General features: G+C 40.7%; 2 protein-coding genes across 9 annotated transcripts; one reads left to right on the top strand and one right to left on the bottom strand.

Moving 5' to 3' along the window:
- Positions 1-17,339: 17,339 nt before the first annotated feature.
- EXD2 (exonuclease 3'-5' domain containing 2) lies at positions 17,340-39,183 on the bottom strand. Of its 8 annotated transcripts, XM_085062153.1 has the most exons (12): positions 36,253-39,183; positions 34,508-34,649; positions 30,599-32,430; positions 29,197-29,231; positions 28,826-28,967; positions 27,675-27,931; positions 26,530-26,656; positions 25,453-25,781; positions 23,188-23,294; positions 22,678-22,813; positions 21,593-21,949; positions 17,340-20,848 (listed from the first exon to the last, which is right to left on the bottom strand). In XM_085062153.1, exons 3-12 carry the CDS (start codon positions 30,716-30,718, stop codon positions 20,632-20,634), a joined length of 1,827 nt encoding a protein of 608 aa, XP_084918279.1. In that variant the 5' UTR covers positions 30,719-32,430; positions 34,508-34,649; positions 36,253-39,183; the 3' UTR covers positions 17,340-20,631. The 8 variants fall into 8 exon arrangements, with proteins under 8 accessions (XP_084918279.1, XP_084918278.1, XP_084918280.1 ...); XM_085062152.1 differs by having other exon boundaries at positions 34,508-39,183; XM_085062154.1 differs by having other exon boundaries at positions 30,599-30,981; positions 34,508-39,183.
- A 68-nt stretch (positions 39,184-39,251) lies between these two features.
- Positions 39,252-109,544, top strand: DCAF5 (DDB1 and CUL4 associated factor 5). The gene is made up of 9 exons (XM_085062148.1): positions 39,252-39,506; positions 49,130-49,273; positions 53,481-53,517; positions 55,804-55,943; positions 60,226-60,355; positions 75,843-76,056; positions 89,776-89,842; positions 100,867-100,994; positions 107,484-109,544. The coding sequence occupies exons 1-9, from the start codon at positions 39,293-39,295 to the stop codon at positions 109,290-109,292; spliced, it is 2,883 nt and encodes a 960-aa protein (XP_084918274.1). The 5' UTR covers positions 39,252-39,292; the 3' UTR covers positions 109,293-109,544.
- Positions 109,545-110,184: the final 640 nt, after the last annotated feature.

Raw genomic sequence — 110,184 nt, 5'->3', positions numbered from 1 at the left:
TGGGACGCGGGTAGCAGAGCAGCCTGCCCTCCTGCACCGCTGGCCCGGTGACTCGTGTCTGTGCTGCCATAGTCGTGCCCGTCAAGTAGGCAGCCAGCGAATACACCGTGTCAGCCCGTGGCACACGGGATCTAGGCACCACGCCATGGAGATGAGCCCATGTCCCACCGACGCTGGGTGGTTCACGGGAGCAAGGCTCTCGGGCTCAACATGGAGCTGCCCAAGCACTCGCTCCCACCGCTGCCACACGCGAGCACGCAGCAGTCACCCCTCGGCACAAGGCTGGGCCCCTGGGCCAGCACCACAGCCTCGAGGCCTTCCAAACCCTGCGGGAGGACAAGCAAGGCAATGGAGAGGCAGCGATGATACAAGTCCACATCAAAGGGCACTGCTAAAGCTGTAGCGGTAAAAAGGTCGCTGAATCCAGCCCTGCGGGCAGCTTAAACAACAGAGCATGCCGCTTGTGAAACCAAGTGACATTTAGGCACAGTACAGCTGCTGTGCAAGTACGGCTGAAAGGTTTGCAGGAGCAGGAGGAGGTACCGGGAAAACTTACCAGGGAAAACAAATATTAGGAAACAAACATTAGGAAACAAAGGTGCTTCCAAGGCACCTGATAAGGCGGTTAGATAGAAAACGTGGGTGCTTCCAAGGCACCTGATGAGGATATTAGGGTATTTGTATTACAGTATGGAAAATGTCATCAGGGCTTCTAAATAACTTTTTGCCCTACTTGCCTCCTGACCAAATTCCCCTAAGTGTAATTGCAACCTGCCCTGCTAAATTGCCCTTTCAGATTTACCTGCACACTGCCTGTTTCCTGAAGTCCAGCACAGTACAAAATTCACCCGTCAGACTTGCTCTGTGGGCACTCAGAGCAAAATGTTTTTTCTAGGACCACCACCTCCCAGGGCCGCAGTATGGCTCTACACCAACCTCCCTTTAAAGCACCCTGCATGCCTTATGTAGAAAAATGTTAGAAGGCATCTCACATCCTCCTAGGTACTTTTCCCAATGACTTGTCAACCACACACAGCTTCCCAGGCTGACTAGTCATAGTCAGTGGCAAGGGGAAGTTTGAGACATTTAAGGCAAAACCAAAGTCCTCCAAGGGATCAATAAAAACATGATTTGTCTAAGCTGCCCAGTCCACATCTGTCCCAGCAGCATGAGTAACCTGTGGAAGCTGGGCTCCCACTATTTTCAGTCTCTTTCACAGTCTTAGCAAAAAAAGAGCATCTGCTCTTTATTTGTGTGGGTTTGGATCCAGCAGCTACCTGGGCTGCAGAGGGACACAAAGACAGGCAGAGGAGCTGTACCAAGGATTCAGAAAAATGATGGACAGGGAGTAAAACGTGTTCATGTCCACGTGACAGCAGAGCCAGCCAGACTGTCTTCTCTTTCACCACTGTGCAGATCATACCAGACTATGCTTGATTCCTTCTTAGTATTTTCTCACCTTTTGGTGGGATTCACTACAGAAAAGTAAGTCACAAACAGCAGTGGAGACTTATGCGTCAAACAGGAGAAAATCCTCTGCCCCAACAAGTGAACTGAACAAGCTGCCTTCTTCTGTCTTTCCAATCCCCTTTCCACTGCAGCCATTCATTTTCTTCGTGCATTGCCCCTCCGATCCACTAGCACACCCTATAAGCTGCCATGCAATCACCATTGCTTCCCACACTGCAATTCCACGACTTAATTTTCCTGATGGAGATCTCCACCCCGCAAGCCTCTCAGCCAAGCCTCTGACAAGCTCCTTTTCAGGGTAAGCCCAGCACTTCCTCTTTTCTGTTCAGAAGAAATGCAGCTCCTGGACTCTTCTGATTCAGATTCTTCAGGAACATAATTTTGAGCACTGGTGCTTTTCCGGAGCAGATGGCGCGTTTCTGAGGAAGGATGCCTTGCACTTTATTCCCTGTGCAGGAGATGGGCCAGAGGAGCCTTATATTCTCACAGCATTACCTGTGAAACTTGAGTTTTGCAAATATGGTCTAATATTTGCCACCCACTAATGAATCCCAGCACTTTGTCCATACTACAGTACTGTTTCACACTAACAGGACTGACCCCCCTCCCTGCCATTAGCAGCCTTCAACCCCTGTGCTAAGCAGGTGCAGAGCACTGCCAGGTGATCAAGAGTGCAGAGTAATACGGTCTTGCAGTGTTTCAGAGCTGCAGTCACTGTCCAGGGGAATGTGTCAGCAGAGAATTCAGGCTGTGCTGGCACTCAACCTCAGTGCACACATGCAGGGAGGCACTGTGAGCAGCACAGTTCAGCAGGCAACTGCCTGCATCCAGCTGACCCTCACACTGGAAGCACCTTACATACAAGCCTTGAAAGCAGACTGCGTGCCCGGGGGTGCTTTCTGTCATTGATGAGCTCAGGCTCTTGGAGAGGAGACTTCCAAGCTCTCAGTAGTGCTTTCTCACTCCTGCAAGCCATGCTGCCGAGCCCGCATAGCAATTCTTCCCCCATCATATCCTGTTACTCCCAGAGCACTGTCAGCAGTTCAAAAAACAGCACAAAAATCCCCAAAGCCACTGAGTTTACTTGTACTACCTGAGTAGCATGGCCTGCTGACAACTTACATGAGTGACAGGAACCCTCCTGTGAAGAATCACTGCTTTCCTTCTTTAATTCATTAATTACAAAAAAAGCTTCAACCCAGATAATTTAACCATTTCATTTGAAGACCCCCAAATCCCTCTCAAGGGATGGTCTGCAGGGAAGAGTCAGAAACAAGCAGAGTGCTCTGCAGGCAAGCTTCAGCAGAGCCCCAAACAGAAGCCAGGTCAGGAGGTCTTTCCCTACAGGAGCATTTGCTTTTACTTCCCACTCCCTCCAGGAATCAGCACTAGAAAGCAGGGTCTGTTCCTGCAGAAACATGTTCAGAGTGCTGGGTAGGTAAGCTCTGCTCTAGACCACAATCACAGTGAAGAGCACAGCAAAAGCAAAAGCACCTCAGAGGTGGTGGCAGAGCAGCTCACCATGCCAGCAGATCCAGTTCAGCACAGACAAACCAGATTTGCAGAGGCCCTTTATTTATGCTGCCTAAGCTTTGGGACATATTTGAGCTGAAGAATGTTAGGAGGTGCTGGTTGGGGCACTAGAGCTAGCTGACTTGCAGGAGACAGGACCTTCAGCACAGCACAGCTCCAGCAGAAAAGGCATCTACTTACACAGCACCAGGCTTCCACATGCTTTGAAATATCTGCAGCAATGTTTCATCTCCAGAGCCCAAATACCTCACTGTAGGATGACTAGCACACAGGTCCAAGCTATTGGTACTGCAGGTTCCATGTCCTACAGCCAGAATTTGCAATGACTTCATCTCTGACCACTGAGCTTTGCTCTAGAATCTCATCTTTCTTTTAAAAGACAAGATTTCCCTTGTCTTCTAACCTTATGTTCTATAGGTTCTCAACTCTCACACAACCCTCACACACTTCTAACCTTATGTTCTATAGGGATCTCTGACAATATAAATTTTTCCGTTCAGGTATAGGTACACTATAGCTGCAATGCTGCATGCAGATATTAGAACAAGCCCATCAGGGAAAAAAATACCAGAAGCAGTCTGGCATGGACATCTCTACACCAGACAGCCAGCAATGTGCACACACAATGAATATTAACAGTGATAATAAATAGTTCTGTGCTGATCTTTGCAAAAGCATCAACTAATTCAATAAATGCCCTAAGAGAAGTGACCTGAGAAACATAATATAATAAACTAAACAAATTAAGATTATAAAAACCCCACAGCATAATTTTGGGATCTTATCAGTGCCCTTGTTCCTTTTCAGAGATGTTAAGTCTTATTTTGTAACAAACTTTGTACAGTGGAATAAGAGACCTCTTGACAGCCCAGGTGGCTGTTTTTTCAGCACAAGCATAAACTAAGTACTTGGTGAATAATAAGAATACAGAACAGAAGAAGGAATATAAACAGCTATAAGGAAAATTTTATGTGGGGTTTGAGAACCTTATTTTATTTATAAACACCAAGGCCCTAACCAGCATCACCTTCAATGAAAAGAGATCTCCTAAGGCCATGAATATTAAAAGGTACTCTTGAGAAGCCAGTTTTGTCTTTGGCTGATAGCTTAGGTCACATCATCTAGGAGAACAGACCTGGTGTCCCAAATTGCCCAGATAAAATTGCAGGGGAAAAGACAAGTGTCATCCAGATTTGTCTTCAGAAAAATGAAGTGCAGCTGCTTTATAGTTATGGTGAGACACAGTGCATGTTTTTGCAGTAATCTGACTTAAAACGTAGCTGAACTTTCAACTGTGAAACATCTGGAGAACACTAAAAGATTTTCCTTAGCACTGCTCAGATCTGAGAAATCAGGTCTGCTATATTCCATGGCTGCCTCCAGCCATGGAAGTGCCATCTGAAACATGAACATAAGGTCTGTTTGGACTCTGGAAACTGTTTGAGTAAATTCATCCAGAGTGTAGCTAAGAATATTTGAAGAACATTAGCATTAGAGTTCAGGGGCTGAAGCAGGTCATGCTCCAGAGAAAAACAAGAGTAGCATGTTATGATGATGAGATGGGATGAGAAGACTTGCTCAGAGAGAGGCAACTCTGCTTGCCCACAACCAGCCAGGAGCTGAGCTCCACCTTACATCTACAGAAGAGCAGTCCCCGTTCAGGGACTTTTCAGGGATTTTCCCACAAAAGATCACTCTTCAGAGAGCTCCTCCTGCATGGGCAGAGCAGGGTGCCAAGGAGATGAGACATCTTAGGATGTTTTCTCTGAACTTGTTGCCACCAAGTGACTCCTTCCTCTGGCCCATGTCTAGGCTAGACACTCACCCTCCCTGGTGAAGCTCCTGATCTTTTCCCAAGCAGGGGCAGTAGTCTGCTTCCAGGTCAGGAAGAGATTGGTAGGAGTAGATTAAAGCAATTTATCCATTGGAGAAGACTCACAACTCATCCCTGATTTCAATTCAGGAAAAAGAGGGAAGAGGGAAATTGTTTGTTTCAACGGGCAGAAAGACCTGAAGTCCTTTGAGGTGAAGATGCACCTCTGACAGTCTGACCATGACATCTTAACATGCTTTTCATCCAGATCCAAATCTTATCCCTATAAACCTCTGAGACATGTTCACCCATACTGTAATGCTGAGATGACAAAGTGTGTGCCATCGTCCTCCACCACATGGCTGTTGAAAAGAAAATGAAAAATGTTATCTGCATTACCCATCTACATTGGCCAAATTTCTACACTGCCTGAAGTACTCTCCTTGCCTGAAAAAGCTTTCTCATACTGGTCAGAGGGCATGAGTATTTGTGTGGGTTTCTGTGGGCTTCTGAAAATCCATATTGCTGTGCCTTAGATCATATATCACCCTTCGCATCCCTGGCCTCAGACACCACTGGGAAACCACAAGGTGCACCAAAAGTCCAACAGCTTGTCTTGATCATGCCCTGCCTAGAGCTAGACACTGTTCAAGTACTCTCCAGCTCTCCACTGCCACAGGCACCATAAAAAGGCCAGTCAGATATATTACTCCCCTAGGAGTGGCTTAATTTATCCTGATGCCCAGACAGAATAGGTACAGATGGTGGGTGCCAATTAGTTCTGCATTTAACAGAAGATAAGGTGTCTGGGGTGTCATATATGCTGACGAGGACAGAAGTGTCTTCTGGGCCATTGTTTCTGGCCAGCATGCAAACAAGTAAGGTGGTGGAGGGCAGGCACTCAGAGCCAAATTAAGGCAAATAGCACAGAATTAACTGGGAAGCAGGATTTCAGTTGCTTTAAATTGTACAATTAAACATTGTCTGAAGTGCTGCTAAGGTCACTGTAATCTTAACGTTACTTTCATTAGCATGTTTCTTAAAGAAAATGAGAGCATAGAGAAGAATTCACAATAAGCTGTAATTAACAGTTCCCCATTGCACTTGTGCTTTTCAAGTATGAAGAGAAAAACATCTGCTTGAAGGCTAACAGTGGCAAGATGAATCTGCTTTGACAGTGTGTAAGAGCGAGGAAAGCCTTCAGAGTGGCTGGCTGGGATTCAGGACACCCCCTCTCCCTGCTGGGAGATGATGCCATTAATCCCCTCTAAGACAGGTAACCCACCTGCCACAAGACAAGGGGGGGCCTGAGTGAGGAGTTGAGTTATGGCAGAATCAGGCAGGAGTGATCAACAGCCCAGAAAAATGCTCTCAAGTTCACATAATCTTTTAAAAGCGTAGAAACAGAATAAATATTTAAGTAGTAATAATTACATATTAATACAACTTATTAACTAGAAGATCCACACATAATCAACCTGATTCACTTTATGAGCTGATATAATTTTTGCTTTCCCTCCTACCTACTTTTCTTATCTCCTTTTCTCACCCCAAAAGTGAAGTAATTTGCTTCACTTCCTTGCTGCATCTTTTCTAGGACACAGATTTATTTCCCACCTTCACGGTAAAGCACGTAGCACTTTTTCTGGTCCTCCGAATTAATTAACAATAAAATCTTTTTATTGCGATCTGATGACAATTTGCTCTCCTTTACTGGCATCCCATCACAGCTCTGTGACCTGAACTGCAATTTAATCCTAATAGAAATTCAAAGCTTTAACAGCTCAGTGTAGCTACCAGGCTAGTGCTCATAACAGTCTTCTTGGCTGCAAAGGGGAAGCAGTTTGAAATGCTCATCTGGCAAAATGATGTAACTCTGTCTTCCACTACAGACAGAGGAATTTCATGTGAAAACACAACAATCTGGCAAATAACCTGTGAAAAACATCCAACCCAGTTTCTCACACATCCCATAAAAGGGAGATTGCACCCTGCACAGCAGACTGGGTTTGAAAAGAGTGCAATGAAAAATGTTTAACTTCCCTAAAAATCACAGCAATATATTTATTTTTAAAGCTCTATCACTGAAAATAGCTTGGGTAATTAACGGAAAACTTTCCAAAACATTCCAGCCCTGGCACTAAGCATGAGAAACTCCAGGCTGAAGGGAGGCCAGGAATAGGAGCCACGGATCAGTCAATTTGAGAGGCACTGCAGTGCTGTTGCAGTGAGCCCGACATCATAATCTGCCTGCTGGGATCAAGGTCCATCTCTAGGTGGCAATTGGAATGTATAAAAAAGCCAGGGAAAGGGCTGACGTTCAGAGGACATCAGGTATCCCTGTAATGTCAGGAACACAGTCCAGGCAGATCAATGTAATTTTAAATATTTATAAGTTTCTACCATTTCCAGCTGTGTTATGTTGGAACATCTTTATTTCCATGGAGGTGGGTGAAGCAGACATCAAGGATGGCAAGAATATTTATTGAAATGACAGCCTCGGTGGAATTGGAACCAGTAAGAACTGCTGACCTGCAGCAGGCCAGCAAGTGGCTGTGTCAGTCTGGAAGACATCAGGGGCTTCATGGGGCAACACACAGACAGCTCCCTCAGTATGACACCACTTTGGGTTGAAGAATAAGGTACACAGTCTGACCCTGGCAGCATCCCTCTCTATAAACAGCAATCCAGGTATTGCTAAACTTCCACAAACTTGCTGCTAAATTATTTTGAAGCTCTTGCAGAAATGGAGCTGCTGTCCTTTCCATGACTTTAGAAAGTACTTCTTTAAGTGTTTGCATTTTAGGACAAATATTTTTATCCCCCCCCTAAAGGTAAATGCTTTAGATGTGCTGAACAAAATGGCCTCCACCACTTTCGCACAGAAGGGGGGATGGGAATTATGAAGTGAAAAATTTCACTGTTTAAACAATTACCCCTAATTTCTCCCATAATTGTCTTCAGTACCTGAATGCATGGTTTAGCAATGAAGAACTGTCACTCTGGAGCACAGCAGCCAGAAAAAGGAGTGAGAAATGGGAGAAAATACTTAAGCCACTGTGAATGGAAGTGGTACTCTTTCATTTGAACACTTGCATGTCTGTAGAGATGCTCAGCACATCACTGCAGCATTTTCAGATGCAGAGATACATCATGACATGCATATACATGCATAACATGCATATGTGTTTCACACCCTTAAATTAGTTTCAAGTCAAACTCAAATTTTCAGCAGACACCACTTTATCTGGTGCTGGCTGAAGACAAGGAAAATATCTCCCACAGGAGCTAAGAACCATTACAAACCTAACCATTTCTGTTTGAAGGTCACAGCAAGATCTGAGAAATGTGCCACATCTAGCAAATCCTTCACACATAATTCCTTTACAAATGTGCCCACTGCAGCATACCTTTCCCCACAGACAGAGGATGAAAAAGGGTCTGTGCAGCTCTAACTGCAATTATATCTGTATTGCTTAATGGCATACTGAAGAACACTTACAGGTTATTTTACTGCAGTAAAATCTATACAGACAAAAATAACCATATCAATAGGTTCACGTTTTAAAGCCCCATGTATAGCACATGCAATGTCAGCCTGCCAACAGTTATGCTACCATGCTTAAGTGTCATACTGGTCTTTCCTGCTTCACTGCCTGGCTTTTTTTCTGCTCTAAGCAGCCCATTCAGCCAGGCAGGCTTTGTCCCTTTTTCAGCACAGAGCAAGCTCGGACTCCACCATCACAGCTCTTATGTGCTGTGTTCCTGCCTCAGCTGGGCGGCATCAGCCCCTGTACCTGTGTCTCCAGAGATAGCAGTCAGCTCTTCCCTACTTGGTATCCCCAGGGGCAGCTGAGGGCAGCACACACAGAGGGAAGGAGGCACCAGGTTCTTTTTATCATCATGTGCAAGGGGAGCTCGTTTGGCCCCCAAACTCCAAAGGATGAGTTTGCTTTGACAACCCTCAGGAACTTCTGCAACCTCCCTAAACAGAGAGAAACAAATGGTCCCCTTCTTTCCATCTCCCTCCTCCTGCCTCATCCTCCTTCATGTTCTTTATAGCAGCTGGATCAAAAAAAAAAAAAAAAAGTTTAGAATAAGCTATGCGAGAGTGTGATCAACAGTGAAGGAAGAGACGTTTTCCGCTTGCTAGGAGAAAACTAGCCTTAGATTGAAAATTTGAGTATCACGGGTTGAAGGCCCTCAGTGATGCAACAAAGTGGGAAATGGAAGGTCTGAACCAGTAAAGCTGAGAATGTCAAATGGGAATCACAATGAAAAATAGCTGTTGGATCTGTAAATTAAAGTCCAGCCTCACAGTCTCAGAGGAAGGTGCAGCAAGAGACTGCTCACCAGAGGAGTGATTATAGAGAAAGCTAGGAATTCCTCAGTCAGGCGTCCCATGCATTGCAAGGAAAATCCAGAAGGCTGGTCCTCTCCCAGGCACACTCAGTTCTGCATTGGCTGCTTCAGAAGTCTGCTGTAAAGAGGAATGAGTCCAACTACAAAAGCAGATGAACATTAGTTATATGGTAAGGAAGAAGAGGGAGAACAGAAAGTGGAATGCTCTTACTGCAGATAAAACAGAACAAAGTGCCTTGAAATTCACAAAAACTTGGTGAATCTGGGGTCCCACAGGAAAAGAAAAATAATGGACCATCTGTTATTTGGGGTGCAACTAGCACCATATCCATCTAAATCTGAAGTTGTTTTAAATCATCTGCAACAGGAATGATTTGTGATGACATCAGACCATTACGTCATTGTCCAGTCATCATGAGCTGAGGCTCACCCAAATTGCTGTCCACAGTTAGACCACCAGCCACTACAGTATAAATAACAAAACCTGTAATTCATTTTTGGCTCAGATGCAGTTCTTTCTCTAATAAAACATTGAAATCAGTGACCTAGCACTGTCTCCCATGGACTGAACTGAGCCAGGCTGTGGCTAGCACAGGTCTTTCTCATGAGAACATTCTGTTGTGTTTTATAAACAAAGATAAAGTTTGGATGTTTTTTAAACAGTGTCTCGAGATTTGGACAGTTCAGGCCTGGCCAATCAGGCCTAGGGGGAGGTTTCTGGCTGACCAATCTGGATGACCTCTGAAAAGTCTATATATATGTTGGATTAAAATAATAAAGGGTTTTTTCTATGCTATGCTGAGAATCCGGGTTTTCCTTCTCTGCTAGTGGCTCAACAGTGACACCAGACTGTGCACATTCATTTTTTTTGCCCCCAGACCAAGCAGAAGTCAATAAATGAGCTATAGCCAATGCAATGAGATTTAGGAGGGTTTGATGGTAGTTTTCATTTTATACCTCTGCTGAATTTGTAATTTCTTGACCTCAGCCTACGCATCATGCTTTGGATGTGGATTTATTGAAGTTAAGATTTCACAGCTTTGAGCAAGATTCAGAATACAGTTTATGGATGCCAGAGAGGTCAGAAATGAAGAATTAGGACATGAGAGACACACCTTAAGAAAGGAACTTTCCTCCCATCCCTGAAGACTAATCAGCTGTGGCTCTGAAAATCCTGCTCAGCAGCTTGGTCTCCTCCAAATGCCCCCATCTCACTCTATTTCTCTTCCTCAACCCCCAGCTATTTGCTGCATTTGGGAATAATTTTTTCCAGCCCTGTTACACCATTTCCAGCTGCACTGCACTTGAGGGGCAATGCCCTACCACCACCCCACCTGCTGAAGTATGAGCTCACCTACTGAGGCAGCACCCCCATTCCAAGGACTTGAGGTTTTAGAAATAACAAGAACAGACTTCCCCATGGGAATGGTCTGAAGGAGCAGCGATACATTTCCTACATTCACTGTGTGTGTTTTGGGTCTCCTTGATATGAAATTAACAGGGGGCAGGAGCAGCAGGTGAAATAGTGAGGTCTGCAATGACTGAAATCAGGAGATCCATTCCCTGGTACTGCCTCTTACTCCCCTGCTCCTGCTGACCGCCAGTGATGTGACAACCTTCCACCTGAGTTCAGAGACACTCCAGTGCCCAATTCCCTAGCAGGCTCCTTTGTACCAGGTTGCTGCGTCTCAGCACGAATCCAGGCTGCCAGCAGTGCATAAATGCACATAGCCTGGAGCCTGAGGTGGAGACACACAGATTTAATGCCTTTTATTCTTTTTTGTCAGAAAAATGTAATTTACTTAATACTACTATTCCCTGTTAAAAGAAAGAGGAGCTTGTTAATACAAAAGTAATACTGCTTTAGTGCACTGATAGCATTAAACCAGTGCAGCTTCCTCAGGATGGACACAGCTGCCGGATTCAAGGTGTTTATAGTACTACACTGCCAGGGGAATGAGCTAAAAACACATAAAAGTCCTTTGCACATCAGCATCAGCTCACATTTCAGTAAGATAAACAAAAAGACCATCCAAAAGTCCTCCTCCAATCAAAATAATAATTAACGCTATGCAAGTGAGGTCTAAATTTCTGCCTGCCATGACAGAGATGCATCCATAGGGTCCTCTCCAGATGGTTTGTACGGGCTTAGAAAACAGGTCCCTTGATGCATCTCAGTGGGCATTAACAGGCCATAACTAGTGAAGACCACTGACATTTAAGTACTTCACTGCTGAAGACACAGCCATGGTGTCTCCTTGCCACTATCATCCATCTCCCCAGCTGGCTTGTCATCCAGCTACCTTGCAAGTGTCTTGATCACACAGTACAGTTGTTGATAGGCAGGCGGTTTCAGCAGGGGCAATGAGGACCACAAAAGCAGCTCTAATGCCTTCTTTATCTCCTCCATGTCAAATCTGCAGAGCAGTGAGGTGAGCACGCATGCATAGAAATGAGTTTCTACTCCTATGCCACACATTGAAATTGGGAATTCTGGTTATGTGTTTCTGACAATGTTCCCCAACATCTTTTCATGTCACTATCACCACAATCCACTGACAAATACAGGAAGGAGGGTGGAGAAGCTACTTTTTTCCTTATCAAATTAGCACACCTAGAGCATTGAATCTTAGGGGTTAAAACACGCAAAATAGCTTGTTAACACCAAATCTGTCTGAACACCAGCATTTCATTCCCCAGACTCTTTAACTACGTTTATCATTACTCTCTGCATCCCCCATCCCTAAAAGAAACAAAGAGTCAGCTATAGAACAGAGTACTTCAAAGTTCACTCCGAGTGAAGACTTTGAAGTTTTTCCTTGTAAAATGCTTTAACTTACCAACAGTTCCTCTATGCAGGAACATTTCTGAAGCAAACTGAAGCAGTATTGTATCAATCAGGGTCTTTCTCCCCCATCTTCAAACCCTAAATGCAGTTTGGGAATTTGTGTCAGCAGAAATGTGTGCAGTCACTTTAGCTGACATTTTTCAGACAGGCAATTCATTGAGAGTCTACTCACTGCTGGGTATTTAGAGAGGGGAAGGTGAAATTAAATCCTGCTGACCATACAGCTCAGCCCCAGCAAAGCAGGCACTGCCACATGTCTTGGTGATAGGAGGCTTGCTAAAAAAAAAATCTGGCTAGCTCTCCTCAAACTACCACAGGAAATATCAGTCAGTTTTCACCCTGAAAACATGAAGTGTGAAAAACAAACTATCTGGGGAGAACCAAGCTCACAGTACTGACTACTAAGGTCAGAGAAACTGTCTTGAACTAAATAGACTTTGGCTTCAGTCCAGCACAGCAATTTCTACATCTCCATCCTTGTCCTCATGGATCATATGGGGTATCTTCTTTCCGTGTGCCTAGCACACAGCACCCCATGGCTTTTGGAATTCCCTTCAAGTTGATTGTATATTTCAGGCTTTCCCCTTCATCCTTGTTCAGGACACAAGTGAGAAAATCATGCTGGTTTTACTGGCATGTATTTCCCATCTTGATTCCAGCACAATTTGTTTCTTTGTACAGCACTTCCATTTAACTTCACAGGGTGGTGGTGAAATCTCCCCTGCAAACTCTCAGGAATTTTACAGAAAAATCAGGCTGAAGTTACTGACTCCATTGTCTCCCCTAAGTGAAGCTCTGAGATTTAAAAAAAATGAGCACTTACTTAGGAAAAGAAAGTTTGTTTAGATCTGGAGGTCTGTTTTTGTAATTTTTCTCAAGGAAGCAGGTTTTTTTTGGAAAGCTACTGAGTTGCATTAAAAAAAATCCTCATTTGGCTTCTGTGTCCTTTTTTGAAGCATTTGACTGGAAGTGCCAAGTGTGATGTTAACACATAGTGTGAGGAGCGAAGGGGAGGGAACACGTGCTAAGGTCACCTCCTCAGCAGTAGCAATGGCAAGCTTCACAGCAGTGATATAAAACCTCCCTCTGATACAGGATACCACTCACAGCTACTTTTTAAGAGCTATAAAAATCCAGAGCAGGCACATATTAATTAAAGTAGTTCAGAGAAAAATTCTGCATGTCTGTCTTGGCAGCAGGTGACTGAAGAGCACATAGCACGTACGGGAGCAGAATGTCCATGGACAGAGTTAGCTAAAACATTTTAGTTTTTATCACCTCCGGGTTTGACAGTGGGCAGCACAGATGGTTTGCAGCTGGGGAGCCAGTCAGCATGCTGCTAAGAATGCAATGTGACCTGTGTCATGAAGCAATGCATGCTATGAGGAAGCTTTTCTTCACAACTAGCACGAATCTCCTTTGTTGACATTTAAGTCCATAACGTCCTGTCTTAGCTAGACTAGAAAGTAGACCACAAAAATCCCCCTCCTCTTCAGCACAGTATGTTTCTTATTTACCTCTTTGTCCCTCCAGTCTTTGTTTCCCCTAAACAAGACAAACTCAGTTCTTCTAGACTTTGCTCGTAAGACACATTTCCACACGGATGTCCCCTGCAGAGCACTGGACTCACCTTACAGAGTGGCATATTCACAGCAAAAGAGGCAGTGATGAGGAGAAGGACCCATTCAGGCTTCCCTCTGCTCCTTTCCCTTCAAGGTTAGGGCAAGGCAGGCTGAGAGACAATCAAGGTTAGTACCCACTAGCTCTGGCAATTTCTCTTCCTTGTCCCCTACTGCAGCCCACCATGAGAAATAAGTTTTTGTTGTGAAATCACTGACTAGACACAGCTGGCAGTGAAACAAATCCAGCAAAAGGTTAGTGGTGGAAGGAAGTCTTTCTGGTTTTAACTGGTGATTATTCCAATTGAGTGAAATACAGATAACCCACCTTTTTTAGATTTTACATTTATCTACCTGTATTTACCTCACCTACTGGCTTCTTTGTCCCAAATTGCAGCAGGCCTTACACACTCCAATATTTCATTATACACTGGAAACCTTGAAAGCAGCAGAACCTGAGCTAATGAGGCCAGAGCCCAGCAACATTAAGAGTCCCAATGCCCATTTGCAAGGCAGAGAAAAAAGTGGTATTTGGGTATTCTTGAGGATCTAACATTCACCATCACCTATGGTGCACAGAAGATGCACTTGAAGCCAGTTTTCTCCCCTTTGAGTAAACACTTTGTCAAGAGATGGGCAGTCTAGTCTCATATTTTTCAAGGCTCTGTAAGGATTTCTTAAGTTCCAATTTTACTGCTTGAACCAACTCTACTTCTAGTGTGGGGAAAATATCTGTAAAATGGAGCTGGTCTTTAAGACATCAGCACAGTGCTTTGAGACATCAGCTGAACAACATCTAGTCTTGCTACTCATAAATCACAGGAGAAGCAGAGGGGGACAGAACATAGTGTAAAGCTTTTAAAACATATGGAAAACATTATCTGAATAGCAAAAATATTACATAAAGCTATACACACATACTTACAGCTCAGATTTGAACTCTCCATAGCCCTGGCTAGACAAGTAGGGATAATGATTTTTTTATTCATAGTGCATTGAAAGGGAGTCCCACTCATATTTTCACACGCCCCAGCAGTCAGTCTCTCTGCTTTTATTTACGGCTAAAAGTCCTGGACAGAGTCATGGCACAGAGGAAAAAGGAAAAGCAACTGGCAGATCTCAGCTAATGCAAAGTACTGTCTGACATTTTTCAAAGAACAATCAATTGGAAAGGACTTGCTGTTAATCAATGTGAAACAGATACATTTCAGATCCTCACAGAGCATGATACTATGTGAAGCAGCTTCTTAGACCAGCAGGTTTTTGTGAAGGGGGTTTGGACAGGCAGTTTTTCTCTTAGGCATGCATTTCTGACAGCTGCCTAGTACCTTTTTCCCAGACTTGTCACATTCATGTCAAGATATATAAATGCCTTCTCCTTTTTCCTTCTTAACCACTGCACAATCTTTCAATTTTTTAAGCAAAAAAAGATAGAAGCCATATTTTCTATCATCTATAGCTGAAGTTTTTCCCGTTCAAGGAAATGGCTTCTTGTTATCTGAAGATGACATCTCTATTTTACAGTAAAAGCCTCCATCCACTTGTTTTTCTGTTCTCTTTACTCCCCCCTGTCTCAAAGCTGAACTTATCCAATAGCTTGCAAAGAAAAGTAATAGAAGGATGGTTTTGCTGTTTCCTGGCGACCAATACCACTGAGACCCCAGGTAGCATCACACTGGCTAATTCAAGATGGAGACAAGTTCTGTTTCAGTTAAGTGGCAAGAGAGGATGCAGCACTAACCTCGGCATAGAAAATCCTTGCCAGAGCTACCTGCTCTTCATGGTAGAATTCACAGCGACAGACTAATCTGTTTTCAATATGAGAAATTATGCTCCATGCATGTTTATTTAGCTTTTGGTTTTTCTTTTTTACTTCTGCTAAGCTTAACCATGTTGGCTCACTTGCATTACCCTCTTTACCTTTAAAAGCATTTACAAAACCCCCTTGATTCAGGGCTAATACAAGAGGCTCACCTCAATAACTCCCTGAGAAAGCTGGGTATATCTTCTTTGCAATTGTCTCAAACTGCCTCTGCCTTTCTCCAGAACAACATACCCCTCAGGGTGAGGAAAATATACCTTATACCAATAACATGGTACTAAGGAAAAGAGAAAGAAACTACTTAAAAATGGCCCCTACTCCCAATAAACATCAAAATGGATGGCATTTTGTCAGCCTGTGGGAATGAAGAAGCTCTTATAGCTCTGGACTATTGTGGAGGCCCAAAAGAAGGAGATCAAGAAGCAGTGATGAGAATTGACTTGCTGGTTCAGACCAGAGGTGCCTCTAAATCCATACAGAACGCTGCAGACTGGTAGGGGCTCCTGGTGACTCCTTGTTACAGAAGCTCCCTTTGCATGTGCAAAAGACCCAGTTCCTCAAAGATATCTAGGCACAGGGCCAAGGCAATGAGGCACTTCTCAAGGCAACCACATTGCCTTCACGGAAAAACTCCCACGAAAACCATGTTACAGATAGCACAGAGTTCAGATACTCCTTAAGGAGCCAGAGCAATAGAAATGCAACAGGAAGAGAGCTTCCCATCCGTGCCATTACCGAATACCAAATAGAGAAATATGCAAGCCCTCAGGGATATGTTGTCTTCAGTCCTGTCAGTCACAGATGTGACAGCAGGGACCTTTAGAGACTGTCAAAGGAGAAAAACCAAGGCACTCCAAATGCCAAGTCTGTCAGCAGCATAATTAACATGTCATGTATGGTCTGCTCCAAAGTGCAGCACTTACTGCACCTCCAACAGAATATGCTGCTCAGCTGGTTAATCCTGCACCTTGCAATAATGTCTAAGTTACTGAAAAATCAAGAAAAAACCACAAACTGTAGTGCTTGGAAAGACAGTTTGTAGCCCATGGAGGAAGGCAAGCTAGCCTACCACAGGGGCCATTGCTACTCCCACTCCAGAGGCATGTCTCTGGGAATTTGTACCCAGTCATATACTTACAGAAGAACAGCCATTTCACATCAGCAAAACACATGAAACAAAAAGGATGGAGGCAAGTTCTGCAGAGAATTCATAAGCCAAGACAGGTTTGGGGGTCGCAGAAGCTAGGGTGTGCTCTCCACTAACCTGCAAGGACCAGTTTGAGGCAAGTGGCACCAAGCACCAGGTAAAGGGGAAAATTTCTCCCCCCATCTTTGGCAGCATACTTTGGACAAACTTACAAATGCAAAGTGACAAGCATCAGAAAGAAAAGTCCCATGTTGTGAGAGCCAGCCCATACAGAAAGCACTGCCAATTCTCTTCTTCCACAGACAAAATAGATGTGCATGGTTAAGTGCAGGGCTGTCCCAGTTAAGGTAAAATACTTGGGGCAACCTAGATGAATGCTCAGGTTGAGAAAAATCTAAGGTTTCATTTGAACAAATGTAGATCTCTAGTCATGAGTGACCCAAATGACCAGGCCAAGGACAGCACCTGAATCCACTATTCAAACATACCTGAGCAAGCCCAGTATCACATTGCTTAGAAGTACAGTATTGCTGCCAGCATGGGCTCTTCCATGCCGATCTCTGGCACACAAATCAGGGAAGGCACTGGAAAGGCAAACTTAGAGGGTGAGGTCCAGGTGTTACTGTAAGGAATGATGGACTTGTGAGGACTGGGTAAGACACAAGGAAAAAAAGAGTAAAAGCAAGCATGCAAGAAAGGAACAAAAGAGCTTCAAAAGTGGTAGGTCTGGTAAAAGGGTAAATTTTTATAGAATGTAACAATTAGCAATGGAAACATACAAGGAAGTTTTATCTACAGAGTAGTATAAAATTCAAAATCATAATAAAATAAAACCAATCTATTTCTGCATAATAAATATATTGCCTCCCCTCTTCTTTCAGATTGAATTAAAATTATGCAAGTTAAGGATGTCTTACAAACAACAAAGAAACTCAGTCTAGAAAATATTTGTGAAGGAAGTTTTCCTTGCTAGTTTCTATTTCTGAACAAGTGATTTGGAAAAAAACCCTCTTCAATGATACTTTCACTGACTCCTTAAAAATAGAGGACCTGCAGTCCAATTCTTGTCCTAACATTACTTTCTTGTCTCACAAATAGAAAAGACCTAACCCTGCGGTCAGCCAATCGGTTCCATTAAACAGACCAGTTTTATCAGGAGTTCCTACATGAGAACAAAGGGGAAAAAAACAAAGCAGAAAAGAAGAGATGAAATGGACACCTCGTACTCCTGATGACTGAAAAGAAGTTTCTGAGCCATGCAGGGAGCTCTCAACACCCCAATCACATGGAGACAGGATATAGCACTATCTGAACACATGCTCAAAATGCTTTGGAGAGAAATAGTTTTATCCAAACTGCTGCTGTAGGCAGGAAGGTCTTGCTGGGATTATAATCAGCTGTGTGAATGAGCACAAAGACAAACCATGTTTGGCTAGATGAATTTTTGTTAAGACTTGCTAGCGGTACAGGAAAAAAAAAAGCCCTTATAATGAAACTGATCTCATTTTCAGCTCTGTGATAAGTAGTATTTATCATTTATCTTTGATTCCTCATGCTGCCATTGCAGCTCCTCTGGGATGGCATTAATGTACCATTTCTCTCCATAGCTCCTACTTATCTCAAACAGTCTCTGCTACAAACAGGATTTTCACCCCTGGTCTGTGAAATTTCTTGAATTATCTGATAAGGGACAGTTTCAGCCACAATCACAGCAGGTCCAGGATTCTGCCCAAATGTTACAATAAAATGTGGGTCAACTGCGCTATACACAGTAGTGTGAAGTACGATAAGGGTTTTACTGAAAAATCTTCACAGAGACATATAAAAGTGCGTCTTCATAGCTTCATCGTTCAGTAGAAGCATATTGATCTCGTGCAATCAAAATCATCAAAAGTGATTTTACAGAAAGGAGTATGTATTTTTTTAAAGTTATGTTTTAACTAAGGTCTAGCACCAGACAAAAAAACATGAATATTTAAGAGATAGACAGCAGCACATCTTAAAAAACAACAATAATAATTAGCACACACTAGCTTATCTTTTCAAGGCATTTTACAAAAACATGAATTAATTAAGCCTCACAACACCCTTGTGAGATAGTTAAGTATTATTAGTCCCATTTTAGAGACAGAGAAACAGGCATGAAGAGAGTATAACCTGCTCACCACCACACATGTCAAATCCTGGTATACAACATCAGATTTTCCATTTTTTGCTACATGTGGTCTGATCTCTTAAAAGCTGCTGGTCTTTGTTTCCTCTCATCCTTTTTAAGACACCTGTCCTTATTTTCATCTAATATGAAAAGATACTCACCAAGAGCTATTCATAGAATCATAGAATGGTTTGGGTTGGAAGGTACCTCAAAGAACATCCAGTTTCAACACCCCTGCCATGGACTGGGACACCTTCCACTAGACCACATTGCTCAGAGCTCCATCCAACATGGCTTTGAACATTGCCAGGGATGAGACATCCACAGCTTCCCTGGTAAGCTATTCCAGTGCCTCACCACCCTCACAGCAAAGAATTTCTTCCCAGTATGTAATATAAACCTAGCCTCTTTCAGTTTAAAGCCACTACCCCTTGTTTATCACTACATGCTCTTGTAAAATGTCATAGGAGAGGTGCTCCAGCCCTCTGATGATCATTGTAGCCTTCCTCTGGACTTGCTTTATTATGCTGGTGGCCCCAGAGCTGGACACAGTACTCCAGGTGGTCTCATGAGAGCAGAATAGAAGGGGAGAATCACTTCCCTTGACCTGCTGGTCATGCTGCTTTTGATGCAGACCACAATGCAGTTTGCTTTCTGGAAAAGTTATCAGTGGATTTCAGGAACCTCCTGAACTCCTTGTGCCCTGCTGTGTTGCCTCTGCAACAGATATGGGGTGGTTGAAGTCCCCCATGAAGACCAGGTCTTGTGAACACGAGGCTGCTCTTATCTACAGAGGGCTTCATCCACTCAGTCTTCCTGGTTGGACAACCTGTAGCAGATCCCCACTGTCACCTGTCCCTGCCCTCCTTTTAATCTTGATCCATAAGTTCTTGTTTGTCTCCTCATCCATCCCTAGGCTGAGCTCTGTGCACTCCAGCCAGTCATTGACATCGAAGGTGAGACCTCCTCCTTGCCTCCAGTGCCTGTTCTTCCTAAAGAGCCTGCATCCTTCCATTCCAACACTCCAGTCATAGGTGCTATGCCACCCCATCTCTGTAACAGCCCTGCACGTATGAGCAGGGCTACTATGACAAACAAGCAGAATTAGAAAAAACTAGTTTATTTTTAGTAATAAACTAGTAAGGAAAAATTAGTTTATTTGTATGAACTCTGTGTTACTGGAAGCTGTTTAACAAAAGACTTGACATGGGTATTTCTACACTGCCAGAGTGTCACTTCTCATCAGGCACGTGCCACCAGGAAATTTGCTGAGGCCTATCTGCAATAATGGTACAGCTCAGAATCTGCAAAAAAAAGTAATGTTTCTTTGCTTCTTCCAAACAAGGAATCGCTCTCTGGCAGGGGGTCTTCTCTAGGAAGAACTCATATGGGTACAACTGCACTGAAAACAAAGACAGACTTTTATCAAGAAGACTCTCAAGGTGAAGCCAAGGGCACAAATGTATGTCAGAAAACCTGGAAATGTTCATCTGTTGTGCTTTTGTTGCCTACCTCTTGACTCACTCTATTATGAGAGATGGTCTGGAGGCACCAGACATCCTGGGGGCTAGAAAATTATTCTTCCTTGTCACTTGGAGAAGACAAGTTCCCTTATCATATCACTCTTGCACTGAACTAGTGAGTGACAGACTAGGATTAAACTTCCAAACCATGTGAAAATTCAAGTCAATGAATTTAATCCTATAAACTGTCAAATTTAACTCTGTCAAATCTGGCAGATCTGCTGCTGCCTTTTTGGAAACCCAGGCCACAGGTGTTAGTGGAGACAGACGTAAAAATAGTCCTTCCATCTTCAGTTACATATGTCCATTAGACGCTATCCAGAGTCCAGGAATTTAGTTTCATGACAGCTTGATCTGAAGATCCTCCCCATACTTTTGGATCAGCTTCGTGTGATTATGGTCCACTGACCATTGCTCTGGGAGGTGTTTGGGCTTCATGCTGTCCAAGAAATGCTGCCGCCAGCGTCTTTCCAGCTGCATAAGGGAGCGCAGACCTCCTTTAGCACAACACTGCACCACCTTCAGTCCATGTGGCACGTAGCTCTCATTGCAGATCCTGCCAGGACACAAGCACAATTTATTTTCGCACAAGCCCACTATCAGGCTCCAGATCTGTCTCCAATGAACAGCAAGACACTGAAGACACTTTCAGCTGCAGAGTTTAATTACAGACAAACTGTAAGCTAACCAAGAGGGAGAGTTTTATGCTTTGCTTCAATGCCAGTCTACTTTCTGGAACACAGACTGTAAAGCTGGTTTCTCTGAAATGAGAAAGTGTTCTTCTTTTACAGCAACACTAAACAAAGCTCTTAAGGTCCATTACAAGCTCCTCAGGAGACTACAAATTTCTCAAGGCAAGAACTATATGACCCTCCAGAGCACTGAGCCTGTCACTGAATTCCCTGCCTGGATAGATTCTGAGTTATAACATTGGCACTTTACAAACAACAGCAAGCATAACGAGAAAATACTCATTTGATGCAGAGACTAGATACTTGTTAAGAAAAGATATTTGGGGAGGCTTTGAGAAAGTGAAGAAAGGAGACTTCTGATATGACTGTCCTCCAGACTCTTTTCCTGATCTATTCTTCAAAAGAAGCATAAAATGTTGGAGGGGAAGATGGAGAGCAAGAACAGAAGACTGGTGAGGAGGAAGAGAAAGAGGGAAGGAAACAAGAGCTGCAGTTCACAGACCAGTGGTGCATTGAGGGGAGACAGGTATAAACAAAAATAAAACCAGTAAGAAATGCAATATAAATTACTAAAAATCTTATATCCAGCCTACATGGGCTTGCTATACCTGGTTTCCAGACCAGCTGCTGCCTGAAGCATCTCTGCAGTGACTGTCTCTGTGTTATAGAAGTCCTTGATGCTTTGCAGCAGCTCTGCCCTTCGGGGGTCAGGCAGGCTGTCTGCATTCAGCAGGGCTCGCGCCCCCGAGCGCACTTGCCTGCGCAGAGGGTCCTCCAGGAGACGAACACCTTCCTCGGAGCCAATGGGGGCCCCAAACTCCTCAGCCAGCTGCTGTTTGAGGTGGTTGTCATAGTAATTGGAAATGGCATGGCAGGATGTGCAGAGCAGGAGCACATCATGCGAGTTGTGGTCCTTCATCTGGATGGGGAAGTGTCTTCGGTATTCATGAGGAACAACATTCTTCCTAGAGAAGACAAAAAAGACTGCTCATTGCATTTGTCTGGAGCTGCTGCTCCCCAGTTCTTCCCCTTCCTGGCCCAGAAAGGGTCAACCAAAAGTCCAGGAGAATGAAGATTACCAGGATCAGGACTCTTAGTAAAGCAAATGATTATTTTTATTTGCAGTTCTCTCTACAGATTTTCTACGTTTTTCTCTTTTCTCCCCTTCCAAAAATTCACCCCTTTCAGTTAAAGATTCATACTGTAAAAAAAAAAATTAAAAATCAAGTAATACAGTATGAGAAGTATACTTCCCAACTAATCAGTAGCAGACAAAAAGACAAAGACAAAAATTTTGTTCTTTTTGACCTCATGAGCTTTAGGCTCTCCTAAACCTTTCAAAAATGTAAGGATTAAGTAGTGGAAGAACACCACAGCTATTTTCGGAAGGGGATGCCAGTGTGTGTCACCACACTGCTGCCCCATCAAACTGCAGCACATACATGTTCCATATGCTTTGCTCTCTCCTAGGACCAATATCTCCTGCCCCTCTGTAAGAGGAAAGGCTGGTCTCTTCAGTGTCTCTCTTACACAGCCACACACAACTGCAGAGCATTCGAACAGTGATCCCATCCAGGATGTGAACAAGCACAATGTTCCAGGTCACTAACCAAGCTTCTGGATGTCAAACTAGAGGCAGACCTCACTCCTGTTTTAAAAGATGCATTTTTCTCCTATCCACTAAACAACTCACCGGATATAGGATTCTCGCTTGCCACAGACAACACACAGGTTTTCTTTGACTGTCAGATAATAATCAACTTGAGATTCGGGACGTCCTGAAGGCTCAAACCGCAGCTTCACAACAAATGGGTCTGTGCTAACTAGCTCTAAAAAGATAAAGGCAAAGAGAAAATATTCAAGACAAAGTTGTATTTGAAAGCTAAAATAATGATGCTACAACACAAGAATCATCCTAGTGAACCCAAACAGTATTTCCAATAAGAAAGGATACTAAAAAAATTCACGCTCCATTATCTAAGAAACAAGGAGAAGAGAAAGGAGAGAGAGAGGATAAGAGAGGAGAGAGAGAAGAAAGGGAAGAGGGGAGGGAAGAGGGGAGGGAAGAAAGAGAGAAAGAGGAAAGAGAGAGAAAGAGGAGAGAAAGAGGAAAGAGAGAGAAAGAGGAGAGAAAGAGGAAAGAGAGGGGAGAGAAGAGAGAAAGCTGTATTTCAAATGCCAACAGGAAAACTGGTAAGCCTACCTCCAATGCCCTTGTCCAGATACCACTGAGCCTTCTTGCGATCACAAGTGCACAGGGGCTGTCCATCTGGTGCATGCAGGAAGCAGTTGTCATACAGTGGAGATTTTCTGTGAAACAAGGGCAGTATTACAGCAACTATAGTAGCATGCAAAAAAGCCCAGAGCTCTCTATAGCCCTGTGTGCCACACTGAAGTTCATGCAGCCTCCTCCAAATCACAGGAGTATCTCTAAACACACACTTGAGGCTGCTACAGAGGCAGTACATTTGAAAACTTATCCAGGGTTCATCAACTGACTCTAAGGTATCTTCACTCTCCTGCTGCCAACAGAATTGTAACTCTGAATCCCAGTTTTCAAGAGATGCCATCAATAATGACACCCTTTTTTTAAAAAAGTGCATTAGAAAACAAAAGAGAATTGAGGTCACAAAGGATGAGGAGCTAAGAGTAAGCTCAAAGAGAGCATCAACTTACAGGCAAGCCAGTTCAAGGATCATCTACTTAACCCTGGATTTTGATGTTTTGTTATAAAAACTTCTCTCAAACTTAGAGGAATCTCTGGTGGTTTGCGGCAGTGTGTGAATGGGCTCTGTTTTGCAGAAAACGTTTCCTTACTCTGCCAACCTCCTTCAGAAAAAAACTGAAGAGTGGAGCAGGCTGGCCTCAGAGAGGACTTGGGAGGAACTGGCCAGACAAGTCACAATACACTGTAGAAAAGTTTCCTTTCTTCTCTACTGCAAGAATGTACAAATTAGTACTCGGCTCTACCAGCTAAAAAGATTAATTCACAGGCTATGTGATCTGACAAAATTATTTCTTCTGAGGTCCATGAGGGGAAAAAACCCAACAAAAGGTACAGAAGGTCTCCTTCCACTGAGCATCAATAGTTTAACTCAGTCACCATGACAATTTCAGTACTTCCCAACTATAAATGAGTAAACATTAAAAATAAACAGACTTAAACAGAAAGGAAGAGTGAAAAAGGACTTTGGAAACCACATCTAGTGTTATTACAGACCAGAGCCACATTGCTGTAAATACTGTAAATAATGGTGGGTCTATAGATCTCTCATGAAGTCAAGCACAGTTAAAAACCAAGAATAAATAAACAAGTATAGGGAGATCTCAATTTATCTTGAAATGTAATTTTGTTTAAATTTTAATCCTCCCATGAGATGCAGTCCTCCTGTTTTGTATTACATAGCCTTCAAATGAAAAAAAAACTGAGGGACTTACTCGGTAAAACACAATACTGTTATTGACTGCTAATGAAATCAATACTATTAACTACATTAAAATTTCTCCATTGTCAATCCAGTAAACTCAAAAAGAAGACAAAATCAAAAATGTCTGATTCTCTTTCCCAATGATTATTACATATAGTTTCAGTTATGTCCAGCGATAAATTTTATAAGATTGTATCCCAACAAAACCAAACATAGCAGTACCCCACACCCTCCACTGCATTGAGCTTAAAGCAACTTCTCCACTTGTTTTTAATTTAAAAACACCTGAAATCTCACTAGAAAATCCCATAAGAATTTAGGATCTCCTCCAAAGAACTGCCTGCAAGGATGCTGATCCTGAATCCAGCAACAATTTGCCTCTGCAAGGCCAAAGCACCACTGTTCTCTCCTCTCTCCCCCTAGCCACACAGAAGAGCAGTGCTTTGCTTCTGTCACAGACTGTTCCTTCCTGTGCCCTCTGGCACCTCACACAGCATATCTTACCCCATTAACCATCTGTGGTCACAGTGACATGGGACAGAAAAGGACATACAACAGTCCATTTAAGGACCAGCTCTGTGCAGTTGCCACCTTTTCCCTGGAGGAGACAGGGCACAGCTGTTTGAGCAGCAGAATCACACAATCACAGAATATGCTGAGTTGGAAGGGATCCACCAGAGTCATTGAGTCCAACTCCTGGCGCTGCTCAGGACACCCTGAGAATGACACTTGGACAGCCAACTGCCTCCTGCTGGGATTCTGCTCTCTGGCTAATGCGTCCACAGGAGAAGGAAGGGCTAAAGATTAAGACAACACCTCAAATTGCTCACGATCTAAGTACACCTCTAAGTGCTGCCCCTACTTTCAATACCACTTAGAAGAAAATTAAAACAAAACCAGTATCTGACTCCCATGACTGTTAGGTTCTGTGTTCCCTTTCCTAGTTCATATGATCCACTTTGTTTAATGACTAGAGCATGAGGCAACACTCAAAGTTTTCCATATGCAATGCAAAGAGTAAGATGTGGTCATATACTCACCGTGCAGAATATCCCACACCCAGAGGCTTTCGCTTCTGCCTCCGTGGATCTCTCGTTTGCTGATTGCCTGAGGGCTGCCCATTCACCCAAGGTTTCCGATTCTTTGTTTTCTGAGGAGAACGTCCCTCTCCAGTCTTCTCCTCTCCTGCACTGTTGCCACTCTTTCTTCCTCTAAATGGGATATCCACCAAGCCCTGGCATTTACCCCGTGCTTTTTCCCAAATAGTGACAGAGTTTTCACCTTCAGATGCAGCAGGGAGGCTGGTAAATCCCAGCAAATGGAAGAACAGAGCCACTGAGACCTGGGCATCCCTAGCAGCATAGAGAACCTGCAGAAAAGCACAGACATTGAGATACTGACAAACAGCAAATACTCTCAAATATTATCAGTCTTGAGCACTTGGTACAGTAAAGTCAGAAGATGGATTCATTTTCTTTTGATGCTCCCATGAAGTTTTGCCAGTTGAGAGGCACTTTCATAATACCACCACACCCCACTATCCTGGGGTACTGCCCCAGGAACTGCAAGTGACTGAAAAAATTCAGGTTAGACATCCTCCTACCCCACCAATCCCTCCCTCATAAAAAGTTCCCTTTTGGCATACTGGCTACGAGCATTCAGCATGGTTCTTTGTCCTGTTACTCCCTCTACCGGTCATTGCTATTGCAGACATCAGCAACTTGACTAAAGAAACTGGGCAGTCAGGGAAAACACAACGCTCTAAAGAAAGTGAACAAGATTTCTAGTGTCTCTCTAATATTGCACTGAGTGATACAGACTAAGGAAAATAATAAAAATGTGAGGTTTTGGAAACACTTCTTCAAGGGATCTTACCTTATATATGTTTCAGGACTAAAAGAAAACAAGGGTCAAGAATCCAGGGAGAAGAGCAGAAAATTATCTTCATGGAAAAGGAGAGAAATGCAGGAAGTGAGTCTGAAATTAACTTTAGGCCACATGACACATAAGGTTTTGACACAGAATTTGAATAGGCTCAGATCTCCCTGTTGTAAAGCCTCTTTTTCTACTAAGGTTACTTTCCCTCCCAAAACAGTAAGTTGAAGTGGAAGACACACCTGATCTTGTGTCAGCTCTTCTGCCTCCCAGTTACTGCAACGCACATGAGGAGACTTGTCAAGTGGGAAGTTCAGGACTTTTTCAGCTAAAGACTTAAGGCTAAGGCAGTTGTGAAGTAGATCCTTCCTTCAGTTCGACAAAGAAAGTGGAACAAACATATTAAAAATGAAACATGCAAATTCAGATGGCCTCATACAGCCTGAACCTGCCAGAACACAATGCACATGATGCATGCCTCAAACAGCACACAGCTGCCGGTCAGCTTTACAGGCCCTTTCCCTCCCCTCTGCTAAAATGTCCTTTCTAGATTTAGTAGTTATCTCATACCTGCAATATGCAAAGGAGGCAAGGCTGGGAGTTAGTAACATTTAAGGCTGAAGTATTTGGCTCTGAACTAAAGAGGTCCATCATAAAGTGATGGAGTGCCTGTCCCAGGAATTCATGGGAAGCCCAAGAACCAGGAATGACTTGGAGGAACCCTGGCCACTAGAGACAAGCAGTCCACCCTCAGTGCTAAAAAGGCACCAACAGGTCAGCAAACCCATGGCCCAGATCACTAACACCACACCCAGGCATACATATAACTGTACGTGAAGAATATTTGCAAGTAAAACATCTTGTTTTAGGAAGAGTGAAAGATAAGAAAATGGCATGACAACTGTAAACTTTCCATAGAAGCATTGTTATTAAAAGAGAAAACTGGAAGCAATTTATTTTGTAATTTTTCAAGAAATCTTGAAATCTAACAGTTCCTCTTATGTGCCCCAGGCACATTTAACCCATACTTCTAGGCAGTGTATTCTAACATCTGCTGACACAGTGATCACTCACTGCCATCACTGTGCCTGGACTTAAAAATTGAAGCAGAATACACATGAAAGTCCACAAAGATATTAGTCTGCAAGAGAAGACTAACAGACACAATTAGGAAATGAAATCCTCATGAAGATTTTATTTCCATTAGGGCCACAGAGTAGAAGCATGACATGTTCTTGGACTGCAGTTATCAATGCCCATTCTCTAAAGCCACCCTGAGAACTCCAGACACCAGCCTGGTATCATTCTGCTTACATAAATCACCTAAGAAATATTTCCAACTCAAATGATGCCTCAAACAGAGCTACCTCTGTCTTCAGGCACTTACCGCTGCCTCATGGCTAAATACCGGAGATCCATGCTCCCTTTGACTGGAAGACTATAGTCCTGAAGTAATTTGCAAGCATCTTCCCAGCATCCTACCCCAACTTTCAACACAGCACTATCTGCCATGATGTCCAACAGGGTCTTTGGAAGAGTCTGGCCACTGGCAACAAGCCTGGGCAATCGAACAAGAATGCAGAGACCACTGGAAGAAGCCATCTGTAGCAGGGATACAGGATTTGCTTTTCCCTCCACAGATACCTGTAATGAAGTAAAACATGAGAGTCCAAGTCACGCTATTATTAGGAATTAGCAAATTGCAAAGAAGACCACAGAAGGCAGACAGTACTTATCAGTTTATACAGTCAAATATTGCTATATGTCTCTAAAAATTCACTGCAAGTTATGTGGTCTTTTTCGCAGTATTACTACCCCCAAACTACTTCTTGCCACTTTCCCACAAGAGAATCTTTTCCCCTTTCACCCTTACCCTTCACAGCTGACCTGGTAGAAGAAATCAGACACATTTTTTAATCCACATCAGCACAGTATCACCCACTATATAAATGTTTATGAAAAATACACTGTTTAGCTGTGGCTTATACTAACGACTGTGGGGTGAATAAATTTCCAGTCAAAACAATGGGAAAGCCAGGCTTTATAAATTACTTTAAACCTGTTTTGAGATATCACACATGCAAATGTACAAGCAGAAGAGGAAGTTTGTTTCCTAGTGGTACCAATGAGTTTTATCTATGTATCAGCATTATCCTTTTTGTACATAACATTCTTAAGACTGTTTTTTAAATATGTAGCTGGATTTAAAACAATGTAAACCCAAACTACTTCTAGTAAATCACCTTTAAAGAGATACTACACAAAACACACAAAGCTATATTTAGCCATACAACTGCTACTATACATAGTAAAGTCGATATATCACAGGAATTCAGTAAACAAATATATCTACTTAGCACGCTTAAACATAAGAGCAATCAAAATTAGCAGCTACTCCACTGCTGTCATGACAGACAATCACAGTTTCAATAGTCGGTCCTGTGGTATCTGTTTAAGCAAAGGAATTCCTCCACCCTCAATGACTTCCCCATGCAATTTGCAATCTAAAGGAAGGAGAGGCGCTTCTTGATCACTCACCCACTCACAATCAACTCCAAGCACCGGCCAGCTCTCCAGCTCCTTCTTCAGCAGTGGTTCAACATGATCCCACTCCTCCTGCTCTGAAACTATCACTATGTCTGCACCAAGAGTCCTCTCTACCCAGGAAAAGGTGGGAGATCTGAAGAAGGAAAGCACCTTCTTATCCTCTACCTTGATGAGTTTCTCATCTCCCGACTTTACTGCTGCTTCCTCTTGCTGACTGTTACAGCACGTTTTTCTTTTCCGACGCTGGGTTGCTTTCCACAAAACCAGGCCCCCCAATGCAACACCCAGCAGGGTCGCCAAAGTAATTGTCACGGCTGTTTGCTTGGCCATTTTTTATTGCCCTCTCTCCCCCCTCACCTCACCCTCTCAAAACAGCATTGTAGGATTTCATCACGGCCTGCAGAGAAAAATGAGAGGCAGAAATTAAAGACAACTTAATGTAATGTGCTTAGAGATACTAAATACATACAATGGTATCATAACAAGGTTCTAGCCACAACTTGAAATCCTGATAGAAAAAAAGTCCCACTTTGATAGACTGGGGGCCTAGGGACAAACTGCTGCAGTGACAGATTGGGCAGGAAGAGCAGACTGAATGCTGCTGTTGATCGCACCACTAAAAGCATTAAAGGGAATCCATTAATTCATACTGATGCAACTGGGTGGTTCCACAAACTCTGCTATTCCAAAAATAAACTACTCATGTTTATTGTCAACATCTTTTAGCTCAGTTTGGAACTAGATGAGCCTAAACAAGGGCAAAATGAAACTACTGCAGAATAAGCATATCTGTTCACGCATTAGTAAATAATAGGCATTTGTCCATTACATTCACATCCATACTGGGGTCAAATGGCTCTTCAGGCATTGAAAAGCCCTAAAGCAGCAGCGTCTGTTTTTACCATAGCTGTTCATCCCTCTATCATACAAAAGCTCAGTACTTTACCTTCAGTAAACTGAACTCAATCCTACCCCTGCATCCCTACCTCCCCAACCCACCACGCTGTTTCTAAAGGGCTGCCCTCGCACACTCTTCTCCACAAGCAGAAGTTCTGGTGTTGATGCTACACCAGCCCTGCACAGCCGCTCCCAGCACCCCGAGCACGGCCGGGCACCTGCCTGAGCGCCCGCGAAGCAACAGGTCATTGAGTGCCACCCGTAAGCCGAGCGCGAACGCCCAATGCAACGAGGCCGCCCGCCGCGATGGCCTCTCGCTCGGTCCTACAGCCACCACCCCTCTGGGAACCGGGGGGTGCCTGTGATCCCACACAGCCCCTCGTGCGAATCCTCCGCCGGGGCAGGAGAAGCCCCGATGAGACACCCGGACCCCGGCTCGGCCCCGGCTCGGCCCCGGCGACAGCGGTGCACCAAGGCCCGGGTCGAGCGCTTCTCCGGGCCGCCGCCAGGCCCAGCGGGATGGGGGCGGGGGGGGGGAGGGGGGGGAGGGCGTTCGCCGCTCCCCTCGGCAGCAGGGCGAAGACGCTGCCCACTTCAAGCTCGGTCGGGGTTGTTTATCCCAGGAAGAGGGCCGGTGGCCGGGAGCGAGCATACGGGAGGCCGCAGACGCACCGGACAGCGCACCGGCGCACCTGAAGCCGCGGCCGCCGCCTCTCCGGGATGCGCGCAGCAGCCTCACCCCCGCGCCCGGCCCCGTCGCCCGTCTGCGGCCCTGCCGGGCGCCCACCGAGCCGCCCGCTGCCTGCGTCCCGCGGAACGGCTGCGTCCGGCTGCAGGAACCCCCCGCGGGGCTGTCACCACACACACCGGAGCATTAGAGTGGCGGACGCTTCCTCTGTGTCCGGCAGTGCGAGTGGGCTCTGGGCGCCGCCATGTTGTACGGCAGCTGGCGGCGGGGCTGCTGTGTCTCTGGGCAGGCGTCAGCATGCTTTCAGCCGGGGCATCAAATACTGGCAAAAATACTGAAAAGCCAGCTCTTCTTAAAGGAGATTTTTGGAATGAAAAGTACGGTTTATTGTCTGCGACTAGGGCGGGCTTGAGGAGCGAGCCGCAGCGGGGCCGTGGAAGCCACCCACACGCGAGGCGCCGAGGAGCCCCTGGGGCAGGAGGGACCAGAGAGGATGGGAAGTGAAGAACAAAGGCAACCAGGAAAATAAATAGCAAATCGCAGCCACCTCCAAAGTGGCAACCTGTAAGAAAACAAAGAGGGGGGAAATCTAATGGAGAGTACTAAGAAATTAACAGAGGAATAGCCATTACAAGTAATTGTTTCCTTCTGTGGGGAGAAACACGAAGCTTACAAGTATGACACCACAAAACCTGGACAATGAGTGTATAAGCAGCTGCTGTGTTCAGAGTTATGATCATCAAGGCTTGAGGCCATCAATGTCAAAAAGCAAACAAGTTTCCAGACCAAATTCCATTGCAAATGAAAGGATCTGAGCACCCAATTTCTTCAAATTCCTTTGCAATTCCCAATATCTCCCAGTTTTTGTGCTGTTAGAATTCCAGCTAGCTACATTGGTTTGAAGTAGAGACCGAACCCACAGGAATTGATGCATTAAAGCAATTTAACAATTTGACAGCATCAAATTTTGTTTTACTCTAACTATGCCACTTGTAATCATCAGGGTAGGAGGATTTTCTTAGCAGGGACTTGGCATTTAGCAGACACATTGTCCAAAGAGTGCAACAAAGCAGCTAATGGCTGGTATCAGGGAAAATCTCTATAGAAGCAGTATTTTTTTCTGTCTGGAGGTGAATGCTCATCTTTATTTTCCCCCTTCTTTTTTCCTTCTTAGGAATGAGGTTCAGACCTATTGATTGCACACAAGGAACACAGGTGATTTCCAGAGCACTTTTCTGAGCAAATAAGGCCTCCTCCTTATCAGAAATAAGATGATGAGGCCATTAAAGGTTAAGCTTAGCGTGTTCTAAGGACCTGATCGATGCCAGCATGGTGTGACTGTATCAGGTCTCACTGGTGGTGGGGTAGCATCAGAGAATTTTTGTTTTCCCTTGACTTGGATCTGTATTTTGAATGTACAAGTGCTTTATACCTCAGTTACAGCTTCTGTTTAATCAGTGTTTCTGCAAAGCCTCTCAATCTTGCTCTACAATGAAGAGATCTTTATCCATTTTTATATTAATTCGCTGGAGGTTACAAAGCATTGAAATCTCACTGCACTAACTCACGTATCTTGTCTCTGGTTCATTCTCCTCTGTAGGGAAGGTCTGCATCTCCCTTTTGGTCGCAGCCTGGCCACAGCCTCTCCATCCATCCCCTATGCTCTGATGCATCAGACACTGTTGACCAGCTGAATTGCAGGTCACCAAGCAAGACCCAGCACTACTCTGATGTTTCTCACATGGCTTGTGATCAGAAGAAAAGTGCATCAGGTGCATGCCCAGGAAAGAAAGCTGGAGGAGTCTGGCAGTACCTGAGTTCCCACAGTCAGGTGGGCATGTTCTGCCTGTTTCTTCCCTTCACACACCCCCCAAGGTATAGTGCTTTGTTCTTTATGTTCATTGTAACCTAGCATAAACCTGGATTGCCACTGGGATGGGTAGTTCCATATTTCCTGTTGTACCTGGGATCACTTCTCAATCCCTCCTCCCTTGTTCCAGCACCCACATTTCTGTAATTACAGGGTCAGAGAATCATGGAACTGATTAATCTGTAAACTTGTTCAAGGGAAAAAGGTAACACCTGGGGATATGGCAGATGTATTTCAAGACCCAAGTGACTGGAAAGAGAATCAAGATTATATAGCTACCCTATTGTGGGGTAGGCAAGGCATTCTTGAGAGACCTCTGTCAGAGCACAAGATAAGCACAGAACACTGAACAAATCTGCAAAGGTCCTTTGTAGGTGGACCCTTTGTAACAAACTGGCATCCACTCAGAAATCCGAAATAGCAGGTTTTCCTTTTACAAATTGTTTATTTTAGTTTCTAAAGTAATAAAAGTGTAAATTTACAATAGAGCAAAAATGCAATTAAATACCCCAATATTTATTACACAGTGAAAGTCTCACAGAGAAGATGCTAGGTTTTCTCCAAGTAACAGGATTGTATCCCTGGTTGCATTTAAAGCCTTTATTTTTCATGGCATCACTGACATTACCAAGTCCTGTAAGCCACAAGTCTCTTTACGAGCTTGCCTTATACCTACATAGCCATTTATTCAAGTATAAAGATTAAATTAAAAATAAATGAAAGCAACTGATGTGTGATTGCACTCTGGCAAAAACACAAACAAAAACAAAAAACAAAAAAAACCAAGTTCCTAAAGCCTGATTGGGATATTGCTGAAGATGAGAAGATAACCAAGTGAGTAAACACCAACTGCTGGCTTAGCCTTACTTATAAGAAATCTGTTACAGGATGTAACTGGAAGCATTTACATGATAAACAGCAACATTTACTTTTCTGTGTTTGTAGCCTGATCTGAGGTCTCTGCAGAGGTCTCTGTCAAAAGACTAATTTTTAGCCTGATTTCCTAAGGAAAGAAGGCTTATGCAATTACTCTTCGTTAGTATTTCTGCCTCTGGGTCCCATTACTTCCCTCACTTTTCTTGCCAAAAACAGCATGTTTAAACCATTGCTAAATTCCATCTAAATTTGTACAAAGGTAACTTAAGTGAAATGCAAAGCCCAATGGATGAAACAGGTCCTAATAAAGCTGTCACTGATAAAATGGTAAGCATGTGCAGACACCGCTTAATATACATATGAGAATCCACACAGCGGTACCACATCAGGACAAATCCGTAGGAAACCAGGCTTCACTTGTTCTGCTGATCACAGAAAAAAGAATTATTTTTATAATGACATTAGCTCATCCTTTAGGAGGGAGAAGACTAGGGTAAATGACTCAGTGTTCAAAGGAAAATCAATGATCGTGGAATATCAAAGGAGAGAGGCTCCAGTGAAGACTTAAATTGCTGGTAGCAGACAATGAGCAGAGAGCTGCATGTAGTCCCCACTAGCTCATTAATAACACTGTCTTTGGGGCCCCATCCCAAGCTGCAGAAGAAAGCCAAACTCTCATTTCAACTCCTAATGTGATTTATCTTCCTTTTGTCGATGCTAGTAACCCCATGACTACATATGCAAACAAGCCATTTTGAGCAGGGTTTCTTTTAATAGGGTTGATACCAGGAAGGCAGTAGGGTTTCTTTCCTCAAGAAGTCAGAATGAGATCAGTTTCAATCAACTGTGAAGCCACATCCTAAAGGTGGAGTTTCACAAGGTGGATAGAAGGTTTAACTTCTGTTGAAAAAGGCAATTGTGCTTCCCCATTCTACCTGTTGGCATTGTTCCCCAGCCTAAATTCTGCAAACACTGGTGCCTTCTTGATTCAAGGAATTAAGTGAGCAGAAAGCTAGCACAGCAAAAAACTGGGTTTTCTTCTGGTTTAACTCCTTGTACTAACTCATCATACAACCAGATCTCAGTGAAACTATATCCTAAGCCAAAAAATGAGTCAGTGGCAGCTCACTGCAGGGATCTGACAGAGTTTGTAGGTTTTGCAAAGAATCTGAAAAAAACTCTCTCAGAGGTGCAAGATGCCAGATAATCCCATGAGGATGAGTTGTATTAACATTGATCATCATCAACGCATTTCTTCCTTAATTGCCAACTCTTTTCATTGCTTATGTAGAAACAGAGATGAATTTCATTATTTCATTTCTTGAAGAGCTGCTTAACTTACCCCAGTGTTCAGTCCAGAAGGCACACTGAGTCAGCCTCACAGTTTATGGCTGCTAAGAATATGACATCCCCCATCTCCAAAATTCATCTCCCAGCTGGGCACTCCAGACTAGCTTGTGCTGATTTTGGCAGTCATTGGGACACTTCCATGAGCCAAATAAACAAATGGCAGACAAACAGGTCCAATAAGTAGCAGCATCAGCACAAAGACAGAACACAGAGCCACAAAAAGAAAAAGCCACATTTCAGTGGCCACAAGTCATCAGATTGGCTTAGCTGCATGTTAAACCTACATCTTTAGCTGAACAGCAAGACCCAAGGGGAGACATTTGAGAAATCAATCCTTGTTTTTCCTACCTTTCTGGTCCATGAAAGTAAGCAAAAGGAGAAAAGCCCAGAAGCTACCAAATTTTCACTAGAGAAAATAAATTACACAAGCAATATTATTTTTTAAAAATTATATGGCTAAAATACAATATAGCCTTCTTGGTTTACCCTTCCTTCCTTTCTATTTCCCCTCAAAAAAAGAAAATATTGGTATAAATAAGCAAATTAATAAAAGCCTTGACTCAGCTCCACTTTCCTAATTATGTATTGACTCTCTCTTACTCCATTGACATCCAACTATCAGTGTCCAAACTTCTCAGTTTCTACTCTGGATTAACCAAAGCTAATCAAAGGTTCAACAGAACTAAAAAAAAAAAGTATTTAAAGCTCATCCTTTCTGACCTGACACAACCAACCATGCTTCACTTAAATACTTTTTACCTATTTAAACCTTCCTTCCTAGTGTTTGACAGACTCTCAGAGAGCTGTGTCCTTGGTCTTCTGTTATCCTCCTACATTATCTCTGAATTATCTTATCTGAAATACAAATTAATTAATATCTCTCTGCAGATGATATATGGATCTGCTCCTTTCCCCAGAGCTCTCTCTCTCTATCCAAACTCAAAACACAGTCATCTTCTCTCTTCTGTGAATGACTAGCAGGACATTAGAGCTCGACAGAGCTAGAAGTCTTCCCTGAAAGCCCTCTTATTATCTTCTTTGTGAATATCTGTGGATAGCATCACCAGTTTACTTGCCACTCAAACTTGTTTGTCAGCTGTCAGGTCTGACTGAAATTTCTTTGCAGATCATAGCGCCCTGGGTACACACTTCTGTGTGGCAGCTCCAAGACAGAGTCCTTTGATACAAGCTTGCAGCTGAGATCCTTGTTCTCTTGCTGGTATACAAAGAGTGCCCTAGTACCTCTCCCTCCAGCTTTAACCAGCCCAGCTCCTAACACAACAGCCATTGACCACTGTTAATGCCAGTCTGACAAGGGAGTAAAGCTGACTGGAGGCTTCCTATTAAGGATCAAATACAGCAGAGCCATCAAATGGAAACAACTAAGGCAATTTAACTGATTCTCCCAATTTAAATTTGTTTGGAAGAAGTGTTGAAGGGATAACTTTGTACCAGCAGACAGTAAACCCAGATCAGTTATTGCCAGTCCTTCCAGAGGCAAAACAAAAACTCTGTAGCGTGGACAGAAGTTAATGTGAGAGCAATGTGACACCATGGCCATACCTGACCAGATCAATTTAGTAGTGCTGAGAGACTGGGCTGTGCACAGCCTTGGAATTAGCAACTCTGAAACTGCAACCCAAGATTGTTTACATAGATCATTAACCAAATCACTTCCCTATTTGAAGGATTCTCCTTGTTCCCTCTTCTGTATTGCATCAAACATTATTTACTTACCTTCATTTCTAAGGGCATCTACAGCAAGCCACCACCCTGTTCGTTATCTTCTGTTTCCTTTCCTTGTTGACTGCTCCACTCTATTGCCTACTTGTTGAAATTCCAGTCAAAACTTTTTCTGTGCTTTACTCCATGCTAATTTGAGACATGGAGTCTATAAACATTGCACAGAATTAAGCAGCTCCAGCACTGTGTACAGACAGACTCTGGCTTTTTCTGCCCTCTGAGTCTGGCCAGGCTCAATCCAGTTTGGTCTGTGACAATGAGTCTCGGTATAGCATTCCATGTGCTAACGTCCCACAGAACAGCAATCTGATGAAGTCTGATCTGTTTGACTAACTATTGTCCGTACCTCTGTTCCATTCCAAGCTGCAGAATATTCCCATTAAAGTAGACAAAGATGCTTCACTGATGCAACTTCAGTATGACTCAGGACAACAGTGTATGTGCTTTGGAGAGATAACAGCACTCTGGCATTATTAACACAGCAACCCATTAATTTCAAAAGAAGATATTGCCAGTATAAGCTATGATAACTTCCTTAGGTGTTATATTCAAAATTAATTCAAAGGAAGGAATCAGAGAGTGAAAAGAATGCTTACCAGCATGGTTTTTTAACCTATATGGTCATGTAATTGAGCAGAACAGATTGTCAGTCTGCTATTATTTTTCTTTTAAATTCTGACTGTATATCTTCTTTCTGACTGCTTACAAATGTGATTAAAAAACCCAAAAACCAAAAAATAAACAAGTAAAAACCTTCCATTAAATCTTTCCTGAAAATCCTGGCACTGGGGGCTTAGGAAATACTTTTATTTCTATGCAAGACCTTGTAAGTGCACAGCTTTTCTAGAGACTGGATCCAAAATGTGGAGAAAAAGTGCTGGAGATTTTAGTATATTGCATATTTATTTCAGTACAGAAACCAAAGGTACTCAAAGATATTCAACCTGAACAATACTTTAGGAAAGGGGGGGAAATGAACCACATGTTGGGAATTCAGAAGTGAGCAACAGTTTCTGATATAATTATATAGGAGCAGAATTTCATGGCATGCAAGCAACAGAGCTACAAAATACAATTCTGTCGCAGTGTCTGAAGCTTACCTGTGTCTGAAGCTAAGGTAATAAACACAAACCATGATGGACAGGGTCTTTGCCTCTCTATATTGAGGGTCGCTATTACGTTACATTGTAATAGTTGGCCATCAACAACTGTAACTAATAAAGACCCTTTTGTATAGTTCAGATGTATAAAATATTAACTGCTCTGTTTTCACTTCAGCGTTGCTAATTATTAATGTTAACACTGTTAATGTTAGTAACTTCTTACATTTTTTTATTCACAATTAGAAGGGAATTTTTTTTATTTACTTTTGTTATGTGTTAAAATTAAGGCTATGGTGTTGCCAAATAAAAACCATGGTTTATGCAGGATTTGATACTTTTTGTATAATCCTAACCAAGAAAAAACCCTAAGCAGTTAACTGACTTTATATAATGAAATCATTTCAATTTCTATGGAAAAGCTGTCACTGGAATATGGCAGCAGTCTAACAGTACTCAGTCATGTTGCCACATCACAGTTTATGTCATGGAGGGTTTTTCTCTTTGCTTGTTTTAAAGTTTGAAGATTCCTAATTCTCGGCAGATGCAGTGCTACACAAAGATGGCCACAAAGGTCAGGGTAATTCCTTTCACCTTCTGAAATCTGTATCTTCCCTAGGTACTGGTGCGTGAGAAATGCAGACCTGAAAATTTCAAGCTCCTCACTTTGTGCGCAGGCAGCATGCAGTCACATGCTGCAAGGTGGGACTGGGGGTCTGTGCAGTGCCTCACAGACATCACTGAATGACACTCATGTTGTCTGACATGGCATCAGATGTTACCTGAAAGGTACGGGGTTCTGTGAAAAGATATTTTTATCCCAGAAAGACAAAAGTTGGTGTGTCCCTAAACAGTGAAGGACAACACAGATCAGTTCCACCTGGTTAGCCAGCTGTCTTTTGGGGTTTAGTTGATACTGGAGGGTAAGAGAAGAAAATTTGTGTGTACTTCCAGCAGTCTTCCAGGGCTGCAAAAAGATCTACTGACTCACTTGGGATGGAGCAACCTTCCTGTTTTCAGTGTTACTTGGGAAGGAGCAGGGAGAGCAAACAGTGAAACCTCTGACAGCCCCATGAAAACTATCATAGAGAAAACCACTACCACCACAACAAAAATCCCCAACCAAACAAAATTCTAAAACCGTAATGCTTTGAATTCCCGCAAAAATTATTCAGCATTTACGGTGGTCAAGCCCCACTGCAAACCACCCCCACACCTGAGGTATTTTTCCCCTCATCTTCCCTCCGGTGCGTTGCACGCAGGACCTGAAGGCGGGCCGGCCGTGGTTCCGGAGCGCTCCCTTCCCATTGCCCGCTGCGCGGGAGCACCTGCCCGCCCGCCGTCACCTCCCTGCCGGCCGCAGGGCCGCAGGCGGCATAGCTCACTCAGCCGGGCCGGCTGAGCGGCGGCCGGACGCGTCCTCCCGCGGCTCCTCCGAGTGACGGGTGTACCCGTCCCCGGCAGGTCCTCCGAGCGGCGAACGCGTCCTTCCCCCCAAAGGTCCCCCGGAGCAGCTAGTGTGTCCGTCCCCCCCGCAAGTCCCCGGAGCGACGAATGTGTCCTCGCCCCAGGAGGTCCTTGGAGTGGCGAACGTGCCCGTCCTCGGAGTGGCGAACGTTACCGTCCCCGCGCAGGTCCCCGCAGGGGCGAGTGTGTCTGTCCCCCCGCGCCGCTCCAGCAGCGAGTTAACCGGCGGCGGCGCCACGCTAGAGCCGGGCCGGGAGGCGCGGGCTGCAGCTGAGGATCAGCTGCTGAGGGAAGTGGGGAGGAGCCAGCGGGATCAGGAAGCGGCGGAGTGTCTAACACCTCTCTGCCATGGCTGGCTAAAGAAAAATCATCATAACCATAACAAGGGGGGAAGCGGGGGAGGGGAGGCGGCGGCGGGGGAAGGGGCGGCGGGGGAAGGAGCGACGGGGAGCGGCGCAGGCGGCAGCATGAGGAGGAGAGGCAGCCGGGGGGGCAGCATGCGGTCGGTGGTGGGGTTCCTGTCCCAGCGGGGCTTGGAGGGGGACCCCCTGCTCACCCAAGACTTCCAGCGAAGACGCCTGCGGGGCTGCAGGAACCTCTACAAGAAGGACCTCCTGGGGCACTTCGGCTGTGTCAATGCCATTGAATTCTCCAACAATGGAGGCCAGTGGCTGGTCTCAGGTAAAGCGAACGCTCTCGTCCCTCGACCCCTCCCGCCACCCCCTCCCCAGGAAGCATCTTCCTGCCCGGCCGCCTCCCCCGCGGCCCGGGGGAGGGGAGCCGCGGCAGCGCTGCTCAGAGCCGTTTCCCAAACCCACCGGTGCCCGGGAATGATGTTTTCTCAAGTAGGGATCTAAAATGGTTGACAGGTTTTAAATTCTACTATTATCGGGGGGGAGCCCTGGACAAAGTTTTTACGAGAGTGTTTCCCGGGCGCTGGGGGTGGAAGCTGGGGGTGCCCTTTTATTTGATGGCTCGCGTGTCTTTCCTCGTAGAAGGGGATTTTCTTGTTTCGGGGGGACGACGACGGAGAAGAAGCCGCCCCGCGGCGCGCATTGTGGGCACCGGGTGACATTTGTCAGCGCCGTGCCCCGGGCCGGGGGTCAGCGATAGCTGCCGGGGGCGGGCGGTGACCCCGAGTTTGACCGGGGGGGCTGTAGTGCCGTTCGGCATCGGGCGGGAACCGAATCGGTGTAATCGAGGGACTGGTCACTTTGGGGCCACCTCCACCCCATCTGCTTTTGGGGGAGGGGAGTGGGTTTTGTTTTGTTCCTCCTCCCTCGCCTCGCAGGTCGCGTTTGTGGAAGGAGGGAGTTATATTTGTGGTGATGGTTTTTGGCTTCTGGTCCCCTCTGTTGCTTGCCCGGGGCTGAGGGAGCCATAGGAGTGGGGGATGCTGTCTGGTAGGAGGCAGGCGAGGGCTTGACATCAGCTGCGACACCGAGGACAGGGAAAGGCTCTTCACCCCCAGCCAGGGAGGGGCTGCGGGGCTCGGCGGCCGGCTGCCTGCTTCCCCCCACCCTAGCAGCGCTTGGCGCAGGTGCCTCTTCCTGCTTCCCCGCCTCCGGTCTCGGAGGGGTGGCAGGGGAAGGAGGCAACTTGAGGCCGGGGCCTGGCCGGGCGCTGCAGGCCGCGGTCTCCTCGGGCGGCTCTTAGCGACAGGCCGGGGAATCGCGGGCTGATCCCGCCCGAGGCGCCCCGGGGGCTCGGGCGCTGAGGGGCCGTGGCGCTCTTCTCCCGCCGAGCCCAGGAACTCCGGGCCCCGCTGCAAGGGGGCAGAGCCTTCGGGCGGCGGGGAGGGGGCTGCCGGCCCGGGAGGGACCGCTCGCATCGCGCCGCCCCGGGCAGGGCCGGGCCGCCGAGCGTGGTGTCCATTGCAGGCCGCGGTCGGGGGGCGTCGTGTCCCGGCCGCCCCTCACCCCCGGGGAAAGCGGGTTGTAGGGAGCGGCCCCCCTTCCATTGCTCTCCCGGTACTGGGGCTCCGACAGCTCCCTTTCCAGGGGCCGGGCAGCAGCGGGAAAAGCTTGTTCCTCGTCGTGTGGGGCAGATGCCGTCGGGGGAATAGCAGAGGTCCTTGGCACAAGGCCTTGGCAGCTTTGTGGAGAGTGGTCTCCACTTGCCAGGAGGGTGATGGCCTGGTTACCAACTAAGGGCCTCGGTTTTTCCTGTCCACCTTGTAAATAGCGACAGGGGCTACTGAGGAATGTGATGGGGGCATGGCTGAGCGGACAGTTTACTGTCTTGCCGTGGTGTCTGAGTAGAGGTGAACTGTATCACACAATGGTATCAGTAATAACTTCAAAGAGGTTTCAATAAAACGTTTTTATGACTGGTTACTTTTAAGCAAGGGCAGAGTAGAAACCCCGTGTAAATGTAGAGCGTAAGCCGATACACTGAAACCTTCCTAAATTTAACAGTCTTACCTGAAGAAGCTTACAGGCATACACCCAGTGATTTCTGAAGTGTCCACGAAGGATGTTAGTGTTGCCGTTAGGGATTCTTTTATCTTTATGCACATGCATCTTCAGAGATATGCATACATTTATCTTGTGAATATATGTGTACATATGTATGTATATACATATATAAATGTGTATTGGAAGGGATTGCTGATTCACCTATTCTAAAGTTCCCATTTGTGTCATTGTCATATTGGTTTGTACTGGTCCTTCTCCAATAGAAAATAGAGTCATGTATTTCTACTTAAAAAGTGCTACAAAGAGCTCAAGTGCATTTATTGTTTCTTTTTTATTTTCCATAATAATTGATGGAAATACCATCAGTGTTTTCTGTTCTTCTTGCTCAAGAAGGCCTCAGGAGATACTCAGGTCTTGCCATACCATCGATGCACTTACCTATGTTGACATCCTTTTCTTAGGTAGAAACATAAACAGTTGAGGGCTAGAATGGGCTTTTAGGAATGAATTTTGTCCAAACTGCCTGAATCAAGGTAGGTGCAGTGAGAGAACGAAGACAGATTTCCCATCTAGTGGATATCTAAAAAATGTGTATATAAAAGGAGGGCTTTCAAGCTATGTCCAGTTTTCAATTTCCTAACTTCTCATAAAGCTTCAGAATGTTCAAAGAGGGTTTTTCTCTATATGGTACTGGAGTTCTACCCTAAAAAAAAAAAAAAAAAAAGGCTTAAATTATATGTGCTAGCAGTGCACAAATTTGGGATAACTAAGAACAGGTTACCTTAAGTCTGACCGTCTACTGATGCCCTGGGAAAATGAAGAGCTCTAATTATGGTAATTTTCTTTTTTAAAAGTTTCATGTCATCCATGACCATAATATCTAGAGTGCTTTATGTGCCACAGCAACAGCAGGCAGGTGCTTTGTATTTCAGTCAAGAGCAAGAAATTAAAAGTCCAAAGATTTACGGATACTCTGTTAAATTTCATGCCATTATAAGACTAAGCTTTATTAAAATTACACTCAAAGCTCTCCTTTTTAAGGTCATTCTTGATCTTGAAGCTCTGAGAAATAACAACAGCAGGAAAAAAAACCAATGAGGAAAGTTAAAGGAAGGGTGTAAGCTGCCTCTACTCAGAAGTTTTGTAGAAGAATTGCTTCAAGAGACTTCCAAATGCAGATAAAGCCTTAGAATCTGTGGCATGAGGGTCTCTCTTCCCTCAAAATAGTCAGCGTACAGAAGTAAGGATGCGATGTTGGATGCTTCCAACTGCACCTACAGCAGCTAAGAGAGTTAACAGGTATATTGGAGTGCTTGAAAAGGGACAGTACAAGTAGTCTTTTCAGTTGTTCCATCTTAAGTAATATGTATATTCTTAACCTAGAGAAGTCTGCTTTGGCTGACTGACTTGTTAACAACTTAGACCTTTTTAGAGCTGTTTTAAGTACAGCTGATACAGTACATTCATACTGGCTATACAGATGCCATTGAAATACTAGCCTGCATCCAAGTTGGTGCTGTTCTCATCACTTGGCTGGAATGCTTTCTTTGGGTGTATGTGCCACTTTTTTTTTTTTTTTTTTTTGCCCCCCCCGTGTATCTCACAGAAGCAAGTCTGTAAGGCTAATGATTACTGTTTCAGTAAACAATTCAAACTGCTTAAACAGGGTTTATACTGCAGTTGCAGATAATTTTCCTGTTAGGATTTTGGAAAGAACTTTGGTGTAGACAAGCCTCAGCAGGCCCACTGAAAGCATGTTTGAAACATTTTAGTGTCTTAACTTCTTCAAAACTTGTAAAGTATACATTTAGTAGTCTTTATTTTTGTTCTTAACCATGTTTTCAAGTGAAAAAGTTGAGGTCCATGAATTGAATTGGGAGCCAGCATGTAGGCTTTTTCTGTACCTGTCTGAAACTCAACAGTGTCCCTTTATAGAGGGGAAGGAGAGAGATTAATGTTTTGTGACAGGAGTGCTAGAAGAAGGGACTGACATAAGGACAAGAAATTTTAAAAATTGAAATAATCGGAAGAGGAAGTGGGCACTCAGGAGAAGATGCAGTATGACAAGTAGAAAAAGCTACCTGTAGAATGACACAAGGGAAGAGGAAAGCTTAACATATAAGAAATGAGCAAGTGGGTTGAAATTGGTTAAAACTTGCTGCTGGATAGACTTGAAAGATTTTAGTGGGCAAAATGTGTCTTTGCAACACTTTGTGTACTAGGTAGTGTCTTTTTCTTTTAACAGTTTGAGAAACACATGACTGTCCATGCGTGGAAATTGAAATCACCATGCATTGGTATGCAACTAACTTCTTCCCTCACATTTGCCAAGCATCTCCTGCAATTTGACTTCTTAAAAATCAGCTTTGCTTGGTCTGTGTAATAGATTGTCTTTCTCCTATCCTTAGGTTTGGTGCATATATTTTCCTGTTTGTTTATCTGACTGACATTTTTCATGACTCTTATCTTTTAAAAACATGAGTATCTTTATCAGAACCTCCCACTTTTTTTTGCATACTTTAGAATGCATTTTCAAGATAACTTCTGGGAAATACTGTAATCAGAGACTTACTTAATCCATGCCAGTGTTCTTTTTCTTTTGGCTTTTTTTTTCCCCTCCTACCACATAATGCAAAAATTAATGTCTGCTCTATGATCCTAAATTTGTGAGGATGCAAGAAAGTAGTGGAAATACATCTGTCATTTAGTTGTTATGTAAATCTGAAGGAACATGAGCCTAAAATAGGGGAATGAGGTGATAGCAAAAGTTGTGGAGTATACTTCTGAATAAGGGGATTGTGTATCAAGTATGTTTTAAGGAAGGATACTTTGATCTCAGTTGCTTCGTTTCAAGCAGAATTCTGTGTGAGGAGGGATGTTAGGTCCAGTTACTACATCATGTTTCAGTTAATGTCTGAGAAATTATAATATTTCTCAGGAAAGATAGCAGGATAAGGCAGCAATAATTTCAGGGAATAGGGTTGAAGTTCAAGTTAATCAAGGTACATTACATGGAAAAAAATGTCATGTGTTTTGGTAGAGACAAGTGCAACCTGCAGCATGTGAATAAAAATGGTCAACTTTACAAACACACCATGGAGACAAGACCACAGTCATGCAGAAAAGGATCCAAATGCATAAATATCACAACTTAAATTTCATCAGACATGACAAAGGATGTAAAGTAAACCTGTGGTGCTGTTGGGGCCTCAAATGGAGCACTGTGCTCAATTTTGGGCATTGTACTTTGACAAAGATGTGCCCAAACTGAGAAAATTCAAAAGAGGATATGAAGAACGGTCAGAGGCCTAGAAGAAGGAAATAATGAAAGAAAGGGGTCCATTTAGTCTAGAAGAAAGAACAGCTGAGTTGAAATGCAAGTCTTGAGCTGCATAAAGATGTTTTTAATTGTTATTACATGAAGTGGTAAACTCTTTTTATGTCTGCTGAGACTAGGACGAAGAAATGGCCTTAAATTATAGAAAGATTTTAAGATGCTGTTTGATCTTGCACTTTCTCTTCATCCTGTAGCTCATGCACTTATTTCTCCTTTTCACTGTTTGCAATGTGGCAGTTTGGTAATTTAAAGTCAGAAATTGGTATGATGGAAGTATCTGATCGGGGGATGGAATAGGTAGGGAGAGGTTGTTTGTCTGTCAGTTCGTTTTCTGTCAGGTCAACTTCTTTAACTTACTCACCCCCTGGCTGAATGGCCACTGAATCCAATGGAAAGGAAAATAAGAGGAGCACATGGCAAGGGGAGTGGGATTATATTTAATGTTGAACTGCACCCTCAGGCTTGATATTAGGGTAATCTGCCTAATGGCAAGGATAATGAAAAACTGAAATAGGCTGCCTAAGGAGGGTATGAAATCTACCTCAGCAGTGGTTTTCCTAAGAGCAAACTAGAGACTTATCTTCTGGGAATAATTCTGACAGACTCTGGCCTTCTGCCTTTGGCCAGGACCAACTAAGTCATCAATTTCTTGAAATACCATCCAATCCTGCTTTCTGTGATTTGTGCAACTTCTGGACTAGATATAAGCAATAAGACTAATCTTTTATGTTATGATTTAGGAATACTGCCCACTTGCCGTGTGGGCTCTTTAGTGAATGAACCTGGTATATGGGAGATAAAGGGGAGTAGTGGTCTTGAGCTTTGTCCACAATCAGCAAGGCTAATGCACTTTAAAACTGCAGTTCTTCAGTCCTGAATGATATGATTTTGAAGTGCTTCTGTTAGTACACAGGAGCTCAAGTGTGTTTCATGAGCTATGAAGATAGTGTTTGGATTAAATTTACTTTTGGCAAGGGTTTGTTCTGGCCCTCTTCAAACTATTTTAGGCTTAAAAAGAATAGACTTCTCTTCCTGTCTCTCTTTGGATTTGAATGTAGAAGCAGGTTTGACCCTGCTCCTGTAATGAGCACTGAAGTACTTAACTAATTAGATCTTTTAAAATGTGGTTCCTTTCTGAAAAGTAACTGCAGAATGGTGCTGTATAGTTCCTAGCTGGGTCACACAAACTTTTACTTTTCAAATTGTCAGCCGTACAGTCCTAAGCCAAATCTGGAAAATAAGATGAAAGCTATTTCCTCATTGTAGATATCAAACTTACTGTTTCTGACACCATGGACTGAAAAATTACAAATTCTCTAGGGGTCTTCAATTTCCAGAAAATCCATATGTAGAGCATTGTTGACTAAGGTATTTTCATATTAAGCCATATATCCAGGTTTTCCAGATACGTAGTAAACCTATTGCTGTTCGTATATGTTCCATATTAGGTTAAGAATGTGCCCTTGCCATACACAGTTCTTTTTTTGGGGAGGTCTGTAGAGTTACCACAAGTCTGTGCAGTGGGCCCAGTGGTTTCGGAAGTGTTGAGTGGCTTCTGCTTCAGTTGTAGAACTGATGTACATGCACAATAAATTCACCATAAATTTAAAGCATTTTAATTAATCTGCATTTGCTGACCTACTATACAGAACAAATGCTATAGGCCTGAAGTTTTCTATAATTCTCAGATTTGTAACTTATGTTGCATAATGTGAATGCAGTTTGTGTCTGATGAATCATAATTCCTTTCTACAAAGCATAAAAATGATATATTCACATTTTCTTTGCTTTTTCCCTGTATACCTGTCCATACTTGTGCACCTCCCTTCTTTCTTCCCTCGTATTTTAAGAGTCAGGTTTGGGTAATGGAGACTGCATTTGCTGGTTTGCACCTTTTCTGGCTTTAGTGACTTTAGACTTGCCTTTTCTTGGGTATTATTTGCCTGTGACTTAACACTCCTTGTTCTCTTGTATGAGGATGTAGGCACTGCTGAAGTCTCCTGTTTGCCACAAATCCTCTGTGGTCCAACAAATTAGGTAACTTTTTCTTTCAGGTGGAGCTGGCCTTAAGTCAGAAGTATTTCTAGAACAGCTGAATTGGAATTAGAAGGGAACGCACTTCCAACACAGTGTTATTATTTTGTTAAACTTTGAAGTCTCAGTGGGGTATGAGAGGAATAAAACTGAGGAATGAGCAGGTATAGAAGTTCTCAAAGACAAGGATGTACAAGAGAATACATAGATGGAGAAGGGACAGCATTGCATGAGTATGGAAAGCATTTAAAACCTCTTAAGCTGTGGAAGGTGCCACCACCAAAGTTTCATGGAGATCTAGGTGCCTGGGAAGAGGGAGACATTTACATTCAACAGAAAAAGTCGTTTCCAAGGTGGAGGCACAGGAAACAGGCACTAAGGTATAGGAACTTAGAGAAGGTAGTGGCAACTTTTCACACTATCAAACACTTTTCTGCACAGGTTGAAATATATCCTATTCTTACCATACTGTATATGTGCTGGGAACCACAGTAATGTTTGTTTTCTATGGTTATGTTAATGATTTTTGTTGGATCTGGACAGTGGTTGGTGGAAATGATTATGAATTTTCTGTTAAAGTGAGACACCTAGACAGCTGTGCTCTTAGGTAGGAGGCTATGTAGACTTACTGCAGTGGTTTTGCAAATTGGTTTGCTATGGTAACAAATAACAACAATATGTTTCTATGTTTTGCCCTGAAATGATTTTTACAGAAGGCAAAAAATGAAGTCTGATAGAAGCAATGTTGGCATTCACCTGTGTTAAATGTTGATTAAATTGTTTTCAGGTAGTGATAACATTATGACGTGGCTGTTGGCAGCTTTGGGAAGTAGCCATGTTCAGTGTCAAAATAGTTCTTAATTTTAACTTGAATAATGGGGTCATATGTTTCAACATGCGTATTTCTCTGTCTCCTTATTACAAGCTCATCTGCAATCACTAGAGTGCAAATACAACTTTCTCTCCTATTTCTAGACAGAAAAGAATATAAGCTTCCACCAGTTCAGTTGACCATAAATTACTGTGAGATTTTGGACCCATCAGATTTGACTTGTTCTCAGTAGTTATCAAATGCATCACAAATTTTTGTATCATGTACTCTTGTTTGATGTGTGAAGTGCAAAATCAGGAGGAGGAATACACAATTTCATGGAGCATGGGTAATCACAACATGCTGCTGTACTGTCTATCAAAGTGTCATAAAATCTGTTAGAAGACTCAAAGGCTGAGAGACTGTTTACTTGTAGGATGTTTGACATAACTCAGTTCCATGGAAAAAGTTAATAGTATCATATGATGTGAAAAGTTTTAAGAAATCTGATTAACAGTAGTAATGAAATATATTTATGCATTTACCTTTTCTGTAAGTAAACAGCAGGTCAAATAATTTTGATTTCTTTTTTTCTCTTTTTGATGCCTTTGTCTTCTGGATAGCAGCTCAAAAGGCTCTGAGTTTAGGCTTTTGATTTTGCAAAGAACCAGTAAAATGTTTTAACTGTAATCAGCATGTTTCTAGTGTCACTTTTGACTTGTGATGCCATTCTCTTCGTTTGTTATTAAAGACAGATACAAAAAATATTTTGAGTCTGATTTGAAGAAACCTTATTCAGATTTTAAAGGCATTCAAAATTGCCATTGAGAATCCTGACCAACGCAACAGTAGCTTGATCTTTTTTTCTTTTCCTAATAAATAATAGCTTAATGCAATTGAAGCATGAACAGTCTAATATTTATTTTATGTATAACTGTTTGCCAGACAGAGAAGGAGGCACTTAAATATATTTGTGTATAGAGCTCTAAACTCAGAACTGCATGTAGGCAGGCAATTAGGAGTACAGCGAGATGTAAAGCAAGAGAGTTGAACTTCCTTTCTCCAGGAAGTTTGTCAGGACTTTGCCAGGACTTCACCACAGAAATGTCTGTCTTAACTTTACAGATCTAGAAGCCTGACATAACTGTGCATGCTGAAGACTGCTGAATGCTTCAGTAAAATCCTTTTATGGCCACATGTCAGTCCTGAGCCAACCTATGCTATGAAAGCTTTGCAAAGACTGCTGGAGGAGATACAGTTGTCAGTGAAAGGGGAAAAAAGTTTGTGTTTTATGAATAACATAAGGAATGCTGGCAACAAGGAGTTGGTGTAGAAGCATTTTGCCAATGTGCGTATGTGGATTTGGCATGTAGCTCATCTACAGCTTGCCACAGAGTTTTACATAGCAGTAAATTTCTGACTCTCCAGGTTGCTATAGGTTGTCACTATGTGTTGGCAGAATGGCAGCTGTTTAATTCAAACTTTCCCTGCCGTTTGCTCTGTTTTCATTAATTTTAATTGAATACCTGACTGCATGACATCTTAATGTAAATGTGTGTCTACATATTCCAAAAGGCATACATTTTTTATGCTAATTAAGGTTTTAGCAAAGCTTTTTATGAATAGCTGCAGAGTTAAATAATTTGACTGTAATCAATTTACACATGGCTCAGGCAATAATGCACATTTCCTTTACTTCTTCTAGGAGGGGATGACCGCCGGGTCTTACTTTGGCATATGGAAGAAGCCATCCACTCAAGAGTCAAACCAGTTCAGCTGAAAGGGGAGCATCACTCGAACATCTTCTGCCTGGCTTTCAACAGTGGCAATACAAAAGTGTTCTCTGGAGGTAAGGAAGGAAGAACACCCTGATTTCACATGAATATGTATTGTGAATGCCTTGGAGTAGAAGACATGTGTGAGATCCTACCCCACATGAGATCTGGATGGTGTTCTTAATCAGCAATTGAAATGTTTTTGGGAACAGGGAATCCTTTAGCTAGCACAACATTTTCAATTTTATCATGCCTTTTTCCAAGCCCTGGTGTAAGCACATTGTGTCTTGAGCTGTTGTGAGAATCCTGGGTCCAGTCTGCCCCTACTTGTGCTAAACACTGTGGAAAAGATTGTTTTTGTTATTCCCTCTTAGTTGTACTGAGATCAGACCCTGCATCCTCTCTGGCACTCAAACCTGACGCTTGAAAATCTTTGCTGCTACTATCTGATTTCAGTGCACCCTTAGATGGCTCATGAAGGACTATTGCCATCTATTGGTGGATCATGTTTTCTTATACTCCGTTTCAGTTCTTACTGGGTAAGCCTCTGCCTTTCAGAACTGTTGGCACATTGGGCTCTGATAGCCCTTGACGCTCTCATCTCTTTTTAATATAAATCTACTTTTTAATAGAAAGTTTAATTTGGTCTGAAAACTAAGGTAGGTGGACATATAGTGGCTCTGGGATAATAATTTCTGTAATTTAGGTCCATTTCACCACTTGATTTTTAAAGTGTTGAGATAGGGAGGAAAATTGAATTGAGAAGAAAAAGGCACAAGTGTCAATGCAGTCAAGTTGACATTTTCTGCTGTACTTCATTTCCTCTATCTGACATGGTCATAGAATGGATGAGAATTTGCATCTTTCATTAGTATGTCCATTATCTTACAGCTAGACTTCCTTTAGGGGGTACTATGGTCTAAGACTACTTGGTAAAAGCCCTTCATTACCTTTTTGAACCAAGATTTGTCAACTGCAGATCAATGCTAGAGATTGATTCTGAGTGCATGTGAATGGTGGAAGCTCCCTGTCCTTCAGCATTGTGTTAAAATTATAATATACCTTAAAAAAAGAGACATGACAAAGCTTGAGATGGCATTAGATTTCAAGGATGAAAATATTCAGATACACTTCTCAGGTGGAATAAACCCCAAGACTGTCAAATAGTGATGCCTATCTTCTTATTCTGTGGACTGCTGTTTGTTTTATGAGAAAGACAGCAGTACACACTGTCTTCAAATGAATATATCTGCACAAGTGATTCCAATGGAATTTTGGGCCAGAGTCTGTTTTACTTTACTTTGAATTCAGACAAATGGAACCTTACATGAATATTCAAGGAATAAAGTGTGCCAAATCTTGCTGGACCAGCTGGAATGGTATTTTCTCATGTCCAACTCAGGCCTCTGTCCGTTGGGATTTGCTCTCAGAGGCTGCTGTTTTCACAGGAAAGGCAGAAGATTGGCTTGATTGTACCTCACTACTGCAGTTCACACCTGCAGTTAACGATTTATGTAATTGATTATGGTGGATTTTTGCTAAGATGCCAGGTTAGATGAGCTGTGACAGCTGATGCACAGAGAAACTGGCCGTTCTCATCTCTTTCTCCTCCTCCAGTTTGCATAAAAACACTCTGCCTCTGCCAGAAATTATTTCCATTGGAGGAGTCAGGAACTCTTTCAGCTGCTCCATCAAGATTCAGTGAGCTCATCTGCAAGGGCTGTGAGTCTGACTCTTGGATCCCTTGTAACGAGTCATTTTTCCGCATGGCCTAGATGTACCATCTGTTTTATCTCTGTTGGTAAAATGGGGCTAGCTATATTTATTCACTCAATGATGTTCTGGGAGATTCTTAAACAGTCTGAAAGAATTGTGGGTCCTAAGATCTACTCGTTGCCACACAGACACCCACACCTGAATTTGGAGTTGTATTTAAATCATAGAAGTTGGAATACTTAAAACCCCCCAAACTAAAAATTGGAATATGGAAACTAGCACAAGTCACACAGAATTCAATTTATTCTGTAAATAAATGACTGTCAACAACTAATGACTTAGGATCTGATGACCTTTCCCTAAAGCAACTCTTGATAACACAGGAGAAGGGATTTTCCACTTCAGTACAAATTGGATTGCATCCAAGGAATTTCAGAGTTCTTTGCTTTGAAGGAGCAAGCACCCCATGTAGCTGTTACAAAAATTGAAGGCAGGAACTGAGTGGACGGTGTTTTGCATGTAATCCTGAAGGAAAAAACTGTCACAAAGAAGTTCCCGTCTCTGAAGAATATTGTTGCCCTTCTCTGTCCACAAACACTGAGAGTAGAGCAGCATTTGAAATGCAAGATCCCTTCCTAGCAAACTGCATGGACTTTTTAAAATTTGCGCTTAATGTTAGGTATATGAAAGCTGAACTAAAGCTACGGGAAATTGAATTTGTTTTTTTTAGGGCTTATATGACAGATAGGGGGTTTGGGCCACCTTAACTGTGCTCCTCTATATGTGCTCTGTGGTATTTCACCCTTACAAGTATAACTGAAGGGAATGGCAGATTCCTCCTGTCTTTCTGATTGTTGTAACTGCAGTTATCAAAACAAGAGAGATTATAAATGACACAGTTGTGTATACAATTATGACCTAGTTAGTCTCAATGAAGACTGAACTGTCCAGTGTTAAAGAAAAAACATTTTAAGTGGGAACCCCACTGGGCTAAACAGCAGTGATGTTTTCTGGAGGGATGAATCCTTACCAGAAGCAATCAGTATGTGGTTAGATTTTTGTCACCACTGTCTCCTCCCACTCGCAGATCAGAGGAAAACAGTGATTATTCAACTCTCCTTTCATTCTTTCTTTCCCATTTTGGAGCTTGTGATGGAAGGGAATTTGATCCCATGATGACTGGATGCCTGAAACCAGGCAACTGGAATGATTCTTGTGTTCATACTGGATGGAGACTAAAGAGCCAAGAGTGTCTGCTGGAGGAAATTTTGTCATTGGAGAAACTAGGCAGCATTTTTCACTGGTGAAATACATAGGCCTAGTAGGTATAAACAGTGTGTAATAATATATAATGGGCAGTTCCAAATACAATTAATGACCAAAGGACACTTACACTTAAATGAGTTGTTTATTGTACCATGGAAAAGATGAGCTATTGCAGTAATCTAAGGCTGGCACAATTTTACTAGGAGCCTGAGCAAAGAGCAAGTGGTTGTAGACAATCTGATACCTCACTAGTCAAAGAGAAACTTTCTCATATTTTTCTGTTAAAACACATTACAACTGAAATATGTGTGGGATAAATGAAAACTGAGTCAACTGAACATTGAAGAATCATAGCATGAAATCATGCTTGTTCTGAACCTCTGTCTTCAGTATGCATTAGGAATACTTCACAACTCTACATCAGAACTACAAAGATATACAGAGCATAAAAATATGACTTTGCGGCTTTCTGGTTTTTAGTTTTTTCTGAATTAAAGTGTGTGTGTCTCTAAATATTTCTAAAGAGGAGGTGGCAAATTTAGGTAATTAAATATTCAGCACAGAAACTAAAAAAAAACCCAAAACCTGTTGCTATAGATTGAAAAACACTGCGTGAGCTGTTGGAATTACTTTGTGGCTGTGACCCTCTTAGCCTGCACACATGTGCTTAGTTTCCATTGTATTCAATGGATGTGATCAAGGAAAAGTGACATGATTGTCTGGTTACTTGCTTTGGTTTTTGTTAATGCAGAAGAAATTACATTGGCTGTCACACTCATGCCTTCTCAATGCTTGCAAACCCCTGAATGCTGACAGTATTAGCTGGCAGCATTTGATCTGGGAGCCAAGTGCATTTCATTTATGACATCTCTTTTCACCTTCCATAATCTTTTTATGGAGCATCCTTTAAGCAGGAATAAAGATGTGTTTTCATGAGAGGTAAAAGCGTTCTGCTGCTTCATGTAATAGTCTTCCCTTTATTGCAAATGTCCCAAAACTCAAGCTCAAATTGGACAAAGAATGTTTGGTAGCATATTTAAATAGAATTATTTGTTGAGCAGAAGCAGATGAAACAGGTTGATGCATTTGGTCATGACAGGCAATATCACACAGAGACTTTCATAAAACTGAGCAGGGGGTAATCCCATAGCAATTTAGCTGGTCTTCTCTGTTTCAATATTGGTTTTGAAATTGTAAATTAAAAAAAAAAAAAAGGTGGTTTTTGTTGTTTTTTTTTTTCCACTATAATGCTTTTTAACCACTGGGACATGATGCTAATTGCTTATATTTCTCTTTTAGGCAATGATGAGCAAGTTATACTCCATGATGTCGAAAGGTAAATATAGTTTGCTGTTTCCACTGCGTCAGGAACTCCTTTTATGTCAACTCACTGGAGGCATTTTCTGTTTTAAATTAATGGTTTAGGAGAAGAACAGTGTTTTAATACTGAAATTTGCTTTTTATTTATCTAAATTCATAACTGGAATGAAATATTCCCCATTACCCCATTTTCTTTTTCAGCACCTGGGTTCTGTATTATTTTGACCTCAGGAAAGGGAATGGTTATTAAATATATATGCTCTCCTGCAGACAGCATAGTAGATTCTGAGTCCATTATTCTGGCACATATACAACTGTTGGCACACACAGACTTCTTGTTTTCCAACAGACTCACCTGACTTGTGTTTAAGATGGCTAGTGCCTGGCCTACCTAACTTCCTTTTAAAACTAGATGCAGCTGCCTGATTCCTCACACTAACATGAAGCATATTGGTTTTGATACTTGACACTACCAAAACTGCAAAACAATTGGGAATTAGGCTTTGTTGTCCTGCATCAAGATTAGGCTGTTAGTCAAATTAATGCAGTAGTGGTAGTATGTTGAATTGGACTTTTCAAGACATCATGTCTATTGAGTTTACTGCTTTTGAACTAAAAAAACTTTAAAATTTTGGTCTGTACTTATAACTTCTACAGATTTAAGCATTAACCATTCATTTAACATGAACTCAAGAAAATCAAGTATAAAGTAAAAACAGGAAGAAATATATGTAAGAACAGAGAAATACAAAACCTTACTTTTTTTGAGTTTCCTTAATAATTTTATCTGGACATATTTCTTGATGTGTTTGTCCAAAGCCTTTTGCATTGAATTGTTCAGTGTATATCAGTCTTCCATCATATCTGCATGCATTATATCTGCTCCTTGCATAAATCTCACATGCAAGCTGGGCAAAAGAGACTTTGTCTTCTGTTCTGATGCTTTCTCAGGAATATCATGTTGTTTAGTGTTTGGGGGTTTTTTTGTTTTGGGAGATTTTTTTGTTTGGTGTTTTGTTTTTCTTGTTTTATTTAGGTGTGGAAACGTCAATTTTAGGTGCTGGTTTTATTGTGTTCTGACTTTTTAAGCTTCTACAAGATCTTTGTCATTCTAACTTTTCTATATAACACAGTTTTTCTTGCTGTGTCTTGTCTAGATGTTTTAACAACTCTTTTTGGTATGTACATATTTTTAATGTGCTTTTGTTAGCAGATTTTTATATTTTTAGGTATTCTAAGTCTATTTGTAATCCATACAGAATTCCTTCCTCCAAGGCTATTTTGTGTGATCTTCTAAAAGAAACTGTAGTAGTCTGACACACTGAATTCTGATTGATTTCTATGGGAAGTTAATATCTTTTTAATAACATGAGGTCTGTCAACTGCTTTTTTATAACTTGCAATGGCTTTTTCTGTTGCTGCTTGTTTTCCTTTTTTTATTAATGGTCCCTGAGACATAGTTAGTAGATCTGCCACTAAGAACATCAGCTGCCAAGTGAGCAAAATGCTGATTTTATGTAGGATCTCTTTGGTGGAGCTTCCACAAGATATAGGGATTGTATACAAAGTTTATTCCATAAAGAAATAAAAGGGCTTTTTAAAAGAAATAAAACAGTCTGAGAGTCTTCTGATTTAGTATTTCAGCTTTTGGCCTCTCTATTCCACTATTTCCTGCCTTTTTAAATGATCTAAAACATTGGGAAAAGAATAGACAATGTGCTTTTTCTTTTTTTATAGCTGTGAAATGGCTGAAATCCAGGTACTTTGGGGGGAATTATTTTTATTTTGTTGGTTTTTTACCGCTCTTTCTACATGGAAAAATATAGGTCTGGTCTATCCTGAAAAACAAAGAAAACTTACTGAAAAAGCCATCTGGAAAATTGCTCTTATGGGAGCTTCAATTGAACAAAACAGAAACCTGTATTAAAGAATGAACTTCTGTCTTGTTTTCCTTTTTACATCATACAGTAAAAATTTACTCCAGAGGTCCCAAGGCTTCTTTCCCTTTCCCATTACCACCTCCCAAACTTAATGTAATACAACACGTGTTCCAGAGCATCTTGCAGTATCTGAAGTTTTTAATGTTTGGGTTTTAGTTTGAGAAATTTTTTTCCTCATAACATGAGGTCACTGTACATGGACATTTTGTTTGGGTTTTACCCTATTTAAACACAAGGCTCTTCTTTAGAAGTTACAGGAGCTTTGTCAGTAAGTATTACTAGGTAGATAAAGCTGTAAAGAGTATGGTTTTCAAAACAATAGCAAATGAAGGAAGAATGATAATGTTGTATCTCTCTTCCAGCACTGAAACCTTGGATGTGTTTGCCCATGAAGATGCAGTGTATGGCCTTTCAGTGAGCCCAGTAAATGACAACATCTTTGCTAGTTCATCAGATGATGGCCGGGTTCTTATCTGGGACATCCGAGAGTCTTCCCATGGAGGTAAGATCTCTAGAGGGAAAAGAGAATTGATTTAGGAAGAATTCATGCACAGCAAGGAAAAGCTTTGTTTGTCTGGGACAGTTGAGAGAGTGAGTCTTGGAGTAGGGTGAAAGTGAGGCATAATTCTTTTGGCCAGTGATTGGCAAGCCCTGGTCTTTACAGCTCAGTGTTACTGTAAGTGACTTTATAGTACCAGCATATAGTGCAGACTAGCATAGATCTTGGTATGAATAGGTTTTAATTGGGTAATTAAACATTCCCTCCCCCTTGAGTAAAGGGGCAGTGGAGGGAATGTTTCTTCAATGACAGCATCTTGCCAAACTTGCAATAAACTGGGAATATGTTTATAGTTTTTTTCTATGGCCTGGGGTGAAAAAAAAGTTGATGTTTAGAAAGCTGTTATTTTGATTTGAATAGTTTCCAAAGCTATTTATATATTTCCTGACCCTGGGACAGTTATGCATCATGTTTTCTGGTTGTATAGAAACTCAGAGCCCTTATGTGATAAAAGGGAAGTTTAATTATTACTTCAATCTTTGTTTTCTGAAACAAAACTGAATTCTGTTGGTTTAGGTAACAAACCTGCAGCTTATCAAAACACTGTAAACTGTGTTTTTGCAGCTGCAGTTCTGAAGCTTAAGAATCTCAGTTTAAAACTGTAGTGACATAAATTTGAGAGAAATACCTCAGTAATTGAATTCAGTGTATAAATACTCAAGTAATACTTAAGTAAATGAACCTTCAAGTTTACCTCATACTAAAGAACACTGAGCAATCCGCAGGATACAGAATATGGTTCCCTTCATCCATAGCTAAAATAAACGTTCATTTTGTTTTGTAAGCTGTTTAAATGCAATTACCAGTAGTTTCTACTCGTCTTACAGGAGCATTGTTCATGGCACTGAAATCCATCTCAATATACTTTGTACACATTTGTTGTTGGGTCAAAGCTGATGTTTTAGCTGAAGTATCTTTTTCCATGCCTAGTAAATTTGATCACTTTTCTAGACTGCAATTCTGTCCCTCTTTGACTTGGAAATGAAAGCTGAAATAAAACATACTTTATAGTCTCACAGGAGTCTTTTAAGCTGTCTAGTATCCTGAGGGCTTTATTGAATATGAGTAGCCAGAGTCAGATCTTTGACAAGCCTCACCAGAATACTCATAATAGATTGCTTATAGATACCCTCCCTAGCCCAGGCATATTACCTTTGTATAAGTATAAATAAAAATTAAACATACTAGCACAGCATCCAATTTCATGCAGTTCTCTGACACAATTGTATAACCTCTTATCTCTTTCCCATGTAGCAATTTCATTAAACATTATGAAAAACAATGCACACACTTCATATATGTGTATTACAGACTTTAATAAAAGTATCTACATAGTCCCTTCTGTGTCTTTGAGGAACTCATTAGTAACATTCCTCTTGCTCATAAATCCCTTACAGTACAGTGAGCTATCGTCTTCCCGTTAGCCAATTTCTTACCCTATGCAACTCTCTTTGCCAATCCCAACTGCCTGCAGCTAAACTTGGTATTATCCCAAATGTGAATTTAGTCCTCATTACATCTACCACTTTTCTCCTGTATAAAAGATCAGTTGCTCTATTAGAGATTAAATCACTCTGATGTGAATATTTTACTTTTGGAAAATCCAAGGGTCACTTCATCCATTTTTTTATGGTTTTGTAATATCCAAATGATATGACTAGACACTGAATATGTTTTCCAAATTGAAAATGGTGAAATGTTCCTTTATTGCCTTCTGAACTCTCCACCATGAAGATCTCTCTCTGTTAGGGGAATTACCTGTTGCTAACAGTGGATGTCAACAGTTGGGAGGACTAGATGTTTAAATGCACCTGTATGAAGCTTCTCAGTATCATAAGTTAATGTCCAGTCTGATCTGAGTTTCTGAAATTATATGAAATTAAGTTAGTTCTTCTTTGTTGGAGTTAAACCTTGGTTTTGCTTTTACTGTTGTTGAGACTTTGAATGAGATTGCTGAACCAGTGAAATTGCAGATGTGTGAAGATGTGTTGTCTGTAGCAATTTTGGGCTTTTTGGAGTTGTGTTTCAGGTTCTCTGAATTAAAAAAAAAAAAAGCTTTTGCATGCTTATGTAAGAGTCTTGAGTCAGCATTTATATGTGAGCCCTGACAATGTTTACTGCAAGGTAATGCTTGTCACTGGGGTAATGCCCTTGTCTGCAATGGTATTTGCATGGGAATAGACACTATGCATGCTAGTGTGAGCATAGTTAGTCACCCAGAGTGGCCAGCTTGTTAAAGTCTTGCAAACAACCTCCTCGTTTAAAATGGTGCATTAAAAGAAGCCCAGGAAACTTCTTTTCCTGCCTTTCACTGTTGAGTGATTTATGCAGTAATTTTTATAAACCTACTTGTAATTTTTATTAAAGATGGTGTTGAGCTACTCCCTTGAGAAACATGTTCATACTCCAGTGTATAAGAGCTACAATTGTGAATGAGCATAAAGAGCAATAGAAAAGTAATTCCCCTACTTTTCATTAAAATTACTTAGTGCCTCATTAGTTTAACTCTTGTTATCTGTCTTTGACAGGCTGAAAGACAACTTTTGATATCTTAGGAGAAAACTTTTGTGCCATTTTTTTAATAAAAAAGGTGTGAAGGAAAGCACCAGTAATTAGTGACAATTATTTGACTAAGGAAATATATACAAATGGAATGTTTATTTTAAAGCCCAGCTCTTTATTTGGCAATCTGATGTTTGTCTCTCCACTCAGCTAATGCAGGTCTTTGCTTCTCAGTGGGGGCTGCCATTTTAATAACATAGCCTTTTATGTCCCAGCAGGATTCTGATTTGATGATGCAAATATAGAAGGTCAGTTTTGGTGTTAAACCTTATTTGGAGCTTCAGGCAGACCAACAGCAATTTCTAAAGCCTTTGGGCAGACTGGCAGAACAAAAGTTGTCTTTTCTTCTTTTTACCTCTGACTCTTATGACAGTGAATAGCGCCATGGAACTTCATCTGTGTTCAGAGACCTTTGTTTTCATCAGTACTAAATAAATGCTAAAAAGGGAAGTCTCTGTCTAAAAGAACTTGTAATAGAGCCTTAGAGGAGGACACAGATGGGGCAAGACAAGTAAATGTTAATTCTGTCTCAGTTGCTTAATGGGTAGTCATTTCATAAGGTATTGGGAATTTGAGAGGGTTGTCTGTTTTACCATGTTTAACTATTGCCATATTTGGTAATGAAGGATATGAGGAAAGAAAATTACATACCTTTGGAGGTGCTTGTGGGGCTACAGGGGCTGCACATGGTGGCCCAGATAAGGGCAGTAATTGTCTCCCTAGCACATGGGCAACACAGGAGTTGCACCAAAGCAAACAGCGCGTAGGAAAGTGTGGAATAATCCCTGGCGCAAAATAGGCATTGATTCTGGTTTCTTAGTTGATTGAAAGAGTGGCAGCATGTCACGAAACATACACTCAGGGAAGAGAATTAGACTGTGCCTAAAGCTGTAAAGCTCACAGAAACAGAGACAAGGTAACAGTCAAGGCTTTTTCCCCTTGCTTCATGGAGACAGTATTTTGATGATACGAACAAGGCAGAGTAGCAGTCCAAACACAGTCTTATGAAAGGGAAAGAGTCTGAATGAGCATGTTTTCTACTTTGTGTGTGAACAGCAAGAGCTAACTGTTACCATTTTTTTTATGCAAGGGGAATACCCTTCTTGTCTGCTTGTACAGCACTTAAGAAGTGGTAGGCTTCTTTTCCCCAGCAGCTTGCTCTGAGTTGAGTTTCATACAAACTTATTTCACTTCTTGTAATATTGTTCTCCCTTACAAGCAATTGCTGCTACATTTATGGTTTGGGTAATCATCAATAGCAGTGGAAGCTCTCAGGCATACATTACTAGGAAGCTTTCAGAAGCCCCTTCATGTATAGTCCTTATCAGATGAACATTTGGTCATGAACCGTAAGAAGATTCAAATATGTGATCTTTGAGTAGCTAGTTATAAACTCTGATAACCTTCCATAAACCAAATGGTGTCTTGAAATTCAGTATGTGTCCTTTTCCATATTTAGACAGAATTAATCTACATGTGGGTGGATTTTAAAACTTCAGGTTTTATATTGCTTTGGATGTGTCAGCTTGAGAAGTGGTATGAACATGTCTTCTTATCTTCAGATCTTGTTATGCTGTTTCCATATTCAGCTGCCAAACTCCTGGCATTGAACAGTTGCATGCATTGTTTGTTCTTATGTCTGAAATTTAAACTTTTTCAACAGAGCCCTTCTGCTTGGCACACTACCCATCAGCCTTTCACAGTGTGATGTTTAATCCAGTAGAACCCAGATTACTGGCTACTGCCAACTCTAAGGAAGGTGTGGGACTCTGGGATATTCGCAAACCTCAGAGGTATGATCTGGCTGTCCTTGTTCTATGCTGTGCTATTTCTTTCCATTGGGAGGTGTTTGCATGCTGCTTTGATTTTGTTTTTTTAATTTAAGTCAGAATATATGATAGTAAGAAAAGATGTAAAGATGTAACAAAGTTAACAGTTATGTTGGTAATCAGTTATTTTTCATAATTAATATTCTTCGTCATACTTATGATCTAATTTGATTTGAAATGGGGCTAGATCTTCAGTGTTAAGGTAAGTGATTCTTTTGAAGCCTGCCTGGCCTCACCACTGCAAATTAACTTGGATTGCTGTGTCAAGTTCTCGTCATTATATTTATCACTGTCTTGCTAATACTGGAAGAAGCTGTGGTGGGCACTTCGTAGTTTACAGTTTGTTTTTGCTGCCCAGCTCAGTTTTTAGTGGCTGACTGGAGACTATGGTCAAGACAGCGTTTTACTCAGTGCTTACAGTTTTACGTGACTTTCTGAGTGATACGGACATCTATGTAATCATTTGTCTGTATAGCATGCTTCAAGATTTGCATAGAGTTAAAAACAAATGAAGAGAATTAGGTTGCAGCTTGAAATATGGTTAGACTGGGTTCCAGAGTAGATGTATGCAATGTCCAATACCAAACTTGGGCATGCGTGAGAGATTAAGCTTTTTCAGTCTTTCAGATTTTGAATGTTCATTTGCTCATCATAATAATCTATGGAGGGTTGAGTCTGGCTGAATGCCAGCTGTAAAATGAATGCAGGTGTTAAGTCTGCTTTCAGCTACCATTTTTCTGGGATAGCCGTTAGCTTTCCTCCTTTACTTGATCAGATATGTGCCCAAAACATGGTGAGAAGGGTATGCTTGGCTTAGGAGAAGGAAATGGCATTAAAGCACTCTGCTATCACTGCAAGTTTTTTCCCCCATGAAACTCTCAGGAAAAGAGGACTCTTCAGAATGATCTTTGTCCTACTAGTGGGCTGCCAAAGCCAGAGTTTCTCATATTTAAATATATTAGGCTGTATTTTTAGTCTTTTTAAAGTAACAGAGAATTTGCCAACATTTCTACTTGTCTCTCTAGATCTAATATGCTAATCTAGAAAGCTGGAACTTGTTTTTTAATATATTTGTGGCCAATTTACTTTGTCTTACAAGGAAAAGATTTTGTTAATTTTAAGATCAGTTGAGATAAAATCCTCACTCCAGTGAGGAAGTGGAAGCTAGAATTTACACTACATCCATGTGTTTTAGTTTGTTACAGTCTCTTCTGGGGAAAATACACTTACTTTCAAGGGGAAAAATAGTTTTTGTTAAAGATAAAGTAATCTACATGATGCTGTAAGTTCTTGTGATAGGCTGCCTAAAACTGAAGTTGGTATGTGAGGGAGTTTATAAATATTTTCCAGATTCTTATTAATAATAAATGTCGCTGTAGTTGCGATCTTTTAGGTAAGATGTGTGCCAAAAGCATTTTGGTTGGTGAATTTTATAGGCAGAGTGAGTTAAACAGCCCTGAAATTCTCCATAATCTAGGGATAAACAGGAAGCTGCCTGTGTAAGCATGCCATTTGCACAGCAAAGAAGGGCTACTGCATCAGATGCTTTCCTCTTTGTCAAAAAAGTCTGCTAATGGTGGAAATCCTTGCTTCCCTACAGGTTTGTAGCTCTCTTTTATACTGTCATTGGTATCCAAGAAAATGTAATACTGAAGTGTTGGAAGGATGAGGGAATAGAGGTTTTTGAGGGACATGATTTAGAAGTATTTGTTTGATTGTTGAATCCTTATTGGGATTGTTGAATAGCACAATATATAAATAACTACAGTAATAAATGGCTAGATCTGTCTATTCCTTCCCTAGTCTACACTTTTATTTACATTACATGTGCATAACATTGACCTGTGAGGGATTTTTATGCCTTAAACTGTCAAGGGAAATTCTTTCTTTCCTTCAGTATTGATGTAGTCCATCATAACACTGTGGCCATTGTGGAAGTTTTTCAGTCCTATCATTCCACCTGTTGTGCTAATAGAAAGTACTAGATAAGGTAAACTTTGTCTCTTTTGTCATAATGTGTGGTAGTGGGGTTTTGATTACAGGTTGAGTGGGTAGAAAGAAGGGGAAGAACTGTAGATGCTTTTAAATGTTTGCTGTGGATTGCCAAAATTTTAACTTCCAGTGGATTAAGCTGGACTGCAGCACTCTTGCAATATGAGACAGCTGGTATGGTTATATGTAGCTAATAATTTGCTGCTGGTATAATACTTCCTGTCAAACTCATTTTCCCAATTACTGTCAGTTCTCAGATGGAGGCAGAGTTAGGCTGATGCAGGCACTACTTGGTTTGCTTCATAACTGGATGCTTCTCTGGGCAATCCTGCTGCTGCTCATCTGCAAAGTCCAGCAAATGAAAAGCTTGGAATTCTGAAGACTAGCTGTTTGTGGCCAGTAGCAGTACTGTAGTTATCAATACCTTCACATAACATGTATTGCAGCCAACAGCACTGGTTTTATCAAACAGCACAGGTTTGATAAAACCCACAGGATTTGGCTGGCCTTCACTCATTTGAAGGGGATCAGGCTTGATGCTGAATTTCTGTTTTTCATCAGCAGAGACTCCTCAGGTGAAGTATAGTTTTTCTTTGACTCTGTCCAGCTTGATAATGGACTGTCAGAAAAAGGAGGATTTCCTGTTAACTTCCAAACTTGTATGTCAGTCAGTGAAATATGGTTGATTGTGTAGTTTTTAATAGCTCTACATTTCAAAATATTGAATAGAGAAGTGATGTCCTTGTAGGTTAGAGAATTCAGATCTAGATTCCACTGCTTGTCAGGAACAAATGAACTGCATCTACTTATTTATCTAGAAAAATCTGAGGATTATTACACCAGAGTATTTTCTCCAAAATAAGTGGCTCTTCTCCAATTGGGTTCTGGGAGAATTTGTCTCAGCTTCCTGTTGCATGCCTCCAGCCAGGAAGGTCGGTTTTGTCTACTTCTTTAGTCACGCAACATTAAACATCTCTAAAACTTTTAAATTGAATACTTTTAGGGCTAGGAAAAAAGTCCTGATTATGAGTAGATTTTATTCATATGCTGTGGAATTGGTTAACTTTCTAATGGGAAGCTGGGAGTGCTTTATGCTTGGCTAATACAATGAAGGAGGTAATTGAAAAGCCAGCATTTCTTGGCATGCATGGAGAAATTTAGAGACAGTTGCACAGCTCTGAATTGTGGAAAGTTTAGCTCACTTCAAATAGTCATAATTCGATTAGTCTTGCTGACTGAGTCAGGATACAGAGGCGGATTCATTATGCTTTCTCCCAAAGTTCATTCCCAGCTTGATCTCTCTTCTGTCTCAGACTTAGTGCAGCAATTGAGATTCTCTCCTTCTACCTCAGTATACTAATAAGATCTGAATGTGGTGGGTTGGGTCCTCAAAAATAGCATATGAAGTTCTATTAATATAGAACTAGTATAATTCCAGCATGATTACAAGTGATTCTGGAAATATTATTTTTCTATTTTTAGAATGTGTAAGTATTTCTTTTCTTTCAGGTGGACATTAAACTGAAACCATCTGTAATGTTTCTGTTTTAAAATAAGTTCATTGAAAGGCTTTAAGTGTGTTTTTGATTGAGGAGGCTGCTGTAAGGCGTTCACACCACTAGATGGGGTCTGGAAGCTGTGCCTTTTTTAAAGAAAATTAAAAAAGCAGATCTGTGCTTCTTAAACTATTTACAATAAAATATGTATTACATATATATATTGTTAGAGAATTGCTGGAGGAAACTCAGCAAGTTACAGTACATATATATTAAAAGCAAAGACTATGTAACTTCAGCTATTTTTAGGTACTCATGTTCTCCCTTCTCTTTTTCCATGCAGTTCCACAACCATCTCCTTCTTTTTACTGAAATCAGGAGACTGCTTTTTCCCCCAAGGAAATATTATCATTATTCCCTTAATGCTTTCTTTTCCTATGTTCCTCCTCACCTACCATTTACATCAACTTATCTGAAAGTTTTTGAGATCAAAATTATATTGGTTTGTCCTATTAATGACCATTGCACATTTTTAAACCGGTCTTCATGCTGCAAAAAGGCTGTTCATAGAAGTGTGTTCTGCTTGTGATGGGAGCATTGAACCAGTACTTTGTGCACACTGGGATCCATTGGTGTGTCCAGTTCAAGGGTCAAAATGCTAAGTCTTGTGTCATAAATACATATCTTGGGGTATTTTTTGTGAGCCTGGGAGGGCTTATCTGAATACTACCAGGCCCTCATTCCTATGTCTGTTGCATAGTTATGTGTTTGACCTGTTTTCTGAGCCGACTCATCATGTTTAAAAGTAGGAAAACTAAGCTAGAAAGGCTTTGTAGCTTTCTTATGCCCTAGCAAGTTGAACTTGATTTGAGGAGGATCTAGTGGCAAGTGTAAAGGATTGAGATGAGAGAGTAAGGCCTGTAAGGCTGAGAAGAGGATGTAAGAAGCAAACAAAATCTTTCTCATTTGAGGAGCAGTGAACTATTAGGTGTGTTCAGCTGTTTGTGGTGTTCTGCTCATTCTGTTTTACTTGCTTTGGTTTCTTTTGCCAATCAAGGCGGCTTTCTTAATGGACTCTAAACTAACATTAAAATTGCCTCCTGCAGTGAGAATGTAGAGGAAGCAAACTCCTAAGTTGTGGACAATGAATACATGTTGTTAGATGTCAGTGAATCATCTAGTGATTAGCTCATTAAATAGTAAGCAAAATATAGAGATGGAAATTTCTTCCCTGTAGCAAACTAATTAGATTCAGAGGGCTCTTGAGAGAGGACTCTTAGCATGTTTATGAATGTTCAGGTATGTTGATCTTGCCGGTGTGTGGAGAACTTCGAAGGTGTGGCTGCACTGTGCTGCTGGTCTTGAATTGACTGTGTTTTCTAAAGTCTTTGTTTTGAATAGAGTTTTTCTGCCAAGTGCTAATTATTAGGTGTTCAGCTTAGTCACCGTGCTGCAAGTAAACACTATCCAGCCCTTAAAACAATCTATTAAATCTGTAACTTCTAGTCCGCACATATTGGAAATCACAGGTACTTTTGAAAATTCAGTTCTTGGCTCCTGATTGCTTTGACTTGTAGTTTCACTTATTTCATTTAGTTCCCAGCCTTTCAAAGACCTGATGAGTATTACTTCTTTTGTTTTTGTATCAGTGCTCTGATAGCAAGAGGAAAACACTGTTTGACATAGAAATCTTGCAGGTGGTGTATGTTAAATTGCCATGTAGTTGGAAAAGCTAGGTTTCAGGTTTGTGAGGCCTCTCTCAGTGTCAAAATAGAAGTGGTAGCTGCCAGAACTACAGGAAATTTGAGAGCAGTTCTTCACAGTTTAGTTAGATGCATGCCAAACAGGCCAGCTTTGCAAGAGAGGACTGAGTATTACCTTTGAATAAAGACATGGTTAATTCTGTTCGAGTTTGTTTTTGATGAATGGATGTACAAGGGAAAGGGAGGAAAGAGAGACGATGAGTATTTGCAACTCTGTCTGTGCCACAGGTGATATTTGTAACCTGTCCCATATAAAAGACTTTGGAAAACCTGCGTGGTGATGTTGAAGGTATTCTAAAGTCATAAACATAGCATGGTAACTGAGTCCATGTCCATAGACTGAGGTCTCCAATGGTTGCCAATTTTAGTTTCTAAGGTCATACTTTCAGGTATTTGATCCTTAAAGAACATACCGGTAGAATATAGATGGCAATTACTTTTTGAGAAATGCTCATGCACGACCTGAGTTTTTATCCTTTCTAGCTTTCCTTCATGAGCTTACTCTACAAAGTAGCTGTTGCCTGCTTTTACCTGTGTGTTGCCAAGATGTCTGGTATTTTGGATGAATTACTGAGCTTCTGGAAGTGCAAGTGAGTGATCCAGTATTGTTGGTGATTGTGTTGAGATACCAGTTGAGGGCCAGCCACAGGGCTTACTTCTGATAGTGAGCTTACCGAGGTTGAGGTCTCTTTCCTTAAAAGCTAGTACTGGTGGATTGGGAATTTTCTTAATGCAGAATCTGTAGATATAACATGATGGCAGGAATAGTATGAGGATATTTAAGGTTTTACTTCAACTGTTTTCCATTTTGACTTTTCATGTGAAAGAAAGAAGCTTCTGATTCTCATCACTTCCAGTGTGAATGTTTTGGGATTCCCAAAGCTCTTGCAGGCAGAAGAGTTCACTACATCATTAAATTGGCAAATACCTGTTTAAATTATTTCAGTGCAATAGAAGTGTGCTGCGTGTTTCTGTTCTGAGACCTTTGTCGGTCCTGCTCTGAGCAGAGCCCTATATTAAAGATTGCAGCAGAAATGTGTGTATCTTGGCAACCACTTGTTTATTGTCAGGCTTACAATTTATTTTTCTTCCCAGTGGAATAATTTGTTGTGAATTTTGACTAACTGGATGCTGCTTAAAATAATGCATTTAGCTAGGTTACAGTATAACAAATTTTAAGTGCTATTTTGGAACTCACCAATATGGGTCAACCACACCACCTCAAATAGTTCAAATAACTATTTGTCTTCTCTTGCATGTCAGGAAATGGAACTCATCCCACACATGTACCATCCTCATCTGTTATGCTTCTGTGCTACTGAGGCAGCTCAACTGATCAGTTTCTCAACCTAGAATGTGAAGATCTCCTAACGAGATCCAGCTTGCCCTATTTGCCCCAAATTACACAGAACCTAAATGTAGATACTTTCCCTCCTATTTGTCTTCCATTATTTCTCAGAGGTTCCCTTTAATGTGATAGAAAGTGAACTGATTATTGCTTAAGTTCATGCATTTTTCTGGAAATTGTTGAGTTATATTGAGGGAACATTTGAACAGTAAGGGCATCCGTGGGAGTAGTACTTTTGGGATGGCTTTTGGCTTTAATTTCCTCATTGTAAACATAAATAAATCTCAAAAATATTTGCCACAAATTTAGCCAAAATCAATTACCTATTTAGGGTTAGAAATATCTAAGGTAGACTCCTCTGCCTTTCCTTCTTTCTTCTCACTGAAGGAAAAAAGGGGTACTTGCAAATGAGCCTTTTTTTGACCTTGGACAAAGAGAGATCGTGACAATCATTAAGGCTGTAGTCATGTTGATGACTTTCCTGCATATGGAGAGTTATTTTGTGGTTGCCATGTTCAGTCAATGCTTTCTTCTCTTTTTCTAAAAACAGTAGTACAGCCTAAAATTGCAAAATATGTAAATCAGTGAATTTATTGTTAAAGATTTTTTTATTCTGAAGCAAGTAATCCTTTCTATTGCTGGTGTGAGCACCAACTAACAGTCTGGAAATACTTAAGTGTGCAAGTCTGCCAAATACTGCCTGATATTTAAGTGTGTGAAACAGGTGCTGTAGTCTCTTTTTCCCACCCTTACGCCTTGTCCTTATTGCAGAATTTACTGGGGCGGTACTGTAGGAAGGCCCCTCTCTCTTAGCTTCTGTTTTAGATGTACATACTCCATATTTCATTTGCAGTCCTGCTTTATGCATGACCTTGTCAGCCCTCTTGGGATAGAGGGTTTAGCTTAGCTTTCTCCGTGTTTAGGCTGATATACTTCCTGTAGTGGAGTGTATTTAGAAAGATTTTTAACTTTCCCCTAGCATCCCTGGATTTGTTGATCAGACACACAACTGAATTTTGGAGAGCTGAGGTTCAAATTATATAACAAAAAATGTTGTTAGTAGCTCAGCTTTTAGTTTTTTGCTGTTCTCAGATAGGACTGTGGTCACTTTTCTGTTCAGCCTCTCCTGTCTTGATTGCCCTCCCTCACATGCATGGGGATTTTGTGATTTGGAGATGAAACTTTTTCACACCTATCAGCATCCTCACATTAGCACTTGTTTGGTTCTCACCAGGCACTTTAAGCTCAATACTGTCCCTTTGCTCTGTGGAATGCAGCTTGCTCCTAAAAGCAGAGGTGCTGTTCAGGTTTTAAATTTTCAACACTGTGTGTAACTGTAAACAAGAAGTCAGGAAACCTGGTTTTGTTTCACAGTGTTGGTAAGGTCTGTTGGTTGACCTTTCTTGCCCTGGTTTTTCCTGTACCAAGAAAAGGGAAAACTGCCTACTTCAAAAGCCTCATGATGCTTAATGTTTTTGTTAGCTTTGAAATACTTTAGCACCCAGGTCTCTGTAAAGGAAGAGTTTAAAGTGCAAAGTATTGTCCTTGCTATGCAAATTTTAAAAGTATAATCTGTTGTTCAAAAGAAGTTCAGATTTAATGAGATTTTTTAGCCTGCTTTCCTAAGGGAATAGGTCTGTAATCATCTAAGTCTTGCCCTAATCACTTCTATACCTCCACTTAATGTGGAGGGAATTAAAAGAGAAACTTTTTTTGTTTAAAAAAAAAATTAAAAAGAAGAAAAAAAGAGGAAAACAATAAAAAAATATTAGTGACTAAAATCAAAGTAGAGATCCTCTTAGTGCATTTACTAGGAGAACATCTGAACTGTTAATTTAATCCTGTTGAAAGACAAAGGAATTAGTCTTTGAAACATCACTCCAGGGGAAACTGTGGTGGAACAAACCTGATGAGTCCAAAGTTGTGTGCAATTGCATTCACTTAGCTTTATATGAAAATTTATATTTATCTTTTAGCTATTAGAGGCAAAAACTTTACTTGAGACTGGACTCTCCCACTGTAGGTGCATTTTGGATCTTGCCAATTTTCCTGGAAAAAGAAAGGCCTACTTTCTTGTTGCTGCTATTTTCTTTAATTTCTGCTTGTGTAGCTTTTGCAGATTAAAAATTCATGCAGCTTCACTAGAGAAAGAAAGGAATATATATATTATTGTATAAAGAAGTCTGTGGCTGATGTTAGTCAGCTTTCCTAATGCGAGACTACAATTGCAGCACAGTGTAGGAAAAAATGTGTCGAAGGACTGCAGTATTGACATGTGACTGATTTTGCATAGACACTAAGTGTGAAAATGGATTCATTCTTCAGGAGGAACTGCTGACTTTTACATTAATTATTTTTCTGAGGTAATATTGTCTGATATCCATGTTCTTTGTATTATAACACCACATTGTGTTATTCACCACATTGGTGAATGCTTCACTTTGGGAGCAGGTCCTGTTCCTTCATTTGGCCTAAAGGTCATCTTCCCATGCCATGTCTGGCTGTATTTGCATCTTCTCTGTCTGGTTATCTGATGGAACCTGCTCCTTTGTGTTTTGCTGGATTTAGCTGAGCAGTGTTCTCTGTCACAGTCTGTACTCCATCCTACAAGATACTATTTCTGAACAGGCTGAATAATGGACTCTAATCAGAGAATTTAGGAATTAGAAAAGGATTGAAATGATCAGGTGTTTCAGCTGGTTTGCTTGTGGGTGTTGGACAGTTGCTTTTTACATTGTATTCTGTAGTTTCTTTTTTTTTTAATCTGGCTAAATTTTGTTGGTTTGCTGGGGTTTTTTGTTGTTTGGGGTTTTTTTTCCTGAAAAACGAATTGCCTGCCTTCTAGATTTCATTTATTGCTTACATTACAGTAACACCTACATGATCCAAGCAGAGAGTGAGACTAGGACACTCTTGTGCCTGCTGTCTCGTACATCTGTAGTGAGGGCAAGCCTAGGGCAGGAGAATGTTTGGGAACAGGTCTGTGATAAGACCAAAACAAACTTTGGCTAGAGCTGGAGGGGGATGTGAAACATTCAAACAAACGGGTATTTTTTTAGCTTGTTGTCATTTGCTGCTGTTCAATCTTTGTAATGGCAGAGGTAAGCCTTAAATCCTGAAAGGATAAAAGCAATACAGGTGAGGGGGAGAGCTTAGTATACTTTACGCCTCTGCTCTTGCCATCTTCTTCAAAATACTGAAATTATTGAATTATTTTCCTGTGAATAAAGGCAGAATACAGGAGAACATGATGCTTTCTGGAGAACTGCCTGAGATCACTGATGGCACATTTTCATTCAGTGATTCAGTTAGGTCATAAGGGCCAAACCAGGTGAGCCTTTGCTGTTACATTTTCAGGTTGCTCTGGGTACATAAAGGGTGATGTTTGATGTTTTTAGGGCTCTAGTTTCTAAAGTCAGTTATCAGATGAGAATCTCACTTACTAAAAAAAATTTAAAATATTATATAAACCTCATGGTTTGAAGGGAACGGCAAGAGTTCACCTTAGAGTTTGCCATGCATGAAAGTTCATTGATGATGGGGAGATTCCTTTCTGTACTAGTTTACATGTTACTAACTCTAACAGTAAACAGCAAAGAAATGTCACATTCTTGAACACGCAGAATCTTCACCCTGAATTCTGTGCTTTTCTTATCTTGGTACATGGAATTCATTTTAGTTGTTCTTTCTTTTTGAAGGAAAGCAAAGATGTTTAATTTTACTAACAATATGCAGCCTTTATTTTATCTGGTTATTGTTTAATGTCCAAATAAATACCCCTTGTTTCCTGGTAAGGATTCTTGGAGACAGTTCTTTTAAAGGTAGTGAGATAATCAGAAGCAGTGATGATAGAATTTAGAAAAATGAGCTTGTTACTAAAAAATAATAAAATCTTGAGTATGGCTTGTATACCTTTTAAGACACTGATGGACTTCCTTCACATTTGTTAACACTTATAATACTTACAGTGAAATGCCATCCACTTTGACACAATTCATCTGCTTTTCAAAGAAACTATCTTGAAATTTCTGAGACTCATAATCTATTTTAAAAAGATCTGCATGATTATTGCTATTGTGCTGACTTTTCTGTTATTGGCTAAGTTGGCTCTAAGTGTTTTCTTCAGACAATATATGAATTGTGTCTTTTAAAACACACAGTAATTTTCTTTTAAATAAACCCCCAAACTTTTCTGCAGATTTCCAGACCAAAATTCTATTTGCTAAGTTTCATTCCAGTCCTTTTTGCACAGTTAAAAATTTTTCAATTTTGTGGTTACAGAATTGCTGACAAACAGAGTTGTATGCAATGGTGTGTATTAGTTACGAGCATTCAGTTCATTCTTTCCTTTTAAGGTCATTCTTTCATTCAGTTAGTCTCACTCACTGCTGTTTATGATACCAACACTTTTTCCTTGCTTAATTCCTTTCTTTTCCCTCTTAAATGATGCCCGTTTCCCAAGGACAGTGTCTGTACTGCAATGCAATGATACTACCTCGTCCCTTACCCCACTAACTTCCAGTAGAAATGGATTAATTTACATTAGTGGTGCTACTGGTGGATTGAAAGCCTTCCATTGTTTGGCTGAGCTGGTATTTAGTTAGCCCTTGCCGGCTGCCTGTGTGCAGCATATCCAGCTACGGAAATGACCATATTGCAGATAATAGTCCATTCTCTCCCTCCTCAGCCTCCCTCCAGCTCCAGCATGTGTGTTTGGATTGCGATGTTCCATCTGTGGACTAAATATTTCTCTTAATCATACAATATGACTTTTTAAAAAACTCAGAAAGTGCATGTGTCTCTCTATATTGCTTCCAGAGCTGGTAGGCAACATCAGCATTCCACAGCTGTCTGGGTGAGCCAAATTTGGAAGCAGAGTAAATCCAAGCAGTCTGGCTCTGGATTCATAAAAATAATGCCTCTGGCAGAAAGGACATTCATCTTGTTCAGAAGTGTCCTTTCAGGATTGCCTTCAGATTTCTCACTAGCTGTCATGGTTTGTGTCTTCAAGATGAGAGTATTGCTTCTGGTGTGATGCATCAGTAAACTTTTTAGTAACTGAAACAAGGTGTTGCCTCTGAAATTCCTTTGTTAGTGCATGCAGTAAGGGGCAGGCAGAAGTGGCAGTTCTAACATGAACAACCTATCCAAACATGTCTACACTGCTCCACATAATCCTGTGTGAAAAAATCCAAAAGTAGCAGTGACTAAAGGTACACAGCAACACCCTGGTGCAACTGGGAAAGCAGAGATAGTAATTTGAACATGCTTAAACATAGCACTTCTCTTCTTCTCCCCTCCCCACCCCCCAAAAAAAGAAAGTGCAAAAGCTCTGATTCTGATTAGTTTGAAGATCTTTAGAACTTTTTGATTCAGACAGCCTCTTTAGTACTAATGAGTATTAGTAGTGGTTTGATACTGTAAAAAATAACTTCTGCTGGCTTCTTTCTTGGAGAGGGCTGACTGGTTTTCTTCCTGCAATTTTAATGGATATGGATACTCTAGAAGGCATCTCAGGCAATTGTTATTTTTCTCCTAAAACCAGTGTAGTTATTCTATAATCAACAGAATTTTATGATGGAAGATACCAAAGTCTTAGGGTTCCTCAGTTCCCAATACTGTAACCATGTGCACTGCCTGCAGGATGAGGCAGAGGAAGAGAGATTTAGCAAATCCTTTATATGTCCTCTATTTGTGAACTAGGTGAGCAAGTTTTTTGCCACCAAGATAGAGCCATGAGCTGTACTCCCTCCATACATATCTCCCCCGCTTATTTGTGAACATGTATGTTTTGTCCTAGGAGGAGAGAGAGGGAGCAAATATTTTTCCTCTGTTTGGATCAGGAAAAGGATGTTTGGTGGGGTCTTGTGGCAGTTTGTTCCCCTTATCCCCACCTGACTACCTGCTGCCTCTTTTGTTAAAGGAGTTAAAGGAGTTTGTTAAAGGAAAACACTGTGCAGTTAATTTAACAAATCCTTTCCAAGAGGCAGAGAGGAAGCAATCAGGGCACAGCAGGGTGGGGAAAACAGAAAACCGCTGTCTTGTGATTAGTACAGCAAAATGCTGCACTTGGAGCTATAGTGTCTGACTTTTGGGGCCACAATTGAGGCAGGTGGGGAAAGTTATCACTCTTACATTATAAATTAATGGCAAACAGCTATTTTAGTATTTATTTCTGTAACAGGCAAACTAGCTCACTGCATTTTTTTGTTAGTGTGGGGTTTGGTTTTTTTGTTTGTTTTTCTTTTTTTTTGTTTGAGCCAAATGTTAAAAAATCTGCAGCAGGAACTGTATTTCCATTACATGTGTGGCTGAATTGTGTGGAGTGAGGGTCTGAGGTAGGCAAAGCTATGGATATTTTGAGGAGCATTAACTATGTAGCTCCTTAATTGTAGACTTTTCATGTGTGTATCTGATAATCTTTTCTGAACTTCTAATCTCTCTTAACTCCTTTAATTGCTGAAGTGAAATATTCTTTTAGAGCTTTGTTACATTGAAGTTACTGCAACACAATACAGAATTCAATTCCAAGAGGTGTTTGCTTTGGTGCCTTTGACTGCCATAGTAGCTTAATGAAACATCTATAAGCAGAATGGAAGCTACTTTAACACTGCAGTCCTATTGCTATAAAATACTATCTCAAATGATTTCAGGCAGGGCATTATAATAGTAACCATGGAAACTTTACTTGAAGACTTGAAAGGATGGGGCATCTGGTAGGCTCATTCACTTGTAGGGAGGAGAGGATTCTGTGTTGTGGTTTGGATCAAGGAGGAGAACTGGTAACGAGGAGAGCATTAAGTCTGGTTGGTATGTATTTGTTATTAACTTCTTATTTCTGTTGATCAATTAATGTATTTTTATTAAAATAGATTTGTCTTAGCCAAAATATCTGGGATTGTTTCTTCTGCCTGTTTTTTTCTGTTGAGGTCTTGTTTGGGTTAGGGTTTTGGGAGATTTATGAAGTTTTAGTTTATTTGTTTGTCTTTTTTTAAGGAAGTGGAAAATTCCGTGGAAAAATATTTGGCTTACTCAGACCTATCAGAAGAGGGGGAGGCAAAAACATTGTGTGTGTTTTGGTTTTCTTGTTTTGTTTCAATTTTTAATGCCTGACTGAATATTTTGAGCTCTCTGAGTACTTTATTGGTCTTGAACAACAACAGTTTACAGAAACTAGGGCTAATGATCCTAAATCCTTGTCTCTAAGTTAACAGTTTCTAGTATTAAATTCTCTCATGTTTTAACTTAATACCTTGAACACTATTAAGAAAAGGTCAGCAACTTTGCCATGAAGGAGAACATGAGACACCAGGACTGTTCATGCTAATAGAAGTATTCTGAAGTTTTGGTGCCCCTCTTGAAGAATGTAGTAGTTAGTTGGCTTTGAAAATATGACTACTGGTGCCTTTGTGGATCCTGGCTTTGACTGTTCAGTTCACCAAGTGCATGTATGTGAGAACAGTGTATTTCTAGGGCATCCATTATGTAGAGTCTTTTGTATTGGTTTTGTTTAACTCTGGCTTAAGAACAATGCTTTTTTTTTTTAAACTTTATGGTATCTCAGGCAATGATGCATGCTTCGACCTGCATGGAATGTGGCTTCCCATCCATGTGGAGTGACTCATTTTTCACAATTGTTGGGGCAAAGGACTACATCAGAAAGTATTATGCGTTAAAATCTATGAATAAACTTCCTTCTAGAATTTGCAAATTCTGAGTTGGCATGCCTTTTTCTGGTCTGGAAGGGGCATAAAAGTCACAGTTCTCAACAAGTTTTGATGGTTATTGCTCAAAACAATTGTTAACAAAAGGTTGAGCTCTAGTACTGCTTAGGGAGGTTTCAGTGATCACTGAACAAAAAAAAAGGGATAAAATGTCTTCCATCTTTGTCTTGCTTTCCATACACATAATAATTTTAATTACATGGACTGAATGAAGTCTTTGAAAAGAAAATCTCTACAAGTTGCATTTAAGTTGTGCTTTGATTAACTTTAGGTTCCTTTATGGAACAAATTCAATTTCTGTTACTTTTTTAAAGAGAGAGCCTGGAAAGTTGTGAACCTCTGGTTTTGTCTTGTGTATGTCAATAAGAATGGATACAAATATTCCAGCTCTGAACATACAGCTTTATATGGGACAAGGAAACCAGCTAATTCTCCCACATTAGAGTTTTAGGTAATAATGTCATGTGATTGCATAATTGTCTTGCCTGCTTGGCAGTGTTTTTAGATGAAGCTAGTTTGAGATTAGCTAAGTGACTTATTTTAGCATTTCTTGCAACAACTTGTTAGTAAGATGTCCTTTTATTTAAGACATCTGGAACTGATTGTAGAGTTTAAACATCCTCTGATGCCCTGTAGAGATATAAATAGAAGCAGAAGTGAGAGAATGGTCAGCCTATCTGCATTTGGAGAAAATGCCAGCTGGTGCCAGAGCAGGGGTAAAAAACTGCCTGGATTCAAGAACCAGCTAACAAAAAGGGCTGAGTGCTGGTAGAGTCAGTCTCAAAGGCAGACATCCCAGAAGTAAAAGGACAGCCCTTTTAAGGCTAAGTGCTCTGTCCAACTTTGCTCCTATGCAGGAAATGTATTTTTTATTATCAAAGCTAATCACAGTCTTTAACTTTTCTCTTTTGAAGACTTTACAGTCATAGCATTTTGATAGCTTGTCATTCAGGTGTCGTATTAAATTTTTTCATGAATTGGTGCTTTGAAGCAGAAACTAAATAAGGTTATAGTTTACTGGGTTTGTTCGTTTGAAATGCCTCAGTAACATTAAAGAGACTTCTGACTTCAGGTAGTTCAGTTCATATGCACAGCCCATCTCACTTGCTCCCTCTTGTCTTTTCCCAGTTCCCTGCTCCGCTATGGTGGAAACCTCTCCCTTCAGAGTGCCATGAGCGTCCGGTTCAACAGTAATGGCACCCAACTGCTGGCGCTGCGGCGGCGCCTTCCCCCGGTGCTCTATGACATCCACTGCCGCCTGCCTGTCTTCCAGTTTGACAACCAAGGCTACTTCAACTCCTGTACTATGAAGAGCTGCTGTTTTGCAGGTGATCGTGATCAGGTAATAAGCAAGCAATGCTGCCCTGAGTCTCCAGAGTTTCCGTGACTTTGAGAGCACCTCTGTAAGAATGGCTTTTTTTCTGATTCAGGAGATAAAACAGGAAGCAGAACACGTATAGGCTTATTCAGAACTGTTTTGCAATGTGGGCTGTGAAAGAAGGAAAACGTATACCAAAACACATGATAAGTTTTTTGGTGTTTGATGTGATATAATACTTACTGAGAAGATTATATTCAGAAGAAAATATTTGCAGAGACTTTTTAGGTCAAATTAATACAATGTTGTCAACTCATCTACATATGATAAGGAAGCATCTTCCATGCATTTCATGCTTTTTTTTTTTTTTTTTCAATATTGTTACTGTGTGGAGTAGAGGCAATTCCACAAAATGTAAATATTTTGTATTTATAGAGTTATTGATTCTTAATTCAAATTATAATGTTTCTCTTGTAATGCTCTACCACTGGATCAGGTAGGATAGGTCTTTGTAGGTCAGTGTTCTGTAAGTGATGGTGGCAGCTGGTTAGGAAGGAATAGTCTGTTACTTCCCTGAGGCAGGGCTCTGTTCCTACTACTAATCACAAAGAAATAAGTCCCACATGAAGGGGCTAACAGAAGTTCATATGATTCTAGAGCCAGATATTGTCTTTGGACAGCTGTGTTTAATAACCACTGGCACTGTTTAAGGACAAAAGATGTATTTTCAAGCTATGATAGTATCCAGCAAGGATCTGAAAATTTCTTAACTCTCATCAGCAAACTTCCTGCAGTCAGAATTTCATCACTAATTCTGATGTTGCTGCTGCAGGAGGCAGAGTTGAGCTTCTTTCAGATTGCAAGTAGGAAATACATTCATGTCACTGAACTTGAGCACTGCTCCTTAGTTCTGCATAGTTTTTGACAGGAATGTGAAAATGTGTTAATGAAACTCTTGAAACAATTGAGTGGCTTACTATAAAGAATGGGAAAACACATGTATTGTATAAGAAGAAAACCACTGACAATTTGTGGTCGATTATTTCATCTGCCTAAAGATAACACTCTTTTCTCCTCTGGAACTCAGTGTAGACCTGTGTACACTCTGACATGTAATCTAGCTTCTCATCTGTTACTGAAGATGTAGGGAAAAGTCTTAGTATATGTTGCTCTGCTTTCTAAGCCATTTTCTTGTGAGGATGTTATTATTTCAGTGGGAAGAGTATGTCTGTTCTGTATCCGGCTGATGCAATACTTCAGGAGCCTGCATATTTTAAAAACTTTATATTCTTGTGGCTTGACAGACTTTGTGTTCAGGTAAGTAGCAGCACATAATGCTGCTAATGAATTGGGAATCAGAGCAAAAGACAATTATATTTTCTCATAAAGCTATGCAAAGCTGATAGGAGAGATGAAGTTTAATATGGAATGTTAAAGAGATGTGAAATTTGACATTTAGACACAGGCTTGTACCCATCTTCTAATTGGAAGGAAAAAGTATGAATTCAGAAAATGCCAATGTGTGCTCCAACTCTATGTCTGAAACCGTCCAGTCATGTTCAAATTCAGTGACTAAGGCTGTCAACACTAGAGATAGCCCTCAGTTCCCTTCTACAGTGAACCCAATTCCAATTGCAGGTATATCTAGAAAAGAAGGTTAGAGTTGGAACCTACTGTAAAATAGACAAGGTGAATAAAAAAATTACAATGTTTTTTGAGTTTTGCCTTTTTATAAACTAGTATGCTTTTGCATAATGTATACAAGTCTTCACCCCACAAATCAGAATTCATCAAAAGAAGAAATAATCCTGTATCAAATTTAACTTGGCTCCAGTCCCGTCTCCCTTTTAATATTGCAGTTCTTAGTCTTTATAAAGAATGTCTTTCATTTCAGGTCCATGCAGAGTCAGCTTCACAGAATACCTTGCTTGTATTTCCTCATAGGATCAAAATTTTGTGTGGGCTAAGGCTCGTTTGAAGGGACTTGTGGATAAGAAGGTTGCTTTCAAATTGTGAGTGGCACTTGTGGTAGGAAGGCTTCTCCAGCAATTTTTTCACATTGCACCTCTGGTTTTCTCTGTCTTCAGTTTTTCTTTTCATCTTTATTGAACTGCCAACTTGATATTTTTTTCTCTTTTAAGCTGTCTTAATTAGTTAGGTTTTACCTTCTTTACAGAGCATAGTAAATTAAAAATGGGAGTCTCCTGTGTTCAAAAACTATTATGTGTTGTCTGCACAGGTAGTTCATCTCATGAAATTGCATTTCTATTCCGTATTTTAACTCTAATAAGAAAGGATTATCCTTAACTCATCAGTGCTCAGAATGCAATTGCATGGGCAAAAAAGTGAACTGCTGAAAGGGAGAGGCTTTTCTTATCCAACAGAGGTGATGTAAAACCTTTCACCGATACAACTTCCTAACTTGGCAGCAGCATTTACTTCTTTTCCTGGGTTAATGACTTGTACTGACACTCAGAGAGCTCTGACAAACATTTGGATGTGATACAGGGAAGGGATCAGAGGACAAGTGAAAGATGGAGACATGGCCTTTCAGCTCTGTGAGACTCAGCTCCTCACAGAACTATAGCCTTTGCTAATTTACTCTGAAGTTTGTACATAGCAAATGGCTTGCTCACAGGAAGTTTTCTTTTAAATTATGACCATCAGGCTTTAAAACCCTATATCTGTTAGCTTTGGGTTAGCCTTTTTAAATTTAACATAGTGGTCAAAATCTACAGTAAATGCAAATAACACCCTGTTCCGTATGGAATGGTTGGATTCTAGTGTGGCAGAAATTAGCAGATCCTGAGCTGCAAGCACGCAGCTTAAGAGTTCTCTTGGAGATTGCCCTTATATCTTAAGAAGCCAAATACTTAAGTTCCCAAAATGACCAGAAGTGTTGTTTTTACTTTGACAAGATATGTGTTTTAAATTGATAAAATTTCTTTGCAGAAATAAAACACAGAGTACTAGCTGGGGAACATTTTGATTGGTTTGTCTATTAATGGGGATTAGACTTTATACTAATATTTTCTCAGTATTGTTTTTTCAGTACTCACAGATTGTGATAGGTACTCAGAAGGACTTGGAGCCAGAACTCCTGATGTGTCACTCTTGAGAGAAGCCTGCTACCAGCAGGTGTGCTGTGGTCTGTGTATCACCTCCTTTCACTGGGGCATCTGTGATGCAAGTAGGGTGAAGCCTCTTAGCTAAGAATGATATATCATTAATGCTTTTAGGTAAAAAATGCAAAAAGATTCACTTGTTAACTGCAATGATTTTTGGTTTTGGTTTTTTTTTAAGTTTAAAGAACACATTCTGAAATGCTTATTGCAGGTATTTTGGATGTGTGGGTTGCAGCACAAGCTAAATGACAGGGATCTTAGAGGATGAACAGTTTCGTTTCTCTTTGTGGCCTCGCAAACTATTGTTTTCCTCCAAAACCATTATTGTCCTAGTCCTCGTCAGCCTGATATCAAAGTCAGTGAATATATATATATACACACACATATATATATATATACACATGAGCATTTTTCCTAGAAATGCCAGTCATGCTTTTCTTGTTTCTTGCAACTGCTAAAGCTTGAGAGGCATTGTTTAGCTGATATTTTATTTGCATCCATTTATAACTACCTTCATTTGCTCCTCTAAGAACTTTAGTCTTTTGTCCATGTCATTGTTGTAATGACCTCATTCACATGACACCAATTTTTCTATTCTTTGAAGAGCTCTGATGTTGGTAGATAAATGGGTTCAAAATTGTATGGCATTTTCATTATCTAGGAGCTCACTTGAGTCATACAGTGGAAGAGAGGAAGGGTAAGGTAGGGTAGATGGATCAAGCATGGTTCTCAGCTTCCCACTGCCTTTGTTGGCTGTAGAGATTTGTGTGAGAATGTAATTTATCCATCCTTCTGAGCATTCAGGTCCAGAATTTTAAAAAACATTTTTATTTATGCATCTAAGTCCCATTGACTTTACTCTAGAGTGCACAAGTGTTTGATTACATACAAATATTAAATGTGTGAGAATCTTTTGTCATGTCATGGTGCTGGGGGAATTTCTATTCTTGTAGCATTAGAATTTGGGAAGTGTTGATTAAATATTAAGGATTTTTAGTTGCTAGACAGGTATAGAAAATATCTTTTTGTATTTGAGGGTACAGAAAGTGTTGCAGGACTTCAGATACCCAAATGTATTTTTAAGTGTAGGAGCCTCAGAAGCCATAGTGATGGGCAACAGCAAAACAAAGGCCCAGAAAGAAACTGCAAAACACAACCACCCTCCAAACGAAAATAGTCCAAAAGTTTTTCTTGCTCAAGAATTGTTGCCTGTGTCACAATGATGAATGCTATTGGTTCATTCCTTTTTTCCCTGTGTAGATAATGTGGGGCTTTATAACGCTTGTGGCTGTAAAATCAACTGCTTATTGCCTGTTTAAAAAAGGCGGGGGTGGGGAGAAATAACTTGTACCCTGTGAATCAAACAAAAAGTGTCTTGACTCTGGCATGCCCTCAGACATTACATCACCACTCAGCCTCTTCTGTTGACATTACACTGGTATAGGAGAGTTTCAGGAATGCACTGCTCACGGTGCTGCAGGGCTGCTCCAACTCCCTATAAAGTTACAGCCCTCATTGTGTTGAAATCTGTGTTCTAAATAGCCCTGGTTAGGGACAAGCCAGCTTTTCGCAGGACAGAATTGTTACATGAATGTTACTCTTCCAAGAACAAGGTTAGCTGTATAGGTGCCAGGGGTCTTGTATGGTTGTTATATTACCTTTGTAAAGAAAGAAAACTTTTCTTTGGTGGTGTTCTTTGTGTCATCTAATTTGAAGGTCATTTTTCATGGGAAGTAGTGCTTATCAATGTCTATGTTTAAGAACTAGCAAGAAGAAAGGGAATTATTCTTTTAGAGAATATATTGTGAGTTTCCTGTGCACAGATGACTTCTTAATGAATACTAGCTTATTGCAGTCAGCATTTCTTAATATATGAAAAGCATTCAGTGTGCAAATATGTTGCTGTGCTTGGATAAAAAGATAATTAATGTCTTACTTTGTCTTAAATTTGGTTTCTTCCAAGAATTACTGATGAGACTGTATTTTGTTTATTGCTTTATCTAAACAACAGTTTAAATTCCAGCTATATGCATAATATTATGTTTATATACATATAAAGTTCCTACATGAGAGTTATCTGGCAATGAAATGATTTATTAATTTTTTCCTCATTGTTTTTTGTAATTGACATTGGGAGGGTCATACTGAAAATGTTTCTTCAGACTCCAGGTCTTGACAGCAGGAGCTATGAATTTTCTTTAACCCTTCTTGTTCTGATTGCCTCTTCCCCCATTCCTGGTGCATCCTGCCAGCTCCATTGCCTGTCTCCCTTCTCTTCTGCATTCCTATAAGCCCTTGGGGGAAGTTTTTAGACATCTGCACAGTAATGCATAAGCCCAAAAGGACCCACACTGAAGCTAAATTCTGGTGGAGTGGAACTCTGACTCAGGAGACTTTGAATTTTGCAGGCTTTGTGTTCTTCATAGAACATCACGGGAGATCTGAAGTTTAGTGGCACGTCTGATATGCTCAGATAAACTTGTTGATTTCTTTGTAATGTAATAGTAATATTTTCCTTGCCATAGAAATCCTCAGCGAGGATTTCTAAGTTGCTTTTGTTCATTAATAATTTTACTCTTATGACCTTTCTGCTTTGCAAAAAGGCAGCTGTAAAAATGTTGATGGATTGTTCCTGGTGATGCTTCTGTAAGCATTTAAAATTGCCCCGCACAGAGTTGGCTGCTCCTAAGATTAGGAATTTAGGGAATGGGAATACTAATTTTTGGCTTTGAAATTTATGTACTAGAAGCAATTTGTATTTCTCCAGTCTGCTGTGTCATAGCTTTATTTTTTCCAGTTAATGAGACAGGCACACTTCTTACTGAGGAACAAAGCTTCTGTTGTTAAAAAGTCTTTTGGATACACCTGTTTGATTCTCAGGCTGAGATGGAAAACTTTTAAGCTCTTTTTTGTGCCAGTTTCAGCCTCTTGAAAAACAGTCTTAAAGAGGACAGGCTAGTATGTAAAGAGTACTGGGTGTTCTGGCTAGTATGAAAAAAGATGTCTGTTTTCAAAGAAAACTTCTTAATGTCACAGTGCTGTGAGCCCTCTTTGAATTTTTTAAATATTGAAGAAAAAAACCCATAATTTGTGCCCAAGAGTTTGTTATAAAACAGAAGATAAAATGTTGTGTAGTTACCTTGTAGGCAAATTTTTTTCTTAGCCAAAAGTTTTCCCAAACACATCTCAGAGAGAACTTCCCCAGTTCTTACTTTAGGTTTTTTCTTTGAAAGACAGGAATGAGAGGTTAGTATCTTGCAAGGGTGACTGCTCATTTCTTTGTCATCCTAACCTGACACCCTGGTTAACTGCCTTGGAGAGAAGAGCTTCTCTAGTTAGTGACAGTGAGAGCTGCTACAAGTAGGCAGCCACTCTGACTGGGGGTGCAGGTCGAGGTACAAACAAGGCAGTAAGCCCTTGAGGGGACATCCTGTACTTACCCTGGGCTGTGCTGGCAACCATCTGACCCCTACAGAATCCGGTTGAAATATGTAAATGACAATACTTTATTGAATTACTCATGATGATTCGTATGGGGTTTTACTGCTGTAGCTACTGAATCAGACCACTGCTGTTAGGAGTACTGATGTTAGCACAAGAACAAGGGGGTGGGAACATACCTGCTGAGGAAGTCAGCAGATGATCATTACAGCAGTTTTTCAAGCTGTACTCAGTGGGAATTCTATACTAAAAACCTAGATTCATCAACATGAAGGTACCTGCCTGACAGATAAGGAATGACAAAGAGATGGAAATACTTGACTAATTGATGGTAGTTTATTTCTCAATTGTTTAAGGAAGGAAAAGGAAAGGTGTGCTTTGCTATATGTTAGATTCTGTGTTTTTCCTTTGATCCCTCTGATATTGCCCGTCTCAAACAAGCTGTATTGCCTTGCTCCTTCCTTGTTTGTTTGTTTCTTTATGCTTTTTGAATAGGAAAAAGTATTTTCCTCCTCCATAGTTGTGTCCTTACCCTTGTTTCCCATCTGATTAGTAGGTACTCTAGCCATAAGAAGACTTGAAAGCAACTGTGTGGGTTTTCTACCTGCAGGAAATGCAGACAGCATGAAATTATAATGAAATTGTAAATTATCAGTAATTTTTAAAAATTGAAAATATAGCAGGGGGAACTTCTTTTAAAAGGAAGATATGTAGAGCAGTCTTGGCACCACAAAAGGTCTAGAAGCAGGTATGAAAAAATTTTGGTTGTGTTCTGCCAAACACTTTTCATACAAAAAATGTAATATATAACAAGGCCCGTGTTCATGGTTGTGATTTTTTTATACATATATGTATATACACACGTGTATATATATATATATGCAATGACACCCAAATATACATGTGTGTATGAGGTGAGCTTTCTTACTTTTTGCTTCTTTTTTTTATAGCTTGCTTATCCCCCTTGAAATAGTTCCATGAGAAGCAGGTTCGTTATCTGTTGTCACAGGAAAAGAACCAAAAGTCTACATCCCACGTATGAATTATGTTGTGTTACAGGTAATATAGAGGACCTGTACATCCTGTCTCTTAAAAGAGATGTGCAAAGCACCAGCATAACTGTTTCAAATTTGGATGCCTCTGTGCTTCTTCCCCAGCATATGGATTTTGCATTACTTGAAGAAGCTAAGGGACAGCTCACTAAAACCCTGAGAAGAATTCTGTCTTCTCTGATCTTTTCTGCCCTGAGTTTCATTGGCCCCTCTGAAGAAAGGGCAGACATGCCCAAGTGAGTGGGAATAAGAAGTTTAGTCTCTTTCAAAGCTGTAAACAGCAGCATGAAATTCGAGTCTGACAAGCATTTTCCTGCTGGTAACTTAGCAGTACTCACTTTTTAAATGGTTTTCATTTCTGTGCCTTTACCTGTTTCTTGTGCATCAATTTGTAATTATATGGTGATGGTGCTTTTTGATTTAGGACAAAGTCTCCTACATTTTTCTCATTCTCGTCTGCAGTAGTAGGGCCATTCAAGAGACTTGCTGGTACTTTTGGAAACATGATCCATGTCTGCTAGTCCTTTATCTAGGGCTAAAAGTTTAAAAATCTCTCTGATATAGGTCATCAGTAATAGACATTTTATGGGAGCAGGAAATGTGGATAGTGAAAACTAAAATAAGGTACAATTTAGATAAAATTTTACTGAAATAATCCATATTCAGTAGCACCTGAGGAAATGTAGCTTGTGGGATTTTGAAAGCTTTGAAACTGGCAGTGCTAAGAACAAAAAATAAATTCCCTAGAGTGGTAGTACTCTGCAAAATGCAATGCTAATGCTACTGTTACGAGACTATAGCAGCAGATTAGATCTTCATTTATTTATATCAACTGCTGTAATTTCCTTGGGGAGAGAGAAAATGAGAAGAGTTACAGTGGAATGAGTGGGGAGTGCTAGTCCAATATAATTCTTTCAGATTCCTGATGGTGCCTCATTTTAAGCTTTTTATGCGTACTTGGAACTCAGACTGAATTGGTGTTTTCTCACAGGAGCAGACTCTAACCACGCCTGAGAGTTTTCTTCCTTCTAAGGCAAACTTCTGAATCAGCAGCTCATAGTCATCTGGAAGCTTTTTCCTGTCATTGTTGCTAACAGCTAGGCACAGAAGCTGGCTCTGCCCTTCTAAAAAAACTCCAGTATTAACAGCAAGTGTTTTTTTCTGTCTAATCTCATGTTTGTGTGAATATTGTAAATGTTGATTTCTGAAGTCCTGGTCAAATACAGCAGCAAAAAGGCAGACAGTGAAACAGGTGGGTTTAATATTGGTCTGTTCCCACCAGACATCTGAGCTCCTCATGCAGGGTCTGGTCTGAGTCCTAATTCAGCACTGCAGTGGTTCTTGAGGTTATGTTCAGCTTAAGTTTTTCTTTGGGGGTGAGGGTGGAAGGAGGACAATGTCTTAGCTGTTTAGTTGTCTCTGTGAATGCACAGGTTTTTGCCTCCCCCTGGCTAGCCTCTGTGGTTTGATTATCTGGGCTTTTGTTCTGAAAGTGAGTGAATAGAAGGTACTCTGCTAGGAAGTACATTTCCATCATCCCCTCAGGACCAAAAATCCTTGTTCACAATTTAAGTGGAATCTAACAATATACAGTATGACATCCTTTCATCTACCCTTCCCCAAGCCCTTCTAATTTTGTTTTCCTTTCTGTTCCTTCCTTTTGAAAATTCTACTCCATTCTCTCAGGATTTGAGCGTTATTAACTAGGGTTTGGTGAACTTAATAGCAATTATTCTTTTGATTTTTCTAGTAGTAGGGACTGAATTTTTCGTTTTCTTAATCTTTATTCTCCCGCTGTGAACTAGTGAGGAGAACCATTGTCTTACTGTTATGTTAGTAGTGAATACATCAAAGAAAAATTTTCACAAATGGTCATGAAAATGTCCTAGTAACATCAGTCCAGCTGTGCTCTCTAGAGGCCCTAGGTTCTGATTGTCTTGTGCCAAGAATACTAAATGGAATTGAGGGTTTTATTTTTTTCAAGTGTCATGGAAGTGACATCAGATATGTTTCTGACCTTAGCAGCTTGGGTGTCTGCTCTTTAAGCTTCATGTGTTACATTGTTCTTGCAATGGCTGCAGTCATGAGGTTGTTCTTCTGGCAATCTCTTGGTCTTGGCCAGAAAAGCCACTTTCTACTTGTCAGACCCATATCACCTTGTCTTACAGAAAAAGACAAAAGAAAAGGAATGCATTTGGGGATTCAATTTTATATTGTGAGAACAGCAAGAAAACATGTACCGCAAAGGTATTCTTACAGGGAAAAAGAGTGGAAAACAATGCTGGTTGTTACAGCAGTGGCAGTGTAATGGCAGAGATACGAAATACTTGGATATCCATTTTGTGGAATATGATCCATTTCTGGTAATTATTGGCAGACCTAACCATGAAAATTAAGTTTATATGAAACTTATATAAAGCTACTCAGCCCATTGCTTACAACATCAGACTTGTGTACATGACTTTATCAATTAACGCTTTTGGCATTTACTGATGGCTGTCTTGTGTCAAGATTAAAGCCATAAGTACTTCTTCAGCTCATATCCTGAGCTGAGCTTGTTCTGTGACTGGGCATAATTGCATTGCAGATGTTTAATTCATTCCTACTTATTTTCTCTTAATTCACTCCAGAATATTTTAGCCAAGTGTGTTTGATCAATGCAAATGTCATTAGGCTTGAAAATGATAATGAAGTGAAGGACTTCATGGTCCTTTTAAGTAGGTAGGATTGGATTGAATATCTCTGCCGTTAGAGATACTCCAGAGCCATCTGGACATACTCCTGGGAAGTCAGCTCCTAGGTGGCCCTTCTTGAGCAGGAGGATTGCAGGAGACCCGATGGCCTCCGAAGGTCTCTTCCAGCCTCAGCCATTTTCTGATTCTGTGAACTATTTTAAGGTACTTTGTCAATTTCTTCCTTTAAATTCCCCAAATTGTGACACTGTTATTTCTGCAAGTCCATGTGCTGAACTGCAGATCCTATCTCTGTGGCCTGAGTTTGTCTTCCCATTAGTATTTTCTTGATGTCTGACAGAGTGTAAAAGTTTCATGTAGGCATTTTCCTGACATTGCTGCCTTCTCCCCCCTCCCTTCCCCTCCCCTCTGTAACCCAAAGCCCAACCCCAATCCACCAAGACAATTATTTCTCTTTTTATTTTGGCAATCTTTGAAAAAAATCAGTCAGAAGAGAGCTCTGGAGATCACCTGACTTAAGTTGCTTCTCAGAGCAGAGCATCTTCAAAGTCAGATCAGATTGCTCAGGGAATTATTCAGGTAAATTTTTGATTTGCAAGAGTGGCGCTTCCACCATCTTTCTGAGGCTGAGTTGCAGTTTGTTATGCTCCTGAGCATGCTGTTCCTTTGTGCTCAGCTGGAATTTCCCTTGCTGTGACTTGTGACTGTTGCTTCCTGGGTACTCACTGCTTGTCTCTGAGAAGAGTCTGTCACTGGTTGCTCAGTATGCCTTTGATGAGTGGGAAACAGCTGAGGTCTGCTCTGTCCCTTCCCTTTCTCATCTTCTGGCTAAACAAGATCAATTCCTTTAGGTTTTGCTGGTCATGTACCTTCAGCTGCAGCAGCCCTCTTGTCCACTCTCTGATTTGTTCATGTCACTTTTGGATAGGGGGATCCAAAAGTGACATGAACACAATACCCCAGGTGTGGCTTTAAAAATACCAGGTGAGAATAATCACTTGTCTTGACCTCCTGTTTACACTCTTGATAGTGCATCAAGTTGCTGTTACTACACGTCACTGCAAGGACACTCTAAATTTTGCTCTCTCCAAAGCAACACAGAGTATACTAGGGTCGGTGGTCTTTGCAGGCAGTATATTTTTGCTCCATGGGCAGTGAGATTTCCTGCACAATTGACCATTGCGTCTTACAGGATACACAGCGTATTCCTCTGCAAATAATTTTGGAAGCATGTTTGAAGTGTCTCTCAGACACTCTATTCCCAGCAAATATACAACATGTTTTTCTGTCTTGTGTATTCTCATGTAGGATATCTGAAATCTGTCACTTTGGGGTCCTGTGATTGATTATGGTGTGTGGGGAAAAAAAAAAAAAAGGCACAGTCACAAATTCAAGCTACTGAGCTTTCTAGGTATTTTAGTTACAAGTCTGGTTTTAGCCATGTGTCCTTGGCAAACTAGTTGCTGCTTCAACACAGTTTGGTAATAAATAGTATTTATTTATTAGTATAAGAATAGTAATAATAGTATTTAGTATAAAAATACTAGCAATAGTATTTAGTATAAAAAAATCTCTATATAAATGAGACTTTCTTTTTCCATGTAGCATTTCTTGAACAAAACATATTAAGATGCTTTCTTTCTAATTGCATTCCAATATTTCCTATATGAGCCCTAATCTGTGGAGTTATGGCACAGTGGCTCAGCCTGCTGTGGGCTAACATTTACGAGCAGTCAAATGAAAGGGGAAGCACATATTCCTGGCACCGTCAGGTCAGTTTGGAAGGTAAATTGCCTAAGTGCTTGAACATGTTGGCTGTAGAAATAACTTTCTGGCTTGGAAAGTATGGGTTTATGAGTGATGCTGAACTAGTGTGCACAAGCTTTTAAAGGAGCTTTTGTTTGATAGTGCTTCTTACCTGTCAGAAAATGAGCAGAATTGCATTCATAAGTGCTTACTCACATCCTGCATTCTTAAAAATGAGAGAAAAAAGAATGGTTTCATTATGATAGTAGGAAACGAGATAAGGGATTTTAGTGGTTCGTTACTGCATTTTTGTGTTAGGAAGCATCCAAACACTGTACTAATGTTATATGCATTGTAAACAGTATGCATGCAAATATATAGCCATTTTTTCTGTAATAGTGTATATTCTTTGTTTATTTGCTTCTCAGTCCTGTGTTATTACAGGTCTTGTCTCCTCACTGCTTGATGTTACTTTGCCTGATGATTTTATGTATCCCTGGAGAATGAAAGGCAGAAACCAGTTATATTTGAGCCAAGCAAAACAGAATTTGTCTCATATCAAAGGTTAGAAAAGGGACAAACTGGCTTCATTTCTTTTTCTCCCTTTCCTCTAACCTAATAATAATAATAATAAAATTAAAAGCCCAGCTTCTTGATTGTATTGATTAAACTGCAGTGTAATGTCAGTTGAGGGATAGAGATTTACACTTCCTATACTTGAGGGATGGAGATTTACACTTCCAGTATAACTGGAATTGGAATCTGCGATTGGTTCCACTATGCATCATTTAATCTCTAATTTGGGAGAGAAATAAACTATACTCCTTGTCATTTATTGGAGAATAAGTGTTTGGAGGCAAGGCACAGTTTTGCCTCTCAGAACCGAGAGGCATAAGCTTTTTGCCACGTCAAATGTCACCTGTCATTCCAGTTCCTGTTTGTGGTATATTAAGCTACTTTAAATTGCATATTGCCTGAAGTTCTGCACAATAAACAGATTGTTTATCATTTGTGCACTGTTGAAAAAGGGCAGCCTTCCATCTCTTCAGAGTAACTATGACCAGGAAAGAAATTAATACTGTGATAAATGGGGGAGTTTAAACCATTTGGGACTTGCTGACAGTGAATGTCTAGCTTTGATTTTTCTTCGGTGTTCAAGATTGTCCTCAGTGACTGACTTTTGATGGTCTTGGTATACATGTCTGGCTTGATGAGTAATGGGCATGCTTGTGTATAAATGGACATATGTGGTAGCTCTCTTCTTAGGTATGTATTTGATGGAGTTTTCCTTGGTAGTTTGGGAGATGAGAAAAAACAATGAATGATTTCAACATCAAAAAAAGACCAGAGTTGCAGACTGCAAAATAGAGAGTGTGATCTAGATCTAGACATGCTTATATTAAAGCCAACCAAAATTCATAGCCTTATTTAGCAAAGCAAACATACACTTTGGGCAGTAGGCATTAGATATATGAAGTATGCTTTTGAATTTTGGTCAATTTATTTCCATGCAACATTTTTGTGCTGTTACCTCATCCCCATTTAAATGTAAATTGATCAGTGAGGTGTGAGGAATTACACAAATTATCTTTTTTTTCTCATTTTTGATTTGGAGGAACCAATAGTAGAATAGCATAGTTCAGGTGATACTTTGTGGTAAACTGCTTTTATTTTTATTCCCAACAGTACATCCTTTCGGGCTCTGATGACTTCAATTTGTATATGTGGAGGATTCCTCCAGATCCAGAAGCAGGTAAGTGATGCTGTTGTTTTAGGTGGGGAAGGAGGAGTGGGGGGCAGGTCTCTGACTATTACTAAATACTAGGTTGGTATTTCAAAAGAAATTGCCATTCTCACTCACACTGTGAATCTAGAGCAATTCGGAGGAAAAGCTGGATAGGGAGAGTTTACAAATGCCTGATCCAGTCTCTGGATAACAGTGGTCAATGCCATTTGAATGCTTTATTGTAATGATTTTTTTTTTCCCTTCTCATGTAATGATCATTCATTCCATAATAAAGCTTGTAGCATAAAATGGCTCTGGGTTCACAGGGTGCTCCTTACAGCTCCAGTGCATTGACGTCTTCTCCCCTCTCATTGCTCTTACACTGAGATCCTCCCACTGATTTCCAACGCAGAGGAGTTACGCTTTTTTACTTTCTGGGTGGGGGAGCACTATCAGCTGGTGGAAATGGCCACTTTTGACTCATTTCTGACCCATTCCCATGCTGGGGCAGACATACTAGGCAAATAATACTAGCACAGCTCTGTATGCAAGTACAGGAGAGGAAAAGTAGCAGTGAGTGGGGGATCTAACTATAGTATTGTGAATGCCACTGCTGGTCAGTGTCTAATTTGATGTGGTCTAGTAGGGTATAGGGTTTGGCAATATGACACTCTAAGCCATACAATGTCAGCATCTCTCTTCTGTTGAAACAAATCACTGCACTTTTAGAAGGATGTTAAATCTTCTTTGAAAGAACCAAGACTTCAAAAATATACTTGCATTTTCATTTGTAGTGGCTCCAGCTCTTTAAACTGTACTTTTTAGTGATATTGAGTAAAACTGAGGGCTATCCTGTGGTCTCAGGTGCTTTAGCAATAGTGAGAGATAATTACAAGCTGTGTTAGAGGTAAAATGAAAATATTTTGTTTCATTTTCAAAGGTTGTTAATCACAGCTGTATAATCCACAGCTGAGAGGATGAATAGCCTTTGGTTAATGGCATGATTTTGAGGAGAATGACATTCTAATTTTGGGGGTTTTGCGTAGTTAACCAACATTTCATGTTGCAGTCTACATGTCCAGAAAATGGCCCTGGTAAATACCATTAGTTTGGCCTTCTATCTTTGCATAGAGTTTATAGAGATATCTCCCTGCTTTTCTTTTTATTTGTGTGATTTTCTTTTACATTTGACACTGGTTTACTACTACTTACAGTTTTTCCCTCTTAGTTAAAACAAAGCTTAGGTACATTTAAATTAGTTATTTATTTGTAAGTTTTATTGGGTAGACTGTAGAATTACATTTTCTGCATGTGTCACTGTACTGTCCTGACTTCCTTTGTAAATTCTGGATTTGAGATTTTGTGTTTATATGGCTGTGATGCTCTTGAAAACTTTTTTCCCAGATAGCTGCAGGTGACAAACTTTTTATCTGGGACTTTTGCACAAGGAGTGATAGCTAGTACTTGTAGCACCTGTAAGCAAAATAATTATAAAGCAAAATAATCTACTTCAGAGTAGTTGTTAAGTATGTCCCTTTGTAATAAAGATATATGCTGGCAAAAAAAAGTTGCTATTTACAAATTTTCAAATAGATGATACATTTTAATGAACAAATTTACAATTTAATTTGTGATTTACCACAAAACAATGTTATATCTGTTTTGGTTGGCTTTCTTGTCTCTGGTTCTTGTAACTTCAGGAAGGGTGTCAGTACGCTTGCAACATTTCAGTTACAAAAGTAATTACTTAATATCAATTGCCCTCAGTGGTTGCTTAACGAATCAGAAGATCCAGGAGCAGGAACATGTATGTCTTAATGACTTGTAACTTGAACAGTTCTCTTTTTGAAATATTTTAGCAAAACTCACAAGCTTTGTTTTGTTAGACCTAAAGATCTGCTTCTGTGGCAAATAACTAATTGGGCATCCAGATCACCTGTGGCAGGCTTAGTGAAGCTTTTCTTCATTCAGGTCTTTTTGAAGAGTTGTGTCTGTTTTGAATGTGATGAAATGTCATTTCTTAAATCTCATCCTGCTGTTCAGAATAATTGTCAGGGAGAGGTGTTGCGGTGCTTCCTTCTTGGAGAAATAGTCTTTCCATAGGGATGTAGAGACTTTGGAAAACTTTTGCTTCAGTGGAAAACTGCTTGTTCTTATGTTCTAGCTAAAATAGGAGTGCCTTTGGGTTTGCGATCTGAGAGTGGAATGTGGTCTTTCACTTAAAATAATGTACAAACTAGACAGGATGATGTAATGTCCTGTACCGTTGGTTGGTATTTTAAATAAAAATATCTCTCTAACTGATTTCTGCCTTCCTGTTGAACTCAGACATTTTCTTGCTGTAAATATTTATGATACAACTACCTTAAATTGTATCAGTTATTTGAAAATAGGGACTTTTTTGCAAGCTTATATCTTTTTAAACAGCTGCATCCTTAACAACTACTCTAAAATTTTTTTAAGTACAGGTGCACGAAGTTCTGGTTATCCAATGGTTAGCAACATTAGTGAACAAAAGATGAAGAAGAGTGTGAAGGAATACACCAGTCAGACAATTGCAAACATGTTTCAAGTTGGAGAAATGTGGTTGCTTCTACTGGTATTTTGCCAGGAGAACAGAAGGAATTCTGCTGGGCTTTTTTTCAAATAGTCATAGTTTAGAAGTGTCCTTCCAGTAGGTTGCATTAAATCATTCCCATAACTTGCTGGAAACTGCAAGTGGTTTTGTTTAGTCCAATAATTAGGCAGGATTTTTGCCCCTTTTGGGGCAGGGAGGTATGTGAAGAAAGGTATTTCCTAAATTGCTTAGGAAGCTATTCTATTGAAGAGTTTTACTGACTGTCTCCCTCTATAGTCTTAGATTATTCTGAATAGGCCAGGATTTCCTATGCCAGAAGGCTGGTTGCATTTTTACCACCTTTTGTGGTTTCTTAAAGATGGAATAGTTAGCTCATTTTTCCACTTTCTTCTCCATCCAAGTACAATCCAGCTTTCCACTGTGCTTTAGAAGTAATTGCCAAATATTTCATGTATTTGTTAGCCAGTTTCTTTTTTAAAGTAATCTGTGAAACTATCACAGTTTTCTTCAGAGGCAGTTTCTAGCAAAACTTAATACGGAAGTCTGGCAGAAGAAAAGCAGTCTTGAGTTTCCACAGCTTTTACTTGACTCCAAGGCAAGCTGGAAGTGAGAAGAGACATCAGTCCAACATGACTTACCCAGCAAGCCTGTCAACATAAAAGCACTTAAGACATTATTAAACCTAACACCTATAAACAGGGTCTCTTAACTGGTAAAGAACCCCTGTTCAAGACAGAACCTGACATGTCTTGTGGAGTAATAGAGGGTTTAGTAGACCAAAAGTTTTCAAAATGGAATTTACATTCCTCACTCACTACTCCGAATCATCTATGCGACTCTTTCTTTTGAAGTATTGCTCAAAGCTGCTGTGTGAAGGATGTGGTATTTATTAGTGATTGAGAAGAAAGTTAGGGGTTCTTCAGTTCATGTGAGCAGGCTTTCACCAGGTTTCTGGAAAACTTCTCTAAATCAGAACAGCAAACTGCATTTCAAAACATCATTTTAATTCTGTCTTTGACTGTAACTGCAAGCAAGAAAGGGCCCATCATTGTGGTCCAGTTACTAAACTAATTGCACAAATTTTCAGCAGAACTGATGCAATTTTTCTTCCTTTTTTTCCTCCTCCTTGGTATTTGTAAATGCTGACACTTCTTCAGGCTTGAAGAATTCAGCAACAGAACTTTTCACAATATTTGAACAGGGTTATCTCATTGGAGATAGCTTGTGGTTCAAGTTCTCAAAGTTCTAGGCTGATAAATGAAGATGAATAAAAATGATTAAGTGTTTCTTACTGTCTTTAGCTATTTTTGAGATATTTTATAGATGGGTATATATGCATATATACATACCAGTTGGGATGTAAATTGCATTACTTTTAGGACTGTAGTTTGTCTCTTTCTTCAGGTCAGTCAGTGTTGATCATAGTGTGCTATGGAACAGTTGTTTGATTAACACAGCAAGTAAGTGCTGGGGCATTGTGAAAAGGTGGAACTGAGACTGCTTTCCACGTCGTGTGGATTGTAATAATACCATGGACTTGCGGAATGTACTGGCCAGATGGCATCTATCAGAAAACAAGGCAGTGTTGGGTGCTTTGTAGTGCTGTAGACAAATGAAAGAAGATTCAGCATCCACGAGTGTTTCTCTCACCAGTCTTAATATGTTTAATATCTAATTCAGGAATAGAAAGCTGAAGATAACACTGAGCACTGGGAGAGGCTGGAGACGCTCTAGTCCCTAGCAACTGGCCATCTGATTGTACCAAAGCTCCTTTCTCTTTATTGTGTTGAACATATTTGCAGCCACCAGTGCAAAAGAAATGCACAGGCAAACGGTTTTCACACCTCCATTACAAAAAACCAAATCCAACCACAAAAAAAACCCAAACAAAAAACCCCCAAGCAAACAGCTATTGGTTATGAGATAATTTCACTTACTTTATATCTGTTATGTTCAGAAAGCATAATTGTTGGTGGTAATTTGCATGGTTCCAATAATATTGTGAAACCCATTGCAACCTATGCAATTAAGCACACCAGAAAAGCAGTGTCTCTCAGACCAGGAGGGGGAACAGAGTGGAGAGGGTGTGCCAAAGTTTGTTTCTATACTAATTTTGTCTTAGCTTTCATATTGTTGTTCAGTTGTGCTTGTGATAACAACAGTGGGAGGGTTGGTACAGATAAGGTGTTTGGCAGATATTTACAAGCAGCAAAAGAAGAGAGAAAATATACGTCCAAAAATAGCCACTACCATTACAGCTTTCTGCATAGTCTTTAAATGTTTAAATATTACTTTTCTCTTTGGCTTTTGCAACCTCTGCAGAGGTACAAGACCACGATGGGGCTGGTTCTAGGCACAGGCCAGGCAAAGAGCTGATTACCTAGAAGAGCACGTTGTCTGATGCAGAGGCTGCTGCCAGCTGACTGCTCCCTGTGCTTTCACTCAAGCTCTGCAAGGCCATGCTGACCCTTTCACCTCACCTGGAAGGTGCAGGGGGTATTCAAGGGTGTCAAAGGAAGCAGTCTACAAATGGAGTTGGAGCTGTGCTCTTAAGGGGGGGATTCTTGGTACTTCTGATGTCTCCCTTTACCATGCTAGGAGAAGAAGGGATCTTGGCCATCCCTTCCTGTTCTCACCCCATATTTGATGTGACCAAAGTCAGTTTTGCTTGTGCTGCTGAGAAACCTTTAGTAAGTGTGGCTGCTGATAGAGCTGGAGTCAGAGCCCTAATCCCAGAAGAAGGTGTGCTGCAGGACCCTGTGCTCTCAGGGCAAAAGTGCTTGTGTTTCAATCTAATTTCTCTGCAGATGGGTCTCTGAGGAACAAAGCCATCTACTGGCATCCATTGTATGACAGAAATATAGGTGTGTGAGTGACCAGATAGAAACTTTTAAGGTGCCTAAACATAATCTGCTGCACTAAAGGCAGAGGCCCTATATGCTTTGCATATTTGCTTGCATTGTGCTGTGCGTTTGCTTTCCATACTATGGTATCTCTCTTTGTTAGTACATCATGATCTCATAGGATTCAAATGCAAAGTAGTGGCCTGCGGTCTAAATGTGCCCTGGATTTTTATTAATGAAAACTAAATTAATTTTAAATGAGCTACTACTGTAGTGCCAAATACTACACTGGAATGGTATGCTATGGCACACTGGCAGCAGCTGCAAATATCTGGTTCTTCTCAGGAGTTTTCAGCACTTTGAGTAATTCACAAGGCTTGCATGAAGATATTCTTTAGTCTGTGGAACGTCTTTCTACCTTGTATGAAGATATGCTTTAGTCTGTGGATTGTCTTTCTACCATATATGAACAAACAGTGGGATTTCTTTTTCAGTGTCCAAGATAGAAAAGACTTCTTAATGAGGTCATTTAATTCCTCTGTTACAGAGCCAGTGGAGGATAGTTCCTTATTCCAACAAGTTCTTTGGCATTTTGACAGGCTTTTTAACATTTGGAACAATGCAGCTTCCATTAGTTTGGAGACTGTTCTACATTCTTATAGGATTTCTGCACTAGAGCACTTTTCCTAGTAATCTATCACTTTGGCTTTTTCCTTATCCTTCAAATAATTCATTCTAGGTTTTTCTAAACACTGCTTCTTGTAGAACTCATGCTGGGCAAGTCAGATTGATGTCTAAATCTCTCACTCTCCTTTGTAACAACTTACTAGAGTTTTTTAAAGGTGTTGGTATCTACCATTCAGCATGTTTGCAATATGTCAAATGTCAACTCATTCACATAAGTATTTACAAAACCACATAATTAAGAAGTAGTTCATTAGCCAAACATTTAAAACGTAAATTAACAAAGCAAACCAAGAAGAAATCACTTTGGCAACTTAGTAGACATTGACTACTTCAAAATGTTGTATTATTCCTTCCTCTGTACAGGAGCCTGTAGAGAGGCCTTGTGTTGCCAAGGTATTCTTGTCAAATGTATAAAGCCAATCTGTTTTAAAATGTACATATTAGATTTAGCCTTTTGTAAGTTATTTCTTTCAGCTGGTCAGGTATCGTAGTAGGATATTACCCAAAGGATTTTTTGAGATTTTGTATTGCTCTTCTTTGGAACACTTATTCGCAGGGTATAAATTAAGAGTGATTTTCTTGACACTTCACTTGTGTATCAAATAAAAGCAGACCAAAAAAACCCATTGAGCAACACAACTCGAGCACTAAACCACTACTCAGCACTGTCTTTAAGCATGGTGATTTTTGGGTAGTATTGCAAAACCAGCTAGAGCACATCCATCTCTTCCCTCCAGTAGTTAGAGGTCATAAAATTATAAACCTTCTAAAATTAGCATAGTCAGCCTCTGAAGACTTTTGTATTTTTTTTTAATATATTACTAATAACATATATGTAAGCTAGTGGCTTCTGAATGAGCACTGATTATACAAGAGGGAGTTAGTTAGCTACAAATATAAAAGCTGCTGTGCTGAAAGAGTTGCAGGACCTAGGCATGCCACTGAGTTTAAAAGCAAACACGTAACACCTCCTTCCCCAAACCTCAAAAGCAAAATTTAAGTGGTTTTAGGGTAGCAGAAGTAGATTCTGCTAAAACAATACAAATAAAAGTACCATTTCAAGGGAAGACAGCAAAAAGAAATTGAATTTATTACATGCAAAAAAGGAAGATAGCATCAGGAATTTGATCAGTTTATTGCTAGCTTCCACTTAATGTACAGATGTACTTTTTTTTCTGCCAGCAGACATGAGCACACTTAACTCACACTCTGAGATGGCTGAAGGCTGTATGGCTGTAGCTAAGCCTCTGCTGAGAGACATGGGGGATTCCAGACAAGTCTGGACACAGGCAGACTTCTGCCATGCAGATACGCATGTAATATGATTACAGCTGTGGTGAGCTACTATAAAATAAAGGGACTGCTTTCAAGATAAGGAAGTAGAAGGCTTTGCATTAAGAGCTTACTTAGAGGTGTCACTCAAACACATAGGAGTTGGTAGACTAAAATTGCATCAAGCAAGGAGTTGTCCAAAAATGAGGTTCTGGGGTAGTCTATTATATTTGACACAAAGATTATCGGAGTATTGCTGGAGTCAATATATTGTTTTTGGTTTAAATTATTAAAACCTCCCATACCACTGGTAAAAGCTGACTGCTAAGATTTGTACTTCTCCTGTGGCAGTTTCATGTAATTGGGCAGTTAGTTCTTTTAAGGAACCTTCAAGGGAAGTTCACCTTCATTTTAAGAGGAGTGAAATATGTTCTATTACTATGCTCCCTCTGAATTTACCATTAGTTGCTTAAAAGGAGTTCTGCAAACTTCAATATTAAATCAGAAAGCTTTGGAGTTCCTTCATAGAATCATAAAATCATAGATTCATAGAATCACAGGATGCGTTGGGTTGGAAGGGACCTTTAAATATAGTTCCAACCCCTCTGCCAAAAGCAGGGACATCTTCCACGAGACCAGCTTGCTGAAAGCCCCATCCAACCTGGCCTTGAACACTTCCAGGGATGGGGCAACCACAGCTTCTCTGGGCAACCTGTTCCAGTGTCTCATCACCCTCATTTGACAAAATGCCTTCCTTATATCCAACATAACCCTATATTCTTTCAGCTTGAAACTGTTGCCACTTCTTCAGTCACTACAGGCCTTGGTAAAAAACCTCTTGTCTTTCTTATAAGTCCCCTTTATTGAAAGGCTGCAGTAAGCTCTCCTTGGAGCCTTCTTCTGCCCCAGCTGAACAACCCCAACTCTCTCACCTGTTCTGGTAGGAGAGGTGTTCCTTCACTCTGATAATTTTTGTGGCCCTCCTCTGGACCCACTTCAGCACCTTCAGGTATTTCTCATGCGGGAGGCCCCAAAACTGGATGCAGTACTTCCAGGTGGAGTCTCACAAAGGCAGAGGTGAATCACCTCCCTTTACTCGCTGGTCACACTGCTTTTGATGCAGCCTGGGATACATTTGACTTTTCTGGGCTTTAGACACTGGATGAATTTGACTACAGCCTAGGCAGCCTGTGTTCTAGGCATGGCATGCTGAGCACTTTTCATCCATTGCTCTTAGTGTATTGATAAACATTCAAAAGTTTATTGCGAGAAGATGCTTCTGGCATTGAATGATTCTTCTCACTGTTCTACTAGGACAATAACGATGGGTTAATTCACACTGCTGACAGTGCCACAAAAGGCCAATGACTGACTTAGAAATGCAGCCCAAGATACTGGTACATGGTATTTGTATTTCATCTCCATGATAATTCTTTCTTTGCTCATTGTCCCTCTAACTTCTGACTCTTTTGTTAGTGACTTGTGGGGCGTATTTCTTGTTTTGTACATAATTCAGGCAGCTACAGTCCATGGATAGTTAAAACTTGTTTTAAGCATCACTTGCAGGCTTGGAAACGCTTCCTAAGTGAACTAACTCTTCATTCCTGAGGCCCTCTTTCTTGGAATATTTGTCTGCTAGGTCAAGATGTGTTGAGAACTGGTCTTGATTTAACCACCTACTGTTGGCTTGGTAGATACATTTGGATTGACAGCTCTGATTTGGCTGGAAGGAATGCTGTGGGAGTAGGGCAACTTGCCATCAGCCATAAGCGTCTAGCAGGCTGAGCAGAATGAAAGGACATGAGGAATCTCATAAAATGGAAAAGAAAATCAAAAGAGCCTAATTTGGCATTTAATGAACTTGCTGTCCAATCAGTTACTTCTCAGTCAAATTTGCTGACAGTGGTGAAAAATCTTGCTCCAGTGGCTAAAGGCAGAATGTGTCTCTAAATCTTTACAGAAAATACAAATGTACCCAAGTAAGAAAACTGCTCCAGGTAGCTCAGTCTCAGTGCAGTTTCAGTCTGGTGAACACATGTAGAAGTTAACTACCTAATGATAATCTCCCTGTCAAGTTTTCCTGGTTTTAAATGAGACTTCATTCTGTAAACAGTCTTTAAAAGGGCCATGTATTTTGGTCCTTGGGGTTACTTGCCATCACTTTTCCCTTTTCCAGGAACTTTATTTTTCTATCCCAAAGTGCCATGACAAAGCAGTTTGGTGTGCAAAAATCGTGCAAAGTGGAAGGAACACTTTTCCAGGAGCAGTAAAAGATCTGTCTCTGGATTTTAAGGACTTGGATGACACCTCATTTCTAAGTTCTTATCATGGTTTGTATTCCATGTTAACCATCGGTCAGGTCTTCCGAGTGCAGTTATGAGTGAAAGGAGTAGAACACTTTCTAAGAGGAGGGGGGCTGTACACATGGTCATTAGCTGCTGTTCTTTTCATCATTTATGTAACCTAACAAATGGAAGGTGATGTGAGAACGGTTTTTTCCTTTCTCTTTTTTTTTCCTTTTCATTTTTCTTTTTCTTGACCCTTATATCTTGCTATTTTTCAGTGTTATGCACATTTCATAAAGAAAAACTTGCATTTACAGGAGAACTCTGACTCTGTTTTAGAAAACAAGTTGTTCAACAAAGGGCTTAGACCAGCAACAGTTTGAGCTGCAATAGCTCCTGTTGGCGTCAAAGGAAGATAGTAAACATTTTCAACAAGAGGAACATAAAGTGTGTTTAGTGTAAAGATGACTATAAGTAGCACAGAAGCTAATGAAATTATTTTAACTTTGTGTAAGGTGTACTTACAGCCTGTGAAGTCGTAAATAGCAAGGTGGTTTTCATCTGAAGTGATTGTCAGTTTTTACTTCCCAGCTTTTAAGTTTTGTTTTCTTCAACTGAAAATGTTTAGTCATAGCATGTTGATGGACACTTGTTTATTCAGATACATAGGTGTGCTTTGTAACAAATTTGTAGTTTTAATTGTGTGATACTGTGAATGTAAAAAAAATACTGTATGACAGTTTCTTGCTTTGGTGTATGGACCTAGTAAGAGTCAATGACCAAGCAGAAAAGTTAATTGGCTTCTGTTTTGAGTTTTACCACTAGCACAAAAGCATTCCACTTTGGCTAATTCACTGCCTTATGACAAAGAATGATGATACAACCCACTGTTCAGATGTGTTATTTCAAGTTCTTCCTATTCATCAGAATGGAGTCAACTGTGACAGTAATAAATTGCTGATTTAAAAAGTAAATTTGAAAAATAGTACAGCTCTTAAAAGTCAACCTCTTTATTTGTCTCTGCTTCAGATTTACAAACTGTTTGTGTCATGCCTTAGGTTCTGTGGTTTCTCTGGTGATTTCATTATGTATGTTGTTCTCATTCACATATTTGTCATATTAGGTAAAAAACCTTCATTGTTTGTTTAAATGAATCAAAGCAAGCCTCTAAGTCCCAATTTGCAGGAAGGATGCTTTTCATCAAACTTGCAGCTTCTCACAGGGGCATTGCTCATAAAATTGGAATTCTGCAGCCAACATAGGCCTTCAAATATTGCAAAATAAAGCTGAAGTGCATTGTCAAATATAATAGGACTTTAAATGACTATGACCGAAAGTAATACAAAGATTTAATTACTCATGTCCATGTATGCTGTTTTCCCCTAGGTGGCATTGGCAGGGTCGTCAATGGTGCTTTCATGGTATTGAAAGGTCATCGGTCAATTGTCAACCAAGTGCGGTTTAATCCTCACACTTACATGATCTGTTCTTCTGGCGTTGAAAAGATTATAAAGGTAAGATTAGTTATCAGAAAACGTGTTCTTTCAATGTTTTGGGAAGAAATGCTTTGTTTTGCTCAGTGTCATTCTTTTCCACACCCATCCTCTCTTCTCCTCTTACTGTTTTATAAAATGTTATCTCTCATTTGCTCGCTAAACTGATCCAAGTTTTTAATTGAGCATTTCAACTTTAAACTTCATTTCAATTTCAAAGGTTTCAGGGATAAGGGATAAGACCAGCATTTTCTAGATTTGTACCTTGAAAAAGGAATTTTTCTCCAGTTTAATTCCATGCATAACAGAAGTATCATGCAAACAATCCCTCTTGGGAGAGTTTGGTCACAGTTGTAATGTGATCTCCTATGGCTTCTGATACTGTGGTCTAACATTTAATAAAAGTATCTCCAAAGAGCATTGTTGAACCTTAGCCTAGACTGACCTGGCTGCTTTTGGCCCAAATAATGCCTCAGAAGCCCTTCTACAGTTTTTGTACTTATTTGTTCATTGAATCAATTCAACATACCTTTTCTGTGGCTTCCAGAGGAAACAGGACTCTTTAATACCTTGCATGGTATGTCTTCTCTGAATCCTTTAACAATGTACAGTATTTTTAAGAAGTTTTTACCTTTTTCCATGGAACTGAAAGAGATAAGAAACTTTGTTAGGTTCTGAAATTTTCTTTCCCTAAGGAAAGACAGTCAATATTGTGGGAGCAGGAGAAAAACAATTTTGTTATTTGAGGGTTGGGAAGGCAAAGGATTATGTTACACTGATGGGATTTGCATTCTGCTGCCATAGATATTTTGCTATAATTTAGGTCTACCAACAGAGTGAAAAAAGCCTTTTAAAAAACCTTTTAAATTTGAAGTATGATAATAAGAAATGTTTCTGATCCTAACTGTTGAATGATTTCATGGAAGTCTTACCTGCATGGAGCTATACGTAATGTTGTTAAAATACTAGTAAATGCTTTTGTCAGCTACAAGTTGACAGCATGAACTTGTCCTGCAAAGGAATGTTTTAGTGATGTGCAACTTATGGACCGGAACTGACCCAAAATCCTGGGACCATGGCCCAGTGCCCTGCTGCATCGCTTGCATTACAGCTAGTGTTGGCATTTGGGTTCTGACTGTAGTTCGGCTTTCCTTCTCTTCTGTCTTCCTGTGGTACTTTAGTTTGCTTGTTTCTTCATCTGTGTCTCCCTGACAGGTTTGACCACAAATATCTTAAATACAGGCTTTGAACAAAAGTGCATTGAACAGTGTTAGCAGCTCACTGATTTTTCAATTTCCAAGCCACCAAACTGCCACTGCTTAACAACAGTTTTGCCAGAGGCATTTTTTTTTTTTTGCTTTGGGAACTTGATTCATGCAGCCTGAATTTTCCCTTTTGGATTCTAGATCTGCTGATCCTTCACCCTATGAATCCTTCCTGCATGAGTGTGCTTAGACTGTTGGATTAGCATTGGTATAAACATCCCCTGTGTTGCTTTTGTGTACTTCTGCTAGGGTTTTGGCAGGACATTTTTTTTGCCTAGTGATTAAAAGGTTATTTTGATTAAGGCTGCAGTCACAGGTTGTGTAACTCTTTCAAAGACACCTCTGCTTGAGCGCTTCCTTAGAAGAGAACGCCTGTTGTGTCACAGTGTGTGCAGTGGAATTGTGCAGCTGCTTGGAAGGAACTGAATTCCCCAAACATTGCAAGCTAGAAACAAATTAAGGGAAAGGTGTTTCATGTATTAAGTTTACTAGTGAGCCAGAACTTCTTACCCTTTTTCTGTATGTCCTTTTGTCTCAGCTTGCAATGAGCCTTGTTTGGGGATCAGGTTGTTTCAATGCTCATGTCTTGTCTGAGCTGCCTCACTTCACTCTAAAGGTGTTGTCTTGGTGAGCAGTGCTTTGCGGGCGACTGTGCAATGGTGGTTTCTTCTTCATTGCAGCTACTTCTATGGATAGGTTGGAGACTAGTAGCTGCCACTAGCAGAAGGGCAAAACAGGAAAAACAGCACCAGCAGTTCTGAGGGGCCATTTACTGCATTAAAAACAGCTGGGTACACAAGTATTTCCCTTGCATTGCTGTCTTTCTTTCCCCCGTATAAATGCTTCATGTGCTTGCTCAGAGAAATTGAAATGACAGGAGAAGGAGCCATAATTAAATATCATAGTTAAGTTTTGTATGTTTTCTTATTTTGTTCCTTTTTGTTTATTTGTTTTAATCACTTTCTTTAAAAGTGTCCTTCCTTTTATTATCCTGCCAATGTCTTCTAAAACCCTCTCTGGAATGAAATCACAGAAGGTAACTTCACTGTGGCTGGTTTCAATTGTAGAAAAAATTGTAGAGACTTCGTGATGAATTAAAAATGTGGATGCAAGTAGTTGTTTGTCTAAGCTCTAAATTTTTAGACTAGCTGGCCTAAATTTAATACTTTAAGAAAGGAGGAACTGATAGCACCAGCATCAAGCCATAATATAGACAAGCCATTCAATAATTCCATGGGCTTCTGCCAACACACTTGCTACTTTAATGCTGATTGCAAATGAGATACAAATTCATCTCAGGCCTAGCCCCACAGAAAAGAGTAATATTCACAAGAATGGTTTTGATGTTTGTGGTTATGTTTTTTTGCTTTAGTTTTATTTGGTTGTAAAGGACCCACAAGAATACAATTCAGTAATTCACTGGTTTAGGGTTTGATTTCTGCTAGGACCAAAAATAAGACCCAACAATCTCATTAATAAAAGACTTTAAAGCCTTGATTCCAGACAGTGTGTGGCAGACATGTCAACCCAAATGAATTGTTCATTGCCCTTCATTTACTGAACCTCAGTAGAATTGTATGCAAAAGTGCAGCTGCAAACTAAAATAATAGTTTGTATCAAGCATTCACCACAAGGGCTAAATCAATATAAAACAGAAAAATACCACATTCCCCTCAGTTTACTGTGTAAGACATTGGGATGTGCTGGCAGGAAAACAGATTGCATTGCAAAATAAATAAATGAGGCATTCCCTCTGATGTGTTTGGCTTAGAGGAGGGCCATGGAGAATTATGCAGTTAGGAGACAGTTCCAGGAAAGATAAAATAGATGAAGTACGTAACAATTTTCTGAAAGAAATTCTGTTTTGTATTGAAAATGGAATATTGTGTACTGGAGCACAACTGTTGTAGGTCCCATTTGTTTCTAAAAATCATTGGTGTGTCAGAGATAACAAAGTCTATTTGCACATGTTACTATGGTGACAGATTAATGTCATTGTGACTAGCTGCCTCTGCCTAATCAGATAAGCTAATATAGCTGGTTTTAATTACTCTCATGCTACAGGCATAACTACTTTTTTGTTTTAAAATCTGGGGGTTTGCCACCATGGAATACAAGCAATTCAAACTGCTGTCAGTAGATATCTACTGAAGTAGAGAACCAGTTTTGTATTCCCATTTTCTGTTACTGTTCCTATTTTTATATCTGTACTTGGGTCATCAGTGAGTAATATTCATCTCCTTAATCTTCTGGCAGAGAAGGAAGAACTTCTTGATAAATTGTTGCTTCAGTGGGTTGATTTTCCAACTTATTTTCTCCTGTTCGATAATATTCTTCCTCAACCTGGCATCAGCCTGAGTTTCTCATCCCTCAGAGGATGAGAAAGAGGCAAAGGCATTCCATTTACAAAGAAAGCCCATTTCAGATGCCATAGAGAGCACTGGATCAGTTGATGCCAGTTTAAAGACTTCCCAGTTCTGCCAAGGATAGATTCTTAGTCTGATTTCTTTCTGTGACTCTGGCAGCCCTTCACACTCTCTCGTAACAAAATATCTAAAATGTAGGGATATCAATCTCCAGAGACAACTGATCCTGTGCAAAAAGGTATTCATAGTGAATTCCCTTGACTTCTCTTTATTGCTTATTTCTTCTCTGTGAACAAATCTCTCTTGGAAGGAAAAAGCCTCACTATGGACTCTTTGTAACCATTTTTTCAATATTTTACACTGCTCTGTTTTCACTGATGCTTGTGAAGTGAGCAGAAAGATGTGGTAGTGCTAGCAAGGATGTAGAATATCTCTGTGTACACTTTATGTATCTTTTTAGATTAATTTCTTTACAAAACAGACCTTTCTCAGAGGGACTTCAGAGCAGACTACCTCTACTCCATTTATATTGGTGCATACAGGATCTAAGCATTTTCTAATTCTCTTGCTTAAAAAATAAGAAAAGGCTTTATAAAACCTAGTGATCAATCTAACTCTGCTAAGACTATTTGAAGAAGGGGCATGCCAGCCTGTCTGTCCAAGCACACAGGATGAAGTGTTTACAAGAAGTTATGTGCTTCTTAAATAGATCTGATCTGCTTGTTGAAATGCTCAGCAGTGGGACAAAGGGGGAAAAGATCTGACAGGTTGTGAGAGAAGGTACTGAACACACACTACATAAATCATCAAGAAGGCAGCAACTCAAGAACAGTCCTTTCAGCAAGTAAAGTTCTGTTTTTCTATTTAAAAACTTGGTGTATCCACAAATCAACAATCTCTCTCATGGACTCACTGAGAGAAAGCTCTTTCCTACATTGTCTTAGGAAGTGGAGCCTGGGAAATTGAGGATGAAGAGTGATTCTTTCTATTCTCTTGAGTAGTTCACAAGGTTAAGTATGGTTGCTGAAATTCTGTACATAGTAGGCTTAGATTGGGTTTTATTATCTTCATCCAAACCTGATGCTTGTCCTTTGGGCTGTGTGTCTGGTAAGTGCAGTGCTTGAACCAAACAACAGAGAACTGTCTTCATTCTGGTTTCAAGTGTCATATTAAGGAGCTGCACTGGGAGAGAATTTGCTGAAGTACTGCAAATAATAAAAATAGCAATTGAGTACCACAAATACACCTTGATGTTGAGATGTTCTTAGAAGCAGCCTAATATAATGCAATGTAAAGTTCCTCTCCCTTTGCTCTGAAAGGCAGCTTGATGATTGTCTGCAGAAGAAAATATATCTGCAGCCCACTTTAGTTTTGGAATAGTGTCTCTTTTATTTATCTAGCCAGATCATATGTGGAAGCTCTGTTAACCATAAATTACACAGGATGCAAAGTAAAAGCTTTCAAATTTTGAAGATTTCCAGAATAAAGTTTACTTGTTCACCTTAAATTTGATTGTTCTGGACAAGTAGTTGCAAGATGATTTCTTTCATTTTGCTTCCATTATTAAAGATACAAGTTTTTTCTGTACATTGTTGAAAATCTCAGTGATTACAGAGTAGTTGGCATTCTTGTGGGCTTTTCTTATATTGCTTGTCATGGAAGTATCAGGTTATGTTGCATGTGTTAACTAGGCATCTGTAAGATGTGTGCTGATTATCAGATTTACATGTGCAAAATACTCTTTTTGTTAGCAGTTTTCTCTATTTGGAAAAAAAGTAATTAATTTCTATTGGGAAAATTGTTAGATTTTTTTTCCAAAGACTATCCCAGACTATCTGGTATAGAGAGCTGGCATAGAATTTTTTTCCCTGAGCTTGTTAGCATGGCAAAACCAAAGCATTGCTGAGATCAGATCTTTCATAAGCAGAGTATTAAGGCATTTTTTAGATAAGCTACATACTGGCTCTGGTTACAGTAAGGTATTGTTTATCCCATTAACCATTGATCCAAAGTGATAGTGGTTGTCCACAGAATGTCACAATTACATTGCCCCCAAATCTGTGAGTAAAACTGAGAAGGGTGAGGACATCCACCTATTACGTTTGCTATGAATTACCAGTTTCTGTGGGATATTGGAGGATCTTCTTTGGAGGTTTTTTTTTTCCCCTTTTCCCCTCCATACAAGGAAAATTGAGGGAAGGATAGATGGACAGCATAGTCGACTGGTGCTGTTGGTGAAATCATGACACTTCAAAAGTAGCTTTCAATAAAACTCTTCACCTTTCCCCATTAAAACTGCTGGTGTGTCTGCAGAGGATGCTGGAAGATTTCCTTTCTTTGTAACTGTTCCCTAAAGGGAGTAGTGCAGCTCTACTTTTCACCTCCATGCATTCAACTCCCTGCCTGCTGATCAGGTGTGATTGACTATGTAGCTGGATGAAATGTTACTCTACACCACTGGCACAAGCAACTCGAGTTTCCTGGGAAACAAGTGCCTTCATAAGTACTAAGACTGTATTATAGGCAACAAACTATTCTTACTGTTAGTGAGTAAGCATCCCTTATTACATAAAAATAGAGCCCTGCAATTTGGGAGAAATTATCACACAATGAATTACCAAAATGATGGATAATTTGCAGTGTGAGAGCTTTTATATTCTGGATGGGTGAAGTAAATGCAGGAAAAACACATTTGTAAAGGGGAAGAAAAAATCCCACAGCTCTGTAATACTTCTAAGAATGGTATTGAGGGACAAAAATTAAAAACAATCTGCAACCTGCAGTTGTTGCGGGCATTTGAGCTACTGTTCCATTTCAAATGGTTGTAATAGTTTATGAATTGAAAGACATACGTAATTTTTTTAAATTTTCTGTTACAGATCTGGAGTCCCTACAAGCAGCCTGACTGCACAGGGGACCTGGATGGTAGAATTGAGGACGATTCACGTTGCCTCTACACTCATGAAGAGTACATCAGTCTTGTGTTGAACAGTGGTAGTGGTTTGTCCCACGATTATGCCAACCAATCAGTCCAGGAAGATCCACGGATGATGGCCTTTTTTGACTCTCTTGTGCGCCGGGAGATCGAGGGCTGGAGTTCTGATTCAGACAGTGACCTCAGCGAGAGCACAATCCTGCAGCTCCATGCAGGAGTAAGTGAACGCTCCGCATACAGCGAGTCAGAGTCCTCCACCTCTTTGCATCACTCCCCACCACACGTGGCTGAAGAGTCTGATGAAACTGCCTATAACTTAAGGGCCTTAAGATCAACTGCGTCCCCCTCAGCCAGAGAAGATGTGGCTTCCCGTCAGCAGAGGCTCTCTGCACTGAGAAAGTATCAGGATAAGCGTCTGCTGGCCCTTTCTAATGAGTCTGACTCTGATGACAATACCTGTGAGGCAGAACTAGATACAGACCTTTTCCCACGGCCACCATCCCCGAGTCCTGAGGAGAACGAATCCAGCAGTTCCAGCAGCAGCAGCAGTACAGAAGATGAAGAGGAGCTGAATGAAAGGCGCACATCGATGAGGCAACGCAATGCACTGAGGCGCCGACAGAAGGTGCAAAAGGAGGAAAGGACTAGCACTAACACAGAGAATGTAACCCCCTATATAGGTGAGGACATATATGATTACCCCCAGATCAAAGTAGATGATCTTTCTTCTTCTCCAGCTTCTTCACCAGAGAGGAGTTCGGCCAACAAAGAAGTTCTTAAAGAAAGGACGTCCCCTTGTTCAGACAGTGAATCAGTGGAGAGAAAGATTTACAAAGCTTACAAATGGCTTCATTATTCTTACGTATCATATTCAGCTAGCAAAGATGGTGAATCCTCTAGAGGAGATGGAGAAAATGATGAAGGGAAACCAGGAACCAGTGGAAGGCACAGTGCTGCACGCTCACTAACTAAGGAAGATGCTAGGAACTTAAGTTCAGTGGTTCCTCAGGGTTCCTCAGCTCTTTCTGCTGAAAGCTGCAACAGAGAAACTTTAAGAGAATGTGGCGTAGTAGAAAATTCTAGTAATGGTCAAGCTCATGAATGTGACAATCAGCGGCAGATGGAGGGTCAAGAAAACACATCTGAAGACACAAGTAGTGGAGGTATAGACCATTCTTTTGAGACTAAAAAGCTCAATGGAAAAGCTAACTGCAAAGGGCTAAATAGCTGTACTGAAGAACCTTGCATTCAGACCACAGGACTTGTGGAACAGAAAAATAGTCAGAACTGTCAACCAGCACCAAGCCATCACTCACTGGTCCCTCCATTCTCCACTGTTGCCATCTGTAGCATGTCAGGTCACTGCTCCAGAAACCAGACTGATGACAGTGAGGAGAGGAGCCTCGACACCTCCTGCATTAATCATAATAATGGCCACTTGCATCTTCACCCTTCATGCTTCAACAATGGACAGAGTTTTGGAGAGCAGGAGACTGTGACGCAAGGACTACAGGTGCACTCAAATGCCGATAATGGCAACCGTGTACAGGTGGGTGTGACCTTGCACAAAGACTGCTGCCTGTCTGAAATGGACTCCAACAGCTACAGCGTGAGCACGAGAGAGGATACTGCTGACCTACATCCTGCGGGCAGTGAGAGCACTCAATCTCTTGGAGGACTGAAAAGACACAGAGCAGAGTTGGAAGATGCAGATTCAGAGAGTTCATCCTTAGAAAAGAAGTTAAAAACATGATAAATGCAAATGTCTGTCGTAGCGTGCACTCTCTCAAAAAGAAAAGGAAAAAGAAAGTATTAAAGGCACATAGAGCTTGGGTCTGAAACATTGCGTTTGATTCTCCATTCCGTTCTTCAGTGGGTCTGTTTTAGATTGCCAGTGGTTCATGCTGTATAAAAATCCAACTTGCTCCTTAATGAGACTGAGTCTAGTGTACCCATACAAGGTTCTGTTTAAAGTAAATCCTTATTAAGATGGTTGACTGAATAATTCTTGTGTGAACATGTGTCATTTGTTCAGCCAGCCAACCAGGATGACTGCTTTAAGGTTTAGTTGTTCTTCTAAGGAAGAAGTTTTCCGTACTGACACTACATATTGCAAGCTGAAAAATGGTGGAATTAGATCACACTGGTGGTAGCTTGGGGTATGTTTCTTGTTTAAGAAAACAGGGGAGAAGTCTTTCTGAACCCTTTATTCTACTTCAGAAAGTAAAGAAATTCAACCATTAGGGAGGATATTTTCAGAACTGGTTGGTATCTTTAGAGATGATACTTCATAAAACACTTCTGATACAGTTCAGTGACATTATTTTTATGCCAACAGAAAAGCTATAGGAAATGAGCCTCTTTCCAAAATCAACTTTAGACTGTTCCCATGGTGACATTCAATTTTGTGCACTTTTTTAAAGAAAAAAGCTGAATAACACAGTGTCATCACTATATAGAAGTATGATTGTTGGCAAGAGGCAGGTATTATGCTGTAGACCTCATTCTAACCAAGGGCTTTTAAAAATCAGGCATTGAAACATGCCTTTCTTTGATCTTAACACACAGACATTCTTCATCATCATTATTATTGTTATTAAAAATATGGTTCTGAGTATTGGGATATATCTTGATTGTGCCACCCT

Source organism: Lichenostomus cassidix, chromosome 5, assembly GCF_008360975.1.
Source record: "Lichenostomus cassidix isolate B80296 chromosome 5, HeHo_3.0, whole genome shotgun sequence".
Taxonomy (NCBI): Eukaryota; Metazoa; Chordata; class Aves; order Passeriformes; family Meliphagidae; genus Lichenostomus; species Lichenostomus cassidix.
The sequence above is the reverse complement of the archived record's forward strand: the minus strand, read 5'-3'. Positions and strand labels throughout refer to the sequence as shown.

Excerpts from the sequence above, each read along its gene's own strand:
- EXD2 (XM_085062150.1), bottom strand. The coding sequence starts at position 29,164 with ATGGCCAAGCAAACAGCCGTGACAATTACTTTGGCGACCCTGCTGGGT. Across the intron at positions 27,932-28,825 it reads TTGGAGTTGATTGTGAGTGG|GTATCTGTGGAGGGAAAAGC; the intron begins GTGAGTGATCAA and ends ACTTCATTACAG. Across the intron at positions 20,849-21,592 it reads GCAGCTGGTCTGGAAACCAG|GATCTGCAATGAGAGCTACG; the intron begins GTATAGCAAGCC and ends GTGTCCTGGCAG.
- DCAF5 (XM_085062148.1), top strand. The coding sequence starts at position 39,293 with ATGAGGAGGAGAGGCAGCCGGGGGGGCAGCATGCGGTCGGTGGTGGGG. Across the intron at positions 55,944-60,225 it reads CCGAGAGTCTTCCCATGGAG|AGCCCTTCTGCTTGGCACAC; the intron begins GTAAGATCTCTA and ends CTTTTTCAACAG. Across the intron at positions 60,356-75,842 it reads GATATTCGCAAACCTCAGAG|TTCCCTGCTCCGCTATGGTG; the intron begins GTATGATCTGGC and ends GTCTTTTCCCAG.